The sequence below is a fragment of the Giraffa tippelskirchi genome, chromosome 10 (assembly GCF_054371585.1).
Source record: "Giraffa tippelskirchi isolate mGirTip1 chromosome 10, T2T-mGirTip1v1.2.pri, whole genome shotgun sequence".
Classification (NCBI taxonomy): Eukaryota; Metazoa; Chordata; class Mammalia; order Artiodactyla; family Giraffidae; genus Giraffa; species Giraffa tippelskirchi.
In genome coordinates, this window is record NC_137284.1 from 22,756,950 (window position 1) to 22,901,128 (window position 144,179).

General features: G+C 45.8%; 3 long non-coding RNA genes across 3 annotated transcripts; 2 read left to right on the plus strand and 1 right to left on the minus strand.

Moving 5' to 3' along the window:
• Positions 1 to 15,160: 15,160 nt before the first annotated feature.
• LOC145523431 (uncharacterized) lies at positions 15,161 to 57,677 on the minus strand. The gene is made up of 6 exons (XR_014066549.1): positions 57,565 to 57,677; positions 55,530 to 55,612; positions 18,926 to 19,016; positions 18,237 to 18,386; positions 16,988 to 17,181; positions 15,161 to 16,244 (listed from the first exon to the last, which is right to left on the minus strand). It is a non-coding gene; the product is annotated as an uncharacterized LOC145523431 (long non-coding RNA).
• Positions 57,678 to 57,728: 51 nt separating this feature from the next.
• Positions 57,729 to 64,799, plus strand: LOC145523440 (uncharacterized). Its single transcript, XR_014066560.1, has 4 exons — positions 57,729 to 58,170; positions 61,905 to 62,148; positions 62,404 to 62,494; positions 64,400 to 64,799. It is a non-coding gene; the product is annotated as an uncharacterized LOC145523440 (long non-coding RNA).
• A 59,447-nt stretch (positions 64,800 to 124,246) lies between these two features.
• On the plus strand, positions 124,247 to 128,512 carry LOC145523443 (uncharacterized). Its single transcript, XR_014066563.1, has 2 exons — positions 124,247 to 125,655; positions 127,212 to 128,512. It is a non-coding gene; the product is annotated as an uncharacterized LOC145523443 (long non-coding RNA).
• Positions 128,513 to 144,179: the final 15,667 nt, after the last annotated feature.

Sequence of the window (144,179 nt, forward strand, 5' to 3'; positions counted from 1 at the left end):
GTGAGGTAATTGAAGGATAGGGTGGTTAATAGTAACTTATCTAGTGCTGGATGTGTGTTAGTCACTCAGTCATGTCCGACTCTTTGTGACCCCATGGACTGTATAGTCCGCCAGGCTCCTTTGTCTATGGGATTCTCCAGGCAAGAATACTGGGGTGGTTGCCATTTCCTTCTCCAGGGGATCTTTCTGACCCAGGGATTGAACCCGGGTCTCTTGCATTGCAGGCAGATTCTGTACCATCTGAGCTATAGGGAAGTAGTGATGGGTATCAGGATTTAAATGAAAGTTTTGCAATTTGACTGTCTTAATTCTACTTTGTGAGGACTGATGTCTCAGAATCCTATCCACATGCATTTCTGCATCTCATTTAATCCTCCTATTAATGCTGTAGGCAATACTTGAGAAACCTGAATACAATTCTAACTCCGCTACTAAATACACTATGCATTCTTTGGCCAGTCACTTCTCTGTGTGCCTCAGTTTCCTTATTGGTAGAAGAGGATTGTTGTTGTTCAATCACTAAGTTGTGTCCAACTCTTTACCACCCCATGAACTGTACCATGTCAGGCTTCCCTGTCCTTCACCATCTCCCGGAGTTTGCTCAAACTCATGTCCATTGAATCGGTGATGCATTTCAACCAAAAGAGGGCTGGCAGCCTTGTTTATGCTACAGGGTCTTGTGAGATAGTAAATGTGCATGTTCTTTACTAGTGGAAAAGGGCTGAACAGAGGATTATTCCGGTTCTTTCCATGAAGTCCCTTTATCCATTGAGGTCTGGAAGCTTTCTCTGTTGCTTCATCCCTTCAGATCGTCACTGGAGGGTCCACATTTGTTGTGAGTTAGATGACAGCTGGGTTTGTATTTGATTTGGATGGAGTGTGGCCTGGGTATTAAATGGCTGTCAGCAAGACCTCTCTTCTAGCTGGCTTGGGGAAACAACAGAGCTGAGCTGACAGTGTTTCCTCCAAATGTCTGGGGACGCCTGCAGAAAGGAGCTGTGGGACCTCCAACATGGAGTCCCCACACCATCGTGCTTGAAGCACATAGAAAATATTGGTTCCAAACAGAAGCAGGATGAGCCCTGTTTCAGCATCCAGCCCCACTTGTGTGAGATGGCAGAGGAGATCAGGTGTGAGGGGGTTGGGTAATAAGTGATGCCGAGAAATGGCTGCAGAAACCAGATTTCAGGGCTTTGTGGCCTCATCAGCCATGGATTCTAATCATTTCACAGCATTTGGTCATTTGGGCTGTTGGGGTTTCTAGGAAAAATTCATTTTAACCTTAACCAGTCGTATTGTGTTCTTTTTTTATAGGGATGGGGAATAGTGTTCCTTTTTCCAGTCCAACTGATTTCTTCCTTATTTGAAATCCTGCAGTACTTAATTCTCTTTGAAACCAAGAGGAAGCAAACAACATTTTTGAGAGCCAGCCCTGATGGACTTTATGCTGAGACTTTTATACATATTACCCCGTATCATTCCTACAAAACAGATCCTTCTCTCCTTGCAAGGCTTATGCTCTCTTGTTTTTTCTCCTATATAAATGATTTTGTGTTTTTAATCTGCTGGCTCTTCTTCTGAATGTCAAGTACCTGGGCTCAATCCTTTGTCCTTTTTTCTCTTCTCTAGGCCTTTGCAGGGGGTCTTATCCAGCCTTTTGGTTTACTTTCCATCTCTATGCTGCTAACTCCCACGTTTCTGTCTTTAGGTCCAACTGTGCACCTGCGCTCCAGACTCATGCAGCCTGCTTGGACGTCTCCCAGGAAGGCTGCCTGTCTGCCGGCTCCTTTTATCTCCCCTTTAGCCCCAGTGAGCTTCATGCTGTTCCCTGAACCTGTCAGCGTATTCTCACCTCAGAGTATTTGCACCTACTGCTCCCTCTGCCTGGAAAATGGTTCCCCTGATATTCACTTGGCTGCCTCACTCTTCCTCAGGGCTCTTCCTCTGACCACATCATCTAAACCAGCCCCACCTCCCGCTCTCTCTGCCCTTATCCTGCTGTTTTGGTCATAGCACTTACCCTACCTGAAATGACATCGCAGGCTTAGTTACATTTTTGTTTATTGTTTGTCCCTTCTCCTGAGTTTTAAAATCCACAGTGGCAGATGTGTTTTCATGTTCATTGATGTAGCACCAGCATCAGGGATGTGGCTGCAAGTGGCTGGAGCCCAGTGAATGCTGAATGGAAGAACACTTTTAGTGGTAGGTATTGTTTCTCCTATTTTTTAGGGGAGGAAGTACAGGCTAAAATGCCCCATATCACAGGCCTTTTTTCCCCTCAGAAAAGATGTGATAACTTAACCAAGATCACTTACATGAAAGCAATGCATTCCTTTTGACAGAAATTTATAAAACGTATAACAAGGGTAGAGTTTTCTGAGTTTCTGTCTTAGATAATAAAACTCAGTATGTACATTTCACAGCAATTCCGAACATGTATTATGACCACAATTCACCACATATATGACTGGTCTGCTCCCCTCAACCCCAAACACATGCTTTTCTGACTTCACACCTCACCTTGGTGTCTTGTTATTTATTACGTTGAACAGTAACTTGGCACCATAACTCCCTGTCAGTTCCAGTAGATGACTATGTGAAGATCAAAATATTCAGTGCATCCAAGGAGAATTTTTCTTCAAAGATTAAGATAATTAATTGTCTGTTTTAAAGAACCCCTTACCACCGTCCTCACTAAAGGGCGCTTCATGGTGTCTGGTGCAAGATGATGGGTGAGCCGCCATCTACTGCTGGCCATGGGGCATCACATTGCGTTCTCCAGGGACTCATGGTTGGGAGAGTCTGTCGCTCGTGCTTTACCTGAAGTCAGTTGTTTTGAGCCTTTACATTGCAGTTGCACGGTGGATTTTACATAGCCATTTCTTCATCTGCGAAAGAGGAAGAAACACCAAGAGAATCCAACCAGAAGCTGTTGAGCTAGATCAGCTTGTTACTTTTTGAAAAAAATATTTTCTCTTTTTGATTTTAAGAAGTCTTAACTCTGGAAGTGTTATGAATCCAGCACGGTTCAGAATCTGGACGTTCAGGAGGCATAACCCTCCTCCCACCTTGTTCCCTGACTGTTTGGCCCACCCAGCAGTTTGGTGTCCATCATATCATCCAATTTCCCTGCAAGGCTTTTTCTTCTCTGTGGATCTGATGCCTGTCCCTGTCTCTTGATCAGAACTGTGCCCTGCCCCACCTCCCCTTGATTGGCATTCCTTTAGGCACACAAAGACCGACTTTGATTGTATCTGTCCCTTCTGGTAGGAGGCTGCCTGCCTGGCTTGCTCTGCCTCCAGGTCAGGACCCTGATGTCCTCCTCTCTAGCCACACTGAAATTTCCTCCTGGACAATGCCGGTTTGCTCTACTTCTAGATTCCTTCCAAATCCTAGCCCAATCCTGGTCGCCTGGAGCTACTCCATAGAGACTCGTTTGTCCAACTTCTTGGTTTGTGGCAGCCAGTTGTCCTCTCCATGATCCTCTCAAGGGAGGAGCTATTATTCCATACCTCTGGGTAGACTCTTTCTTCCGTGTGGTTATGGTGGGACACGTCCGCAGGAGCTCTGCTTCCCCAGTGCAGCCACCCAAAATCCAGTGTATCTGACTTCATCCCCTGGGAGGGCTGGGCACAGATCATGCAGTGAGAGACTCTCTTGGAGAAAGCAGGGCAAGGCCTTGGTGCTCCCCTCCCTCCTATTCCAGCAAAATTCTTCCTGGGGTTGTTTGTTTCTTAGTGCTTGAGTTTTAATATCTACCTCTTCCGCATTTCAGTATCTACCTCCTTCTCACCAAGTTCAGCTTTTGCTCTATATCAGTCTGAATTTACTTTTCTCCTAGCCATTCTTTCCTATTAAATTAGATATTAGAACTGTACATCAATTGGTGCTGTTCAGGAGTAGAGCTGGTTGTCTCTGTGTGTGAATGCCGTGACTTGGGTGGGCCTGGATTTTTCTGCAGGATTACAGCCAAGCCTTGTGCTTTCACCTCTGCAGGTGTTCAGGTCCCATTGCTCTACCTCAGGAAACACTAAACTCCCCTGGAGGGTCTCAACAGAAGAACCCCATGTTATTATACCTTGGCATTGCTATAGCTCTTTATGTCTTATCTTCTGGTGGTGACTCTGGGAGTGTGTGTGTTTATGATCATTTTATTAGCCTTTCCTCAAAAGATTCAGTTTTATTAAAAACACAAATATCACTAGAAATATCTTGGTAGGTTGATTGAAGGGGATTTCAGGAAAAACAAGGCAAGAAGATTGAGCATCTATAGTTTTGACCTGTTGCTTAAATGAATGACTATAATATAACTGTGGACTTTTTTCTTACAAGTAGCCTTTATCAATTCTCCTTCAGATAAGATGTGACAGCCAAGAGCTTGCTGGTTTAAAGACATGTCACAGGGAGAAAGGCAAGTTTGTGGAGATTAAGAAAAATCTTGTGTTTAGAAAAATCATGTTCTATACTTCTGTAGTTATTTCCTTCTCAAAAATTTCTTATTTGTGCATTTCTGATGGGTCAATACATTCCCTTGTTGTTTAAGCTAAGTTCAGATGGGTTTTCTTTTACTTGCTGTCCAAGCATCCTAATTGTAAATAGAGGTAGCATGCTCCCAACATTGGGTAGTTCACAGAATACCTTCAGGTTGATGGACATTTAAATCTCCTGACAGCCTTGACCTGGGTACATTTAGATTTCCCCACTACAGAAGATAGAACTGAGGTTCTGTGGAAATGAGAGACTCATCCAAGGTCACATTGCTAATGAGTGGCAGAGCTGGACTCGAACTCAAGTCTTTCTGTTTCTATTTCAAGTTCCTTCAACAATCTCACACTGCCTCTCAAAGAGACAGGTTTGTTCATTCATTCAATTATCTATTTATCCATCTATCCATCCATCCATCTATCCATCCATTCATCCATATCCATATCCACCCATAACTATTCATTCAGAACCTATTATATACCAGATACTGTCTGGAACTCCCAGTTTGGTAGGGAAGACAATAAATGTATAATTACATTGGTGTGACAGTTGCGTGGGCATTAGCACCGAGGCTCTGGAAAAACAAACAAGGAACACCTGGCTTGGGGCAGTGGTCAGGGACAGCTTCCTAGAGGGAGTGATGCTAAAGCTGAATTTTGATATTCATGTGTATTAATAATCACTTGTTTTCCTTAGTGCTACCAGCTTCCACTATGCTGCCCACCACATATATCACTCTTAATTGGGCTCAGTTGTCAGGAAAGCAGTGGGGTGGAGATAGTTCAAGAAGGAAGAGCGTTCCCACTGAAGGGACTTTGAGTGATAAGGAGTCTGGAGAAGGCTGGGAACACATAGGATGGGGAAAGTGCCCCAGAGGAGAACCATAAGATCTGGTATGGAACCTGGGAAAACTCTCTTTTTTCCAGGCCTTGCTTTCTCATCAGTGATACAAAGGGATTGCATCTGAAAAAAGCTTAAAAGTGCTGATTGTATGGCCCTAAGCAAGCACAAGAACAGGGCAAATGAGAATGTTGCAGGGAGCATGGAAGGGCGTATTGCAAGCCTCCTGTAGCCCCAGGCCTTTGTACTAGCTCTGTCTTCTGCCTGAAAAGCTTTTGCCCATATTGTCCATCCATTAACTTCAGCTCCTCTCTTGTCTCTTCTTCCTGTTCCCAGACAGATGTAAGGACCCTTCTTATCAACCACAGAGCCTTGGGCTATAACTGCCCCACTCCTTGTGTTTGGGTGTTTGTATTGGCCATGCATTCCTTGAGGGAGGGACTGTGACCTTGCATCTCTATGTTCCCAGACCATAAGCCCTATGCCTGGCATGACACATATGTCAAAGAATGGTGGAAGACGGTGGACTTGGTTTGATCATAGGTCTTTGAGTTGGCTCATAGGTCTTCCAAAATTGACTTGGGTATTCAGAATAAAGTACTTTCAGGCCCATTCTACAGATAAGATTCTTTAGGCCCTGCGAGGTTAAAAGACTTACTGGCAAGGACAAGCCAGGTCTCCTCTTCCTAGGGTAATGGTTCTGCTGTTTCCCCCAAGACTTCCAGGATTTGAATTTCATTTCAGTTCTTTGGGAAAATGGAAGAGACATTTTCACTGGTGTAAGTTAAAGGAGCCGGGAGTCAGGGTGTAACAGCCTAAGGAGAGGAGTGATATGAAGTGTGTGTAGGTTCATTTGGGTAACAGCGTTTTGAATAGATTAAGATGGTGAGGCTTGGCGGAGGCAGGTGGAGGATCAGAGGAGACAGCATTTGACAAGGCGGAGCTGTCTGGGCCCTGAACAAACAGCTCATCTCTGGGGAGAGAAGAGAAGGGTTTCAGAGAGAGTGTGCATGAGACAAGCTCCATGTGCAGTGAAGTGATGCATGTGGCAAACACACTTCACCCCCTCTGCTGGGGCTCTCACCGCCCCAGCCCTTCTACACATGTCATTTATCTTTCCACTTCCAAGTTGCAGTGGACTCTTCCAGGCCATCTGAAAATAGAGGCTGGGCATTTTGGGGAGGGTCCTGCTTCATTTTCACATCTAACCTTCATCGCTTTGAGATATTGTTTCTGTCTTCTTTGTTTCTCCTCCCAGAGTTTATTCCTTGGCAACACGCCTCTGGCTTGGTGGGGGCCCTGATGCATCCTCCCGTGATGCTGCTTGTCAAAACCCAATGAGAGGCACCTTATCAGTTCCCTGGCAGGCGCAGGGTGGTGGCGCCGTGTGCACGCACTGAATCGCTGATAGACGCCACTCGGAATCAGCATGCACCTTTAATAAAGAGCACCGCCTAGCTATTGGCTATGATAGGGCTGGTTGTAATAAAAGCATCTCTGTCCCATTGGCTTTTGAAATGGCAGATGGAGAGCTAGGTGGGGGTAGGGCAGGGAGTCACTTACCGAGGAGGAGATGGTGTGTTTTATACAATAAGCCAACTTCATCTCCACCAAAGCCTCCAGGATAGGTTTGATGACACCTTCGATTGTGTTTTTCTGCTCTTAAGGAAGAGATGGGTGATCAATACACACCTCCCAGATGCTGCTAAGGAGATTCTGTTTTCTGATCAGCATCCTGACCAGCCTCTGAGCTACTTGGGCCTTTGTTGATCTTCCTGGCACCCCCACCCCAGGATCGGTGTGTTTGTGGAAGCCCCTGGGCCTGAGTTCCAGCATCACCCCTCGTTCGCCATGTGATCTTGGGCAAATTTCTCAGCCTCTGTTCAACTTCTTCCTCAGTGTGATACAGGGGTTGAGGCAGAGATGTTTCCTGGAGATGCTGTTGCTGAGGCTGAGTCTTGAAGGAGGAGGGGGCAAGGCTTCTGGGGGACTCTTGGTGGGCAAGTGAGGTCTGCTTGTAGCTGGTGGTGAGAATGTCTGGGAGCTTGTAGTCTGGTTCAAGGTCAGAAAGGCTAAATGGAGTACGAGTGGGGAGCAGGGACAGTGAAGTCCTAGTGACTGGGTGGAGAAGCCCAGGGGGTCGGAGGGAGACCTGGTCAGAGAGTGAGAGCACCAGGGCCTGCCACCTGAGCGGAAGGACTGGGTAGTTGGGATGGGATGCTGTGAAGCCCTGACAGCGGACGGGAAAACTCCAAGTGAGAGCTGGAAGAAAGTCACACCCATACTTCACACTTGATTCACCAGAAAATGTCTGTCTTCTCTTCATTTCCCTGTTATGTCCTGAATGAGACTCCCAAATGGCTTCTGTAGAGCAAAGGGCAGAGATGGGAGGACACGAGAGGCTGGCAATGGCCTCAGGCTCCCAATACCTGCTGGGCATGGCCGCCTCCACTGCCCTGACTCTGCTCTTTCAGCATCACTTCAATCCTGCCTTGGCTCTGGAGAGCTGACCGGAGCCCCACATAGGCTTCTCCGAGGTTTTTTTTTCTTTTCTCTGTTTTCACTTCAAACTGCCTGCTTTGCCCGCTACTCCTTTGAGACTCCCCCCGCCCCACACCCGCCCCCACACACCTTCCTTCTTACTGCTTCGCTGTCTGTATGCAGAACTCCATCACGGCAGCCCTCTGCTCTCCAGCCCTCCATGTCTTCCCAAGAGGCACCTCCTGCTTCCACCAGCACCAGGAATTGAACCAGCTCCTCCAAGTCACCAACAGACCATTTTGAAAAACAGATTTAGTTAATATTTTGGATAGCTAGGGCGCCCGTAATTATAGACGAATGTAATAAAGTTATATAATTAATATCTTGCTCTCCATACAGTTACAGATGGGATAAGTACTGCCATGGTGGTTTTTACCTTCCAGGCTCTCCTACCAAGCTTCCCATAGGTCTTTTCCTCCTCACCCCCTGTGTGTTGAGTTACTTGCAATTAACCATGTAAATGGAATCTTTTTATGCAAACAAACAAAACTAATAAATAATAGAGGGCATCCTCTCTCTGTTCTGGCAGCAGTCTAGTCGGCCTTAATGAGGTTTGAACACAGTGCAGTGATGTTGATCTCCATCAAGCTTGTTGCCGTGGCAGTTTCCCCATATTGGATTTCCTTAGGCTGCTGCCGCTCCCTTGTGTTAGATATATCATCCCCATGCCTCTGACGGAGAAGGCAATGGCACCCCACTCCAGTCCTCTTGCATGGAAAATCCCATGGATGGAGGAGCCTGGTAGGCTGCAGTCCATGAGGTCGCTAGGAGTCGGACACGACTGAGCGACTTCACTTTCACTTTTCACTTTCATGCCTTGGAGAAGGCAATGGCAACCCACTCCAGTACTCTTGCCTGGAGAATCCCAGGGACGGGGGAGCCTGGTGGGTGGCCGTCTGGGGTCGCACAGAGTTGGACACGACTGAAGCGACTTAGCAGCAGCAGCAGCATGCCTCTGAAAGTCCAGAACACACTAGCCAGAAAATCTACAGTTCTGGGAAAATCCTGGTGTGCTTGAACCGTCTCTGGAATTTCCATGTTCTGTGATTTCACAGGTTGCCCAGGAAGTGGAGTGCCTCTGAGTAGGTAACCATGAAGTGTATGGGGGTGTGGAAGGAAGGAGCTCCCATCTCCAGTGATCTACCGTGACGTCCTCCGTGACAGCAGGCCAGTAGGGAGTGGCAGAGGCTTCAGTGTCACGACAAAGCATGGGTGGTCAGTGCACGCCGAGCAGTATGAATGACTGATGTGCTGTGGAGATGTTCATGGAAAAGTGTGCACTGTTCAGATGGCAGAAATGGTTGGAGTGGGTTTTCTGAATAAATTATAAATACAGATCTGATCATGTCACTTGTACACTTATGATCCTCTGTATACTCCTTGTCACCTTTGCAAAATGTCTAAGCTCCTCAGCCCGCCAAAGAGTTCCTTGACTCGGGAACTGCCTGGCTTGGCCCGGGATTGAGTGGGCTTCCTGGGATGTGGGACTTTCAGTGCTAAAACGGGAAAGTCAGGGCCAACTGGGCTGAGCTGACCACCCTAGAACCATGACGTAGGCCCACTCATTCCTCTGCAGCCCCAGCTCCCACCCCTGTCTTGAGAAATAAGCTCTAGTGGTTCTAAATAAGTTATAATGGTTCCCTGCTGTTTCTTTTTTAAAAAATTGAAGTAAAGTTGATTTACATTATTATATTAGTTTCAGATGTACAACATAGTGATTCAATATTTTTATAGATTATACCCCATTTCCCCTGCTGTTTCTTGCCTCTTTGCCTGGTCCTCTACGGTCTCAGCTGCCTGCTAGGTTGCCCTGGCTCCCCTTTGTTTAACTAGCTCTTCTCACATGTTAAGGCTCTGGAGGCATTGCCTCATGGGGAAGTCTTTGTGACCACCAGATTGGGGGAGCTTCTTTCCCCTGTGCTTAGCAGCTTGTCCCAGTCCTCACTCTGTCCATTCAATATGTTTCCTTGTCTCTCTCTCTCACTGGACTGGGAACTTTTTAAAGACACGAATATGACCTATTAGACTTTATATCCCTAGCACCTAGTACAGTGACCGGACATAGGCATTTGTGAAATATTTTATTTACAGATTTATTTAATGATTTAAATATTTAAGTGACTGAATGAATTAAAGGTGGATGATAAGACATAGCCCTGGTGTTGATGACCTTTCAAAACTTGTGTGCCTGTGTCTTGTTGAAAAACATGTACAGCGGTTCATGAAAGATGGAAGGGGGGGAACACTGACTTTCTGGGGATGAACAAGGGGAGTGTGGTGGTTCAGGGTCACTAAAGTTCCTGCCCAAGGAAAAGGGGACTGCAAATGAGGAGGGGCTGTGGGTGAGGGTGAGGCAGGTGGGGCTCTGAAGAGCAAGTTGGTGTCCTGGGAGGTCGAGGTGGGAGAGGGACAGGACAGCCTGGGCAGAAGTGAACCAAACACAACAGCAGGGCAAATGCAGGCTCACTGGTCAATTGATCATTTGGTTCTTGGGTGCTAAAGAGATATTCTTTTTTTATTTAGTTTTTATGGTGAAGAAGGCTGAGCATTTTCTTTTTCTACCTCCAGTTTTATTGACATATATCTCTGTATAAATTTAAGATGTATAGGTGAATGGTTTGACTTACATACATAGTGAAAGAATGACCACAATATGTTTAGTTAGCATCCATCATCTCATATAGATACAAAAAAGAGAGAGAGCAAAAAAGGGGAAATTTTTTTCTTTCTTACTTTTTCTTATGATGACTCTGTCAACTTTCATATTTACTCTCTAACAACTTTCATAGATACACACAGTGGTGTTGACTTTAGTCATCATTGTACAATACATCCCTAGTACTTATTTATCTTATAACTGGAAGTTGGTACCTTTTAACCACTTTTCTCCAGCCTACTCGCCATCCCCAACTCTTGTAACCATAAATCTGATCTCCAAAGAAATATTCTTGATCAAGATGCCTACCCAGCTGGGGGTGGGCCAAGGAGAGAGAGGTGGGACATTCAGGCAGGTGACCGGGACACAGAGCTTAGGAGGTTTCTTTCAGAGAGGCCCTGCTGGGCTTCTGAGGGCAGAGGGGAGCTGTGAAGGTGGAGGCCAGGCAGGTAGGAGCAGTGTGTTCTAGGCCAGCCTCCTGAGTGGTGACCAGGCTGCTCCGTGGGCCCATCACTACCTGGCCCCCTCGTGGACTTGCTGCCAGCAAGTCCCCTGAGCTTCCAAGGGAGGATGCCTTATGCACTGGAATCTCTGTTGGCAGGATGAATATTTCAGAAAGGCAGCTGGGAAAGGCAGTGCCTTTTTAATCTAAACTGAATAGAGCCCGAGGGGGCCAGGGCACGGCATCCCTGGGAGTGGAATAATGTGCTTGCAACACCGTGTTCCCTGTGTACAATGGGACTGGACGTGAGTGCAGGAGACAGCTCTGGTTATAGAATTCTCTCCCTTTTGGCCCATCCTGAATGAGAGCCTGGGATTGTCGCCAGTGACCTTTGACAGCAACCCCGGGGGCGGCAATTGTGCCGACCTCGATGAATTAGAGCCTGTGGGGGCGACTCGACTCGCAGTGCCTGCCGTCCATGGAGCTGCTCATTCTGGCCAGATGCTCACTGTACTTTCCATAACTAATTTCCCTTCATCGCAGCGACAGCCCTGTGGCAAGTGATTCTCTCTCCACTTTATGGGGGAGGAAACTGTGGCCCAAAGGAGTCCAATAACTTCCGAGCACTTAGGGCAATGTCCATGCACCATCCCGAAAATAAGAGCTAAAATTTCGATCAGGTTTGGTCTGTGCCAGGCATTGTGCTAAGTGCTTTAATAGATACAACACATTCATTCTTTACAACTGTGGAGGATATAGGACACGGATTCCATTATTCGCCTCATTTTACCGATGAGGAACTGGAACATAGTGAGGTTAAGAGCATGTCCAAGGTCACACAGCTAGTAAATGACAGACCCAAAACTTTAAAAAGAAATTTTATTGAAATATAGTTGGTTTACAGTGTCATGGTTGTTTCAAATGTACAGCCTGGTGATTCCGTTAAATATGCACACATATATATTTGTTTTTAGACTCTTTTCCATTATAGATTATTATAAGATAATAAGTAGAGTTCCCTGTGTTATACAGGAGGTCCTTGTTAATTACCTATTTTATATATAGTAGTGTGTATATGCTAATCCCAAACTTCTAATTGACCCCTCCTCCATTTTCCCCTTTGGTAGCCATAAGTTTGTTTTTTATGTCTGTGAATTTATTTCTGTCTTAAAAATTTGTATCATTTTTAAAGATTCTGCATATAAGGGATAGCATAATATTTGTCTCTCTCCACAGAGCCAAAACTTGAACATAGGTAGTCTGATTCCGAAGTTTAAGGACTTAACCATTTACAATACCCCCTCATATAGAGAGAACACTCAAAACTGTTAGCTACTGTTACTCTGAGTCATTACAAAGGAACACAGCTTATGAGGGCCGAACTGGGATCGAACACAGGATATCTATCTCTGAGATACCTGCACGGAACTTGTACCCTAGGCTAAGTGAGGGATTCATGGCTTTTTCTAGTTAGTTGAGGGTTAGTAGGAAAACCTAGTTGCCTTCAACCCAGTAACAGAGGCTGCAGGAGTCCCTGGTACCTATGCTCTCTTCCTCCTGGGCTCACAGCCTCACTACAAGTTCCTGCTTCCTTTGTAGCGAAGTCTGGCCACATCAATGAATTCTAGCCAATGGAATATGAACAGAAGGGATGTATGCCACTTACAAGCTTGTCGTGTCCCCCACCTCCCCCAAAATGACCCTCCCATTCGTGATCCCAGAGGACCTAAAGGAGGGTCACTGAGGGAAGGAGCCTGGGGACCTGAATGACTGCCTGGAGCAAAGCCCACAACCCCTGCTCCCACACTGGACTGTGATGCAAGTAAGAAATCATCTTTCTTGGGTTAAGTCACTTAGATATTGATATTATTATAATTGAAGCTCCCTCTACCCCCCAAAATATAGTGACTTTAAAAAAAAGCCCTTTGAAGTACCTGAGTCCACTTCTCTGTCACGGTAAACAGAGGCCAAGAGAACAGAGTCTGGAAACAGCACGGGCCTTAGGGTCAGACCAGCTCACCACTTGGTAGCCTGGTACCTCAACCTCACGGAGCTGCAGAGGTCTCCTCTGTCCAGTCCAGGCACAGTCTGTGCTGGGTTGTTGCAAGGAGTTGGAGGTGATGCAGCTAAAGCCCCTAGCACAGCACCTGCTTCATACTTGCCTCAATAAACGTTCAAGGCTTTTCCTTTCAGTGAGATGGCCATTGTCTGCTTTGTGTCAAAACCTAAAATGTTTGCATGTCTCTTAACCCAGCAATTCTATTTCCAGCAACTAATTTTAAGAAAATAATCTTGGATGCTCAAAGATGTAGTTATTGAAATGTTTATACTAATAATGCACTTGAGTGAAAAATTGGAAACAAGCTAAATTTTTAACAATTTGTCATTCAATTGCTCAGTGGTGTCTGACTCTTTGCAATCCCATGGACTGCAGCATGCCAGGCCTCTCTGTCCTTCACTATCTCCCGAAGTTTGCTCAAATTCATGTCCATTGTGTCAGTGATGCTATCTAACCATCTCATCTTCTGCCTACCCCTTCTCCTTTTGCCTTCAATCTTTCCCAGCATCAGGGTCTTTTCCAATGAATCACCTCTTTGCATCAGGTGGCCAAAGTATTGGAGCTTCAGCTGCAGCATCAGTCCATTCAACAGTAGGAAACTGGTTAAATAACCCTGGTGCATCTGTTCAACTGAGAACCATCCAACCATTAAACAGATGTAATAGAAGGTCGTGCAAGATAACCAATAAGGACCTACTGTACAGCAAAGGGAACTCTCCTTAATGTTATGTGGCAGCCTGGATGGGAGGGGAGTTGGGGGAGAATGAATACATGGATATGTATGCCTGAGTCACTCTGCTGTGCACCTGAAACCATCACAACATTGTTAATTGGCAATTGGTGGCGGCAGTTTAGTCACTCAGTTGTGTCGTACTCTTTCGACTGCATGGACTGTAGCCCACCAGACTCCTCTGTCCATGGGACTCTCAAGGCAAGAATACTGGAGTGGGTTGCCATTTCCTTCTCCAGTTAGTTGGCAATATTCTGATGTAAAGTTACAAGAAAGAGAAAGCCATGCAATGACATTAAAAAATATTCACAGCAAAAAGGTAGAAACAGCAGATTGTAAAACAGTATATATTCCATGAAACCATTTTAAAAAATAAAAATAAAAGGATATATATACAGAAGAAAAAGAGTAAAAGGATATATCCTGAAATATTAAAATATTTATCCCTGGTAAGTGGGGGTTTGTGAGATTCTTCTCTCCCTTGCTTATCTGCATTTTCTAAATTTTCTATCTTAAATAGGAATTATTTAGTTAACAAGGAAAAAAAAACCAAACTATATAAACTCTTTTGGGGAGCTTTGCCTGCATTAGCTGTGACATTGAACATCTCTCATCATCCTGTGTGGATGTTGACTTGGACAGTGTGAGAGACAAGGACAAATGTGAGTAGACACAGGGTGTCTGTGGGAATATCTTGTATAAAGTTGTGTTGCTGTCGTTCATGGTTTAGGTGGACACTGGTTGTTGGATGTTTATTATTGTGGGTATTATTCATGTGGACACGCGAGTTCACGGGCATCTCCTTTCCTCCCTTCCCTGCAAAAGTGCTGCTGCTGCCGATGAGAATCTTGTCTTTCACAGGACTAGGTGTCCCATGACACTATGCAGGTGCCCAGCGCATAAGATCTCTGAACAGACTGTGGACCACAAGATGAATGCTAACAATTCCCAGCCTTAATGTAACAAGGCATCTGGCACAACAGCCCTTGCTGGAGCAGACTTTTCTGGGCTGGTACGCTCACCACAGGTTTTCTTCTCCCAGAGCCAGGGACCTAATAAATGAGTGAGTTTGCTTCAGGTTTATTAGATAAGCATGCTTTTGCAAGAATAAGTCAGCCACAGACTGGAAGAAAGTATTCACAATGCATATACCTGACAAAGGACTCCCATCCAGAATATATAAAGACTTTTTACGAGTTGACAATTAAAAAGACAGCTCAATAAAAAATGGGCAAAAGATTTGAACAAGAACTTCACAAAAGAAGATCTAGGAATGGCTAATAAGCCCATAAAAAGGAGTTCCACATCATTAGTCATAAGGAACATGCAATTTAAAGCTACAATGAAATACCGTTTCATACCTATTAGAATGGCTAAAATAAAAAAGTCTGATGACTCCCAAAGTTGGTAAGGGTATGGGACAACCGGGTTCTCAGTTTATTGCTAATATGGGGTCAGTTTAAATTCTGTTCAAAATGATTTGAGTTATGTGATTAAATGGTTTCTAGATAAATATATTTCTTCATTCATGCACTAATCCAACCATTAAGTAATTATGTCATGATGGGTAAAACAAATTTCATGCCTTCAAGGGGAAATGTAGACAGTTTTTGAAATGAAGCTTTGTTGAGTCAGTCACCATGTAGCTAGTGTTATTTACCATATCTTCTTGATTCTCAGACACATGTGTTATCTTCAGCCAATTTCAAAGTAAGTGTGAAAACTGAAAACTTGTTTTTGCACCAAAAATAAGAGTCTTGAGGCTCTGCCTTAAACAGGAAAAAGATAATTTTTCTCCTTTTACCTTTTGCCTCTGCATTTTAGTTCTTTGAAAAGAAATGCATCGGAATAGATGGTATTAATAATGATCTTGTTGCATTTGTTGAAACGTATTCCTCTATCTCTTTTTAAATATAGCTACGTTTTGATCTCTCAGTGTAAGAAAATTATCTTAAGTTAATACAGTCTTAAGCCATAAATTGCTGTGGCTTTGTTTACTTGCCCAAAGGCAAAAGTTAAATCAATTCGACAAATATTTAGTTTGTGCCAAGCATTTAACCAGGCACTGTGCAGTAACACAGAAGGAGCAGTTCCAATGTGAGAAACCGATACTCTTTTATAATGAAAAGAGTCCTGGCTTTGAAGTTAGGGCACTGTTTTGGACTATGGCCCCATGATGTCTTATCTATGTCATTTTGGGAAAGTCCTCAGAGTTAAAATTTCTGAACCTCTGTTTTCTCCTGGGTAAAATGGCTATAATCATTCCTATCTCATATTATTGATTTAATGGATCATGTAAAAAAAAAATCTTGGCATGTGATAGATGCTCAGTGAATGCTTGTCAAATCTGGCTCTTAGTGGAGACACAAGACATGTTTGAGGAGGTTCTCAGCATTAACATAAGGCAGTGGGGAGCCTGTATTGTCAAGTTCAAGATCAAGATGGTACAACTCTTAGAATAACTCAGCATTTTCCAGAACCGTTCAGTGTGCTGTAATAGAACATCAGGAAAGTTTGTCTGTAACTTTGAACTCGGTTTGGTAGAGAGAAAATGTGACTTGGCAAACCTGAAGTGCATTAGTTTTATAGTTTGGGGTTAGAGAGCTTCCCAGGTGGTGCTAGTGGTAAAGAACCCACCTGCCATTGAAGGAGATGTGGGTTTGATCCCTGGGTCTGAAAGATCCCCTGGAGGAGGAAGGGCAGTCCACTCCAGTATTCTTGCCTGGAGAATTCCGTGGACAGAGGAGCCTGGTGGGCTACAGTCCATAGGGTCACAAAGAATCAGACACAACTGAAGCACCTTAGCATACATGCATGCATATCATCTCTGTGACTCAAAGGGGCAGCAGGTAGAGAGTAAAAAAAGTGGTAGGCAGGGGCATGGTGTTCAGAAATAATGTCCTGGAAAAGAATCAGATATGAAAAGGACTGGGAGTAAAAGTAGGAAAGAAAGAGAGAGAAGGAAGGCGAATGGAAGCTTCCCACCCTGTGGGAAGAGAGTAGGCCCTTCTTTGGGGTGAAGTGTAGGCAAAGAGGTGTGAGGGGTGATGAGAATGAGTTCCTGAGGCCACACAGGTGGTTACACCTGATTCAGGACCAGAAACTCACGCTTCGTCTTCCAAATATCCTTTTTTGTCCCATTGCACATTTTTCCCAATGATATTACTTTCTCATTCTCTCATTTACTAGGTGAGCACATGCATGCACACACACACAACACACACATACACTCACATTGGCAGGTCCTTTCTGGGGAGCAAAAGACGGATCATCCATTTGTGTTTCTAGTTTAAAATCTTCCTTGTCCCTTTGGATATGCTTTAAGCACTTGAGATCCAGGTCATGCAGATGCCCTGGGATGAGGTGGCTGAAGGAGAAGCAGCTGCCATGGGGAAGGTGCTGGCTCAGTGACCCAGAGCTTTCTGGAGCTGAGATTTGAGAATGAGAAAGAGCTCCTGAGCGCATGAAGAAAGTGAGGTTATCAGGGTGGGGAGTGTTGCGAGGAGAAAGGCCTGGGGACTGAGTAGCATGTAGTGTTTTAGGAACTGCCTGTGGCCAAGGTGAGAGTGTGGACTAGGAGCTGGGATGTGGAGAGAAGCTTCCGAGCCTTACAGAGCTTTCCTTCCAGGGCATGTCATCTTTTTCTTCCCACTTTTGCCAAGCACATGGAACAGAACAGCGTTTTCTTCCCCTCGTGAAGTGACAGGGAGGGGCTGGGTAGTGGGTGGGTGTTGAGTGAGGCTGTGAGGTCGTGGAAAGCAGGGTGCTCCGGCTGTCCAAGGAAGAGGTGGACACTGGGGTCTGGCCCCAGAGAGTCCCGGAGACTGTGAGTAGGAGACAGGAAGCTTTGTAATGCCATGAGATGGATGAAACCGGTTCACAGTAACTGCAGAGAAGTCATTCATTTGCTTTAAATCCTGTTCTTTGCTGTAATTTGATTTAAATAGACTTCTTTAATATTCAAGCCTCATTTAAGAGCTCCATTCTTAGGGGAAAAAAGCTCAGTGGAGAGGAAGAACTTGCTGACATTTGTCTCCGTTTGATGGACCCTGAGCGGGTGTCAGGCACCCACTAGGGTCCTCAAGTGCCTCTCCACGCCAAGTGTGTGATTAGCACCCACAGCCTGGGCTGGGAGCTTGTTAGAAATGGAGAATCCCAGGCCCCTTCCCATACCAACTGAATTGGAATCTGCATTTCCACGAGGTCCTCAGGTGACTTGAATGCACGTGATAGAAATGTAAGAAATAAATGACAGTGATGAAGAACATCACGTGCTTTCTGGGAGGTGAAACATTGAAAACTCCAAGCCAAAATATCTTCCAGTTTTGAAATGGAAGGAAAAGGGGTTAAAGATTTTCAAAATTAATGTGTAAATCTCTGTATGTTTTAGAGTACTTTAGAAAACATTGGGTTAATGGTTGCATGTTGGAGTTTCTCATGCTAATGGGACATGTGTGACTCTCCTCGCAAGCACATCACTTACCTCTGCCAGACTGTGCAAGAGGCCCCCTTTCTTCAGCTGCTCCCCATCCTAGAAAAACCGGCTTTACAGCCCAGGACCTGAGTCTGGCTTCCTTGAGGTCGAGCCTCAGTGGAGACGTTGAAAATTTGCCTGCTGATTTTCTGTCTTGTTCTGAAGATTTAATTGCTAGGTATTAAAAACACCCATGTAATATATATTCCATCTGAGAATCTGTTTTTCTAAACTTCCTGTAATGTCATCTGCATGGAAAGATTGAACTATAGATGGATGGGGGTTTTGCTGCTGGGAGGAGGTTGGGGGAATGGGTGGTGGGGTGGATGTGGGTGGGTTTGACAAACATCTGCTTTCTTGTGACTTATTATGAAATAGATATTAGTAGTGTGGACACACTGGGCAAAATGAAACCTATGAATTCTTATGATTCTGTCATTGCTGTCACATTCATAGTTTACTGAATACTTATTATGTGCTCCAGGCTTTACATCTATTGTGTATATTCCTGTAACAACTCTAGAGGCAGGTGGCACCGTCCCCATTGACAGATGAGGAAGCCATGCTTCAGAAAGGATAAGTACATTATTTAAGAGCACAGCATTGGCTGGGAAACTGGATTTGAACTCAGGTCCTTTTAATACCAGAGCTGTGCTCTTTCTGCTCTGCCCTCAACTTTCCGCTAGAGCCAGACTCACTTTTTTTGCCCTGAGATTCTGGTCTGGTTGCCAAGGAGCCCACCAGCCTGCTTCTTCAGTTGGTGCGAGCAAATCTCATAGACTTGTTCATCTGTGAACAAGAAGAGGGTGAGCAATGACATGGCCTGCTGTTTGGTCACAATCAATCCACCAGCTAGTCAACTCCACCAATGCTGGATCAATGGCTCCTAGGCACAAGGCACGGTTCTAGACTGCAGAGAGATAAAAGGCATGAAGACAGGACCTGTAGTCTAGTGGAACTGGAAAATAAACAAAATCACCACTCATCTGCACATGTTAAGCTGCATACTGGCAACACAATGTGCTTTTACAAAGTGTCTTGCATTTCAGAGGCAGCTGTTACCTGTCAGAAAGGGTATAGAATATGCTCTCAAAGTGCCTGGGTTTGAATCTTGTTCTTCCACCCACAAGATTTGTGCTGCTAAGCTGATCCTTTTTTTTCTCTGAGTCTCAGATTCCTCATCTGGACCATGAAGATCCAGGACAGCCATCTCATAGAGCTGTTGCGGGGTTAAATGCCAGAATGAATGGAAACTGGCCGGTGCCTGGCACACAGGAGTGACTTTAAAGACATTTTTGAAACTCTGAGGCTTCAGTGCTTTACTGTTTTCAAAGCCTGCTCTTTCCAAACATCTCATCTGTGCTTCTGTGGCATACACAGTTTGACCTGAGACACTTGAGCTTCCTTGAGAGCCTCCTGCCAAGCCCACAGGCCTAAGCTCCCAGCAGAGATATTCTCACATCGCCTCTCTACTGCAAGATGGTCAGACCAGACAGACTTGTGGCTTAGGGTCAAAGGTAGAATTCCCGCCCTCTCTTCAACAATCCAGGCTGCTCTGTGACCTTGGCCACATGTGATGTTTTTATCCTTTGGCCAGAGTTTCATAATCTGCACCATTTGTACAAACATTCCAGGAAACAATTGTTTGTACAGGCTTGTAAGTTTGTGAGACAGTTTATATATGGAGCCTCATTAAATGATAACCTCTGACCCTCAGAGCCCATTCTGGAGTCCTGCCTGTGGTTGTCCCTTTCTGTTGAGCTTAGCTATGCAGGTGCTGGTGTGCTGAGGCTGTGATGATCCCGCATTGGCCCTCTTGTCGCTTTCTCCCATCCTCTCTCTGTGGCTTTTCCTGATGGATGGCCCAAGTCCCATAATTTTCTGTCTCTCGAGACTCCCGACACAAGAGCTGATCATCCGCCTGCCCCAGTGTTTGATCCTTGGTGGGTAGCTCTCAGATCTGCCCTGAATGCCTAATCCTGCTTCCTGCCTACAAAGTCATAATCAATATGAATTCCATCCTTCTGCAAACATCTATTGAGTTCCTCTTTTGTGCTGGCAGGGCGAACCAGTTGGTTAAAGCCCTAGTGAGAAGCAATATACAAGTAAAACAAAGAAATAAATCATAAAGTTTCAGTTAGGACAGGAAGGAAGCATCAAAGAAAATGGTCAGGGAGACCGGGCTGATGGATTGTCTCATCAGTGAGAACAAATGAGCAGCAGCTCCTGCTTGCCTGCCGTGAGGAAGGTCAGGTAGGGTGAAGGGTGGGGAGGGAAGTGGTGAGGGAAGGCCTCTCTAGGGTGAAGATCTCCAAGCAGATCCTACAGGCTGAGAAGGAGCTGCAAGATCTGGGGAGAAGGAGGCAAATGTATAAGAGGGCCTGAACGGGCAGTGAGGAGGATGAGTTTTAGGAGTGGTCACTATTTATTGTGTAGTGACTCCATGCCAGGCACCGTCCTTAACACGTCATATCTTAACTGATCCCATGTAGATGCTTCCCATTACTCGAGATGTAGAAGCTACTCCAGTCTCCCTGGAGGATACAGACATTGAGAGGTGGAGAGGCTGAGTAACGTGTCCACGGGCGTTCCAGACCATGTAAGTGGTGGAGCTGGCATCTCACCAGCTTCTCTGTGTCCCTAGGCCTTTGTTCTGTAGGACTCGCTGCACACACTGCCTCCTTTCAGGCCCCCTCACATTCTGATTGAACCCCACGTATTGCCTTCGTTACAGCTCGCTTCCAAGGAGGCACCGCGTCTGTCCCTTATCCTTGAGAATCCCTTCCAAGCTGTCTCTGGCTTGTCTCCCTGTCTTACACTCAGCACCTAGTCAGTGCTTCCTCAGCCTTTTCACGTCTGTCCCTTCCCAGCTGTCATCTCATCCATTCCCAAAGCCCTCAGCCTGGTTTCTGCCTGTTCTGTCCACACACCTTTGGCAGAATTGTCCTCACCCAGCACTTTCTCACTGTTCTCAAGTTAAACCTTCAGTGAATATTGATGCTCTGAATTTCATAGGTGATCAGGTTATCTGAAACCTTATAGTGATTTTAAGAATGACCCCTTGACTTGCCAGCCTCCATAATCTCATGAGCCATCTCTTTAGATTAAACCTCTCTCTAGGAAGATGGGATTAACATATACACATTACTCTACAGAAAACAGGAAACCAACAAGGCCCTACTGTATAGTACAGAGAACTATATTCAATATCTTGTAATAACTTATGTAATGGAAAAGAATCTGAAAAAGAATATATATATATCACCCTGCTATACACTTGAAACTAACACAACTCTGTAAATCAACTATACTTCAATTAAAAAAAGAATGATCCCTTGAATTTGAGGAGGACCTTCTGGTGAAGAAGATAGTCACTGTTACTGTCTGTCCCGAAAAGAGTCCTGTGCGTTTAAGTAGCAGAAACAGTGGGGGAAGATTTTGAATTTAGATGTTGCTAATGGCATCACAGTAAGAAAGTAATAGAGATTTTAACACTTATCAGTGGGTGAGGAGCAAGAACTGGAGAGGAAGAGGGCTTTTATATTGTGTTGTAATAGACACTGGAGTTCAGTCTAACTGCAGCTCTCCTTTTTTGTCTATTCTGTTTTGTTTAGAAAAATAATGAACACAGTGCTGTGCACATAGGTGATGCTAATAAAATGTTGGTTTCCTCCCCATGTCTCTGTCTATATCCCCAAGAAAATAATATTTAAATGAAGCAAAAAAATCGTGATAACAAATCATGGTAAAGGAGGGAACATGTTGAACTCGTGACCAGACTGCTCAGGGAATAGAAAGTCTGGATTCATGTTTTCTGGCAACTGAGGATTAATCTGACTCTGTTTAAGCCTTTGAGTTGATGATGGAGAATCAGGCTGGAAAGGTAGTATGGAATAGTGGTTTTGGCTATAAGCCTTGCCATCTGGGTTCAAGTCCTGACTGCCAATTGCTTGCTGTATGAGGCGTGTGACTTTATCTCTCCAAGTCTCAATTTTTCATCTGTTAAATGGATATAATAAGAATTTGTTCCAGGAATCTATTATTAAATAGCAAATCATCCCAACACAATGGCTTAAAGAAATGTCTACATTTATCTTGCTCACAAATCTATGATTGGGGCAGGTTCAGTGGGGATAGGTTTCTTTGCTCCATTCAGCATCAACTAAGGTGGCTTGAAGCTGGAATCACCTGAAGGTTCACTCACTGTCACTCACATAACGTGGTAGTTGGTGCTGGTAGTCCTCTACGGGCCTAGTTGGGCTACATGCAGCCTCTCATGGGACCTGGGCTTCCTCACCACATGATAGCTGAATGCAAGGGCAAGCATCCTAAGGTAAGGGGATGGGGAGAGAGAGGAGGAGGAGGGGAAAGGAGAGGGAGAGGGAAGGAGAGGACCAGGCATGTATTGCCTTTAAGGATCTAGCCTCAGAATTCACTCTGCATCACTTCTGCTACATTCTGTCCATTAGATATGAGTCTAGACATCTGGCCCATATAAAAGGCAGGGAAATTAGAGTCTACTTTTTGATGGGAGGAGTGGAAAATCATCTGTAGCACTGCTTAAAACCACCACATAGTTCCTACATCAGAGCTGTAGTGAGAATTGAATGTGATCTTGCAGGAAAGCCAGGCACAGTGCCTGGCACAAAGGTATAATGACAACATCCTTGTGAAGCATGTCACATTTCCAGTCTGCAGTGGAAGCAGTGGAGGCTCTGAGAGGTGAAATGACTTGCTCAGATTCCCAGTGACTGCCGCAGCAGGGATTTGAACTGTTCCTGTCAGGATTCTGTGTGGCTCCTCCAGTTCAGTTCAGTTCAGTTCACTCGCTCAGTTGTGTCTGACTCTTTGCAACCTCACGAACCGCAGCACGCCAGGCCCCCCTGTCCGTCACCAACTCCCGGAGTCTACCCAAACCCATGTCCATCGAGTCGGTGATGCCATCCAACCATCTCATCTTCTGTCGTCCCCTTCTCCTCCTGCCCCCAATCCTTCCCAGCATTAGGGTCTTTTCCAATGAGTCAACTCTTTGCATGAGGTGGCCAAAGTATTGGAGTTTCAGCTTCAACATCAGTCCTTCCAATGAACACCCAGGACTGATCTCCTTTAGGATGGACTGGTTGGATCTTCTTTCAGTCCAAGGGACTCTCAAGAGTCTTCTCCAACACCACAGTTCAAAAGCATCAATTCTTCGGCACTGAGCTTTCTTCACCGTCCAACTCTCACATCCATACATGACCACTGGAAAAACCATAGTCTTGACTAGACGGATCTTTGTTGGCAAAGTAATGTCTCTGCTTTTCAATATGCTATCTAGGTTGGTCATAACTTTCCTTCCAAGGAGTAAGCGTCTTTTAATTTCATGGCTGCAATCACCATATGCAGTGATTTTGGAGCCCAAAAAAATAAAGGCTGACACTGTTTCCACTGTTTCCCCATCTATTTCCCATGAAGTGATGGGACCAGATGCCATGATCTTAGTTTTCTGAATGTTGAGCTTTAAGCCAACTTTTTCACTCTCCTCTTTCACTTTCATCAAGAGGCTCTTTAGTTCTTCTTCGCTTTCTGCCATAAGGATGGTGTCATCCGCATATCTGAGGTTATTGATATTTCTCCCAGCAATCTTGATTCCAGCTTGTGTTTTTTCCAGCCCAGCGTTTCTCATGATGTACTCTGCTGCTGCTGCTGCTGCTAAGTTGCTTCAGTCGTGTCCGACTCTGTGTGACCCCATAGACGGCAGCCCACCAGGCTCCACCATCCCTGGGATTCTCCAGGCAAGAACACTGGAGTGGGTTGCCATTTCCTTCTCCAGTGCATGAAAGTGAAAAGTGAAAGTGAAGCCGCTCAGTCGTGTCCGACTCTTAGCGACCCCCTGGACTGCAGCCTACCAGGCTCCTCCATCCATGGAATTTTCCAGGCAAGAGTACTGGAGTGGGCTGCCACTGCATATAAGTTAAATAAGCAGGGTGACAATATACAGCCTTGACGGACTCCTTTTCCTATTTGGAACCAGTCTGTTGTTCCACGTCCAGTTCTAACTGTTGCTTCCTGACCTGCATACAGGTTTCTCAAGAGACAGGTCAGATGGTCTGGTATTCCCATCTCTTCCAGAATTTTCCATAGTTTATTGTGATCCACACAGTCAAAGGCTTTGGCATAGTCAATAAAGCAGAAATAGATGTTTTTCTGGAACTCTCTTGCTTTTTCGATGATCCAGCGGATATTGGCAATTTGATCTCTGGTTCCTCTGCTTTTTCTAAAACCAGCTTGAACATCTGCAAGTTCACGGTTCACGTATTGCTGAAGCCTGGCTTGGAGAATTTTGAGCATTACTTTACTAGCATGTGAGATGAGTGCAATTGTGCGGTAGTTCGAGCATTCTCTGGCATTGCCTTTCTCTGGGATTGGAATGAAAACTGACCTTTGGCTTCTCCAGAGCCTAGCAAATGGCACTGACGTCACTCAGCGTTGTCTACACATGGGGCCAGGTGTTAGCGAGAACAGGTCTGTGAATTGGGTGATCTAACCTCTGCAGCCTGAGCTCATCCTGCCTTCTTTCCCAGATCGTCTATCCCGCTTTCCTTTTGAAAAGGGACTTGGGACTTGATTAGGTGGGCACTGGAATATTTTGCTTTATACCCTGTGCATCCTGCTGTGGGAGTGATGCTGAGACCATCAGTTTCTTCTTGCTTGGGTTGTTGTCCAGAAGGCCGTGGAAAAAGGTGCCAGACAGGCCTTCAGTCATGTTTTCCCACTGTGTCCAGTCCCCTTTGGACCTTGGGAGGGATCTAGCCCTGCTGCTGGCTTGTCCTGGAAGCCTCTGCTCTCCACTTTAGCTGATAACTACTTGGGCTGGTTTGTAGCTTTAAAGCACTTCCATCCCACCCCATTTCTTGTGCTCCATTGACTTAGAGGGGAAGGTGTGGATCCCTTTGTCTGTTTACAGGGATTATAAAATATGAGCTGTATCTGTAGCCTGAAATTATTTGTGTGTCAATAAAATACAGTTAAAGAAAAAACATCTGACAAATGTGTTTTAATTTTGCAATGAAAATCCCATCAGCTGTCAATTTAAAATGTAATCCTTCTCGGAATGAAAAGTATCTTTTGTAGAGAAAAACCTGAGGAAGAAGGGAATGGAATTGGACTGCTACCTCCAGGCTTTTTAATTTGGACTTTTTTCCTTTGTTCTCCCCTATACACTTGGTTATTTTTCTTTCCCAGTAGTAATTTGCTTTTTTAAACTTGAAAGGAACTGCATTGAGAGCCATTTTTGCTCTATTTTATTATTCTGTTTTAAAAAGAATTTATAACCTAAGGTTTTTGAAGTAAGATCTCACCTACGAAAGGGTGAAATTCACGGAGACTGTTGTATCAGGAATTTCTCTTTCCATTTGGACTGTGAATCCTGAGCATTTTTGGAGGCAGTTAAATTGAAGACCTGCTTTACTCAGGGGTGGGTGGTGGGAGGTTGAAGGACATATCCTAGGTCTCTTAGTTACACTCTAAACTATCTAGTACGATCACCCTGCCCTTGGCCGGATCACAGCCAGAAAAGGAGCCGAGTCTCCTAGCATTCTCGGTACTTTGTGCAATGGACCGCATGAAGACTTCAGCTCATTTCCCTCACAGGGAGGTGTGTCTGCCCAGGTCCTGGCTCAGAAAGCACCATTGTTGCAGGAGCAGGAAGCAGCTGATGACTCACTGGGCAAGCGGCTGAGCCCCCAAAGTCTAGCTGCCAGCACTCCCCCGCCCCCTGAGCTCTTGAGCCTGCCACGGGTTTCTGGATGTGGCGTGGAGGCAATCCCAGCACACCGATTGCTCTGGTTTTTATTTCAGCCTCTGTTCTTGATGCTGTCCCTCTTCCTTCCCCTCCCTTTTAGTCCTGTCCTGTTCCTGCCTTTCCTCTGCCCCCACACCCCTGAGCGTTCCTGTAACAGAACCCTCTCATTTCCTACCTGTGCCAGCCCTGACACCCAAATACCAGCTTGGTGAAGTTTTAAGTTGGGAGAGTTTTGTGTTGTGCTCAGGGAGGAATGGAGAGTGTCCTCAGCTGCACAATGGATAAAAGTGCCCCCTCCTGGAGTTCGGTGAGGATTAGTTGAGAAGATGCATGTAAAGTGCCCGGAGCCCTGCCTGGCTTGTCCCTAATACATTCTTAGGAAGTGATACTGGTTATTAAGAATAGCCAGTCTCAGCAGCTTAGAGGGTGTAAGGGAGAGTGAGTGCCTTTTCCTCACGAGTGTTTGCTAAGCACCTGCTATTATGACTAGCTAACATTTGAGTATGTTATGCACGCTAGATGGGCACTGGACGGAACAATCACTGTTATTACCCAAGATCCCACAGCGAGGAAGCATGGAAAGTGAAAGTGAAAGTTGCTCAGTCGTGTCCAACTCTGCAACCCCATGAGCCCATGGCAGCATGGAGGCAGAGATCAAACCAAGCCGTGGCCCCACAGTGGGCACGTTGCCTATGTGAGACCAGGACTCAGCTCCAGTGGCGTGTGTGTTAGGTTGATGTGTAATGTGTTACTGCAACTATGAGGGTGTCTACTTAGTGCATTTTCTGTGAAGAGATACCGTTTATTCCGAATGTGCAATCACTGTTTTTCTGCTCCTGTCCTGGGCTTACTTGCGGCCACATCGTGAGATCCATGAAGTCCTAGGGTCTCCAGAAGGAAGCTGTGTTCCTCTTCCTGGGCCCCTCACCTGGCGGGAGGCGCCACGGTGTGTCACTTCTCAGGCTCCCCTCTATGCCCATGTACCCCTCCTCAGGGGTTCATCAACGAGGAGAGTTTGGCCAACATTAGGTGAAGGGGTGGCCTCGGAGTGGGATCCAGACACTTGTGTGGCAGTGAGTACTGGGTGATGCAACATTTATTACTTAAACTCCAGTGAAGCTTTTCGTGAACGCTGGATCTTCACTTTCCAAAAGAATTCAAATCATCCCAGCAAATCTTCCTTCGTTAATGGTTGGGCTTCTACACTGGGACTCAGGGACACTGGATTCTCTTCAATCCATCAAGGCTCACATCTCCCCTGGAGGCTGCTGCCTCGCTCTGCGGGCAATGGTGATAGGTGAGGGAATGACGAATGTGTGTGTCTTCGTGCAGTCCTCTGTGGCTCCGGGCCTTGGTGAAGCTCCTGAGTGGCAGGTGATCCTGACTGCATCCTTACAGAACCGCCGAACCAGTGACGGTTGGCATGGTGATGAGAAGACTGAGAGCGCTGTGGGCTCTGTTTTTAATTACTTGAAGGCCCCCATAATAGAGGAAGCAGATATGTTTGGGGTTGTCAAAAGGGTTAAACTAGGGTGATGGGTAGACAAGTTTCTGTTCAATTAAAGGAGGAGCTCTCTGACCACCAGAGTTATGGAAAAGTGGACAGGATGGTAATGAACTTTCTTGGTCCTGTAGGTGCACAAGTCAAGGCTTATTGATCACTTGGCAAGGCTGTTGTAGACAAGATTGCATTCTTGAGGGGTTGGTATGTGTGTGTGTCTTTGTGTCGGGGCTCCTGCCCTCCTATGTGCATTCTGAAAGGGGGCTGTTAACTCCTGATCTCTCGCATGTAGAATGGTTACCTCTGATGTGTGTGTTTGTGAATGGGTGAGGGAGGTCATCATTTCTATGTTTTACTATTATTTTTGCATGTATATTTAATGTAAATTTGTTACAACAAGCAAGTATTGATTTTATAATAAAAAATGGATTAAATTGCACCTTGACTCAAAATTAACTCCAGATTATTTGTCACCAAATAAAGGTCAGTGGGCTGCAAGTCAGGAGACATTGGATCTAGTCTTACTTTGGCCGCTCTCTCTCTCTGTATGACCAGGGAAGGTATATCATTTCCTTTCTGGGCCTCAGTTTGCCCATCTGTAAAATGGGAATACTGGACTGAATATGCTAAGCATGGGCCCAAATAGCTCTGATACTCAGGCTGGGCTGCAGTGGGAGCTGGGGGAGGGAGAAAAAGAGAAGGGCAATGTCTGTGCCTCTGTGATGGGGCTGGTGGTGGCAGAGGGATGTGTGTCCCTGGGCCACATCCACTCTGTTAGTCCTGCTGAATTCCTGACTCTCCTTGGCACCCTTGGTCTGGGAGATGTGTCAGAGGTGCTGACTGCATCCCTCGTGTCCCAGAAGCTCTGTGATGCCTAGAGGGCTGGCTCTTGAAGAGGCAAGCCTGGGAGAGAGCACTGCTGGTTTCCCCTTCTGTCGGCCAGTCTCTGTCCCTTTAAACACAGTTGGCTTTCCCACACATCAAGCCTCTGCCGCCACGGTGACCCTGTGATACTAGCCTTGCTTTTGCACTGGCTTGTCCTTCCTCTGAGCCCTCTCTGTGCTCCACTTGCCCCTCTGCTTTCCTATCCCTGAACTTCACACCCCTGCCTCCATTCTTCAACCTCTGGGGGTCCTTCCTTGGCTTACTAAAACCCAGTGTCCCTTTTGACGCTCAGTTCTACCCAGTCCCTTAATTCTGGCCAGATGCACAGTTTGGGGATTAAGAGGCGCCCTACTAGTCTCAGCTGCAGGAAGTCCCTCATCCTATGCAGAAGCCTGCCTCGGGCCCCCTCTGACACCCCCACTCCCACCAGCAAAGGAGGATGTGGACCCCTCCTTCACTCACAAACAATATCACCGTTGGGGTGTGAACAGTGCTTTTGGACACAGCCTCAGGCTCTGGCAAACACTTTTCCTGAACCCCAGGTTATTGTTGCTTAAGTCACAGCTGGAAGCTGGCTTCAGAACACACTGATTTCTCCCCGGACTTCAACAACCCCCAGCTTTAGTTTGCCTGTTGGCTCCTTCATAACGTCTCAGCCTCATAAAATGGTCACTTTCAGTTAAAAGATCTTATTACTACAAAAAGAGATGTTGAATCACACAATGAAGGTCGCTGGTGAAATGTGATCCTTGAGACTCATTGGCCCTGGTCCAGGGCGTGGGGAAGTGGATATTAAGAAGATAAATTAGAAGTCAAAACACAGTTCTGTTTTCCCTTGTGTCTTAGGCTGACTGTCTGTGATGAATTTTGCAAGGAAAAAAAAAATCAGAACTCTCTCCCCGCGCCACCTTCAGAAGTCAGATTCCAACCTAGAGAGACAGTCAGCAGCTCTTTATTTCAGCCCTGACATTACCAGAATGGTAATTTCACTGGGTGGTAACACAGAAGGTTTCTTTTTTCTACAAGTCCCTGAGGTTGGTTTTACCTTGCAGCCCAGATATTTTTTAATTCCGTGCAGTTCAGCAAATCCTTGTTAATGGGCTTGCTCTGGTCCAGCTGAAGTGGATGTGGGCGGGGGACACAGAAGGATGTGATAAGACTCCTGTCCTTGGAGCCTTAGTAGCCTTAGTGTCTGGGAGGTGGGGAGAGTTGTGAGTAGGAGGAATAAACTGATGTGGTTGGTATGCCACTGGGATAAGATGGCAGACCCTTTCTTTCTCTGACCCTAAACTCCAAGTACTATGATCAACTCCATTTATGGTGAGGAAATGGAGGCTTAGAGAGGTTAAAATGTCCAGGGTCAGTGGTGGAGCTGAGCTTGGGACCAGGTCTGACTGACTCCAAAGTCAGCTAGCCCTTTACCCCATATATGGTTCTGCCCTTCCTGGCACCCGTGAGAGCACCAGGTTCAGTGGCCAGAATATAGAGAAGCATCTCTTTCGTTTGTACAACCGACCCCCTTGGAAGCCATTTCCATTTCCCTAGACCATCCCATGAACAGTTCTGAGGAGCAGGTGAATGCTCTCAGATGACAGATTCCTGTGTCCAGATGTGGAAGGTCAGTCTGCATTGCGGCTTCATTCTGCGGTTGGGGCAGGAAGGTGCTGTGCCTTTTAGGAAGGGTGTGATGGAGGAGATCACTGGGGTAAGTCCAGTGACAGCTGTGAATTCAGGTCAAGTCAGCATTCAGGAAGATAGGGAGCTATCCCAAAGATCCACCTTCCCCCACCCCTACCCTAGCCTCATTTCCTTTGTTTTTCTTCCCCTTCATCCCTCTAGTAAACACAGATGCTGGCCACATAGAGCCGGTGTCCTCAAGGCTGACTTGCTCTTTGTTGTGCTGGTGTGGCTAGGCTTTCCCATCGGTGAGATGGCAGAGGAATGGAGAGAAGATGTCATTTCTCCCTCCAGAAGCCATGGACTAAATCTTCAGGCCTCCAGGTCTGTCTTTTATGGGGCACGCATGCCCCAGAGACCCCACCATTGCCGCATTTCACCTCTTTGCAAAGAAAACTCTGGATGAGGGCTCTGTAATAAAACCAGAGATTCCTCAGGGTAAATATCCAACTGTTTAAAGACAACCTCTGGGGAAAGTGCCAGGTCCTTCCCGCTCACTACTGGGAGAAGGCACAGGGTGGATGGGACCATGAGTGTGGTCTGCTGGGTGTTTCTAAAGCTTGTAAGGCTACTTAGGACTGGAAGTATCCTTGGCTAGTTTCCTGGGGCTCTGAGCATCTGCCTCTTTCCCATTTGTTCATTGGGAAATGACCTGTGGCATCTCTCCTTGGCACTGTCCTAGGAGAGTGAGGATACACTGGTGGGCAAATCAGACAAGTCTTGCCCAGCTGGAGCTTACACGCTGGTGAGGAGAGGGAATAATCAAAATAATGAACATCAAATGAGTAAAACATGGAGCCTGTCAGATGGTTATAAGTGTAGTGAACAAAAATGAAGTTGAGTACACGGAATGGAAATACAGCAAAAAGGTGCTGATGGCATGTTGCACAAGCTGGTCTGGGAGGACCTCACCAACACTGTTCACATTTCAGCAGAGTTCTGAGGCTAGGGAGTGAGGCAGGAGGGTATCTGAAGAAGAGAAAATAGCAAATGCAAACACCTTGCAAGGAGAATGTGTCTGGCATTTCTAAGGATGAATGGCAGGGATGTTGCCAAAGAAACTAAGAGTTAGGGGAGAAAAGTGATGCTTGGGCCTCATAGGTGGTCATAAGGACTTTGGTTTTTACATTGTGGGAAGTAAAAACCCAGCAGGAGGTTTTGAGCAAGAGGAAAGACAACATCAGGCTTACAATTTAAAGAAAACACTTGTTTGGGGCTTCTGTGTGGAGGATGGCTGGAAGAGGAGAGAGGACAGGAGGGTAAGAGCAGGTAGAAGGCGATGGCAATAATCCCTATGGGTAATGAGGGCAACTTCAACAGTGGCTATAGTCATGGAGGTGGAGAGAAGTGGATCGATTCTAGATACACTGAATATACAACAATCTTTGCTGATAGATTACTTCTGGGTTATGAGAAGAAAGGAAGAGTTAAGGAAGGCTTAAGTTTTTGGCTTGAGCCAGTGGAAAAATGGAGTTGCTATTTAACGAATCAGAGAAGGCAGTGGAAGAAGCAGGTGAGGGGAGAAGAAAATGTGGAGACTGGGTGTTGGACATGTTAACAGTGAGATGCTTATCAGACCCCCAAGTGGAAGTGTTGAATAGGCGGTTGGACATGAGGCTGAGGTTCACAAGAGAAGTCTAGTTTATGATATATACATTTGGAAATCATCAGAGAATAGATGGTGTTTAAGGTCATGACACTGGGAATAAGTGTGGATGGAAAAGAGACCTGAGGACTCATCTCTAGGGTACTCACTCCAACATTAAGCTGTCAGGAAGATGAAGAGCATTGGTGAAGGAGAAAGAAAGAACAGCTGGTGTGGTAAGAGGAGAAAAAGAGAGGTGTCCCAGTGTGATCGACATTAGAAAAATATGATTCCTTACCAATCTCTAATTCTTCCATCCTTTTCAGGCCTCTTACTTTGAGCTTTGCCTACAGAAGTAGCAGTCCCTTAAGACCATGTCACATCAGACTCAGAAATGCAGAGCCTTGGTTCCATCATATGTTCGAAGTGGGTTTCTAGAAGGATCCATTTGTCTTCAGCCAGGAAGAATTAAGACTACATTTCAGTTGGCAAGCAGCCTTAGACAAGTCCAATAGTTAAGATGGACAGAGGTTTTTTTTTTTTTTTTTTATGAATGGAAGGAGACTGAGATTTTTAAAAATGTTGAATTGCAAAGCAAAAACATCTGGACATCTTTCAGTTTGAAGTCTGTAATAGAGGTCTGATCTTGGCATAAATAGACAAACCTGGTGATATTTCTGGGGAGTAATTATGGAACCATTTCTTTAGCAGCTGTTGGCTATTAGAAACGGAACTGCTGCAGCTTCAAAAGAAAATGTCGGAAGGAAGAGATCATCATTTTGCTTAAGATCAAGATACAGTCTGGTGTCTTAGGAGCAAGAGACCTGAACTTGATTCAATTTCCAGATCTGCCCCTGATTGATTGTCCAACTGTAGGCCAGTTATTGAAGAATTCTGAGTGTCAGTTTTTTCATCTGTAATTTCTTCCTATCTGCAGTGACCTTGTGAGGATTCACTATGTACTTTTTTGTTATAGGCTTTAGTTAGGACTAGTTGGCTTTATTTGCTTTCTTCTAGTGAGGAAGAGGTGGGTCTGCTTAGGGAGGTTAAATAGTATATAACATAGGCATATGCATGTGCCTCCAAGGGACTTCCTTGGTAACTCAGCTGGTAAAGAATCTGCCTGCAATGCAGGAGACCCCGGTTTGATTCCTAGGTCAGGAAGATGCTCTGGAGAAGGGATAGGCTACCCACTCCAGTATTCTTGGGCTTCCCAGGTGGCTCAGATGATAAATAATCCACCTGCAATGAAGGACACTTAGGTTCAATTCCTGGGTTGGGAAGATCTCCTGGAGGAGGGCATGGCAACCCACTTCAGTATTCTTGCCTGGAGAATCCCCATGTACTGAGGAGCCTGGTGGGCTATAGTTCATGGCGTCACAAAGACTCAGACACAAACGAGAGACTAAGCACAGCACAGCACATGTGCCTACAACTCTCCAAGAACAGACCTCTCCCACAGGAAGGCTTTAATCCATTTGAAAACACAAAGCTGCTTCTGTGAGGGCATGTGGTGTGAGACAGTCTGAGGGGAGAGGGAAGCCTTCATGATGATGCTTGATCTGGGCTGAGCCCCAGATGGACAGAGTGTGGATGGGTGACTTGGAGAAGGGGTGGCAGCTCTGAGTTGAGTTCTGACTTGTCCAGAGGTGAGAGAGTTGAATGTAAATCCAGTTAATTTGAACTCATTTAAATCATCAGCGGCTATACTAGAGAAAGTCCAGGAGAAGTTCATGTCTCCCAAGCACTCTCTGGCCTGCAGGATGTTATAGACATTTATGATATGGAGTGGTGGGTTCTCTACAGGAGACCTCTTGTGCAAGAGACAAACTTTAGAAGCAAGGGCTTGATTCAATAAGAGCTTTGGAGAATCTGGTGACTGTGAGTTGTCAGGAATCCCAAGGGAGAGGGAGGTAAGTTGGTTTCATCAAAGGCATGGAGATCTCCTCGTCACTGATCCAGGTGGAGCTTCTGCTGAGGGGCTTTGTTTCCTCCGAAGGTTCTATCTGGGTGACCAGGAAGGAATGCCCTGGCTTTCCCATCTTTTCTAGCTGCTATCTTCCTTCAATCTCTTGGACTCACATTGGTCCCTCTCATCAGCCAGCTTGTATGTTGTGCAGGGTAGTGAAGGATTTGAAGTCAGGTGAGCTGGGTTTGAATCTCAGCATCTACCCTGGCTACCTGTGTGGCTGTAGTAAGTCAGTAACCTGCCTAAGTCCATTTCCCCAAATATAGAATGGGGATATGACCCCTAACTCACAGGTCCCTGGGGGATGAGGCTGTCACTAGCTTATATAATGGATATGTGAGAGTTGGAAGATGGTACCCCTCCCTCCGGGGCTTCCTTGGTGGCTCAGTGGTAAAGAATCCACCTGCAATGAAGGAGATGTGAATTTGATTGTAGGGCCAGGAAGATCCCCTGGAGAAGAAAATGGTAAGCCACTTTAGTATTCTTGCCTGGGAAATCCCATGGACAGAGGAGCCTAATGGGCTGCAGTCCGTGGGGTTGCAAAGAGTTGGATACCACTTAGCGACTAGGCAACAGCAACCCCATCCTCCAGACATTTTACATCCTCTTCCATGGTGTGATTGGTGCCCATAGGGTAGACAGGATATACATCATACACTGTATAAACCATAGCCATTACTATTATAATCATTATTATCACCTTGATGGAAAATAGCTCCAATCTGACCTTTTGATGAGTTATTTGGATTAGCCTGATGCCTGGTTACTCATATTTCATCACGGAAGAGCAGTTCTCCTTTGATGAGCAGATATATAATCTGACAATAGGCAGGGTTGTGCCAAGAGCCATGTGTTCTTACTCGACCTTCTTTAGAACTCAGTGTCACAAGCTGAGGGTCGTCAAAATGTTGGCCATCTCTAAATCACTGTACTGCCCAAATAATTCCTACCACAGAGCAGACTGTCTCCAGCCATCAGAGACCAAAATAGAGCCTAATGGATTTAGGAAGCAATCAATGCTTCTAAATATATTTGTGGGTTGTAGCTCATAAAATATTAATTCTTTCTGTTTGTCTTTAAGAATATATTTTATATGTTAATGCATTATTGAAAGGTGCTTGTAATGTTAAGTGCCTTAAGACTTGGGCATTGAATGGCCAAATTTAATTTTTTTGAAATCTAAATATAAAATAACAAGGCAAAACCAAATCCCACTGACCATGCTGGTAGCCATGAGTTGACAGCCATGGAATCAAACTGTACAAACTTGTACAATGAAGTTGTTTTATTCACATTTTGATGGGCAAATAAATAACTTATGTATGGCATTTCTCACCTAATAAAATGTTTCATTGTCAGATTTACTGGGCACATTTATGAAATCACAGCTCTGCAGCTCAGCTTTATTTGGCCTTAATAACATTAGGTGAGGAGAGTGGTGCCTGGGTCTTCAATGTACAGAAGGATGCAGGTAAAGGAGGAAGGATCAAAAATCAAAGGAAGCAGGGGCAGTTGGGGAAGATACAGGGAAAACTGTTTAAGGTGGACTCAGAATTCATCTTCTGAACAGAAAGTATTGTAGACATTTGGGTTCTTCTGAGAGTGGGCACGTATACACAATACAGAAGTACACAAGTTACGTTTCTCGGTACACTTCATGGAACGCTACCTTCTAGAAGGAATGCTTGAATGCACTTTTTTAGAGGGCCACAGATCACTCTGAAAAGTTAAACCATGGTGGCGCAGTTAAGAAACATGCTCGGGACTTGCCTGGTGATCCAATGGCTAAGACTCCACCCTCCTAATGCAGGGGCCTGAGTTCAGTCCCTGGCTGGGGAACTGGATCCCTCATGCCACAACTGAGACCTGGCATAGCCAAGTAAATACTATAAATAAAAATGAAAGGAAAGAAACATGGTCACATTTACATGTACACAAAATTCTTCACATGATATCTGAGGGTCCTTCACCCCTGACAGAAGAAGACTGTCAGGCTTTGATCTGGTCCAGCAGTCTTGTTTTTTGCTCTGGGACATTGAAACCCAAAGAGGTGGTGGCCCGCCTCGGGTCACACAGCCCCTGATACCTCATCCCAGTACCACCTCTCCAGGTGGTAGGAGGTATGAATGAGGCACAGAGGAGTGCAGACTCTGCAGCAAATGTGCCTTGCTTCATACCCTAGTTTTGTTACTTACTATTGGTTTGACCTTAAGCAAGTTATTTCTCTTTTTGTGCCTCAATTGTCCTCATATTTAAAGTGAAGATAACAGTAGCTCCCACTATACTGACTTGTTATGAATATTAAATAGACTGATCTATTCAGAGCTTGGTGCTTGAAACACAGTAAGCACTTCATAAGTATTTGTTTTCATTGTTGTGTGTCTAGATCAAAGGCCCCTGCATTATGCTCTCATAGCTCTTTGTATGTTTTCTTCTCAGTCTGTTTTTTTTCCTCCTTTGTTGTGCTTATAATGTAATTTATATGACTTTGAAACTATATTGATTCTTCTTGCTTGTTTATCTTTGGTATGTTTGGGTATAAATAGATAATGCTTCATCTTTGGCACCTACAATGGCTCCTGACACATATTAAGCCATCAGTAGTCATTCATTAGGGCTTCCCTTGTGGCTCAGATGGTAAAGAATCTGCCTGCGGTGCAGGAGACCTGGGTTTGATCCCTGGGTTGGGAAGATCCCCTGGAGGAGGGCATGGCAACCCACTCCAGTATTCTTGCCTGGAGAATCCCATTGACAGAGGAGCCTGGTGGGCTACAATCCATGAGGTCACAAAGAGTCAGACACGACTGAGCAGTTAGGTACAGCAGCACAGCTAACCTCTCTGTGCCTCTGTTTACCTGTCTGACATATGGAGTGATGTTAGCTCCTACCAAATAGGGTTGACAAAAAGAAGATGAGTTAATCTAAAGCTTAGACAGTAACAGGCAAAGAGTAAATGCTTAATAGACGTCGACTATAATGATCATTTATTTGCTAGTTTTTCAGCAAACCTTTACAGAGTATTGATTATTTTCCAGGGCCTTGCTGGGTGCTTAAGATATAGTTGGTACTTGAGAAAAAATAATATACCTCTTCCATGAGAAGGGGTGGAATTCAGCATCTCCTAGGGGAGCAAGAGAAACTGGTCCACAGTTCCATGCTGGTGTGCCAGAAAGAGCCGCCGTGGGCCAGAGAGCTCACCAGTTTTGGGCCCAAGGGGCAGGGACAAGGGCCTTCCCAGAGAAGGGGCATTAAAGAAAAGCAGGGGTTAGCATCGCAGTATCAATGGGAAGGGGACTTCACTGGTGGTCTTGTGGTTAAGAATGCGCCTTGCAATGCAGGGAACTTGGGTTCGATCCCTGGTCAGGGAACTAAGATCCCACATGTAGAAGAGCAACTAAGCCCAAGCGCTGCTACTAGAGAATCCATGCTCCAAAACAAGAGATCTGGCATGACATGAAGAAGATCCTGAGAGTGGCAACTGAGACCCAACACAGTCAAATAAATAAATATTTTTTTAAAAAAAGAAATGGGAGGAAGGGCCTTCCATGTGTGAATGGAGCAGCATGTTCCAAGATAGAGAGGTGGAAGCAGCAGCTATGTTTGTGGAATTGCAAACATCAGGATGTGGTTCATCCATTTAACTCATTCTGTCAGTATCCACTGAGTCCCAACAATGTGTGTGCTAGGCACTGTTCTGTGTGCTGAGGATAGTGCCAAGAATAAACTGGACAAAGGCCCTGGTGCCGTGAGGCTTCGATTCTAGCATGAGAAGGCACAGAATGAACAGGTGTGGGTATAACGTTTCTGATGTTTAGAAACACTATGGGAAAAACAAAGTCAAGTCAGGGATATAGGGTGTGTGGTTAGGAGAAGGGGTGTTATTTGAGATGGGATGATCAGGGGAGGCCTCTTTGATAAGTGACATTTGTACAGAACCTGAGGGAAGTGAAAGAGGAAATGTGGGACTCTCTAAGGAGACACCAATTAGTCCAGGTAGAGAAGCAGTCGTGTGCAAAGGCCCTGAGGTAGGAGCAGGCTGTACCTGTTGGAGATACAGTGAAGAGGCCAGTTTGAGGAGGGAACAAGGGCAAAATGGGAGGAGACCAGGCAAAGGGCTGGCCAGATGCCCCCGGGCCTTGTGGAGACAAATGGAGACCTTGAGACCTTGAGCATGGGTAGGAAGGAAGACAGAGAGGTTGAGGGGCCTTACTGCTCGGGACCGTAGCATAAGCTCTGCCAAGTGATTGAGCTTTCTGGTTGAGAGCCTTTCTTGTTGGGGAAGCATGGAAAAGTTTTAAGAGTGATGTGGTCACATTGTATTTGACAATAATAACTCTAGCTTGAGAGTTTAATGGAGTAGAAGGGGGTTAAGTGGGGAGGAGTTCAGGGGGTGACCTGGGGAAAGAGAAAGGAGGCCTGAACTGGGTAAGCTGATTGCACCCATATCTGTCTTCTTTACTGCCTGCAAGTTCCCCTCTTTCCATGGGCCTCGCCAACACCTCACTTGAAATCAGCCTTACCCTCTGAATTGAGCTGTGGGGCAGGAAAGATCAGAATTCAGTTGTCTGAGCCCATGAGGCCAAGAGTGAGAAAGCAACTTTCAGCTTTCTGCGGGTACAGATAAAATTTCTGCAGTTTGAAGCCTAGGTTTAGAACAGTGAGACATTTTTATGTTGTTACACTGCATCGCAAATCAGATTATTTTTTTAAAAATTAATGGCATCTATCACTTAAAAGAATTTTAAACGCATCTTTGTCTCCACTCTTGGAAAACACTAACTCTTAGTTTTTATGCTAAATCGAGTGATCACAACCCAAGAACTCAGCAGTTTTGCACTTTAAACATTTACTCCACAATTTATTTCCTTCCAATGAATTCATGATTAAATTTTAAACCCACACACCTATTCAGCAAGGAATCAGAGAACAGAGGGTAAAACGACTTTACTTTTTTCTTTCTTCTTTTAAGTTTTAATTTGGAAGTGCTCTCTGTTGGGTCTTCAAAACTCATCACTGAGCTTCTGCCTCCCCTTCCCCCCACACCATCCACCTAGAACTTGGGTTCCCCAGGGCGGTGGACAGGAGTGTGGACCAAGGACAGAGGAAATCGGCAGCTGACTTGTCCATCCTAGCTAGTTTGTCCCTTGGCCCCAGAAGGTAGGAATTGGTATCTATTGTCCTAGAAGCCCAGAATCCTGATGTCTCTGAATGTTCATGAATAAGAAGAAAAATACTCACTGACGTGTGTGCTGAAGACTGCTAGTCTGAGACCACCAGGGCCCCCCATATAAACAGGGAAGCAGATGTTTGGGAGGTGCCTTCCAGGATATTGATAGTTTTTCACCCAAATTCTGACATTGAACTGACTCCCTCCCCTTCTTCCTTCCCACCTGGGTCTCCATCTCCCTCTCTGTTAAATGATCCCTTATAGTAGTGGTTGTTTCTATTCTCCTCTCCGCAGAGTTCTTTCTGCAGCCAGCGCTGTGTTTTCCTGCTGTGTGAAGGAATGATGTTTGTGTTGTTTAGTCACTAAGTTGTGTCCAACTGTTGTGACCCATGGACTGTAGCTTGCCAGGCTCCTCTGTCCATGGGATTTTCCAGGCAAGAATACTGAAATGGATTGCCATTTCCTTCTTCAGGGGATCTTCCCGACCCAGGGATTGATCCCATGTCTCCTGCATTTGCAGGTGGATTCTTTATCACTGAGCCACCTGGGAAGCCCTTGAAGAAATGCTAAGACTATTAAAAGTGTTTGTTTGTCCTCCTCTCCCTTTGCACAAACCACTCTGCATCCCCCCGGCTCTTCCCACCCACCCTCCACATACCCACAGGTGCTTGAAAACCCCTTGACACAGTGGGAAAAGCTGTGTATGAGACATAGGCCTGGGCTGGAAGCTTTACTCTGCCACTTCCTACTTGTAACAGTGACTGTATTATTAAATCTTTCCAGGCTTCAGTCTCCTCATCTGTAAAATGGGATCAGCAGTACCTGTTGATTAATATCTGCCCGTGCCCAGCAGAGAGCAGGTGCATCAGGGAACAATGACATTTTCTCTATTGTATTCAGCCTTTGGGTGAAGACGTTGGGTCTCCAAAAAGAACATTTTGAAAATGCAAAAGGGTTATCTCAGAGAGACGCCATAATTACCCAGGTATGGATTGCTCGTTCAGTAAACACGATAGGACCACTGGAATAAAGGAGAAGCGTGGCCTTGGGGAGTGGAGTGGGGTACGCAGTTTGGTGCTGGGTACAAAGGAACAAATCCCAGGAAAGAGCTATGAGGTGCATGGTGGGGTGAGCAGAGGTGGAACACATTTTGCCAACTTCTTGCTGTCAGCCCAAGCTTGCTCGGCCCCTGTGTTCTTGCTTTCTGGCTCAGGGAAGCTGGTCCCCTTGGCAGCCTTCTGGGCTTAGGGGAGGGCACAATTTGGACTCATCCGATTTGAATCTGAGCTAGTCACCCACTAGCTAGGTGAGCTGGGACAGGTGATTCTATTTTTCTGATCCTCAGTTTCCTCATCTGCTAAATGAGGGGCTTATCTAACAGGTGTGGGAAGATCCTGTGGCAAAAATGGTGAAAGCGTTGTTTTCTGCAAGCTGCTGCTGCTAAGTCGCTTCAGTCGTGTCCGACTCTGTGCGACCCCATAGACGGCAGCCCACCAGGCTCCCCCGTCCCTGGGATTTTCCAGGCAAGAACACTGGAGTGGGTTGCCATTTCCTTCTCCAATGCATGAAAGTGAAAAGTGAAAGTGAAGTCGCTCAGTTGTGTCCGACTCTTAGCAACCCCATGGACTGCAGCCTACCAGGCTCCTCCGTCCATGGGATTTTCCAGGCAAGAGTACTGGAGTGGGGTGCCATTGTTTTCGGCAAGAGGAACAGGAAAGACAGAGACAGCAGACCAGTTGCCTTAAGTCACAGAGCAGACAGAACCAGGGCCGCAGGTCTCTCTACTCCAGGCTGGCCTGCTCAGATGCTTCCTGATACCTCTCCAGGTAGCCCCTAGAATTACCCATTCCGTCAGAATGGGCTCATGTCAGTTCAGTTCAGTTCAGTCTCTCAGTCATGTCCAACTCTTTGCGACCCCATGGACTGCAGCACGCCAGGCTTCCCTGTCCATCATCAACACCCGGAGCTTGCTCAAACTCATGTCCATCACATCAGTGATGCCATCCAACCATCTCATTCTCTGTTGTCCCCTTCTCCTTCTGCCTTCAATCTTTCCCAGCATCAGGGTCTTTCCCAATGTGTCAGTTCTTTGCATCAGATGGCCAAAGTATTGGAGCTTCAGCATCAGTCCTTCCAGAGAATATTCAGGACTGATTTCCTTTAGGATGGACTGGTTTGATCTCCTTGCAGTCCAAGGGACTCTCAAGAGTCTTCTCCAACACCACAGTTCAAAAGCATCAATTCATCGGTGCTCAGCTTTCTTCACCGTCCAGCTCTCACATCCATACATGACTACTCGAAAAACCATAGCCTTGACTAGACAGACCTTTGTTGGCAAATTAACGTCTCTGCTTTTAAATATTGCTATCTAGGTTGGTCATAACTTTCCTTCCAAGGAGTAAGAGTCTTTTAATTTCATGGCTGCAGTCACCGTCTGCAGTGATTTTGGAGCCCCCAAAAATAAAGCCTGTCACTGTCTTTATTGTTTCCCCATCTATTGCCATGGAGTAATGGGACCGGATGCCATGATCTTAGTTTTGTCACTTTGAGTCTATTTCTCTTCACCCCATCTTGTTCTTCTCTTTTTTGCAGTTAACCAAGCTTAGTTTTCTCTTGAAATGTCTACTGTCACCACCACTTTGTATAGGATCTGGGCCTCACTAGCCAATCACCCCATAGCCAAAAGAGTGATTTGTTCTTGGTCTGTAAACCATACCCATAAAAGGAGCAGCATGGACTCATGACTATTGGGGGAAATTCATTGAAATCGCCTCTTTCCCAGTATGCTCCTGATTCTCTGCACCCGCTCTCATCTCTCTGGCCCCAAGCTTCTGTTTCACATACCAAATTCCATATCTTCCTCTGCTCCCCTGTTTGGGAGTAACTTCCAAGCTGGGAGTAACTTCCACTGCCTCCTAGGGATTTTGTTTCTGATGTCATAGATGGTTTTCAACTTTGTTAACTCATTTGATCACTGTTTTCCAGTGCCAGGTGGAGGCTTATTTGGATGGGGGCGGTAGAGGAGATGGAGGTCCTGACCTGACCTTGACAGAGCATGTGGCTCACCTAGGATGGCTGCCTTCTGCCAGTGTGTAGGTTTTCTCTGCTAACTTACTCATTCATCTTATAAACAGTTTTGGATATCTACTTTGAGCCACACATGGGGCAGGGGACTGGAAATATTAATACCACGCACAAGACAGACTCTGCCCCCACAAAGCTGATAGAGACAAGTAACAAGGCATCAACAATACCGTTGAACAGGGCTGTGCTGTGAGAGGCTGGGGAGGAGCACTAAATTCCAATTTAATGGTGGTCAAGGAAGACTTCCTGGAGGAAGCCAATCTCATCTGAGATATGAAGGGTGACTAGGAGTTAACCAGTTAAAGGAGTGCAGAAAAGAGTATTGCCAGATAGCAAATGGCGTGTGCAAAGGCCTGCAGGCATCTGAATGAAGGAAGGATGGCAAGAATGTGGAATAGGTGGAGGAGTCAGGGTTAAGGTATGAGCAGAATGTGGAAGGGTTTGCAGGTGTGCTAGGGAGTTTGGGCTTTCTCCTGTGGACAATGGGGAGCCAAGCGATGTTTGTAAACATCAGATCTGCATTCTGGGGAGACTACTGTGCTACTGTGTGGAGGACAGAGCTAGCCACTAAGACTGTGGTGGTGATAGATGACTTTAGCCCTTGGAACTTGTGTTCTTTAAAGAACCCCACCCACCCACAGCTGCCCCTCATGTTCCCCTTCCCAGCTTGCCACTTGAAATCTCCAGCCTCCCTTCCCTTCCATGCTTGGCGTGCAGTATGTCCAGGCTTTGTCCAATCAGCACTGGCTGGCAGAGTGCCTCACTCGTTCCGGCTGGGGCCCGATAATGCGTGTCCTCCTTTGTTTCATTGTGCAAATATGTGTCTGCGATGTGGTTGGGACTGATAAGTAAAGAAAATTGTGTAGCTTAACAGCAGACATTTCATGACCTCAGGAGTCTCCCAAGATGCATGCTCCCAGCAAATTGTCGGCAAGCCCATTTATCACGGCGCTGACCTGGGACTCTGTGTGCATTTCCCTATGAAAATGGCCAGGCGCTGTCAGTTCCCATCTGCCCCAACGCCACCATAATGAAGCGAGCTTTAACTAACCCTGGTACCCACTGAGCGATCCCATCACAAATGGCTTTCGGGATGCAGACACCTGCATGTGGAATGCATCATCCTCCTAATGGTGGATTTGTGTGGAAATCCAATACACCCTTGAAGCTTTATTTATTTTTGGCTTAGGTAATTGGATACCATTAATTATTTATATTTTGTGTTGCAAGCAGGCAGGAAAAGGGCAGAAAAGGGGGAGGTTGGGAGAGGGACAGCCTACCAATTGCAATCCTGGCAAGCAGCTAAAATATTCTGAACCTTGATTACGTATGGGATGATTGTGTGCAGCCACTCCAAATAAATTTTGCTAGAAATATTGTATGTGATTTCCCAGAAACTATTTGGTGACTCCTTCAGGCAAAACTTACATTTTATCAGTGTTTGGGAAGTCCCTTGGTAGTCAGATTCCTGCTACCCCAAACCTCATCACACTACATAGCTGTGACTGTAATGATAAGAGCAAACTGCAAACTTTTACTGGGCGTGTACCACATGCCAGGCACGGTGCTTTCAGCACAAATGTTACAGGCATTTGAAACTCACAACAACCACATGAACTATCCATTTAATCGTTATCTCTGTTTTACATAGGGAACTGAGGTTAAAAAGATGATCTTGCCAAGGTCACAGCTAGTGAATGACAGAGCTAGAATTTGAACCGGGGCCTGGCTGACTTAGACTCCGGAGCCCCTTTTTTCAGAGGATGTGAATACTTTAAACTGAAGACAGGGACCCCCCGCCTGCCAGAGCCTGTGAGTCCCACTGGGGTCTTAAGCTGCCTGGTAGGATCAAGAAGGAGAAGTGGACAGAGCCCCTGCTTTCATGCTTGGCTTTCTTTATGAGTAGTGAAGCTAAAGGTTACTCTGTTAATTAAAAGGGGAGAAAAGGGGGCTGTTGGAGGATCAGTGGCAAAGTGACTCCAATTAAACCTTTAATGAGTATATTAAGCCATGTAAATCACACGCCTTTTTTTTCCCCTTTGGGAACATCAGCTTCCCTTGGCGAGCAAATCATTGGCCTGTCCCATGTTCGCTGGGGTCTCTGGAAGCTAGAGAGATGGTGGGTTTATTCCGCAAGTGCAAAAGCTGAATGATGCTAGAGCATTTAAAAAAGAGAAAGTAAAGAAGGATTCCCTCTTTAATCACTAGTCTTTTACTAAATGTGACTTCCAGAGTTAACAAAGCATGGAGACAAATTTAGGCATTGCTTTTCCTGATCTTTCATTGTGTGTGTGTTAGTTGCTTGGTTGTGTCCAGCTCTTGGCAACCCTATGGACTGTAGCCTGCCAGGCCCCTCTGTCCATGGGATTCTCTAGGCAAGAATACTGGAGTGGGTTGCCATTCCTTTCTCCAGAGAATTTTCCTGACCCAGGGATCGAACCCAGGTCGCCTGCAGCCTGGAGTAGAGAGACCTGCGGCCCTGGTTCTGTCTGCTCTGTGACTTAAGGCAACTGGTCTGCTGTCTCTGTCTTTCCTGTTCCTCTTGCCGAAAACAATGGCACCCCACTCCAGTACTCTTGCCTGGAAAATCCCATGGACGGAGGAGCCTGGTAGGCTGCAGTCCATGGGGTTGCTAAGAGTCGGTCACAACTGAGCGACTTCACTTTCACTTTTCACTTTCATGCATTGGAGAAGGAAATGGCAACCCACTCCAGTGTTCTTGCCTGGAAAATCCCAGGGACGGGGGATTGCAATGCAGGCAGATTCTTACCACCTGAGCTAAATGTGACTTCCAGATTTAACAAAGCATGGAGACTAATTTAGGCATTGCTTTTCCTGATCTTTCATTAACAGATCTTGATTTTCTTTGAAACTTCAAGTCTCTCCCAGTCACCTGCTGAGCTCTCAGCTTCATTCTTGGGTGGTGGGTGGGATCTTGGAACACTCCCCCGTCTTCTCATCACTTAGGTAAATAGCCCTGGACTGCCTAGAGGGACCTTGGCAAGGTTGAAAGTGGAAGTGATCCAGTGCTATGGTCTCCCCTTATCAGTGGAATGGTGGAAGCCATGAGCCATAGGAGTCTAAGACTCAGTTTTGTGTGACCATTCATTCACTCAGCAAATCTTTACAGAGCTTCTGAGCTCATGCTCCAAGATTTACCTTTCTATTTAACTTAGTTTTCTCAAAAACCCTTGGAGATGGGCTTATTATTGCACCCCCATTCTAGAGATAAAGAAACTGAGACTCAGGGTAGTTACTCACTCAAAGTCAAACAGATACTCTTACAGAGCTAGGATTTGAACCCAAGTCTAGTTGACTCCAAAGTTGGGATCCTGTTCAACCCCAGATGGAAGGAAATGACTGAATATTCTGGGCTGAGCTAAGGGCTCAGGATTCAGTGGGAAGGGGTGGGAGCCCAGGGCCAGACTAGAGACTAGGAGCTTCTCTGAGAAGCTGCCTTGAGTTGCTGGGCACAAGAGACTGGACCCCGCAGAGAGAGTCCAGGGTGTCCACAGACCTCTGTGCACCAGCATCCTCTGGGGGGTGTTCCCCCACCTCCCCGACCCAACTCTGGTCCAGGGGGTGCAGACAGAAGGGGGACCTTTCTGACGGCTGGGACCTTCCCAAGAGCCACACAACAGTTGGGGGCAGCCTTGGCTGGATTATAAAGGCGACACATGTTTTGTTTCAGACAACTCCTGCCCCACATCGGGGCCCTTCTCTTCATCCACTCACATGGAACCTCATTCTGACCCTCTGCTGGTTTCCATCTAATCCCTGCCTGATTCATGTTTTCAACACATACTTCAATAATATTAAGTGTGCCAGGCACTACTCTAAGCACTTTATACACAGATTCACTTAATCTCCGTAACAACTCTTCTAAGTAGATCTTATTATCCTATTTTACTAATAAGGACATAGGCAGGGAAAGGTTAAGTAACTTGCCCAAGGCCACACAGAATGTGGCTAAGCTGGGATTTCCTAAGTCAAGAGGGGCTTCCCTCATAGCTCAGTTGGTAAAGAATCCTCCTGCAATGCAGGAGACCCTGGTTCAATTCCTGGGTCAGGAAGATCCCCTGGAGAAGGGATAGGCTAACCACTCTGGTATTTTGGCCTGGAGAATTCCATGGACTAATTCCATGGTCGCAAAGAGTCAGACACGACTGAGTGACTTACACTTTCAAGCTGGGATTTAAACCCAGAGAATTTGGCTCCAGCATCTGTACTCCTGACTACTACCTTGTGCTGATGTTTCTGATAGCTCCCCAAAGGGATATTTTTATTTCAAAGAAAAAAAAACCACTTCCAGACATAAATAATGAAGGTGTGGGCTTCCCCCGTGACTCAGCAGTAAAGAATCTGCCTGAAATGCAAGAGATGCAGGAGATGTAGGTTGGATCCCTGGATCAGGAAGACCCCTGGAGGAGGGCATGGCAACCCACTCTAGTATTCTTGCCTGGAGAATCCCATGGACAGAGGAGTCTGGTGGGCTACGGTCCATGGAGTTGCAAAGAGTTGGACATAATTGAAGCGACTGAGCACGCAGATGGTGAAGGTGTAATGGATGGATCGTCATGCAGTGGCTGATTTGGGGTTGGGGCAGGGCTTCATGTGCCATTCTTCACATCATGCTTCAGATAGGATGAGGAGACCAGACTTCACTTCAGGCCAGAATTCCTTGACATAAGAAGGGCTCCTTCCTTTCATTAATCATTAAACAGATGTTTCCTGATCACCTAGTTTATGCTGGCCACCTAGTATATGCTGTACTTGGGGAGGTAAGAATTTAAATGAAAAAAACCCTTTTCTTAGGAATGTTAGGGTGTACAGGGCACAGAGAAGAGTGTGTGGTGGGGGTTGGGGTGGAGAGTCAGGAGAGCTTCTGGATAAGATAATGGGATTTGGTGCCCTTCTTACCTGGGTTCAAGCTGGCTCCACCACATGCCAGCTGAGCCTCAGTTTCCTTATCTGTAAAGTGGGAATGACATTATATTATTATGTAGCGCTCAGTTCTCTTTTAAACCTGGCCCATCTCTCAGTAAATGAGAGCTGAGATGCTGCTTCTGCTATGCCAAATAGAGACGAACACTGATGGAACATTATGGTTTTCCAAAGACCCTGACAGAGGGAGAAGAAGGCCAGATTTCTAGGTAAGAATTAGTATTCTTAGTAGGCATGGCCAAGGGTGAGCTGAGATGCCTTGGCACCAGCAAACTCCATTTAATAATTGTCCCAGGCAGCCAGAAATGTCCTGTTGGCCGGTCATAAATTCCTCCTACATTGTTGAGGCGACCACCCATCCAAAGAGGACCTGACTGTGTTCCTTGTCATCCAGTTTTCAGAGTGCTAATTGTTTCTGTGAGCTGTTGATCTTTTGCATCAAATTGTTCTTTAGAAATACAGGTCCTCTGTCATTTGACCAGGTGCCCTTTATTACCTAACTGACCTTTATTCATTCCCCCAGACCCAGAGATGATGTCTTCCTGATGGAGGAGCCTTCCCTACCTGACTGGAGTGAGTTGTGCACAGTACACTGTCCCTACATCTCTGTTGTAGTTCTGTAATTGTCAGCATACGCATGTAACCCTAAGAAGACTACAGGAGCACGTGATCCAGCTTGGGAACATTAGTGTATCCAAGGACTAACAATCAAAATGAAGAATTTAAAGTAATTATATTCAAATGAAAAACTAACTAAAGTCCATGTCAGTTCAGTTCAGTTCAGTTCAGTCGCTCAGTCATGTCTGACTCTTTGCGACCCCACGAACTGCAGCACTCCAGGCCTCCCTGTCCATTACCAACTCCCGGAGTCCACCCAAACCCATGTCCATCGAGTCAGTGATGCCATCCAACCATCTCATCCTCTGTCATCCCCTTCTCCTCCTGCCCCCAATCCTTCCCAGCATTAGGGTCTTTTCCAATGAGTCAACTCTTCGCATGAAGTGGCCAAAGTATTGGAGTTTCAGCTTCAACATCAGTCCTTCCAATGAACGCCCAGGGCTGATCTCCTTTAGGATGGATTGATTGGATCTCCTTGCAGTCCAAGGGACTCTCAAGAGTCTTCTCCAACACCACAGTTCAAAAGCATCAATTCTTTGGTGCTCAGCTTTCTTCACCATCCAACTCTCACATCCATACATGACTACTGGAAAAACCATAGCCTTGACTAGATGGACTTTTGTTGGCAAATTAATGTCTCTGCTTTTAAATATGCTATCAAGGTTGGCCATAACCTTCCTTCCAAGGAGTAAGCGTCTTTTAATTTCATGGCTGCAATCACCATCTGCAATGATTTTGGAGCCCAAAAAAATAAAGTCTGACACTGTTTCCACTGTTTCCCCATCTATTTCCCATGAAGTGATGGGACCAGATGCCATGATCTTAGTTTTCTGAATGTTGAGCTTTAAGCCAACTTTGTCACTCTCCTCTTTCACTTTCATCAAGAGGCTCTTTAGTTCTTCTTCACTTTCTGCCATAAGGGTGGTGTCATCTGCATATCTGAGGTTATTGATATTTCTCCCGGCAATCTTGATTCCAGCTTGTGTTTCTAAGTCCTTGTCATGGAGACATTAAAGATGCTCACCCTAACCTTCCACACTCCTTGGCAAAACTCCCTTTTCCCTCTTCTCCAATTTTCTTACACCCTACAGTTCCTCTCAATCTGTCTCTCTCCCCCTAAGCCCAAATCTCACTACACATAACGTGAAAGGGTCTTCTCTTTCTTCCCTCCATATCTTCTCTATTTCTTTCATTTGGCTATAGACTTAGTCCCTCTCCTAACAAGTGTGAAACTTTTCTCCTTAAGAGAGGGAAGTGAAAACCAAAAGGCAATACAGAATTCTCCTTAGCAGGTGGAGGCAAATATAAACCCTCAAACACTTAAAAGTCAACACATTTTTATCCATCACTCACAGTCTTCCCTTCTCTCAATTGTGAGACCCTCTAGATTGAATATGGACTGAGAGATTTATCCCTGTAGCCACTGTTTCCAGAGGTAGTGGAGGAGGAAGAAGGTCAGGCAGGCATAAATATTTGTTTGCTTTTGAGCCTCTGTTCTCAAGGCTCTGCTTAAGTTCCAGGATCCATTTTTTTGGTGGTGAAGGGATGCAAGGATGTGTGCACAGAACAACTTGGCATCAGGTCCTCCTTCGGTCAGTCTGAAATACAGGGAAGGCTGTGTTGGTGGTGCCAGAGGGGACATCTCTGCACCTACCAGTTGCTGTCCTATTTCCATTCTCCATCTTTGTCTGCCCAAGTAGCACAGTAGGGCTCAAACTTGATGTTGGCAGAATCACCTGGAGGGCTTGCTCGGGCCCTTGACAGAACTGATTCATTGAGGCTGAGTGAGCTTTATTCACTACACCAAAGCCTTTGACTGTGTGGATCACAACAAACTGTGGAAAATTCTTAAAGAGATGGGAATACCAGATCACCTGACTTGCCTCCTGAGAAATCTGTATGCAGGTCAAGAAGCAACAGTTAGAGCTGGACATGGAACAACAGATTGGTTCCAAATTGGGAAAGGAGTACGTCAAGGCTGTATCTTGTCACCCTGCTTATTTAGCTTTTGTGCAGAGTACATCACGAGAAATGCTAGACTGGATGAAGCACAAGCTGAAATCAAGATTGCCGGGAGAAATATCAGTAACCTCAGATGTGCAGATGACACCATGATTATGGCAGAAAGAGAAGAACTGAAGAGCCTCTTGATGAAAGTGAAAGAGAAAAGTGAAAAAGTTGGCTTAGAACTCAACATTCAGAAAACTAAGATCATGGCATCTAGTCCCATCACTTCATGGCAAATAGACGGGGAAACAGTGGAAACATTGACAGATTTTTGGGTTCCAAAATCACTGCAGATGGTGACTGCAGCCATGAAATTAAAAGACGCTCGCTTCTTGGAAGAAAGGTTATGACCAACCTAGACAGCATATTAAAAAGCAGAGACATTATTTTGCCAGCAAAGATCTGTCTCATCAAAGCTATGGTTTTTCCAGTAGTCATGTATGGATATGAGAGAGTTGGACTATAAAAAAGCTGAGCACCAAAGAATTGATGCTTTTGAACTGTGGTGTTGGAGAAGACTCTTGAGAGTCTCTTGGACTACAAGGAGATCCAACCAGTCCATTCTAAAGGAAATCAGCCCTGAATATTCATTGGAAGGACTGATGTTGAAGCTGAAACTCCAATCCTTTGGCTACCTGATGTGAAGAACTGACTGATTGGAAAAGACCCTGATGCTGGGAAAGATTGAAGGTGGGAGGAGAAGGGGACAACAGAGGATGAGATGGTTGGATGGCATCACCAACTCAGTGGACATGCTGCTACTGCTACTGCTGCTAAGTCGCTTCAGTCGTGTCCGACTCTGTGCGACCCCATAGAGGGCAGCCCACCAGGCTCCTCTGTCCCTGGGATTCTCCAGGCAAGAACACTGGAGTGTAATTGCCATTTCCTTCTCCAATGCATGAAGGTGAAAAGTGAAAGCAAAGCCGCTCCATCGCGTTTGTCTCGCAGCGACCCCAGGGACTGCAGCCCACCAGGCTCCTCCGTCCATGGGATTCTCCAGGCAAGAGTACTGGAGTGGGTTGCCATTGCCTTCTCCACAATGGACGTGAGACTGAGTAAACTCTGGGAGTTGGTGATAGACAGGGAAGCCTGGTGTGCTGCAGTCCATGGGGTCACAAAGAGTAAGGCATGACTGAGCAATTGAACTGAACTGAGGCCTGAGAACCTGAACTTTAGGAAGTTCCCAGGTGCTGCTGCTGCTGCTGTTGCTCTGGAATCTGTACTTTGAAAACCACTGCATTAGTAGAAAAAGGACTCTGTTCTGGACCAGACTATCATCTAACTTGAACCTGTGAAGGAATTGAAAACCACTGGGTTATGGGACATCTAAAGGACTTTCTGCTACTCAGAATGCATTTTCTACCCACATGCCATCAATACAATTTCCTTCCCTTTCCCATAAGTATTTAGGGTTTTTCTCCTTCATTATAAGACCTCAGAGACATGGAGGACTGGGAGCTGTTTTGTATGTGTGGCTAGGGTGTTTTTCTTCTGTCTCTTATAAATCTCTTTTGGCTTTCCCCCTTCTCATTGTGTCCTATTTATTATTTATTAAGAGGCTCTTAGCTCAATCCCAAGGTGCCCAGAGAATGTACTTAGGGGTAAAGAATGGGGAGAGGGTACGTTTCTTTCTATTTGGATGAGACGACGACCGAAGATGGGAATTCATTTAAAGCATGCATGCTTGCTTAGTCCTCAGTTGTGTCCTGACTCTTTGCGACCCTGTGGACTGAAGCCCACCAGGCTCCTCTGTCCATGGCAAGAATTCTGGATTCTCCAGGCAAGAATACTGGAGTGGGTTGCCATTTCCTTCTCCAGGGGATCCTCCCGACCCAGGCATCGAACCTGGGTCTCTTGCATTGCAGGCAGATTCTTTACCATCTGAGCCACCAGGGAAGCTATAATGAATTCTATGAGGTTGGTATAAAAGCAATTGCAGTTTTGGACTGTGAACTTTAAATCATTATAGCTAGGCTCAAACACATCTTTATTAATCAAAATAGGAGCCATTACAACCAACACATTTTTGACAATGGCATCTAGGTACACTTATTTCATTTTTTGGTTCAACATCTATGAGACAGGATGGACAGGTATTATATCATGAATGTAAAGATGAAGACCCTGAGGCTCGGAGATGTGAAGTCACCTGCCCAAGGACAAACAGACTAGAGTTTGGAAAGAAACCCAGGTGTCCCTTTTAAAACTTTCTTCTGACCTTCTAACAGGAAGTTCAGTGCTTGCAATGAATCAGTCAGTCTCTCTCTCCAACCACCAACGTTTATCAAGAGTCTCCTATATGGGAGGCTGCCTGTTAGGAGCTGAGGTTCCTCAATAGTGAAAGTCTATATATGCCTGCTTTAAGGGAGTCTACAGTCTAGGAGGGAGGCTGGACATGGAGAGGAGAATTATCAATGGGTTGAAAGTGAAAGTCACTCAGTCGTGTCTGACTCTTTGGGACTCCATGGACTATACAGTCCATGAAATTCTCCACACCAGAATACTGGAGTGGATAGCCTTTCCCTTCTCCGGGTGATCTTCCCAATCCAGGGATCAAACCCAGTTCTCCCACGTTCCTGGCAAATTCTTTACCAGCTAAGCCACCAGCGAAGCCCGTTAATGGGTTAAGCATCCCTCCAAAGGAAATGTGCCAGTGCTGGGGCCTTAACAGCAAAGGGGTTTCCCTCACTATGGGCTCAGACAAGTGTTCACTGAAGACTGAAGCTGAAACTCTTATTCTAGGATGAAATGGGGTGACTTAGGAGATAAAGCACAGGGAAAAGGCATATTTCAAGAAGAGATCAGCATGTGTAAAGGTCTGCTTTTAGGGAAGAGTAGGAGCATATTTAGGGAAAGACTTGTGCATTTGGAACAAAATAAGTCCAGAGAAGGAACTGAGATGAGGCTGAAAAGGGAGGTAGCGAGCAGCCAGATCATGGAGGGGCTTACAGGTCAACAGAAGGGCTTGGAACATTTCTCTAAGCACCATTGAAAGCCTTTGGAGGGCGATGTGATCAGGTTTGCATCTGTTATGTGGCTGGAAGGTCTGAGTAGAGGGAGGGAGACCAGTTAGGAGGGCTGATGTGGGAGTCCAGGTAGGGGGCTGACAGTGGGCTGGCCTCAGGTGGTGGCAATAAGGAGTGAGAGCAGTGGATGGATTCCAGAGCTAGAGGGATTAACTTGGTGCTTAATGGTGGTTGGTAGGTAAGGGAGGGGGAGGAGGTAAGGGGAACACCCAGCCACTGAGTGCACATAATAGGAGCTCAGAGAGTATTTATGGACCCGAACATATCTACTGGCAGGCACATGCCTTGAATGCTGGAAACTGAGCCCTGGAGGTTTGGGGGTCAGTATTACTGGGGGTGGGGAGTAGTGGCACTGTGTTGGAGTATGAAGTGTCTTGCACGTCTTTCATGGCTCCTGCCTGCCAGCTGCCCACCTCCTCTGAACTATGTTCTGCTCATCTTTGTTGTTGAAATGCTGACAATTATTTGCTTTTTATAAAACATGTAGGTATCCTGCTATCTTTAGAGAAAAAGCACTGCAGATGAGCCTCATTAAAAATATGCTAGCATTCCATCATTAGCCAATTAGAATACTTGGGAGACAAGTCTGATATGGAAGGATCTCATGAATAAGATTCTCCGGGGAACTTTGGCAGAACTTGTTGCCCAGCTGTTTGCATCCATCAGCATGACTGAGAAAGGAAGCTGGTGCAACAATCACCTGCTTTTTCTCTTTGCACTTTGGTTGGTATGCTGAAGGGAACATGGTAAGTGAAGCTCCAAGACCTGGTCTATTCTTAGTTCAATGAGGAGAAATGAGGAATGATAGAAATAAACACTCCAAATTCTTTTCCAGAATTCTCAGGGGTTAACAGGTTATTTGTCAAATGTGTCTTACCAATACTATGTATTGGGCTTAGCAATAGATGATCTGGGAATGACAGAGTTGAGATAAGGCCTTTGCCTCCTAGTAACTCAGAGTATAGAGAGGTATGTATAGAATAAGACACTTGCCTAGATGGAGAGTTTCTTCAGAGCAGGGATTGTTCCTGATTTGTTTCTGTAACCCCAGAAGCTGGTATGGGGACTGACACAGTAGGTGTTCAATAAATGCTCAGTGAATAAAAGGATGGGAGGATGGTTGAATGAATGGGTAGATAAATGGCTTATTGGTTGGATGCATGAATGAATGGATGGTTGGCTGCTCTTTAGGTGTAGGAAGTCCTGAATAATAAAATATGTCTGTTGAGCACATTTTTGTCATTTCAATGGCCAAGCTGTAACCTCTGTTCGCTTTTAGTCTTGCTGAGTCTCTGTCATCTCCAACAGCTGAGTCTTCACAAAGATTCTGCTTCATTTGGCATTTGAGTCACCAGCGGAGCTTGGCTCAGTTTCCTTTTAAGACTGAGCAAGGCTCTTCCACTTGTTTAAATTCTTAGTGAGTAAACCAGTCATATCAGAAATGAATTTTCTGCCATATTTAAACTGTAAGAAACATCAGAGATCATGCAGTTCAATACCTTCTTCTTAAAAATGGGGAACAAATTATAAGTCAGTATAAATCAGTATAAATGGGGAGTCAGTATAAGTTCAGTGAAAGAATGTTGGACTGGAATTGGAATTTTGTCCCTGGTTCTTGCTTGGCAACTTGTGTAAGCTCTGGAGAATAATTCCTGCCTGCCTGCCTTTATCAGTTCATCCTGAGAGTCAGATGAATGAGTGAGGGCTTTAGGAGGGGCTCGGTAAAGACCACTCGCAATTGTTTCCTAATGGCGTCAAGTTAGTTGCTGGAGAGCTAGCATTAGAGCGAGGTCTTCTGAGTCAGGGTCTAAGCAATGTCTATTATACCACATTGCTTCATTGCTTCTTAGAAACAGCATGCACCTGTGGGCTTGCTGTGCTGTTTGGACAAAACCAAAATATGGTTTTGGTATAAAACCATCAGAATGGCTGAAATTAAAAGGATTTTTAAAAATATCAATGGTTGGCAAGGATGGGGAGCAACTAAAACTCTCACACATTGCTGATGAGAGTAGAAATTGGTGTAACTGCTCTGGAAAACTGTCAGTATCCACTCAACTTGAACATGTACATTTACTATGAACTATTTCCTTCCTAGGTACATACCCAAGAGAAATGAAGAAAAAAGTCTTGTGCTGGAATGTTCATAGCAGTGTTATTCATAACAGCCCCAAACCGAGCCTACCCAAATACCCATTAGGAGTAGATGAATAAATTTTAGTATATTTATACAGCAGACTGTTATATACCAATGAGAGTGAATAAACTGAACCTATATATAATAATATGGATGAATCTTGCACAGATAATGTTGAACCAAAGAAGCCAGACATAAGATGACATAGGTATGTTTTCATTTATATAAAGTTCACAATAGGTAAAACCAACCTCTGTTATTAGGAACTAGGATAGTATCCACCCTTGGGACAAGATACAAACTAGAAGGGAGCATTAGAAGGCTTCTAGGATGACGCTGACATTATATTTATCTGGGTACTAAGTGCATAGGTGTATTCAGTTACTGACAATTTATTGAGCTCTGCATTTGTGATTTGTGTATTTTTCTGTATTATGTTGTGCTTCAGTGAAAAGCTAACAAGCAAAACAAAACAAACTTAAGGGTGAGCTCCACTGTATGTGGCAGGATGCTTGCCCCTCCTCCCCTCACCATGAAGAGACCCCTGAGGATGCCGTTGCCCTAATGGCCAGCTGCTCTCCCTAGCCTCACACCACAGGAAGCAGGGCTTGGGTTTGATGTGTGGCTGCTGGTGGAAGGGTTCACTACCCAGTGGGACTCTGCCCTTTCCTACTCCTCCACCTCTTAGGGCTCACCAGTCTCCTGCCCCAGGCACTCCAGCTGGAAACCACGCTTGGGTTCCCAGAGATCAACTTCCACCTCCTTTGCCTGACTGCTGCGGTCCAGTTTCCCATCACGCAACTGCCTCTTGCTAGTCTGGCATCTGCCATGGAGGACTAGACCACACAGCTGCAAATGACACAGGTCCAGTACACACACACACACAACTCCACGCATGGGGAACGGGGCAAAGACTCACAGAGCGAGAGCTGAATGGCAGCTTGGAAGTCCTTGAGCCCCCAAAGACTCTCCTGCCTCCGATGGGATGTTCCTAGGTGTCATCTAGATGAACAGTTTGTAACTTAATTCTCAATGTATTTTGTTGAGTATTGGGAAATAATATAATCAAAGCATTAGTCTCTTGCTTTCATGGATATTATTGCTTAGAATGATGTTGAGTTAAAAAAAGTCACTGATTTAAAGACAAACATTAAGTATTATTAGCACATGTGATATAAGGATATGGCAAAAATCATAGAAGTGGAAGTTTGGGAAACACTAATCTGGCTCCCTTGGGTCACAGCGGGAGAACTAAGACCTGAGACTGGGGGCGGGGAGGGGAGGAATAACGTAGTGATCTTCACTCCTAATGTTGATACAGCACTTGAGAGCCCATCAGTGCCTTAAGAGACAGGTTTTCTGAAGAGATACATTTGCCCCAGCATGGGAGGTTAAAATAATGACTATCATCGATTACCAAGAGTGAAGGAGCAGGGTCCCTGACAGGGCAATGGTGAGAACATAGGCTTCAAAGTCACATCCTGCCAGGAATCACGTCCCAACTCCCCATTTTTCTTGCTTTGTGACACTGTACCCCGTTGTTTAACCTCTCTGAGATGCAGGTTCCTTAGCTGTAATGAAAAACTTTGTACCTGTATCACAAGGTTGTTACAAGGTTTAAAAGAGATGATCCAGCCCCAAGCTCAAGTTGGTTAGTTGCTGGTCCCTAGAGAGAGGAGAGGACTCACGTAAAGGGGCACACGCAGACCTGGAACCTGGGGCTCTTTGCTCTCGGCCCTGTTCTCTTTCCTCTGAGGAGCCATCCCTCCTCTTTCTGGTTCTGCAGACCCTTGCTCCGGTGGCTCAGGGCCAGCTGGGAGAAGAGCGTGGCATGGTTTCCCCAGATCTCTGCTGGGCTGGCCCTACTTCCCGTGGCCAGAGCACCTGGTTTGAAGGGGACTTTACCAGTGAGCCTGGCGTTCAGTGAGCTGGGTCTGACCAGCTGTATGGAGAGCAACTAGGGGCCTCTGTCTTGGGAAGCAGTACCCCTGGGAGGCCAACCCCAACAGAGGGTGGCCACCCACACAGGACTCTAGGATGTGCCTATGCTGGAGAGCGCCGTTCTGCCTCCAACAGGAAACCATCCATGTGGCCTTCTGGGGTGAAGGGCAAAGCAGAGGCTGGCTCCTTGGTATTTTATGCACTGGCTGTGGGGAACTACAGGTTTGGAGACCTGCCAGGTCCCTACAGCAGGAATTATGAAGAAGATTAAATAGGAAAGATCTGGCCTTGTAGGAATTACCCAGACAGTTATGTTGAGGAACGTCTGCCCTCCTCATTCGTTTCCTCTCTCCCTCTCTTCTTTTTTTTTTTTTTCTAATTTATTAAATTGGAGGATAATTGCTTTACAATGTTGTGTTGGTTTCTGCTGTACAACAATGTGAGTCAGCTCTAAGTCTACATATGTCCCCTCCCTCGTGAGCCTCTCTCCCTCCTCCTGCCTGCTCTTTTCCCCCTTCCCTCTCCCCTCCTGTCAGCCACTGACTCATTTATTCAAGAGCCACAGCAGCACATCAGGGGCTCGGAGGCAGAAAGGTCTGAGTTGGAGCTCTGGCTTTCCCTTTTAAGATCAGGTTGATCCATTTGAAATGGCCATTGCAGTCAGTCTAAAATGGTTCAGAACTGTGGGTAAGATGCTTAACCCTTCTGAACCTCTCTTTCCATATCTGTAGTTTCTCTTATTTCACAGGGTTGTAATGCTGACATTATAATGCATGTAGGGTGTTTAGCTCAGTACCTGACATACAGTAAATACTCATTTGCATTTTTTGAAGATGATTTCATGTGGTTGACCTATTGTTTGTGTAATCTCTGCAAGATTGCCATGCCAGATCTCTTGGAGTGTTTGTATCCTTAACTGTAGAACAGTATCCACCTTCAATGGTTCTTGTATAGATTCAATGAACCAATGTGTGTAAGGGCTTCCTAGGTGGCACTTGTGGTAAAGAACTCACCTGTCAATCAGGAGATTTAAGAGATACAGGTTCCATCCTTGGGTCAGGAAGATCCCCTGGAGACGGGCATGGCAACCCACTCCAGTATTTTTGGCTGGAGAATACCCATGGACAGAGGAGCCTGGTGGGCTACAGTCCACAGGGTCACAAAGGCATGTGTGCTCAGATGTGTCCAACTCTTTGTGACCTCATGGACTATAGCCAGTCAGGCTCCTCTGTCCATGGGGATTCTCCAGGCAAGAATACTGGAGTAGGTTGCCATGCCCTCCTCCAGGGGGTCTTCCTGACCCAGGGATTGAACCCACATCTCTTGCATCTCCTTCATGGGCAGGCAGATTCTTTCTTAGCTGAGCTACCAGAAAAGCCCAAAGAGTCGGACACAACTGAAAGCAACTTAGCACAATGTGTGTGAAGTGCTAGAGGCCAGCACCCAACAACTAGTGATGATTTTCTTCCATTCTTTCAGTCATTTGTTCTACACGCATTTCCAGCCAAGATCCATGTGCCAGGCTCTGTCTGTGAAAGGTGCTGGGAACACAGAGTTGAATGAGGCATATCTCTTTCCTTCAAGAGATAGACTTGTCCAGTAGACTCAACTGGCAAGAGGTTTGTGGATACTTTATGATGCAGGGAAATAAATGGAGCTGGGAGCTGCTGGACTGAAGTTTGGGGTTTTATCTTCAGTGTGGGGAGCGGGGGCAGGGTAGGGGGCGGGTATATTCACTGAGCATCTGCTCTGTACCACGTGCAACATTCACATTATCTCATGTAGCTCTTGACAGAATGCTATAAGGTAGGTATTATGTAGTAATACCTATATGGTAGTGAAGAACTGTGGCTCAGAGGTGGAAGTTGCTTGCTGATGTCTGTCTGACTCCTGTGTTCATTATCTCTCTATTGGGTTTGCCAAAAAAGTTCGTTTGGGTTAAGAAAAGATATTACAGAAAAACCCAAATGAACTTTTTGGCCAACCCAATACTTCAGGTGGCTACCTGCAGGGAGCAGAGTCAGGGGAGAAGAATTAACTGGGACCTGAGAGGTAGGAGTCATCTTGACCTGACCTGCCATGGTTTCCTCCCTTTGAGTTACTCCAGAGTTTGCAGAGAGACTTGGGGTCGAAGAGACTTCTGGTAGGTTTCTCTATGGATAGGCCATTTGTGGTTCTGAAATAACTGAGCATGTCCCTGGGGGCTGAAGCTCAAGCTGAGAATCATAAAATAGCATCACACCCAGGACCTAATTCTCCTCCCCAAAGTCTGCATGTTAATTGTGGACTCAGAAAGCCAGAGAGCCCCCATTTCCTGTGAAAAGGGTGATCTGACATGCAGTTTTATGTTGCAATGTGATAAACTAATGCTCTTAAAATTTTAGCTATTCATTGTCTGAGCTGCTTTGGCAGGGAAATTATACATGCAGAATGTTGAACTCTGGTCTTATTCAATTTTTAATTAATTTTTGTGTAATATTCTGTAAGCACATTAATATCAATGAGATACTTTCTGTACTGTGGCTAATATACAGCTTTAAGGAGCCATGGGTATTGTTTTCCCCTTTATTTGTGTTGAGCAAAGATTACTGGTTCTGTAAGTATTATTTTCTTGTTCTTGGGAGGTGAGGCTGTAAGAGAGAAATTAAATTTTCCCAGCAGGCTTGGGCTGAAATGTTGTCACAGATGTGTGTTTGAGAGCAGTGATGAGAAGAACTCTAAATGTGGTGCTCATTGAACATTTGACTGTCAGAAATGAAAGGTTCTTTAAGAAGTGGTCCATGGTGGGATCGACCCATAACTAAATTAGAATTTGAAATGGGATTATTCCAGTTTTTAAATAAGATCTAAGCAAGAATTTCAAGATAAAAATATTTAAAGTATGTAGGTTAACTAGAGCAATTTTGTTCAGATATTATGGGATTCCATTCATTCACTCCACAGTAATTTGAACACCTATTGTGTAGAAAGTATTCTCCTAGGCATTATCAAGTATACAAATATGTATTCAGCCTATGTCTGGGACACTATGAAAGTGAAAGTGAAGTCACTCAGTTGTGTCTGACTCTTTGCGACCCCATGGACTATAGCCAGTCAGGCTCCTGTGTTCATGGGATTTTTCAGGCAAGGATACTGGAGTGGGTTGCCATTTCCTTCTCCAGGGGATCTTCCCCACCCAGGAATGGAACCTGGGTCTCCTGCACTTCAGGCAGATTCTTTACCATCTGAGCCACCAGGGAAGCTGGTGACACTATGGGTATCAGGGACCAATTGATGGGAAGCAGGGACACTATGGGTATGGGCTATTTTAGTATAAGACAAAGTGATAAGTATAAGACCAAGTGATAAGTGTCATCATAGAGGTGCAAACTAGTGCTGTAATAGTCCAATGAAGAGGTTATTTGTAATAGAAAGAATATGGAGATGACTTTCGAACTGGACCTATAAGGTTGCATAGAATTTAGACACATGCAAAAGAAAGGAAAAGCCATTTTTGGAGAAGGGAACAGCCAACCCATATCCAAGAAGAGCAGGGATAGGGTCCCCAGATCCAAGGGAAAGAACAGCATGCTTTACCAGTGATGTGCCTTTCACCACGCTCTGCCCTTCTTCTAGAGTACATTTTCCTTCTTCCAACTGGGTAGGTTGTCTGTGCCCTGCTGGTCTCTTTTTCCTCCCAGTAAGGTCAGCCTGTGCTAATTCAACTGACTTTTCTTTCAGATAAGGAAGCTCAGAGTCAGACAATTAGAAGGACGAATCCCAGCTGGTTACAGTCTTGGCTTGAACTGGATCTCCTGGGGTTTAGTGTTCTGTGCATTTTATGTAGTTCTGATCCATTATGTCTCAGAATAATGGTCAAGAAACCTACCCCCTGCAATGGGAAGTTACAGGGCCACTTCCATTAAGTGCTAAACTTAGGGACAGGGATGGAGGCTTAGCCAGAAAACCCTTTTGGTTTCAATCCTTGTTAGTTCTGAGTTCTTTTGATACTGTACTAGACAGAGTATAAGGCTCATATCAAATTCTTTTTTTGATGATTGAGGATATTAAAGGACTCCCAAGTCTGTAATTCTGAACATCACTTCTTATGACTATGTATTGTTCAGGTCAAGCCAAGATATCTACTAAACGTTATTGTCCAAAGCCCTGAGGTGAGACTGTTTTCTTATTTTTTGCCTTTTTGTTTTAATGACAGAGGGAAAGAGGGAACTAGACAGCTTTTGTGTTATTGGGGCTCTGATATAAGCAAGTTTGATTAACTGAAGTTGCACTATTTCAGAGAAATGCACAATTTTGACAACTCGAGCTCAGTGATTCTGAATAATGGTGAAAGGAAACACAAGTTTGGGTTTAGAGAGACTCTGAGAATGGTTTGGAAAGGTTCTGGGAATGTGGTTTTTTTGCAAAATTTGACAGCTTCCTGCCCACCCTCTCCCTTTCTTAGTGGTTTTAATCAGTGTTCAGAGCATCCCACAAAATCCATTTGCATCACAGCTCTAGATATATAGAGTTGTGTCTTCCCCAAAGAGGGGCTCCGATGGCTCCCAAGGGAGGTTTCTGGGATGGAGAGGTGCTGCTGGCAGGCTCCAAAGGAACTCAGCTTTCCCAGGCCTTGAATGACTTTCTTCCTCATCACTCTTCTCTGGGAATTTTTGCCATCACAACCTGATACTCCACGAAGGACTCTGTGAAGAAATAAATCAGGGATGCTCCTTGGTTACAGAAAAAATATTGGCCTTTTCACTCTAATCCCTGGTTTCCAAAGATATCCCTTTGCCAAGGATAACAACATCTACCCACAAGTAGTTCCATTAACAGGGAAGGACAGGTCAGCAAGAATCCTAGTGTCTCTCATGGTGAACTTGCCAAGAGAGGCATATGAGTCAGGCTACGGGGAGAGGGAAATCAAGTACTGTAGGCTGTAACCAGTGAGAACTTCTCCACTGTCTTAGGGTGCAGAGTCTTTTTCTTTTTTTTGTTGTTGAGAGTTATGTTTTATTTGGCGGGAAGTTTTAGGACCTCAAGCCCAGGGGCAGCATCTCAAGTAACCCTGAGAGAACTCTGAGGAGGCAAGGGTGGGGCGGCAGATTAGGTGCAAAGGGAAGGAGAGATTTCAGTGAACACAGCACAAAGTCTTGTCATTGTTTTCTAGTGAATTGATTGACTCCTCCCCCAACTGCTCTACTAGCAGGAAATTCCTGTCCCTCTTGAGGTCCTGTCTGACCCCCCACCCCCACCATATTGTCCAGGAACCTGATGATTTATGCAGTACAAAGGTCAGTTGTGCTTTCTTCGCTAATCAGAGGAAGCAATGGCATTTGAGGGGTTCACCACTGCTATTTTCTTTACACAGAGCAGCCTGTAAGACTGGTCTTGGCACCTCTCTCACTGAAGAAGAGGATTAAAGGAAAGCACAAATGAAAGCCCTGGCATGGCCCCCTGCACGGCTCAGCAGCTGACCAGGGCACCCGTAGCTTCTGGGGTTCCTTTCACTCATTCATCCAAAATGACCCATGTCAAACTTAGCTTCTCCTCCACTTGGACCCATGCTGTGGCTCCTTCGTTCGGCCCCGCCCTGCACACATCTGTCAAAGAAGGTCAGGTCCCATGGCTACTGTTTCCTTCTCTACAAAAAGAAGATTGCTATGCTCTTGGGCTTGTTGTGGGGAAGAAATGAGATGATAGGTATGAGGTGCACAGTGAGTGTGTATGAATGCACAGTGAGCTTGCAACGGTGCTAGACTTTCGCCTTCCCTCCTGCTTCTTCTCTCCTTCTTTCTCTCTTGTAATAAAAGAAATAGAAGAGCACATGCAGCTCAGGTTACTGAGGAAACCCTTCTATTTTTCACCAGAACCTTTGCCTAATTATTGAAGAGCAGCATGTTCAAGTTAAACGCTGAATAGTATCCAGACAAAATTCTTGTTTCCGTCTTCAGGATCCAGGTACGAAACTCCCAAGGGCATCTAGTCACTGGGACCCGTGATTAAAAGTCAGATGGTTTCTGGCCTGCAGTGGAAAATAGTTGTTGTTTAATTTCCTGGAAGAGGAGTTGTAATCTTCCACAGCCCTGCCAATGGAGGATATAATTATGGTCTTGGATATTTGCCATACCAGGATGTGAAAAATGGCATCTTGGTATAATTTAGCTTGTTTTTTTAAAAAAAAATATGAGTAGAGTTGAACATCTTTTCTATATTTAGAAATACAAGCCACTTGTATTTCACTGTCTGTGAACTGTCAGTTTATGCCATTTGCTTGTTTCTTATTGGGTTGTTGATCTTTTACTTATTGATTTCTTGAAGTCTCTGTATATCAGAGTGATTATAATACTCATGTAATATGAGTTGCAGTTTCTACCTTCAGTTTGTTTGTCTTTCTGACTTTGTTTTATTGTGTTTTTGATTTTTATATACTCAAATTTATCAATTATTTCCTTTATAAACTTCTGGATTCTGGGTCCAAAGTGGACAAGCGTTCATTATAAAAGAATTCTCCGATGATTTCTTCTTCTGTCTGTTATAATAGTTTCCTTCTTTGTGTTTAAATCTTTCAGATATTCCAAGTTTTAATAAAACCCAGAAGTCAGGGTTTTTTGTTAAGTATTCCAATATTTAATATTGGCAACTAATACAAACAACATGCATGCACATTGTATTGGCCTAACAAAGCACACACATGGGCGAGATTTGATTTGCTGACCCTTGATTTACAATCTCTGGTTTAAGACCTGACCGTCTTCCTGTGTGAAAACATTACATAATTGGGCAGCTAGAGGTCTGTTGTTTCTAGAATACATCTTCATTCTTATAGTGTCATTCCCATCCTTCCCCAGTTTGTCCTGAAGCCTTTGCCCTCTGCCTGCCAGTGCCTGGAAGCAGTTGTCCCCTGGCCAATTCTTCAGTCCTGAGCTTTCAGAGCCCTTGAAGGTTTTACCAGCTGCAGATCTGGGCTGATCTGATTAGCCGTCACTGAGAATTATTTCGTTGACACATTCGAGCCACAATAATGCCTTGGCTGTATTTAATTGGTTTTGTGCCTAAAGACATTAAGTGCTTATCCCCAGTAGTACTTACACAGACTCTGAATTCAGATTTGGATTACTTGATTTTTAAAAAAATGCAGTTCATGTCATTCCTTCTAAGTGCTTTGAGATCACTGGGTGAAGCGTGCTACTTGCATGTGAAGTTTAATACCTTGGTCAGGAACTAAACCTTGAGCTCTATTCACTTTTCTTTCTTCAGGAAGCCCTGTGCCTTACAGTCACCTTTCCTTGTGTTCACTCGGAGTTACCTTCCTGTTGTAAACACCTATAGGCAGAGAATCAGAGTGGGATGAGAAGGGTTGATCGGCCAGAATGTTAAATTATGAAACAAGCAGAGCTGATTGCTGGCAAATGCTTTCTCCAGTGATCCTTTCTTTGTCCATGTCAAAAAATCTCTTGCCTAAGAACCTTGACTCGTGTGCAGTGTAGGAAGGTACTTAGAGGCCAAAGCAAGATCAGAGAGGACTTTCTGCCAGCCTGACGACAGAGCTGGAGAGCTCAAAATTGAACCGTAAAAGACGGGTGGCCTGGGGAGATGGGGACAGGGGAGAATCCTGGGTGGACCTCTATCATTTTCCATCCACTGCACAAGCTCGTGGACCTCTCTGTGCAGTCTTTCCGGAATCTCCAAGGTATATTCACAGTCTTCTGCCTCTCTTGCTAGGTTGGGAGCTCAATGAGTACAGAGATGATGGTTTCCAGATCCATATCGAGCCCACTCACAGTTCTGGGGATAGGGTTGGTGCCTGGGGAAGGTTTGCTGGATGAATGAAACCTTGTACTCACACACCCATTTATCTGGCAGTTCTAGGCACTGCTAAGGACACCAGGTCAATCAACAGACATTTCAATCAACCAATCTGCAGACCTTCACTGAACTATTATGGAAATGCCCAGGGGCATGGTAGAAAGAAGACTGGCTTTGGGGTCAGGAGATTTGGGTCTGGATTTTGACTCTGCTGTGAACCCACTGGGTGACTCCAAGCAGCTTGACTCAAGCTTCTCTGAACCTCAGTTTAGTCATGAGTAACATGGGGATATTAGACCACGGCTTTCCACAGTCTCTCAGCTCTGCTGTTCTAGAAGTCTGCTGGCTCAGAGATTATAGGGAGGGACCCCTGTCAGCGATGGCAGACATTGGCTGGGCACTCCCAAGTGCTAGATGCTTCATACATTGACATAAACGCTTTCATCTCAATCTTCAAGACTTGTCTGGAAGGTGAACCTTGTTATCTCCATGTTACAAATGAGGAATCTAAGGTTTAGGAAGATTAAGTTCTGAGAGTGCCCAACCAGTTTCTCTCTAGTGACCTAGACTCAGTAGGGTCCCTTCACTTCTCTGTCACTTGGTGACGTTCATAGTTTCCACATTTTCAGTCATGAAGAAAGAAGAGGAGGAATGGGTGAAGAGAAAGAAGAAGGAGGAGGGGAGGGGAGGACGGAAGAGGTCTCATCTCATCTTGAGTTATTTGAACATTGCTGCTGCTGCTGCTAAGTCGCTTCAGTCATGTCCGACTCTGTGCGACCCCATAGATGGCAGCCCACCAGGATCCCCAGTCCCTGGGATTCTCCAGGCAAGAACACTGGAGTGGGTTGTCATTTCCTTCTCCATTGCATAAAAGCAAAAAACGAAGGTGAAGTCGCTCAGTCACGTCTGACTCTTAGCAACCCCATGGACTGCAGCCTACCAGGCTCCTCCGTCCATGGGATTTTCCAGGCAAGAGTACTGGAGTGGCCATTGCCTTCTCCGTTTGAACATTGAGTCCAATTTAAACGGAAAACCGTCACCTGCCCTTGAGGGGACAACTTTATCCCTCCCGTCAGCTCCACCTGGTCTGGCCCTCAGGGAGCAACATCGAGACGAGGCCCACCCTCTGCCCTTCCTTCTTCTTGTTCCACATCTCAGCTCAGCTGCCCTCACCCTCCTACCTTTACTTCCCCCATTCTGGCTGCTCAAGGTTGGGCTGGGGAGGAAGGATGGGGCAGGGGCTTTCTTGGGCAGCTGACGCTCTTTGCATTTCTTGCTCAGCGATCCAGTCACCTGAGTCAGAGCAGTTCCTTGAAGTCAGCTCTGCTGCGGAGCCTCTGGTGCGTCCTCTGCACTGCCCCGTCCCCTAGCGTGGACTGTGCCCCTCGGCCCAGCTGGTCTCCTTGGTTCTGCTCCCCTCCTCCCGTCCCCTCTCTCACAGCCTTCTTCAGGCTGTTGAGACAGTCCAAGCTCAGTTCTCCAGGGTTCTCTATCCCATGGGTACAGTGCCTTCTTGCCCAGCAGAAAGGCCAGTGAACAGCTCACTCCACTGCTGACCTCCATCTCCATTGCCCTGCCATCATGGCAGCCCCAGTGCCTGGGCTGCCCTGTTCATCTCACATACACTTCAAACTGCTGGAGGCACGCTGAGTTCCCAAGAACTTTCTCACTTCTGTCTACTCCATGTATACCAGGGAGTTTTTTTTTTTTTTTTTTTTTCCTGCAAGTTTTAGGAACTGAGTACAATTAAGGAGTGAGAAGCCTCCTGAATGGATCCTCAGTCTCTGGACAGTTCTTCTGTCCCTCACTCAGCCAGTGAGGGATGAGGGTGGAAAGCACCAGCTTTCTCTGTTCCCTCTTGTTCCTCCACAGATGTCCTTAGGAGGACCTGCTCCTCAGAGAAGTCCAACCTTCCTCTGACACAACCTGAATGGAGAAGGGGGTCTGAGAACTAGCTTTGCCATCTTCCAAGAAGTGTTGCTGGGATGTGTCAAGCCACCCTCCACAACACGGGCTGTTTGTTACCTGTGGCATGCATGCATGCTAAGTCACTTCAGTCGTGCCTGACTTTTTGTGACCCTATGGACTGCAACCCTCCAGGCTCCTCTGTCCATGGGATTCTCCAGGCAAGAACACTGGAGCAGGTTGCTGTGTCCTCCTCCAGGAGATCTTCCCAACCCAGAGATCAAACCTGAATCTCTTATGTCTCCTGCATTGGCAGGTGGGTTCTTTACCACTAGCGCCACCTGTTGTTACCCATTAACTTTCATTTAAGGCGTCAGCCAAGGTTTGGGTACAATACAAAAAAACCCCTTCCATAGCCTCTTAAGTCTTTACAAGGCACAGATGCCCTATTTTAGTTTTAAAGGTAACTTAGACGTGCCCATGGAGAAGGACATGGCAACCCACTCCAGTGTTCTTGCCTAGGGAATCCCGTGGACAGAGGAGCCTGGTGGGCTGCTGTCCATGGGGTCGCACAGAGTCAGACATGACTGCAGCGACTTAGCATGCATGCATGCATTGGAGAAGGAAATGGCAACCCACTCTAGTATTCTTGCCTGGAGAATCCCAGGGATGGAGGAGCCTGGTGGGCTGCCGTCTGTGGAGTCACACAGAGTCGGACACGACTGAAGCGACTTAGCAGCAGCAGCAGCAGCAGAAGTGCCCGTGGAGGGGCATCTCATCTCCTGCCTAGAAGCTGACAACAGCCAGTTTCACCCGGTGTCCCTCTGCCCATGGTGGACTCATAGTGCCGGGGATAAACAGCTCATCCCTTGCAGCTCTGCTGAGTGAATGCTGTTTAAAGCCTGAAGTGGGAAGCAGTGTAGCAGGCTGCTGCTCCCTGTAGCTGGGAAGTCAGCAGTCATATCCCAGCTCTTTGCCACATTTAATGACTGTGGGACCCGCAGTGGGGAGATGGAGTGTACCCGTCGGCTTCTGCTTGCCCCAGGAGGAGGCCCGGAGGATTGTGCAAGCCCTGCATCTCAACACACTGAACAATGAGACCATCCACTGAGTCTGGGAGCCCGGGAGAGGCCTGGCCTCTGGTTTTCAGATTTTATTTTTGTTTCAGAAAACATTGTTTCAACCAACTCTTACTTGAAATCTTATTGCATTAAAAACAATTTGGCCAAAGCGGGGCTGGGTTTGGGTCCAGAAACAAACCCCAGCATCCGTGGTCAACTCATCTCTGACACAGAAGGGGAGAATATCCAAATGGGAACAAGAAAGCCTCTTCAATAAATGTCCATGGGAAAACCAGACAGCTACATCTGAAGAACACTATTGGTTTTGATCTCAGACCACCTCAATATCGGGGAAAAACCTCACCCTAAAGACTAATGTCATGAGATAGCTAGAAAGAAGCGTAGGTCAAAGGCTCCTTAACATCAGAGTCTCCTTGCCATTTGCTGGGCGGAGGTAGAAATGGGTCTCTTCAAGTAAGGGAAAGAGGGAAACGAAGTACACCAATGGGTTTCCATCCAATGGAACCTCTTCACAACAGAGAAGCTAAGCATTCACAAATGCAAAAGATAGGAAACGGAACATGAGAGACTCCTTGCAAGTGGCGTATCTGAGAAGGGGTTCATATGGAAAGAGACGAAGAATGCACAGCACTCAGATTCCAAGAAACACCACCACCACCCTTGACCCTTCCCCCATGACCAACTCCGACCTAAAGCCTTTCTCTCCCTGTGCTGACTTTAACCCTCTCAATCTGCTGCTTCTCTTTATGGTTCTGAAGAGATTGTAAAGGTTGGTGTCAGAAGAATGCATTTGGATTAAGAGACAACTTGCAGGCTTGGACCTTAAGCAAAATTGACCAAGATGAATGTAAGAGGTGAAGATTTGTGCATACAGTTATTTGGTGGAGAGGAGAGGCTTAGCAGTGGCTAGTGAAAGCTCAACTTTGGGATTTTTCACTAAGCAGGAGGCTTAAGTGTAATGTGACCGTCAAATGTGTTGACAGCCTGGGATTCCCTGGTGGCCCAGTGGTTGGGACTTGGCCTTCCAGTGCAGAGGGTAGGTGTTCGATCCCTAGTTGGGAAGCTAAGATCTCACATGCCTCATGGCCAAAAAACCAAAACGTAAAACAGACACGATATTGTAACAAATTCAATAAAGACTTTAAAAGTGGTTCACATTAAAAAAAAAAAAAAAAAGTATTAACAAGCCTGGAGTCATGCATGTGGCTTAAAATAAGGCAAGCCAGCACAGGCCCATCTTACTAAAGACCCTCACAGAATTCCTTCTATAGAAATTGCCCATCTCATATCCTGTGGGCCACCCCTCTTCTTTTTGTTGATGGATCAGAGGAGAGTCTTTGAACTCATCTGTAGGCTGGCCAGAGGCTGACAGGATGACTTGCTGCTAAAACTTGGCATCATTGGGTGGATGGTGATTAAGTGGAAATATCAAGTTCTCTCCCTGTGGAAGGGTTGAATGTAAGTCACAGAGAATATTTTGGGGAAAGACTACGGACCACACACTCACAGGGGAGGCAGGCAGGAGAAGCCAGAGGCATGATGGACACAAGGAGGTATCAGCCAGGAGTAAGCAGATGCTAGAAAGATGGGAGGAATGGAGGGAGAGGGCCTGGTGGGTGGGATCCGGAGCAGCAGAGATGGAGCCAGGCCCCCTGAGGCGTCCCTGCTGTTAGCACTGATGTGATCCTGAATTACCCTGTGGTGCTAATCCATCCATTTCAGGGTTTCCATGAGACCCAAGTTCTTGCTTCCTTATCCCCATGTTAATCTTACCAGTAAACCTTCCTGGAGCTGAGGAGAGCCTTGCTAGCCTCAGAGGCAATCAAAAGAGTTCAAATCACTGGAAACATTAACGTCCTAAACACTCTGAATGGTAACCCCATCCTTCTCTGTATTTGTTAGACTTGTAACCGGCTCCTGGCACTTGAGTTTTCACAGAACATTGATGACTGGAGTATGTTCTGAGGAAGGGTCCTAGAAATTATGCTATTTGATGAAGAGAGGACTTTGGGACAGAAATAAGAAGATCAATGTTTAGCCTTCAGTTCTGTGTTCAAATGCCTGAAAGGTCCATACGTAGAGATGGGATTGTATTTATGGTGTGTGTGTGGAGGGGGGTGCCTTTAAAGGGCAGATACAGGACAGAGGATGAGATGGTTGGATGGTATCACCAACTCAATGGACGTGAGTTTGAGCAAACTCTGGGAGATGGTGAAGGACAGGGAAATCTGGTGTGCTGCAGTTCATAGGGTCACAAAGAGTTGGATACGACTGAGTAACTGAGTAACCACAACAGCGAGACTAAAGAATGGAATTTTTGTGGAAGCCATTTCAGTTCTCTAATTACAGTGCTCTTCAACACTAGACTGTGCTACTTCATCAAGTGGTGAGCTCCCCATCAAAGAGGGCAAGCAAACACAGGTTGGCTGCTCCATCTGGAATGGCCCAGAAATCACTATGTGCACTTCTAAGAACTGATGCAACTTGTATACCTTGAGAGTTTATTTTGGAAACGTTGACCTAAGTAATTCTGCACTTCTTTTAGTTCTTATTTTATAATTTAAAAATAATTTTCTTATTATCAAATCAATATATACTTCTAGAAAGATTAGAGATTACAAGTAATCCTGAAGATTTCTGCATTGATAGGGCAGCAACAAGGGAATGGCCAAGAGCCCTTGCAAGCCCACCATGCTTGGATCCTTCATTTCTGCCCTTTTCAATAGTAAGCAGAGGTCTGGTCCTGCTGACCCGCCTCAAGGAAGGGATTGGAACTTGCTGAGTGTTTGTTGCTTTTTAAAACTGATTTTGGAAGCAGGCAAAAACAAATCTATTTTCAGAGCAGCAAATGCCAGCACAATTTATGTCAAAACCCCCATCTATCTACTCAACTGAAAGGCGATGGTATGGACCATGCATTTTGTGAGCTGGTAACATACTTGTTTATCGAAGAGTGTTAGCTCCACCAGGGCTGCTCAGTTAGGCCCCTGAATCTAATTGGGACCTTTATATTAGTTCCTTGATGTTGTGACCATCCTTGACAAGTTGCATTTCCCTCTGACTTGAAGGCGAATCATTGCATTTCAAAAAATCTCAGGTCCAATTGAACCATTTAAGCTATCCCATGCACGAATAAAATCTGCATTAGAAGAGTTTTCAGAAATATGTTAATATGATAAAGTAGGTAACGCTAGCTGCTGTAACAAGTAAAGCTTAAAATTTCAAGGGCTTGATACAATCAAGGGATGTTTCTCACTCATGCCATGGTTTCAAATGGATTAGCATGGGACTCTGCTCCACATATGGAGAAGGCGATGGCACCCCACTCCGGTACTCTTGCCTGGAAAATCCCATGGATGGAGGAGCCTGGTAGGCTGCAGTCCATGGGGTCACGAAGAGTCGGACATGACTGAGCGACTTCACTTTCACTTTTCACTTTCATGCATTGGAGAAGGAAATGGCAACCCACTCCAGTGTTTTTGCCTGGAGAATCCCAGGGATGGCGGAGCCTGGTGGGCTGCCATTTATGGGGTCTCACAGAGTCAGATACGACTGAAGCGACTTAGCAGCAGCAGCAGCAGCAGCTGCTGCTCCACATAAACATTCAAGGACCCAGTTTCTTTCATCTTTGGGCTCTCCCATCATACATCACCCAGGGCCTCCATGCTCTGTAACAACTGTTGACATTATGGACCATTCTCCCTATAGCAGTCCAGGAGATCTTTTAGCATCTGGCCAATAGACAAAAGAAGGGAGAGCATGAAGTGTTACACAGGAGGTTTAGATGCCAGGCCTGGAAGTGATCTTGGTCACCTTGCCCACACTCCATTGGGTAAGCTAAACCAATCACATGGCTTCCCTTGGGTGACAGAGAACTAAGAAATATGTCAAAGAAGAGAAGATAACATGGATATTCTTCCAACCAGCCTCTACTATCTCATGAAAAACAGAAGCTATGACTTTCCATGTCTCAAGAGCTGGATACTCCAAGTCTGTCCATGACTTTGGAGCCAGGCATCTGATTTTATGCATAGAAGGTGACCAGTGGCTGTTGGTGATATGGACATTGGAGAGAGTGAGGTGTCTTGGTTCCGGAGAGAGGATGTATGTTGGGGGTCATTTCTGTGCCACTTGGTGGTGGAGAAATGAAACATTTTTCAGAGAAGAATTAGTATGTCAAAATGGCCAATGTTTTATTACTGATAGTTAGAAAAAGAAGGAGTTAAGAAACTTAGAGAGAAACAAGGGAAGTGAGGAGTTTTGCAGCACAGCCTCCGGAAGAAGGAAGCTGAGTTCCATCAGAGGCATGGAATCCAGAACTGACTGAGCCTTCCTGGACTTGACATGAAGTTCCCATGAAGGGATCCACAGTAGCATACCCCCAGGCTTGTAGCATATTTATTCTTTAGCTCCTTTAGAAGCCCAGTACCATTTGAACAGTTCTTGAGGTATTTTCCTACCTTAGATGATCAAACTACTCTAGACTGGGAGGTGGGAGCCAACACTTTGGTTTTGTTATAGATGAGCCATCCAGTTTAAAAACGATGTTCACTGACATGGGTGTATCTGTCACCATTTGAGTTCTACTTTCATAGTCAAAAGAAGCACAGGAAAGAAGCAAAAAGCTGGGGGGGATTTTTGCCAAGGTTCTTCTCAGAAAAGTTGAGAAGGTTCTTCATGTTTCCCAAATCTGTCTTGACTTGTGGTATTGGTCCCCAGCTCTCCTCAATCTTGATGGTACCAATCTGTTGATAGGGTAATTAGGTCGGTGAGAGTATAATAGGGGCAGCAATGGTATTGCAGAGCATGTGATTTGTTACAGAGAAGACAATGAGCACTTATGAGATGAAGCTACTACCATCACCCAACTCTCATTTAACTGGAATGTCTAAGTTTCATAAGTTCTAGTTACTTGAGGCTAACTAAGTAGAAAAATCTTGTTTCCAATCCTTGCAAATTTTTCTCAAAATCCACTTTCTTTTCCAAACATATGTGGTAAATATATTATCTTTGCCTGATGACTGAAGATTTCACAGTATCTTGCATCATCCTTCTAAATATTTACTGTTATCAGGATTGGCCCTGTGTATAAACTGTAAATGATACAATTTTTTGCTTTAACCTCACCCTACACTCTATCTCCTGCCTCTCTTTTCCATCCTTCCCTTCTTTGCCCTTTGCAATCTCATTTTCCAGCAAAATTAACTCTGGGAAATATTGAAGACATAAATATTGGGGACATAAAGGAGAACAGCCCTTTATACTTTAGAGTGAATTCCTTCTTTAGGCAGTTAAAACTCACAAATTGGTCATATACCAAATGTCTATTTGTGAGTTATAGTGTTTCATCAAATCTCAAATGCCATTGGTTATAAAATTCACTGTGATTTTATGTACCACTCAGGAAAAATATGACTGCCAATTAAACTATGACACAATGCAGTCTCATCACTTAGAATTTTTCTACTTATCAGAAGAGTTCTCTTATACTTAATTAGGCATGACTTTCTATCATATCACTTGCACATGCATAAAAAAGACTCAAGCAAAATAAATCGAGTAAGGTATTGCTAAAATGTCTCTAATTAGCGCTTGAGATTTCTGAATCACTTTTTGAGTCATTGATATGGATGTTTTCCCACATAGTATCATTTTCTGTCAGTGCCAATGTAAGCATTGGTGATTTAGTGATTCTGAAATGATTTTTTTAGAAGAATAAGAAGTTATTGGTGTTGGGCCCCTAGAAGCCTTGCATTTATATGAAGTGAGCCTACATGTCCTCCTGCTTTACTTGGCTTCTGGTTCATCACTGACTCCTCCCTTGTCTTATAACTATTTGATCCTCAGGGCTAAAAGAATCCTTCTCTGTAGTATTATTGTACCTTAGTGCACCTTGTCCCCCACCCAGCATGGATTATCTCATTGATCCTTACAGAAGCCCTATGAGGTAGGTACTATTTATCACCCCAGTTTACCAATGAAGAAGCTGAGATTTCAAAAGGCTCAGTAACATGTCTGAGATACAGTATGTGGTAAGTAAGAGTTTGAATCTCCTTTGTCTGTTTGCTTGTACCCTCCATGCTGTGTTAGTATTGTTGATATTATTTTTACCAGTCTCCCCATGTCATCTCAGTCATGAGATGTAGAAATCAGGAAGCTAGAGGAAGCACAGGTCTACATTCAAGCAGACCTAAACTCAAACCCCGTCTCTAGCCCTTATCAACTATGTGCTCCTAGGAAAATTACACAATTTCTCCAAGTCTGTTTTCCCAGCTATAAAAGAGACAGTGATAATATTGACCTCACAGAGAGGTTGTGAGGTCTAAGTGGGTAATCAATGTAACATGCCCAACATGGCACCATGTTTGCTTTCTGCCCCCTACACGTGCTCATTCACGTCTCTGGCCCTTAATCATTCACGCACTACATAATCAAGAAATGTATTTTTGTGAATGAATTCTGTGATGGGTGTAATTTCCTAGGTAACTGAGGGTTAATTAGAAATTCTCTTTTATTCCAACCCTTGTTAAAAATCCTTAGACAATGTCAGAATCTATTTTTCTTACATGTGGTGAACATGATTTAATCTTTGATTCATTCTGAACATCATTCCTCGTTACCCCGGCCTGCAGGTGTAGTCAAGAATGATGTAGAATATTGAGAATAACATGCAAATTGGTTTAAAAATTAATTCCAAATGTGAACTTAAAAAAAGTAATTTACCTTTTTGCTCAGAGCTTCAGTAAAATGCCCATATATTTGCAGTTACATAATTGAAGGCAAGAAATTAGAAGCATTCTGCCTTCATATGCAATTTCTACTCAAGTATTTTTATAATCACTTGCTTGAAAAAATTCATTCAGAGTCTACTATGTGCCAGGAAAGGGGCTTGTATACAAGATAGATGAAGCTACTGTCTAGGAGGGAACAGAGATAATTAACTGGGGGAGTCCAGGGAGCTACGAGAAGCCATGGCAGGAATCCCTACCAAGTCTGGGTTTAGCACCTGGTGAGGATGAAGGTTAGGGTTAGGTCGTCAAAGCTATGGTTTTTCCAGTGGTCATGTATGGATGTGAGAGTTGGACTATAAAGAAAGCTGAGTGCCAAAGAATTGATGCTTTTGAACTGTGGTGTTGGAGAAGATTCTTGAGAGTCCCTTGGACAGCAAGGAGATCAAACCAGTCAATCCTAAAGGAAATCAGCCCTGAATATTCATTGGAAGGATTGATGCTGAAGCTGAAACTCCAATACTTTGGTCACCTGATGCAAAGAACTGACTCATTTGAAAAGATCCTGATACTGGGAAAGATTGAAGGCAGGAGCAGAAGGGGATGACAGAGAATAAGATGGTTGGATGACATCACCAACTCCATGGACATGAGTTTGAGTAAGCTCCAGGTGTTGGTGATGGACAGGGAAGCCTGGCGTGCTGCAGTTCATGGGGTCACAAAGAGTTGGACACGACTGAGCGACTGAACTGAACTCAGGGTGAAGGTGGTGGTGGTCAGGACAGGGAAGGCATTCTGGGGGAAGTGGTGCTTACACTAAGAACTGCAAGATGAGCTTGAGTCAGACAAAGGGAAATGTTTCTATATAAGAGATGCAGCCTGTGCAAGAGCACACTTGGTGTTGTCCAAAGTTCTGGGGTCAGTGCAGCTGGAACAGAGAGTGGGGATCCCAGGGGGACTGGAGAGTGGGGAGGGAAAGGGGTCAGCTCATGGTCTTGATTGATTATGTGGCTCCACTATTCATTCTTGCATTCTTTCGTTGTCCATGTATTAGGCACCAGGAGGGTGTGAGGCACTGTCTTTGGCACTGGGTAGGCACAGTCAGCCCTCCAGGTGCGGTGCAGTGGGTACAATCAGTGGAGAAGACATTCGGGGCAGTCAAGCATGGGAGAGGCTGAGAGATGGGTACCAATCAGAAAGAAAGGAGCAGTACATCACTTGGAAGGTGGAAGGCTCAAGAATGACTCCATAGAGGACAGGTCACATGAACTGTGCCTTGTGTATGGTCCACACCTATCTTGTTAACTACCAGACACTGTTTGCTCAGCCAAGACATATCCTGGCATCAAGTAGGCATCCAGTGAGGACTTGGTGATTGACTGAGTGAATGAATGAAGAAATGGTTTAACCCTCCCTACTCAATAGCTTTCAGCATATTTTCTTTCGTCTGTGCTGCATACATGTCTGGAATACCTCTGTTCTATTGCAGTGCAGGCCAGCCCTCCTACATAGTGCTCTTGAAATCAGAAAAAAATGCAACTTGACCTTGCTGTCATGGAGCTTGCAGTAGAATGAGGAAGACAGGCATTAAATAACTAACCACACAAATAATTATGTAATTAAAATGGTGACACACAATACAAAGAAGATATACAGGGGGATGTAAGAGTACATAAAGGGGCCAAGGAAAGCTTTCTTAGAAATGGCTGCGTTTTTTCAGTTTTAATGATGCTTAAAATGAAACAAAGGCGTCTGCTTATCCTAAACTCTGTAGTGTCTTATGTTTTTTTGTTTTGTTTTTGTAGAGAACTCTCTCTTTAATAGAAAATACTTTGGAATCTGTGTTCTGATGTAATCTAGAATTAATTAATTTAAGAAAAGCATATAAGCACATTTGAGACATGTAAAGAAGGGGCAACAGGAATAAAAGATGGTTACTCTAAAGGAGAAGGTGAACTGGTCGTCCAATGGAGAGAAAACCTGAAGTGGAAAAGAATAAAGATTGCAGTGATTCAAAAGAACACACTGGATATGGAGGATAGAAAACAGAGCTCAGCTCAGAGCTACAGGTATTTTCAGAGAAGAAACTGAAGCAACTTGAGGGAAGTCATAGTCAAAACTCTCACAACAGAGAAACTGCTTATATTGAAAAGGAAAAGAAAAAAATTTTCATCTCTAGGTCAAAATATATTGCTTTGGGAAAAAACACTAGGTTTCTTTTATCGAAATATAGTTGACTTACAATGTTGTGTTAATTTCTGCTATACAGCAAAGTGATTGTTTTATCAATACATACATATACATATATATATTCTTTTTTGTATTCTTTTCCATTATGGTTTATCATGGGATATCGAATACAGTTCCCTATGCTCTACAGTAGGACATGGTTGTTTATCCATTCTATACATAGTAGTTTGCATCTGCTAATCCCTCATCCTTCCCTCCTGACAACCACAAGTCTGTTCTCTGTGTCCTTGAGTCTGTTTCCATTTCGTAGATAGGTTCACTTGTGTCCTATTTTAGATTCCTCACATAAGTGATATTATATGGTATTTGTCTTTTTCTTTCTGACTTAACTTCATATGATAATCTCATGATGCTGAAAATGGTATTATTTCATTTTTTATGGCTGCATAGTATTCCATTGTATATATGTACCACATCTTCTTTATCCATTCATCTGCCAATGGACGTTTAGGTTGTTCCCATGTCTTGGCTATTGTGAATAGTGCTTCTGCAAACATAGGAGTGCATATATCCTTTTACAAATAATTTTTATCTTGTCTTTAAAAATATTTATTTATTTTTTGCTGTGGCAGGTCTTGGATCTTGCAGCATACAGGGTGTTTTCATTACAACACAGGGGCTTCTCTCTAGTTGTGATGTGCAGGCTTAGTGATCCCATGGCCTGTGGGATCTTTGTTCTCTGACCGGGGATTGAACCCACTTCCCCTGCACTGCAAGGTGGATTCTTACCCCTGAGACACCAGGGAAGTCCCTACATGTGTCTTTTTGAATTGGAGTTTTGTCCAGATATATGCCCAGGAGTGGGATTGCTGTATCATATGGCAACTCTATTTTCATTTTATAAAGGAAACTCCATACTGTTGTCTGTGGTGGCTGTGAAGTTTCTCAGTCGTGTCTGACTCTTTGCGACCCCATGGACTGTAGCCTACCAGGCTCCTCTGTCCATGGGATTTTCCAGGCAAGGGTACTGGAGTGGGTTGCCATTTCCTTCTCCGGGGGATCTTCCCAACCCAGGGATTGAACCCGGGTCTCCCACACTGCAGGCAGATGCTTTACCATCTGAGCCACCAGGGAAGCCCACTGTATCAGGTTACATTCCCACCAACAGTGCAGGAGGGTTCCCTTTTCTCCACACCTTCTTCAGCGTTTCAATCCTTATAACGATCGCCATTCTGACTGGGTGTGAGATAGTACCTCACTGTAGTTTTGATTTGCATTCTTCTAAGAATTAGTGATGTTGAGCATCTTTTCATGTGCCTGTCTGTGCATATGGGAAAATACTAGTTTTAATGACGGTTAGGTACAAAATCATGATCTTTTTATATTTTAATATGGGTAAGCCAGTGAACTGATAGCAAATATTCCATTAAACCAGTTGAGGCAGAATTATTAAAGCACTTGAGCAATCAGTCTTTACAAAAAGAAGGAGTCATGGCAAATGTCAAATAAAGAGAAAAAATAGTTTAGAAAAAAAAAGTGAAATGACTGCTTGTACTAGGTATTGAAGGGGCAAAAGGAGGTGGGAAGAATGGCTCAGGCAGAGGGAATAGCAGGTGCAAAGGCCCCAAGGCAGGGAGGAGCAGAGGGTGCTCAAGGACATGATGAAAGACCAGTGTGGCTGGACCCTGGCAATTCACTGGGATTGTGGTTGACGGTGGGGCTGGGACACAAGCAGGGGCTTCTCACGTGAAGTCTCACAGTCACTTGAAAGATTTTGGTCTTTGGTGTAAGAGTACACCATTGTACTCTTTTTTTTTTTTTTTTAGCCATTGAAAGGTTTTTAAACTAGAGGGAGACATGATCAATTACATGGGCTGCTAAGACAAGAATGGATTGGAAGGGAGCCAGAAGAGACACTGGGAGATACACACTCACGTGCTCACACACACAACACACACAGCCTCCAAACAGCTGGCAACACCCTGTGTACAGAAAGCCACAGGAACATGAAACTCCTTGTTTCATCTCCACAGTATTTCTTGCTTGTTTTTCTGATACAACCCACCCCTTTATCCTGCATTACAGCTGACATTACTCGTTATTTATTTTTTAAGCAATTTTGTGAAACAACAGACACGACACTTCCCATACTGTCCTTCTCAGGGAAAGGATGTGGGTCACAGCAGATAATGTGCTTTTATCAGAGTCCATTTTCTTCCTTGGTTTCATGGGGGATGGCCAGGGGCTGGGAGGTGCTGAAGTTGGGCAGGAGTGGAATTCACCCTTCTGTCGGGGTTGGCCTGAAAGTGAGCATTAGCACGTGTATTCAATTTGGTCTAGAATCTCCCCTTGGACACAGAACCTGGTCTTTATCTCATTTCTCCCATTAATAATGAGCTGTTAAATCACATTGCTCATGCCATTTGTGGAGATAGCGATGTGCCGGTCTAATTGTAGCCACCCTGATGCCCCATCATTTTCTTAATCCTCCTTCTCATGGCTTGACAGGGGGAGTGGGGCAGCTCGGAAATACTGGTTTGGGCTTGGCTCTGCTCCTTGCAAGGAATCTTCAGTTTCAGAAACGGGGACCATCTTGGATGGAACTGAGGGAACTCCAGGGGGGTGTGCCTTGGGGAGGGGACTGCACACGTTCCCATCTGTGTGCTCCCTCCTCCCCATCTCCCCAGAGACCCTCTCCGGAATGCTAATGGGTTGAGGAAAGGCGGCTGGTGTGGGCGGCAGGCCCTCCATTCAGAGCCTTCAAGCAGAGCCCCTGGCTCCTATCTAGTTTTTGTGGGCAGTGTGGGCAAGCTGCTGACTTCTTGCGATCAGGCCAGGTGATAAACAAGGATAATGATGTCTGTGGGTTTGGAATCCCTCACAACCAAAGGTGAAATGATTCATCCTACAGGAGAGCTTTCCCTGTAGAAATGACCCTGTACCTGTGGTAGGCATAGCTAGAAAAGAAGTGCATTTCTCAACACGGGGAGAGTTTTTCTCCTCTTGTTGGGGGAGTCCAGGCATTGGAGAGCTGGCCAGAATTAGGGTTAAGGGTAGTCTACACTTGATCTTAGCCAAAAGGCCGAGAAGCAATAAGCATGGTCTACAAAATCCTGCAGAGATGTTGGGAGAGGGTGACATCATTAAAAAGGCTCAGAACTCTGGTCCCACCCAGTCGCCCACTGGCTGTGTGAACTTAGAGGCCACTCCCTTCCAGTGCTGTGAAATTTCAAAAATGGGCCTCAGTTTCTAAAATGGATGTAACAGTGAGCTCAAAGGTATCACCCTCACCCTCTCAGCGACCATCATCAGGTGTGTGGCCCCTTTTCTTGCCCAAAGGAGCTGCTACATGGATCAACTGTCCTGGGTTCCTACCTAGTGTTTTGATTTCAGCTGCTCCTTTCAGTGTGGGGAGAAAGGTGGTCCCTTACGGGGTGAGATCTGAGATGCACTCCTGCTCGAAGAGGTCTCCCTTTCTCCCCCCATCGAAGGGCCTGAAACTCCCACAATTTGCATCTGCTTTGAGAGGGAGCTGGGTAAGATGGTGGAAAGAGCGTGGGCTTTGGTGCTGAGACAGAAGCCTCAGGCATTTCTCAGGTTACTCGGAGCACCTCCTTCTTGCTGAAGGCACTCCTGCCTCCTCGTCTTGCTGCCACCCACAGTTGGACACTCCAAGCTGAAGTGCTGGGCTTGTCTGGCCTCCATGCCCTCTGCGCTGGCCCTGGCCCTTGCTGCACTGTCCCTCACTGTGAGAGGCAGCATGTTGTCTCTGGCCTCCCCATGGCCCACCAGGGGCCAAATGATACCACCTACAAGTATAGGGAGCCAACTTTCTGTAGACTTGGACCAACAGGAAGGAAGAAACCTGGGGGAAATCAGCCAATTCCCCTCTTCTTCCTCCCTGCCAGGGACCACTCTGAGGCCTTGTCCTTACAGACTTTTTGGAGAAAGCTCCACATGCTAAGCAAACACACCTGCTGATCACCTGCTGTGTTATAGCAGCTTGTGGTGAAGCAGTGGCCCCCCCTGGCCTGCCCAATGAAGCATCGCTTCGCATCCCTTTTCCCCTTTCATGGCCTCATTTCCCTCTTTTTGTCCCTCCCACTGACATATGCACCAGGCTCTGTGCTAAGTAGTTGCACAAGCACTTGCTAAGTACTTGGGCTTCTCTAAGAGTGTCTGCACTTGTATTCCCGCTGAAGCTCTGCTGTCTAGGGGACCCAGACTGAGACATCTGGTTTGTCGTTTGATCGACCGCTCACCAGTCATGTGAGTCTTGAAACCCTTCCTCTCCTAAAATGCCAATTTTCTTCTCTGTAAAATGGAGATAATAATATTCATCTTTCAGAATGTGAGAAGTACGTATGATATATATCAAGTACTTAGCACAGAGCCTGGTGCATATGCACAGCAAGTGCTCAATTAAGGGTAACTCTTTTATTATTATCTTTCTTATTATTGCCGCTATTATTATTTATGACAGGAATGGCTGGCTGTCACCAAAGATGACTGCACCCCTTCCACAATAAAGAGTTAGGGCTTAGAAACCCTGCCCAGCCATGGGCTTCCCTCCTCAGCCTAACTGGTAACTAGGGAAAGTCATGTGACTGAGTTCCGGCCAGTGGAATGTGGGTAGAAATGATTTGAAGCTTCATCTCAGTCTGGCTTATAAAATGTTCTCACTGCGATGTAACCGTGTGTGCCGAAGACAGCAGAGTGTCCATCAGCCCAGAGCCCTGCCTGGCTGCAGGGCAAAGGTCCCCTGTTTGCCAGTTCATCCCTTCACCCCACCACTGAATGTTATACAAATATGAGATCAATTCTTTTCGTGTTGATCCACCAAACTTTTGGATTCAAACTGTTATTGCAGCTGGTATTACCTTAATTGTCACATCGTTGCTGCTCTTGCGGCTATAACTTATTCAGAGTAAGACCTTTTTTAAGTTAAAGCTTTTCAAAGGGTTCAGCATGTGGACTCTGGAATTAGAAGGATGTGAATTCCAGCGCCATCACCTTACTAGCTTGTGACTTCTGTTGCCAGATTACTTAACTATAAAATGGGTCATATGGGAATTATGAGAATGGGATCAAGAAACCTATGTAAAGAGAAGGGCAGTGTCTGGTACAGAATGAGCTCAAGAAAAGTTAACTACCACCGCCCGCATCATCGTCATCATCATCAGCTCATCATTATATCAGTGAAGAAATGGGCACAGGCTGAATAGGAGGTGAAACTGTGGTGTAGCTCCAGGGTTGAAGCAGGCATGGAAGATCCTCAGAATATGGTATGCAGATTTGAGAAAGGCAGCCGAGCCGTGGGACGATGAGGTGATGCAGTGCTGAAGATAGACTTGGCCCATCTCACAATCAATGTAGCAGGGCAGGCTATATTTCTCTGGAAGTTGGCTTCAGTCCTACTGGCCAACAAGCAGCTTCAGAGAACATCCTGTGGACAGGGCACTGCCCTGGCACTGTGGGAAATGCAGTAAGAAGGGGAAGAGGATGGGGAAGGATGCTGAGCACCTGGGACGCACCAGGCATGAGGCTGGACCCTGGATGCCTGCAAACTTGTTGAAACTTCACCACAAACCTGTGAAGTTGCTACAACTTCATTTTATAGATGAGGAAGCTGATACACGGGACTCAGGGAACTTGTCCATAATCACATAGTCAATTGTAGAATGGGGGCCTGAACCGTCATGGGGTGCCGACCCTGTTGTCTCTGGATCCGTGTTTATTCATCAAGGCTAGTTCAGCAGAATTTCAGGATGTAACTGGGAAAAGGCAAGGAGTGTCAGTAGACAGGTACTTGCCCTGCCTTTACCATTAGCTGACTGTGTATGTTTTGGCAGGTCACTTTATTGTCTCTGATGCTTTTGTTAAGAAAAAACAAACAAGAGGGAAAGGGAGATGGAAGGAAACCACATGTGCTAGGTGCCAAACCAGAGTCTTTCAATAGAACAACCAACTCATGTACTCTTTCTGGTAGTATACAAGGTAGGTGATGTTACAGAAAACTGAGGCCCAGAGATTCAGTCGCTTGTCCCAAATCTCTGTGGCATATCCCATCTCTTGGGTATGTGTGTCAACAATGTTTTGTGGCATCAAGTCCCAGGTCCCTGTGCCTTAGCACAGTAGGTGCCTTCAAGACTTCTTCTAGCTCTTAATTTACTCATTTCTGTAAAATTTCTTCAGGAAGCAACTCAAGGAAAATGGCACCTTGAATATCTTGCTCTATGATCATCTGCTCTCTTCCCAGCCTAACTTAATGGAGATGGAGCCAAGTAAAGGTGCATTGTGAGCACAGGATCTTGGTCCTCCTGATTTCGAACTCCTTTCTTCCTCCTCTTCCCCTCCCCGCTCTCCGCCATCAAAGCTGTGAGCCCCTAGATTCTTCCATTTTTTCCAAAGATGGAGGGGAGCAATATAAATGCTATTTTTGCATCCTTTCTTTCTTTCCTCTCACTTTTTCTACTGTGTTCTGTGTTGCTAACCAAGGCCCAACCAGCACAGAGAGCACCCAGGGGTTGTTTGGGTTTAAACGAAAGTTGACACAACTTAGGGTTTATCGGCTTCACCGGGCAGCTCTCCAGGGAATGGAGTTTTGGGACCATGTGGAGGGAGTTTTCTCCCTTTTAATGAGCTGCTCGCAGCCTGCCAGGTGATAGCAGGGGGTTAGCAATCGCTTTAGGGGATTTGATAACAAGAGTGAGGACTGCCATCTCAGACAGAGTGCCGCCTGCCTGCCTGCTGGAGTCATCATTAATGCGAATCGCTGAACTGGCGAATGAACAGCTCAGGGCTCTTCTGGGTGGGAGCCAGAGAGAAAATCGGGCCATCACAAGGGCCATGCCCTTTGGACTCGGTCCATCCACAGCTACTCACCGAAGGGCCAGAGACTCCCAGGCCTGTGTCTGTGTGGACAGCTGTGTGGAACAGATGTTGATATATCCTGGGTGCAATGGAGAGTCAGTGTCAGCCCAGGCTCTCAAGTGCTGGAAGAGTCCTTCAGACGCGTATGAGTCAAGTTCTCTCCAAGGAGAGGGAATCAATAGATAACCTGGCATGAGCCAGTGAGGTCATGGAACCTGAACTGGACCTGAAGGGGGTCCCGTGTGTTTTCCTCCCCAGAACCTAGAAGGTTTTGTACCCACTCATTATGTCATCTGGGATACTGATACCCACTGTTCCCCAGCAGGCCTGTGACAAAGAGGGTCATCTCCCTTCTACCCCTAACCTGAAGCTTTTTCCAAATTCGGTGGGAATAAAGCACTGGCTGTCTCTTTCTGGCTTACTCGTGGCTTTCCTGAAATTGAGCAGGATGGTTCTCTGCAAGATTTAACTCATAGATTCTCCATCAGACTGTCATGTAGATGCAAATAACCATGGACATCTGTACCTTGCTTTTCAAAGCACTTCCACTCAAATTTGAGCAGATTGTGTGGGGTGGGGTGTGCAGAGTCTGGGCTGAGGAGTTTGATAGAGTAGGTTCAAAGCCCAGCTCTCTCACCTCCCAGGTAAGATAACCAGGACAAAAGTGCTTCACCTCTGCTTCCTGACCAATTAAGAGGAGACAGTCATTCCTACCTCACAGAAATTTGTGGGAAATGAGGCAAGAAGATGTATTTGCAGCACTATGTCAGGTCTAGCATTTAGTTAGCTGTTATTATTATTATTAAAAAATTCTTCTGGCACTATGAGCTATGAAGTCATAATCTATGAATTATTAGATGACATATGAAGCATCTCCGACTTAGAATATAAGCTTCCCTCCTGGTCAAAGGGACCACACTTGCTTTCACTTATTAGACTAAGTCACAGAAGGTTAATTTCTGGAATCAACTAGGAACTTGATTTGTAACAACATCCCAGGAAGGGTGATTCCTTATTCTTGAGGTTCCATGAACTAATCCTTCTGCTGGATTCTTGAAGAGAGACTGAAGCACCATCAGAACGTGTGAATCTGGATGGTCCTAACTTCTTTCTCTCTTTTGTGACCAAACACCCTGGCACCCTGAGCTGTTGCCAGTCAGTTCAGTTCAGTCGCTCAGTCATGTCTGACTCTTAGTGACCCCATGGACTGCAGCACGCCAGGCTTCCCTGTCCATCACCAATTCCCAGAGCTTGCTCAAACTCATGTCCGTTGAGTCGGTGATGCCATCCAACCATCTCATCCTCTGTCGTCCCCTTCTCCTCTTGCCCTCAATCTTTCCCAGCATCAGGGTCTTTTCCAATCAGTTAGTTCTTCACATCAGGTGGCCAAAGTATTGGAGTTTCAGCTTCAGCATCAATCCTTCCAATGAATATTCAGGACTGATTTCCTTTAGGATTGACTGGTTTGATCTCCTTGCAGTCCAAGGGTCTCTCAAGAGTCTTCTCCAACACCACAGTTCAAAAGCATCAATTCTTCCGCGCTCACCTTTGTTTATAGTCCAACTCTAACATCCGTTGCCAATCACAAGGGGTTTAAAAAAAAAAAAAAAAGGCTGTCAGTATGACCTGGGTGCTACTTCAGCGCCCCCAGCAGGCCTGACTGTCTTATTGCATGGATTAGAATATAAAGCAATATCCTCAGAAGTGGCAGCTGTCTCCCTCCTCCCCAGTGAAGTTGATGGCAAGGGCACCATCAACCTCCAGGCCAGAACACCCTGGGAGCTCTGGATCCCTCCCCAGTCCCAAATCCATTTTATACTGGGATTGGGTACACGGTTCTCCTTGGGGAGGCCATACATTATTTATTTGGATATTTAGTTTTGTGGGACATTTAGGCACTTTGTTCTGTACGAAGCTGGAATCAAGAGTGCTGGGAGAAATATCAATAACCTCAGAATGCAGATGACACCACCCTTATGGCAGAAAGTGAAGAAAAACTAAAGAGCTTCTTGATGAAAGTGAAAGAGGAGAGTGAAAAAGTTGGCTTAAAACTCAACATTCAGAAAACTAAGATCATGGCATCCAGTCCCATCACTTCATGGCAAATAGATGGGGAAACAATTGGAATAGTGAGAGACTTTCATTTCTTGGGCTCTAAAATCACTGCAGATGGTGAGTGCAGCCATGAAATTAAAAGATGCTTGCTCCTTGGAAGAAAAGCTATGACCAACCTAGAGAGCATATTAAAAAACAGAGACATTACTTTGACAACAAAGATCTGTCTAGTCCAAGCTATGGTTTTTCCAGTAGTCATGCATGGATGTAAGAGTTGTACTATAAAGAAAGCTGAGCGCGGAAGAATTGATGCTTTTGAACTGTGGTGTTGGAGAAGACTCTTGAGAGACCCTTGGACTGCAAGGAGATCCAACCAGTCAATCCTAAAGGATATCAGTCCTGAATATTCATTGAAAGGGCTGATGCTGAAGCTGAAACTCCAATACTTTGGCCACCTGATGTGAAGAACTGACTCACTGGAAAAGACCCTGATGCTGGGAAAGATTGAAGGTGAGAGGAAAAGGGGATGACAGGGGATGAGATGGTTGGATGGCATCACCAACTCGATGGACATGAGTTTGAATAAGCTCTGAGAGTTGGTAATGTACAGGGAAGCCTGGCACACTGTATGTCCAAAGAGTTGGACGTGACCAGGCTACTAAACTGACTGACTGACTTGTTCTGTATGCTGAGCTATGACTATTAGTTATGTGAACTCGAATATGTTACCTAACGTCTCTGATCCTCTTTCCTCATCTACTGAATGAAACAACAATCCTAACTTCATACTATAAGCGTTAAATGCAATCATGTATGTTATTATTTAATAATGTTGTTAATATTATCATTTGCATGCTGCCTATTACCTAGCACAGAGTAAGCCCTCAATAGATACCATCTGTTTTCTGTTTTGTTCACATAGCGATTAGCTGTATAAATAAAGCCTCTTTGGCAATGAAATTAAGATCTGTGAAGGAGGGAGCGAGGGGAATCAGAGAGTCAATCTGCTCTCTGCAAGTGATGGCTAAGGAAATAGAGCTGTTTAGAGCACAGTTACTTATTTGTAAAATAAACCACCCAGGCTTGTACACAGTGTGGGATTATTTTTTTTCAAACTGTGAAATGCAATTTGTATAACATGATCTATGGATTATTAAATTCACTTAGCCTCAAGCAAGCCTGAAATTGAGCGATTATTTTTACTTCTCCCCACCCCCTTCTTCTCAGCCCCAGCTCCTGGATCTGCTGAGCCATCCAGACTTTGCCTTCAGTTTGGGGAGCTTGCCCAGCCAGGTGGGCTCTCTGCTGAGGAGAGATACACACATACACACACACACAGCTTTGTCCACAATGGTGTAAGTAGAGGAGGAGGCTCTTGAAACACTTCCCAGAAGAGGTTCTGAGGAATGTGGAGGCCTGGTTTGAAGTACAGGATTGGAGAAGTAACAGTCTTAGGCAGAATATGTTGTCACCAGACCCTTAGGCAGGGCTGGGAGCTCCTGAAAGCTCCCCTGATGACTCTGCCTCTACCTCTCCAGGCAGGGACCGCCACCTCCCAAGGCTGGCTTGCCCTTGACTGAAAGCAAAGGCAGAAGTGAGGCAGACCCTGGAGGGGTGAGGAGTGGTCGGGACTAAGGGCACGGAGCGGGTGCTTTTGTAGATCCCTTATTATTACAGTCTGTTTTCCCTTCTGCCCCCCCCCCCCCCCCCCCGCCAGCCTGTGTGACCCTGGAGGGCAGGGCTGGGTCATGGCAGTGCTTTCTATGTCCCCGGGGCCTGGCCCAAGGTCTGGCCCAGAACAAGTTTGTGGTTGTGCTAAGAAAGCAGCCGTGGGCTCCAGTGAGCCCTCTTCCTTTTGGAATTTTCTCTCACAATCTGCCTTCAAGATTTGTGGCTTCATCCTGTCGTGATGAGAACTAAGCAGATATCCAGAGCAGAGGGCAGTGCTTATTTGCTTTTCCAGGGGAAGGCATGACAGGAGAGATGCTGACCTGCAAATTCTATCATCTTCAATTCATCAGTGGACTCTCCATAAAAGAAAAAGTAACTGCCTGAGTGTTTGGAAAGGGGGAGAAGACCTTCTGGGACAATAGTGAGGTCTGGCTGGGGAATTTAGAAGTCCATTTACTACAATGGAGCTGCAGGGGTGAGTGGTAGTGTGGTATATATGGATCTTTAAAGATCCCCTTCTGAGGCACGTTGAGCTAATTTCCCTGCACAGCCTAGGATGATTCGACTCCTTGATGGCAGAGGGTCGCTTGTAATCAGCAGCATTCAGAGCTGCGCTATCACCTAATTTCCTTCCCTTTCATTCTTTCATTTCCCCCTTTTATCAGTGTCTAAAGACCAGTTTCTCTGAGTCATGGAGCACTGGAGGAAAACCATTTGGTGGCAAGAAAATGATTTGGTCCATCATTCTCAAGGCCGAGATAGCCTGGGCAAATCACTGGTTCTAAGCCCTGAGGTCATTTGTTAGGTCCTGTAGCATAAATGGCAAAAAGAAAAAAAAACGAAACCCAAAAAACCTTTCTTAATCCATTAATGGTTTAGTCAAAGTAGCACGTGATTCAGAACCTTTGCTAGTTCCCAGCTGACAAAAAAAAAAAATGCCCTGTTAATAAAAATATCAGAAACTGGCACATTTGGGTAGTCTCGTTTTGACTTTTGAATGAATGTCTGGTTTCCTGAGGTTAAAATTAATGTGGTACCCCTGTCTAACCTATAACTTTGTCATTCACAACAAACTGTGTGTCTGGACTGGCTGAATCGCTTTGGTGTGAGGCAGGGACATGGTTCTGTACAGTTTCCAGCAAGTGGCATCGATTCTTCTCCAGGGTCAGGTGTGTGATAGGCCTGAGCTTAGTGTGTCTGATGCTTCCCAGGCTAGGACATGGGAGCCCCTGGGTGCCAGCTGATGGGTGATGGTTTGGGCCTGCTGGGTGAGCAGAGGTCTGTGGCAATTTCTGAATAAGGTATGGACTGACGGCCTGAGAGGGCTTCCCCGGTGGCTCAGAGGTAAAGAATCCACCTGCCAGTGCAGGAGACGTAGGTTCGATCCCTGGGTCAGGAAGATCCCCTGGAGAAGGGCATGGCAACCAACTCCAGTATTCATGCCTGAAAGATCCCACGGACAGAGGAACCTGGCAGGCTACAGTCCATGGGGTTGCAGAGTTGGACACGATTTAACCGACTAAACAGTGGTCTGAGAGGATAGGAAAACTTGGAGGCTTCTGATAAGGAGTAGCCAGTTAGTAAATAACCAAGCAGTAGGGACTTCTCCAGCTGCCCTCCTAGAATATATAGGGATAGAGCACCAGGCTCCCCGAAATGAACTCTACCCTGGAACATGGAAGAAGCTGCTTGGACAAAGATTCTGTCTGCCCCTTAATCACATCTGCAGCCCTCTCTTCCTCTTGTTCTGGGTCTGAGTCCCCAGGCTGCCACCCTGTATCATTTCTGCCTTCCCTCATTTTCCTCCCCCTCCCCTAGTCTCTTCATCTATGACTCAGATATTCCTAGAGATCCAGTCTTCTCTCCCAAGCAGCATCCATGCTGACCCCATCACCCCACAGAAGAGGAAGCGTATCCCCTTCTGATGGACTCAGTGTCCATCTTCACCTCTCCCCAAATGATACATGTTCTCTCCTTTCCCCTCCCTGTCTCTTCTTCCCTTCCTTCCTTCCAAAAGGTATTTTTTGAGGACCTGCTATTAGTCAGCTCTGGGCTGTGCTTTGAGCATACAACAGTGGAGCTCCCAGTCTAGAGGGAGAGAGAGAAAACAGCCCCTTGTGCAAATACTGAACTACTCGCAGGTGACCTTAGGGCTGCAAAGGCAATTGCAGGATGCTAGGAGAGCAGGGCGCGGCGAGGCTGCACTGAGTTCCCTGCTATGAGGATGTTTCAACCGAGACTGAAGGATAAGCTGGAGTTTCCTAGAAGGAAGGAAGGGAGTGGGAGAGAGTCCTGTAGGAGGGAACACCTCCCAGCTGTTCAATGTCCCTGAGGCAGGAAGGAATGGAGTAGAGTCAGGGACTTGGAGGTGGAAGAGGCTGGCTGGAGCCTGCAGGTGGAGAGGGGCAGGCACGCACCAGAGCAGCAGGACCTTGCAGGCCAGGCGGAGGGCGAGGCCTGGATCCAATTGAGACAGGCTGGTGAGGAGGGCTGAGCAAGGAAGTGTCTTCTATACAGTGTACCCGTCACTGCGGTGTCTGCTGTCCCATCCTCACTGCTCAGTGCATATCACCCTGGGATGTGGTCAGTCTATTAGATTAAAAATTGAAGTGTAAGTGTGTGTGTGAGCAAGTGAGAGAGAGAAAGAACAGTAATTCCGTTATCTTCGTTTCCCATCTATTATTTTCATTTAAGTAGGTAACCCTTAAAAAAATCAGTCTTACGTTGCAGGCTGAGGGCTGAAGAATTGATGCTTTTGAACTGTGGTGTTGGAGAAGACTCTTGAGAGTCCCTTGCACAGCAAGGAGATCCAACCAGTCCATCCTAAAGGAAATCAACCCTGAATATTCACTGGAAGGACTGATGCTGAAGCTGAAGGTCCAATACTTTGGCCATCTGATGTGAAGAACTGACTGATTGGAAAAGACCCTGATGCTGGGAAAGATTGAAGGCGGGAGGAGAAGGGGACGACAGAGGATGAGATGATTGGATGGCATCACCGACTCAATGGAGATGAATTTGAGTAAGCTCTGGAAGTTGGTGATGGACAGGAAAGCCTGGCGTGCTGCAGTCCATGGGGTCGCAAAGAGTCAGACACGACTGAGAGACTGAACTGAACTGAGCGTTGCAGGCAAATTTAGGGAAATCCTTTTTGAAAACTCACAAATATCCTCTAAATAGTCACTGAGCGAAAACTCACAAATATCCTCTAAATAGTCACTGAGCATCTCCGGTGCTCCAGATGCCGGCTGAACACTGAGATATGGAAAAAAGAGCAGTCTGGGAGAATGACCATCGTGAAACACCCATGCCTTCCCTATCATCCCCAAATGTCACCTCTTCTCCCTCCGGCAGGTTCCTTTCTTGGTCCTAGACTCCCACCCACCCCACCCCACACCCTCCCCACCCCACACCCTCTTTCTTTCTTTCAAAGTCCTGTATTTCCACTTTCACCATGACAATAGGATAGCCAACAATGAGAATGTGATAAGATAAATAGTGGCTGATATATGTAAAATCTTTTTACATGTGTTAATCCTCAAAACTACTCTATGGTAAAGGCCTTTATTGTCTCCATTGTATAGATGTTGAAACCAAGGCACAGAGAAGTTAAGTCATTTGATCAATATCACATACATTCAAAGTCACATGGCTGATAAGTGCCAGAGCTGGGATTTGACTCCAGGTAGGCAGTCCGACTCTAGAGACTGGGGTCCTAACTGTGACAGTTTATTGCCCACGTTTAACTGTTCACCCCTGTGAATTCTCTAGATTTTAATAGCCGACAGTATGTCTGTTTTGTTCCCTCTGGGTCCCCAGTGCTTAGCTCCGTTCTTGACACTTCACAGGGTTCAAAATAAACACGCGGAGGCTGGTTGATTGCAGATAAAGGCAAAGGAAAATTTGGGACAACAGCTGTGAGGTCTGATGATGGAGTAAGCCTCTTGAATTGAAAGACACTGAGAAGGAACACAGGTCCTTCAGGAGGGCTACGATCCAGAGCCTAACAAACTTGGGTGAGATTTAGATCATTAGAGGAAACTGATCTCTATTCTTAAACCAGGTATTAGAAATGTGTATGGAAGGGCCCTGACCACGCTAACACTTTTTGGTAGGTGGGTCTCTCCCCCAGGCAGGCATCCTCTGGAGACTCCCGTGGGCGGCCTGGGGTAGCCTATAGTGTCTGTCTTCTCTGAGGAAGCCTGTGTCCCGTCTGAGTGGTCTAGGAGCTCTGTCACACTGATTCCACCAGCCAGGCTCATCCACGTGTCTGCTGACCACCGGGGCTCAGTTCAGAAGGCACCTCGCTCTTCAATCTGATCCCAGGCATCTGCCCTCCCCACCTCCCCCAGAGCATCACAGTGGAGGGCGGTGCATGGCAGGGGGGGCGTGGCTCCAGCTTCCTGTGGGACTGGCCAAGCTCTATCTCCTCTAAAGAACCAAAAGGGGTTCCCCATCCCCCCTGCACCATCAGCCATGCTGACTTGCTCTGAAGACACCTGGCAGTCATTCAAAAGCTGTCTTGACTCTCCTCAGATTGCCTGGAGGGGCTCCCAGAGTGACTGTCTTGTCTTTGCCTGGGACCCCACGGGGCCATCAGCCCGTCCTAGTTCTGCTTCTCTGGTACCGCCAGGGCAGAGGGAGCATCTGACCTGTCCTGGGGGCAGCGGACCCAACCGCAAGACCCCAGCGTCTCTCCTCCTGAAATCCTTCCAGCCTTGAATCTAAACCCTTCACGGATAAACCTTTATCCTTTCAAATGACTCCTTTAAGGTTTGGTCTCCTGCTCAAGGCCAGAGTCAGCCCTTTAGAAAAGGGAGGAGAGGGCCCTTCCAGAGCCATCCATCTGCTTCACTGTCACTATTGTGCCTTAAGTGAACCCCTTTATGCGGGGAGAGGCCATTATGATCATTTTTGGTTATTAATTGCCTGTCCGTTTGTGCCTCTGAATAGCCTTCACGGGGGGTTTTGGACTCCATTCTCTGCTGCAGCCTTGGACACAGAATGCTTTTCACAGAGAGATGCTGGCTCCAGTGCAACAACGAGGCTTAAAGTCAGCACTCCTTGCCTTGGAGGTGGTGCCACTTCAGAGCACGGAAGGGGCTGAGGGCTAGGGTCAGACTGCAGAACCAAGGAGGTAGCGGGGCTGGAGAAGCTGGACGCAGGCTACTTCTCCACAAGATGAAGCATGAACTCTGGGGGGGGGGGTCGACTCAAAGACACTGGAGAGGGCAGGCGTCTGCAGAGGTAATGCAGTCCACCTGGTTTCCTAGGGTGGGAGCCAACACCAGCTGCAAACAGCTGCCTCAGTACAGGCCAAGAATGTCAGTCTCAGGGAACTTTAAGGACACGGCCTCTCTCTGGCTCCTGTTTAAGGCCAATGGACGTCTCCTTCAGGCGCATTACCCTGAGGGTGGGAGGTTGTCAGTGATAATTGTCATTTATTGTGTGCTAAGCCTTGTGCTTAGAACTTTGCAAGAACTATCCTGGGCTGGACATCCCTGAGGCAGGGAGCCTGTCCTTTATTCAGCACAAATGTGCTTACTGACAGCTCATCCTTGGCCAGCACTGCTGAGCTGGTAGGCTAAACGGCCAGCCTTTCACTCCTGCAGCTTACAGGAGAAAGGGTGGGGATAGTGATAGGAACAGACTGGGGCTGCTATCATGAATTAAAACAGCAAAGGAGGCAGATATACGAGAGTAACATTTCTGAGGAAGTGGTTATTAATATGGGAAGGAGCTGTCGACTTAAAAATCAGTAACAGCATAAAAGTTGAGTGTTATATTTTATTTGGTGCGAATTTTTAGGACTTCAAGCCTGGAAGACACCATCTCAAGTAAGAGAGAACTGCTTTGAGGGGGTGGGTGTGGGGTGTGGGGGTGGCAAGGGTAGGAGCATGGGAGGGTAGGTTGGGGTGAAGGAGTCAGGTTAGGTAGAAGTCTGCCACAAAGCGCAGGTAGTCTGAACAACAAAAGATTATTGTTAATTAAGGAAAACCAGGTATCTCAAATTAAGGAACTTAGCTTGCTATTCCATATATGGAAAGATGCAAGAGCCTGTGCTTACTGAAATCATTCCTTTCATATGCATCTCAGCTATCTGGGGCCAGTATCCACCGTTTTTCACATCCCCCTTTCCCCAGCTCCTCAGTGCTCAAGGATGGCTGCCCAATTGCAGCTGTTGCTTTTCCTGGGCACCCTCCAGGCTCAGAAATTCACATTTGGAGGGCCGTAATCACTGATGGCTGTGACATCCTTGTTTGCGGATATGGCAGGAAATACTCCCATTTCTCAGCATCAACCAGAAGAGTTGGGGTGTTCTTGACAGAGGGATAGGCGTGTGCAAAGGTCTTGAGGTGGGACAAACCTTAGCATCTTCAGGGAACAACATTAAGGCTAAGTGGCTGGAGCAGTTCTCGGAGTGGATATCTAGTGGATCCCAGCATCACCTGAGAACAACTTAGCAATGCACATTCTCAGGCCCACCCCAGATCTATGGAGTCACAGACCTTGGAGTGAGGGGCCCAGCAAGGTTTCCAGATGTTTCTGATGCATATTAGAATCAGAGAACCACTGGACTTGAGCACAGTGTGCAGGGGGCTGGGGTTGTCTGAGATGAGCTGTGGAGCTCGGTAGGGCCAGGGAAGGTGCAATAGCCAGCTTAGATTTTAAGTGCAATTGAAATCACTAAAGGATTTTTATCAGGCTTCCCACGTAGCTCAGCTGGAAAAGAATCCACCTGCAATGCAGGAGACCCCGGTTTGATTCCTGGGTTGGGAAGTTCCCCTAGAGAAGGGATTGGCTACCCACTCCAGTATTCTTCGGCTTCCCTTGTGGCTTAGGTGGTAAAGAATCTGCCTGCAATGTGGGAGACCTGGGTTCGATCCCTGGGTTGGGAAGATCCCCTGGAGAAGGGAAAGGCTACCCACTCCAGTATTCTTGCCTGGAGAATCCCCATGGACAGAGGAACCTGGCCAGCTACAGTCCATGGGGTCACAAAGAGTCGGACACGACTGAGCAACTAAGCAACACACAAAGGATTTTCAGCACTTGGATGGGATGATTGATTTTTCATTTTGAAATATTCCTGGCTGCTCTGTGGAGAAGTAATGGATGGGGAGGGGGTCAATAATGGAAGATGGAAGCCCAGTTGGGAAGCTGTTTACCATATCCTTAGCACCTAGAACTACAAGAGGTGATAGTAGATGTTCAGTAAATATTTATTGAAAGAATGATCACATTTCAGACTGTTATCTGTTCTCAAAGTACCCTGTAGACTCCATCCACAACATTTGCCACATGTGAAATTCAGTGAATCGTGCATAATCGTTGGTATGTCTCTTCCACTCTGCTGTGATTTCTAAAGGCAGGAACTAGTGCCAGGCACGATGCCTGTCATGTGGGGCTTCAAGGATTATTTGTTGAATGAATAATTGAATGTAATCATAGCATCTCTATGAATGGGAACTGTTATTATTCCCACTGTATGGCAGATGAAACATTATAAGAGGTAAGTAAGTTGTCTTTCTAGGAATCATTGGGGTTGGAATCAGAACTCAAGCTCTCTGGGACAATGCTCACCCCCCCCACCCCTTGCCGTTTTACCTTTGTGCTATTTAAGAAAAATCACCAGTAGGATTCCAGAGTCTTGTCTGTGCCTGTGAAACAGTCTCCCGAGAATGGTTGCCAGCCGTGAGCAATGCATGAGAACCCAAGGCATCAAAAGGCTTGATATTTTGGGGCCTGCCGGGTTGCCATGGTGTCTGACCTAAAGAAGGCAGAGACGTCCTCCTCTGCCAGGCTGAGGCCTGAGTATGCATATTCATGGCAGGGCCAGCCCTACCGAGGGGGAGGGGAGGAGGCCAAGTAGGCAGCACAGGCTGCTCCTGCTGTTCAGGGTCTGGGCACCTTGGAGGTGCGGTGGTATCCAAGCCACCCGGATTGCTCCCATCAGTTCCTCCCAACCAGGTGAGGACCCAGCTCCGAGAAGCATAATCAGAAGGCTTTGCTTTTCAGGTAGAAAAAGGAAAGTACAGAAACGTACTTAAAGGATACCCATGATATCCCAGGTTCTCCTAATATGACCTGCAAGTCGTCAGTTACAAGTGCCTGTGATGTGCCAGGTGCCATGGTAGATTGACAGGCACTATTTCATTGAATCCTCAAACACCTCTCTGAGATACAAATAATGATTATTAATAAGTATTAGTAACATCTAGTGTGTGGAATGGGCTTCCCAGGTGGCCCAGTGGTAAAGAATCCTCCTGTCAATGCAGGAGACACAGGAGATGCAAGTTCGGGAGATCCTGGATTGGGAAGCTCCCCTGGAGTAGGAAATGGCAACCAGCTCCGGTATTCTTGCCTGGAAAATTCCATACACAGAGGAGCCTGGCAGGCTACAGTCCATGGGGTCTCAAAGAGTCAGACAGGACTGAACAATTGAGCACGCATGCACAGCACAGTGCGTGTAATAACCCTACAAGGTAACTGTTATGCAGGTGAGATCACTGAGGTTTGGAGAGAAAAGAAACAGCTTGCACAATCTCTCAAGCAGATGTGTCAGAGATGTGACTTGAACCAAGGTCTGTCTGACTTCAGAGCTCACTCCCTGCCCCATCCCAGGCTTTACCCTTGGAGCAGTCTTCTGAGGATGACTTAAATGTCCCTTCCCAGGACTCGACTGTTTACAGGTGACCTCTTCCATTGTGCAGGGTGATGGGCGAAGTGAGGTGAATCAGAGACAAACTCAAAGCCCTTCAGATGAAAAGTCCCCACAGGCCCACCCTCTGATGTGACCTTTCCCTTATCACCTCCCTAGGACTCAGCTCTTCTGTAAGATGCGGTCTAGGTAGGAGAGGGATCAAGTGACTCACTGGGTCAAGAGTTTATTCAAACTTGGTTATTAAGCTTCTACTATTTACCAGACTCTGTTCAAGGCTCTGGGGACAGAGGGGGACATGGATCAGACAGCATCTCCATGGTCATGGCGTTTCTATTCTAATAGGGGAGGAAAAGTACAAGCAATATTTAAATCAGATGGGGGAGAAGGAAAACAGTGCCGTCACTAATGCCTTTTAGGGAGCACTGGTAAATGCTATGGAGAAACAGAAATAAAATGATGCAGTAGAAAAGGGAAGGTGGGGTGAGGAGGCTAATTCAGACTGGGTGGTCCAGAAACGCGGCTCTAGGAAATTGACTTGGAGGCAAGACGAAACCAGTTGTGTGAAGATGAACGGACCAGGGAGCCAGGTTGAGGGAAGAGGCTCCGGCTGAAGAAAACGATGGTCTGATGGCAGGCATCACTGGGAGGAGGGAGGGAGGACACTGGGAGGAGGGAGGGAGGAGGTGGACAGAGCCAGTGCATGGAGAGCCTTGTTGGCCGTGGTAAGGAGTTTAGGTTTCCTTTTAATTAGGATGGGAGGCTGTTTGCAAGATTTAAGCAGGAAGTGACACCCTCTGATTTGCATTTCTAAAAGGTCACTTGGGCTGCCACAGGAAGGAGGAATGGCAGGGGGCTGGAGAGAAGGGGAGCAAGAGGGCTGGTCCTGTCTGCAGGAGCTGCTGGCCTGGGGTGTAACAGGCAAAGCAGGGAAAAGCAGGCAGATTTTATAACAAGTTGGGGGGGGGCAGGTCTGCACCGGGCAGAGGGGAGAACCAGGGTGTGTGGGACAAGCCCCTGCCCTGCAGGATCTAACAGCCAGTTGCAAACTTGACCCCCACGAAGTAATGATAGAGCATTGCAGAGAACAAAGCACCTGAGCGGGCTGTGGGGGCACAGAATGGTCCCCAGGAGCACAAGCCGGGAGTCGGAGATGGAAGGAGGAGGGGGGCCTCCCCTCCAGGCCTGCTTGCCTATGCGCTGCCTCTTCTCTGGTCCCACTGCCTCCGTCTGGTCCCTTGTCTCACGGGTGGCTTGGGGACAGGCTTGGCTCCCGTGTGCCAGGCATCCTGCTCTCACCCAGTCTGCCAACCCAGCCAGCTGAGAGCATCTGGGAGGCGGCAGCTTCATGGGTGAAAGAGGCCCCACGGTGGGCGTTGGGCCTGGTGCCCATAGCTGCCATTCAGTTAGTGGCTCACGCTTTGTTCTGGTAGCATGTAGACCAGAGGTCAGCCCAGTGACAGCCACGTTCAGCTGGGAGCAGGCGGGGCCTGTGCTGGGCGGTAAGGGGGATGGAGGCCAAGGTGACCAGCCAGCTGTGGCTGCCCCCAGGGCCCCTTCCCACAGGTGTCTGGTATGAATGGAGACGAAGCGTTTGCTGAGGGGACCCTCCAAGAGTGCACAGGATTCACCGAGGCCTTCCTGTGGCTAAGGCACACATTTGTGTGAAATACGATAAAGGCCCCACTCATGTCCCTGAAACCTGCCCAGGAACGTTCCAGGGCTCCTTGTCTCCTGCAGATTAACAGTGATAGTAGCTAGCTAAGCCTTCCATTGACCTACCATGGGTCAAGCACTATTCTAAGTGCTGTATCTTTGTTAACTTTTAAAATCCTTTGTTAGCTTGTTTGATCCTTCAAGGTAGGATCTGTTATCACCACCATGGTATATAGATCAGGAAGTCAAAATATAGAGGGGTCCAAGTGCTGCAGCTAGTGAGAGGTGGAGTCAAGATTTGAAGCCAAGAAGTCTGGTTCCTAGGCCCTGTGTTTAAACAGTTTTCTATTCACAGTAAATAAAGAATAGAGTCCAGAGCCCTCTCCTGGCACGTGGTTCTCCTTGCTCCATCATTCCACCTTCCAGACATGCCTCCCACCTCCAAGAGGCCATTTTCCATGGTGGTTGTGCATTTAAACCCTGAGAAGGGTGAGTTCAGTTCAGTTCAGTTGCTCAGTCATGTTCAATTCTTTGTAACCCCATGGACTGCAGCACATCAGGCTTCCCTGTCCATCACCAACTCCCTGAGATTGCTCAGACTCATGTCCATCGAGTTGGAGATACCATCCATCCAACCATCTTATCCTCTGTTGTCCCCTTCTCCTCCTGCCTTCAGTCTTTCCCAGCATCAGGGTCTTTTCCAATGAGTCAGTTCTTTGCATCAGGTGACCAAAGTATCAGAGCTTCAGCTTCAGCATCAGTCCTTCCAATGAATATTTAGGACTGATTTCCTTTAGAATTGACTGGTTTGATTTCCTTTAGGATTGACTGGTTTGATCTCCTTGCAGTCCAAAGGACTCTAAAGAGTCTTCTCCAACACCACAGTTCAAAAGCATCAATTCTTTGGCGCTCAGCTTTCTTTATGGTCCATCTCTCACATTCATACATGACTGCTGGAAAAACCATAGCTTTGACTATACAGACCTTTGTCGGCAAAGTAATGTCTCTGCTTTTTTAATATGCTGTCTAGGTTGGTCATAGCTTCTCTTCCAAGGAGCAAGCATCTTTTAATTTCATGGCTTCACTCACCCTCTGCAGTGATTTTGGAGCCCAAGAGAATAAAGTCTGTCACTGTTTCCATTGTTTCCCCATCTATTTGCCATGAAGTGATGGGACCAGATGCCATGATCTTAGTTTTTGGAATTTTGAGTTTTAAGCCAACTTTTTCACTCTCCTCTTTCACTTTCATCAAGAGGCTCCTTAGTTCTTCTTCACTTTCTGCCATGAGGGTGGTGTCATCTTCATATCTGAGGTTATTGATATTTCTCCCGGCAATCTTGATTCCAGCTTGTACTTCATCCAGCCCGGCATTTTGCATGATGTACTCTGCATATAAGTTAAATAAGCAGGGTGACAATATACAGCCTTGATGTACTCCTTTCCCAATTTGGAACCAGTCTGTTGTTCCATATCTGGTTCTAACTGTTGCTTCTTGACCTGCAGACAGATTTGCATACAAATCTTCTTGACCTGCATATGTGCGATGGGTGAGTGGGGGTTCAAATCCGATCTAGCATCAACTAGATTTGTGACTGGGGCCGAGTAACTTAGGCAGAGAGCAGCATGGACAATGGCAGGGAGGCTTGAGTGTGTGAAGATAGGTGATGATGGAGGTGGGCAGAGGGTAGGGGAAGTGGTAGGAGATGAGCTTGGAAATGGAGGCTGGGGTCCTGACTGCTCAGGGCTTCAAGGTCCCTTTGGAGACTGAATCTCATGCCGAAGACAGGAAAGTGCTCCATCAGTTAAAGCTTCCAATCATAAACAGACTGCCGGATTCAAGTGGTAAGAAAGCCCAACCCAAACTCGCTTAGGCATTAGAAGAAATGTATTAGCTTATGTCACAGAATCGTCTGCAGATGAAGAAGTTTCAGGCCAGACTTGATCCAGGGGTGATACATCATGTCATTAAGAGTTTTTTGCCTCTCTCCTCTCTCCGCTGCATTCTCAGATGCAATCTCCCCTCTGGTGGCTCGGTGATTACCAATGTCCTTGCAGTTAAGTTCCCCCAAACTGTGAACGCTTTTGCCTGAGCCAAGATCCTGAGATTAGCTCGGAGTAGATTGACTGTCCTGGCCCAGGTTACTTGCCCACACCTGAAGTAATCTTGGTAGTCTGAGGGGTGTGGTGCTCTGATTGTCCAGGCGTGGTCACAGGCTCACCGCAAGGAGGACAATCATGTCTGTTACCAGAAGAAAGGCAAGTGATGGCAATGATGTAACAGATGTCTCCTTAGAGCTGTGCTCAAGCAAAGGGGTGGTGCAATCAAGCAATAGTTTAGGAAGAATGTGTTGGTGCTGATATGGAGGATAGACTGGGCCAGGGAGATGTGGGAGGTCTCTTTGTGTTTGAAAAGCAGTATTGCAAATAGACACTGGACAGACTACTTGGATCTGGACCGAGGAGATCCTGAAGTCAGGCTGAGGCTTTATTCTTTAGGTACTTGGGAGCCATAGAATGTTTTAGAGCAAGAGAGGGCTCTAGCCTGTTTCATAATGACTAATGCTGCAGTAACTTAAAGGTGGTCTGAAGTGGAGAGAAGCCCTTCCAAGATTCTAGTCAGCATGCAGTAGTGAAGAAACAAGAGGTCTAGACTTGGAGAGAAAAAGTCTGGCTCTTCCATTTTCAATGGTGTGACCCTGGGCAAGATACTTAACCTTTCTTCTGTTTTCTCACCTGGAAAAGGGGATAATAATCTTGATGTGAAAAATCGTGACTTAGAAAATTTCTGTAACACACCAAGCACACAATGGTGCACTTCACACCATTAGTACACAACAAATCCTCGTTTCTTTTCTTCTTCCTTCCTCTTCACCCTCTCTCTGGGGACCCAATTCAGCTGAATTTGAAGAAGTAGGCTCCGACTGATAAAGAATGTTGGCTTGGAAGCCAGAAAGTGAACAGTGAAAGAGTAAGTTGCTTAGTCGTAAACGTCTCTTTGCAACCCCATGGACTGTAGCCTGCCTGGCTCCTCTGTCCATGGGATTCTCCAGGCAAGAATACTAGAGTGGGCAGTCATTTCCTTCTCCAGGGGATCTTCCTGACCCAGGGATCGAACCCAGGTCTCCTGCATTGCAGGCAGATTACTGTCTGAGCCACCAGGGAAGGCCTAGAAGGCAGAGATCTGGATCAAATCTAACTTCCCTGTTTAACAGCTCTATGACCTTGGACAGTCTCTCTGAGCTTCTGTCCTCATCTGAAAATTTTCATATACAATCCTACTTGACCCAACAGATGAAGTTCAGCATGTCACCTGCTAGCACACACTGAATAACCTCCAAAGAGTAGGTATTAGAAATCATAACTAAAAAGTCCTGGTTGTGGGGGTTGGGAATCAAAGATGAACTTTCTAGATAGGTGAATCTCACCAAGCAATCCTGGGAGAGAGGTTCCCTCTCGCTTGGTGGGTGGGGTTTTATACTCCTCATTTCCTTCAGCATGCAGTAAAGGGAGTTGAGACTTATAGCATACTTCTGATGGGATTCATCGTTTCGGGTTCTTAGCATTAAATGCAAGTCTGATTTTCCAGGAGGGGGCGATTAGCACTGCAGTAGCTTCCGTCTGCAGGGTTCAGGTGCTTTGGTTGTAATTTGTAACCAGCACCTTCCCATTTGGCTCCTTTGCGGCCATCTGGTCCCCTTAGCGGAGATCTGTTTTGTTGGCAACAACAGTGTTGAGTAAATGCCACGGGAAAGTTGAAATTTACCCATCAGAGCTCAGTGCACCATAGAGACTCCCTTCTCAGCCCCCACAGAATGATCATCTCTGACCCCGCCTCCCCTCTCACTCGTCCGTTGCCAGCACACCTCCATGGGGATTTTCAAGCACTATGATTATTTTATTGCCAAGAATCAGAGTAATTATAACTTTCCCAGGGATTTCCTAGGAAAAGATGAACTTGGATTTATGCATAAGCACATTCAAAAAAAGAGGTTTGGGACTTGTGCTTTTCATGTGGTTTGAGACATTAACATGAGTTTCATTTCACTAAAATACTTAATAAGTTTCTGCCTGCTGCTTAGTTTGTTGATGATGATGATGAAAGCTACCGTTAATTTGAGAACCCAGTATGCCTTAGGCAGTGTGATAGGTATTTTATAAACTTGTCTTCTGATCAGTCCAATCTGGAAGGGGCTGCTTAGGTCACTGTTTCTTTCAAAACCATAGCTTGTGATACATTACTGGGTCATGAAATCAATTTGATGAGTTGAAAACAGCATTTAAAAAAGGGAATGGTAGAGACTGGAATGAGATGGAATGGAATAGAACGGGATAAAATGAAGTGGGATGGAATGGAGTGGAATGGAATGGTTTGAAGTAGATTGATGCAGGGTAGAATGATGTGAACTGGAGTGGAATGGAATGGCATGGCATATTAAATATCAGAGACCATTGCAAGAAGCCAGAGGAAGAATGTTTCGTGAAACTGTGCCTCAGTTATGAACATAATGTGTGTGAGTACTAGGTTGTAATGAAAAGTAAATTTCGTACGATGGGTGGTGGAGAAAAAAGCTGGAAATTCACTGGCCTAACTCTGTGGTTCTCAAGTTTTACTGCATCAGAGTCTCCTGGAAGATGTGTTAAAGCACAGCGTGCCAGCCCCTGTCCCCAGAGTTTCTGGTTCAGTAGGTCTGAGTCGGGCCTGAAACTTTGCTCACAAGCTCCCAGGTGCACTGATGCTGCTGTTTCAAACCACGTTTGAAAACCACTGACCAAATGACCCCATCTCATTGGTGAAGAGACTGAGATTCAGAGAGAAAATAATACACCTATGATCCACAACTGGTATGACTAAGAGCTAGGATACAGACTCAATCTGTCTGACCCTGAAACTGTAAACCATGTTATGCTCAGTTTAGTTTTGGAAATAATCCTTCTTTAACAAGTGACTCTGGCATCTCTCTGTATATTTTGTGTTTGTTTCTATATTTTTTCCTCCGAGGCCTATATAAATTGCCTGAGATAGAAGAGACATTGACACTGGCAAGCCCAACCCCCTTATTACTTAGATGGGTACTTAGTCCCCGGAAGGAAAGAGAAACACAGGCTTGGTAAGAAGTTGGACAGCATCTTTAGCCTTCATCAGTCTTTAAAGCCTACCTCACCTCCTTCTCTCAACAACTCTATACCTGGGTCTTAATTGGAGTCTTGACATGTGCATGGCTTGGTCTCATGAAGGACCCATGCTGAGGAAAAGCCTCTTTGCCCAGGAATGTTCTCTGTATCAACTCTGATTCCCAAAGAACCCTAATAGTGGCTCACATATGGCACTTCCTAGCCTGAGACATTGCGTATAGTATTCAGAGGATGCTTTTTATTTCTTCTACATGTAGTTAAATGGAAAGAGCAATAGCTATGGAATTAGGCAGAGTTGGGTCAAATCCTGGGTCCATTACTGTGTGATCCTGAGCCATCTACCTGCTTAATTCATGTCTTGATTTGACATCTTTTGTGAAAGTGATAGTTGCTTAGTCGTGTCTGACTCTTTTGCAACCTCAAGGACTGTAGGCTGCCAGGCTCCTCTGGCAAGATTACAGGAGTGGGTTGCCAATCCCTTCTCTAGGAGGTCTTCCCAACCCAGGGATTGAACTCAGGTCTCCTGCGTTGCAGGCAGATTCTTTACTGTCTGAGCCATTTCTTGATTTGGCATCTTTTGTGCAAGACTAGAAATACCTGTAACCTCATCCATGGGATTTCCCTGGCAAGAATACTGGAATGAGTTGCTAATCACTTCTCCAGGGGATCTTCCAACCCAGGAATCAAACCCAGGCCTTCCGCATTGCAGGCAGATTCTTTACCATCTAAGCCATGTCTTGATTTGACATCTATTGTACCGGACTAGAAATACCTATAACCTCATAGACACTTTCTGAATATTAAATAACATATCCAAAGCACTTAGCATGACACTTGGTACTGAAGGGACCCTCAGTAAGTAAGTAGCAGATAGTATACTCCTTGTTCATTCACACACAAATATTAATTGAGTACCTACTTCGTTTCAGGCACTGTGCTATGTATACCAAAGCTACAAAGACAGTAAAGAATCCACCCGCAATGCAGGAGGCCCAGGCTCAAGCTGGGTGGGGAAGATCCCCTGGAGAAGAGAATGGCTACCCACTCCAGTATTCTTGCCTGGAGAATCCCATGGTGGTGTTGCCAAGACTTGGACACAACTGAACGACTAAGCACACACACACTGGCCCTGCCTTTAGGCAGCTCACACTCTATTGTTCAACTGATCTACCTGTCTCCACTCTCTAATCCTTTGCCCTTGGCAGACATGGCTACTTGACCATTTTGTATCATTTCATATTGAGCTCAATATGCACTTTAACTTGCTTCTCCACATGGCAATTCAGGCAGTGTTGCCCAGCAGATGGAGTGACTGTAAACCACTGACTTCTCTGCTTTCCTTAGTTTAGTGGCTGAGACTTAGAAATGGACAATTACAGTGGTGTGTGGTAAATGGCATGATAGGGGGAAATAGAGATCCTCAGATTCTATGTGAGGGTTGCTTCATTCCCTGGGAGAGTATGTTGTATAAGGCTTCCAGAAGGAGCTGAGTCTGGAAGGACAGATACGGAGTTATTTAGATGTAAAGGAGAGTTGGTGATCAGGGAGATGGGGGAATAGCATGTATACATGCAGACATACAAGACAGATAGACGAGCAAACAGGCAGGTCTCTCTTCCTCTCTCTCTGTCTTCATCTCCATCTCCATCTTTACCTCTCTCTCCATCTCTCTCTCCACCTCCATCCCTACCCCCAGGCACATCTCCATCTTTCTCTCCATCTTCTCCTGTGTGTTCTGGAGGCAAGAGGGAGCAATGGGGGCATTTGGGGACTGTAAGGAGGACCGGGTGTAGGCAAAGGCTGTATTGAGACTGCAACAGTAAGGAGAGGCCTTTCTGGCCGTGCTGAAGTCAGGGGACCATCACTGTGCCCCTGGGGGCAGACAGGCGGCACTGCCTGAGTGGAGAGAAAGCTGAACTGATGCAGATTAACCTGGAGAAAAGAAGCCAACAGGCAAGCAATGTCTCTCCTCGGTATGAAAACCCCTGAATTCAGTGGAAAGATTTAAGGGCTAATGGAAGCGTTTCTCTGTTTCATACGGTAGTAATCCAGGTCCCTCAGGATCCAGCACAGAACCTGATTAGTGCTGGGCCAAAACCGCCCAGAGCGCCCATTTCCATCACGAGCTGACTGCAGGCTACACTCTAATGGGATTGTTTGTTTGAAAAAAAATGCCATCCTTGCTTTAAAAGTATGTCCTTCTCACTGAACCCAAGCTCTGTTGCTATTGTGAGGGGATTGGGGGCCCAGCAAAAATATTTAAGGTCCTGCTCTTGAGGGTGATTGGCTTTGAATTTTGGCTGTGGAACTTTCAGCGTTAGAGTTGAGGAAGTAGAAAGGAAGTGAAAGTGGATCTAGGGAACTGGCCTGCTGGTTGAATGGTGCAGAGGCGGCACACCTCTAAGAGAGGGTCTGGCATTCAGACTCTGCTGATGCCTGGGTGACCTTGAGTAAGACCCTTCCCCTTTCCGGGCCTCAGTTTTCTCACTTGCAGAATGGAGAAGTTGGAGTTGTACTATCTAAATGTCCTTCCATCTATAATATTTCTTGTTTAGACAGCAATCACTTGGGAGATTTGATTTGTAAGTAGTTTGATCAGCAAATTGCCAGACTCTGTCTGTTCTCATCCATCAGAGGGATATACACTGCTAACGTGCTTTATCCAAATTTGCTGCTGTGATCAGAAGCAAGCTATTTGGTGTAAAAACGTTAGGCATTGTTGGCAGATCCCTGCAGCATGTGCTGTGTCCCTACAGTTGGCTTTTAAGTTTCTTGTGTCAAACTCCAAATATGTGTTCCAGGGAATATTTAATTTGGGGATAACTTTCTCAGCCAACCCACAAAAACCCTGTTTGGCCCTTAATGAAACTAAAGTAATTTTGGTTTTATGGGACTAGGCTGATAATAGTACTATTTTTAAAGAGTATCCTGGAGTTGGGCTCATTCATGAGCTAGCCTGGAACAGTAGCGCTGTGATGGGGCTTCCATGGAACAGTCCTATTGCTTTAGTTTGAAATAAGTGTTGATTTTGACAGGTTAACTTGGAATAAAACTATTTAACTTGGAATGAAACTTGGTGAGCCTGGGAAACTATCTGTAGAACAGCATTGTCCAGTTGTCTGAGAGTAAGAGGATGCTGAGGATATGCATCTTCTCCTGCAATTGCATCAGCCATGTGTGGGAAGGTGTGCGCCTGGTTGTCCAAGAAAAAAGGGAGCCCCCTGCTGGAGGGAGGACTGCCCTGCTGTGGTAGCCACAAGTAAGTCAGTGTTTCTATTTCAAGGTTAGTCTGTATTTACAGGTAGAGTAGAATCAAAAGTTTTCTTTTTTTTTTTTTTTAATAAAGGTGTTTCCTCTGGTATTAAATGATCATTATTTCTCCAGAAGATTTTAATTATTTTAATTGCTGTTAAATAAATCAAATTTAATTGACTAGCTCCCCAAAAAAGCCTCTAAAATTTCAGATTCATGATGAAAGATTAAGAATGAAACTCTGGGCTTTTTGTGTGTTGGAAGGTTGTAGAAAGGGGAACTGGAAAGAAGGTCCTCCATTTAGGGCTTTTGTGAAAGTTTACAGCTGAACCCTAAGAATGGAAGATGATATAACATTAATCACAGTCATTTGAGGATTCACTATAGTTTACACTTTATGTCTCACTTGATCCTCAAACATATCGTAGACATTTTACAGTTGGGGAAATTGAGGTTCAGCTCATTAGTAGGGGAGCTGCAGTTAGAACCCAGGTACCCAAATTCCTTTAGTTTTTCTAATATCTTAGGATTAGAAATGGTCTTTTCCCAAGGGGTGAACCCCAAAGATAATCAGTAGAGAGGAAATTAAACAGTTAAAGTTCTGATGGTAAAGCACCAACTGGTCCCAATAATATATGATGCTTTCTGGGGAGACACAAGGGTCTAGAAATACACATAAATGTGAGCTTCATTAAAATGCAGTTTACGAGAGAGAGTTCAGTTAGCTGAATTTCTTGTTTCCATGAGAGAGTGATGATGATAGTAATTTGGTGCTGTGTGTGTTTGGTATTTCATTTAAATTTTTATAGCACCATGCCAGATGGGAAGACAGACAGCATTTGTAAAAGCCTTGTGGCTGCGCTGGGTGATGGGCCAAAGTAACAGGTCAGACTTACCATTTTGTCTGTATCGGTGGGATTTCTCCTCCTGTGACTTCACTGTGGAAAATCCATTTGCCCCTGCCCACAGCTCCTTGTTTCTTCCACCAAATGTCCCTTTTGGGCCTGTCCCTGAGATGTGACTGGCGGCGACATCCTTGGCAAGAGGGATCATTTCCAGTTCGGGGGTGAATGGGCTTGCCTGCCATCCCTCCTCGCTCTTATGTCTGAAGGTCTGGGAACAAGGTAAGAGGTGTGCAGGTGCTGGAGCCAGCTGCTGCTCAGAGCAGATGAGCGTTTCTTGGAACTAGTCCCAGACGATGAATTGCTTTTGTGGTACAGAGAGATGCACCGGAAAATTGTCCATTCACCATGCCCACTCTTTGACTCTTGAATGCACTGACGCTTGCTTGTTCTCAGCTCCACGTGGCTCAGGAGTGAGCTGCACAGAAGGCTCTGAATGAGCCATGGGTGGAGCCCAGTAGAGGCTGTCGGTTAGGCAGGGAGGGGAAAGGGAGATGTTGAGGACACTTAACTGGGCAGAGATGGCCTCTACCCCTGCTTCCTTATAAAACTCTTACCAGTAATCACTGTAGGGAACTTGGAAGATACAAAGTTACAAGGAAAAATCAATTATTTCTAGACTTGTTACTGAGAAGAAAAGCATATTTTAGATATATCTCCTGTAAATTTGACAATGTCTCTCTCTCTTCCTATCCCCCATGATCCATACCACCCCCCTCCCTCCCTTCCCTCCCTCTTTCTTCCCTTCCTCTCTCCCCTTCCCTCCCCTCATCTCCTCTCCTTCCTTCTCTCCCTCTCTTTCTTCCCTTCTATCTGCATCTAAATTGGGATCATGTTGTATGTATAGTTTTGTGACTTGATTTTTAAATTGTATTCACATGCTCCCATGATAAGATATCCTTTTCAGATTAACACTTTTAATAGCTCAGGGATAATTTTTGTAGAAGAACCATAACTTACCTAACCAATAAGGCATAACACTCTGTAAATATACCATATCTAACCCATTATCTATCGTTGGACATTTAGGCTGTTTTCAGTTTTATTCAAAATAATATATACTATTTTAATAAGCATCTTTGAACATAAATCTTACTTGGAATTTCTGATCAGAAATGGATCTCTGATCCATCTCTAGAAGTGGGTAAAAACTATGAACTTAAACAAAACAAAAAAAACTACTTGTGATACTCATGGCGACTTGCTTTCCAGGAATTTTTGTACCAATTTACATTTCCTTTGGTGGTCAAAGAGCTTGTTCCCTTACACCCTGGATGGACAGATTTTCCTTGAGAAACAACATAAAACTGACAGTAAGTTAAAAGGAGAGGCCTGACATCCAATGTTGTCCCCCAAAAATCAGGAAATCTCTTTCTTCTCATGTGAATCTGTGGATTCTCAGAACTGCTGGTGAATCAGAATGAGTTCTTGTTGCTGAAATCAATGTCCTGTCCCTGGGATGGGCTGTCTGAAAGTGGATGGTAAATTTGTGGTAAATCTCAAAAACTAGAAGCTATTATTATGGCGATGTTTCTAGGTCCTTTCTGCTGTTATTTCATCCTGAGGTAGCTGCTTGTACACTATTTTTTGGAAGAGGAAATTGAAGTGCCAAGAGGTTATATGAAATACAGATGACATAACTGTTGAGTGCAGAGATTTTGAAAATGAAGATCTGATGTTTGAGTTCCTGCATGCTGTGTCTGGGACCTTGAACTTGTATAATAGGGACAACCCAACTTAACTCATGGGACTGTCATACGAGTTCTCATAAGGATTAAATGAGGGAATTTCATGCAATGCTCCTGGCATTGTACCTGGTGGATGGAAAGTACTCAAAAACTTGTAGGCATTTGGCCCAAGTGGCAGAGTTGGAAGCAAACCCCAGACAATGTGACACCCAAATACCCACCCTTTCCAGGGAACCCACTGCCCCCCCCCAAAGATTGATGGCTGCTCCCCTGGCTCCACTTCTGGCCCCAAGAATGCCCGTGAATCAAGAATAAGCTGAGGCAGGCCACCAGGGTGAGGCAGAAGTGGTGGGAAGGCCGTCTCTTTAGACTATGACCTTTGGCCTTTGCCATCAGTTCTGTGGGATGGGGCAGAGGATAGCAAGGGCCTTAAAAGATTGGCCTCTGGTGACCAGAGGATCATATATTCTCTGCCAGACTGAGCAGAAAAGACCTACCTTTCATGGAGCCTGGCTCTGCCAACCCTGCAGTTAAGCCATCTGGTCCACCAGAGCCATAGCCCCACATAGTCTGTGGTGTTAGTTACTGGGTTCCTCATCTCTAGCACTCCACCACGGCCTCTAGCCTCACCTCAACAGGTGCACTCTCACCTGTTTGCAGGATCCTGGCAGGGTTTTCCTTAGCAAATCTGGCAGGAGTTGGAAAGAGCAAGGTCGGAAAGGAAGAGAAACCATTGAAATCCAAAAGTTACATTCTTGATCTGGCTTCATTTGTTTCTGGCTGTACCTATTTCTACCTATATTTCTACCTATAGTTTCTACCTATTTCTGTATTTTCTTTCTGCACTTCTTTCAGTTTTTTTTTTCCTTGTTGTATTAAAATTTTCCAGCCAGGCAACTGGCCAGCTGTACTAAAGCCCCAAGAGAGGCTCTCCATTTGATTCTCTGTCTTCTTAAAAGGAGGCAAGAATGCAAAATAAGGCTACCCCTGTGTCACCTCTGCCTCTTTATTAACACCACGAGAGGAGGGTTGCCGGTCCTGGAGATCACTGGCAGTGAACTTGCCCTTGGCTAGCGAGTCAACCCAGACCTTGCCAGGCAGCCCTTACACTGACTCGCGGGAGTTTGTTTCTGCAAAGACTCTCTGTCTCCCTGGGGCGGAGGGAGGTTGGAAAACCCTGAAGAACTAGTGAATCAGTGCTGGCTGAGCCACAGGACTTCGGGGAGCTGTTGACTACCTTGAGAACTCACTAAAGGTGTCGGGAGTGTTCCCTAGACAGCCTCTAGGAGAATCAGAATGACTCAAGTGACATTTGTGTACCATAAGCTCCCTGGAACCCTATAACCCAGATGAGGGTTCTGGTAGGGGGCAGGTGGTACACCAAAAAGTACTGGTTGAAGAGGGCTTAGTCAAGGGACTATTTATAAGTGCATGGGCAGGGTTAAGGGAACTGATAGGAAAAGCAGGAGCTGTGCCAAGCCCCATGCTTGAGGGCTGAGGGGAGAAAGCTGTAGCCTTGGACAAGGGGCTCCCCGACAGCAGCCTTGGCCTCAAGGTGAAGAATGAGACAGTTTGGCAGGGAGGGAGCTGGGGAATTATCCCCTCCCCCAACCCCCTTTTCTCCTTTATCCCTTCTCTCGTCAGGCAGGGCCTCTTGCTGGCCTGGAGGGCAAGGGAATCTGCAGAGTCAGCCTCTGAGCCAGAGTGGGGCAGAGAAGTGTGGAGAATGGTGGGGCTAAAGGAGAAAAATCAGACCCCTCCAAATTCTCTCATTTTAATGAAGGACATTTGCATTTGCATTGAAGTTTGCCTTCTGTGTCTCTCCCCCACCTCCCTTTTCTGGTAACTTTCCCAGCACCTTTGGCTACATCCTCATTTATCAGCACCATTCTGAACACAGCACACAGAGATCTAGGGCTCCATGTAAACCGCTCACATTAAGAAGTCAGTTGCTTTCCTGGTGCAAATTACTCAATCCTTCCAAGTCTCCATTTGCTCATCTGTGAATTGGATATAATATACCCACCACAGCAGGTGGGTGAGTGAGAAAAATGATTATAATGCCCTGAACCAGGGCACAGCGTCGGTGCCCAGCTAGTCACAGTAGCAACAAGAAGCAAGAGCAACAACTGTTTCTTGACCGCTTACTCTGTGCCTGATGTGTGTTATGCCCTTTAGGACTGTCTGTGGATTTAGTTCTCCCCGGTAGATGAGACATGCTGCCCATCATGGTTTTATCAATGCAAGACCCGAGGGGTAGAGAAATTAAGCAATTGTCTGTAGTCACACCGAGAGCCAATGATGGAGCGGACCCAGGAGTCATCTTAACCATGACCCTCTACTACTTCTCAGTGGTGATTACCTCACCATCACCCTCTTCATTTGGTATTCACTTTTGATTTCCAACTAGTCGAGAGTAAACATGAAGAGGGTATTGCTTAGCCCAATCAGTCTGGTAGAATTCAACCCTCTGTGGTGCTTGACTGTGGCTGCCTAGCCACCCACTTGGCTTCCAGAGCCCCTAGAGCCTTCCATGCCACTGCTAGCTTCACTCGGTTCCTCTTCCCACAGATGCTGCCCTCAGATCCCCTGCCCTGCTGGGGCCTTCACCACAGCTAGAGCCACCAGCTTCTCGAGAACCACAGATCTGTTGAAATAAAAAAAAACAAACAGAGGCTCAGGGTGAGAAATACCTTGCTTTTAAACTTAGTGATGAATTTCTGCTCATTTCTTCCATCTTGGTTCTGCTCCGAGCATTGCTGCTCTCGTCTGTGTGTTATTGGTCAAATATCATGTCATCTCTGGGTCCCAATTTGCCCATCTGTAAAATGGGGAGATTAGACTATGTTCTCCATAATCCCTTTGAACTCCATTATTCTATAGCAAGCTGAGTGTGTCAGGACAAATACAGGGAAGTGAACCCAGAGGACATGTGGAGAAGCACATGGATTCCAAAACAAGGCTATTCATCCAAATCCCAGCTCCAGCTTTTACTTGCTGTGTGACTTTGCCCAATTATTTAACCACTCTGTGTCTTAGTTTCCTCATCTATAAATTGGGGATAATTAGAAGATTTACCCTACGGAGTTGTCCTGAGAATTCAGTAGTGGAGTTTTGCAAAATGCTGAGAACAATGTCTCAATGTAGATATGACATGGAAATGAGAGTTATTAATATTATTAGTAGTATGCTAATACTTGGTGGCTCAGTGGTAAAGAATCTGCCTATAATACAGGAGCTGCAGGAGACTCTGGCTGCATCCCTGGATCAGGAAGATCCCTTGGAGAAGGGAATGGCAACCCACACCAGTATTCTTGCCTAGAGAATCCCATGGACAGAGGAGCCTGGAGAGCTTCAGTTCATGGGGTCACAGATAGTTGGATATGACTGAAGCAGCTTAGCACGCACGTAGTAATGCTATTATTATTGAATCCTGGTGCCACTAAGGGCTAGTCTGAAGCCTCACTCTGTCAGCCCAAGCAATTGTGTTCATCAGTTTGGGTCCCAATTTCCTTATCAGTAGCTAGACTAAGGTCTTGCAGGTTGTCGGGAAGATCAAATTGGGTGATGTTTGTAAGCGCCTGGCTCATCCTAGGCCCTCAGGAAGTGTTACTGCCTTCCTCCCTGGAGCTGTTTCTCCACGGCTCTCGTCTCCTGGTTGATTCAGGCAGTGCTGTAAATAAACTCAGTGGTGCCTGCTGAGAAGATGATACTCTGCCCGAAGTTTTGATAATAAAACCATCATTTACTCAGCAACGGCAGCCAAGCCTGATGCTGCCTTCCCTCCTATGTGGGGTCCCCCAGCAGCTCAGCTGTGTGACCCACAGAAGCACCGTGATTAACTGGAGGCTCTTCCAGCTCTGGGTGAAAAGCCCGCTCTGCGCCACAGGCCAACAGGTTTTCCAGATGAGAAGACAGAGGACCCATAGGAATCTTCCCGGGGCTCCCAAGAAAGCAGCCAAGCTGGGATTGGAGCCAAGGTTTCTGAGTTTAGCGTTCTGGCTTAGACTGATACAGCTTCGTTGGTCCTGATTTACCCAGTTGTTTTTTGAGGTGCAAGCCAGCTGAAGCCAGGAGCTGGAGCTAATATGGCTTGAATTCATGCATGCTCAGTCACTTCAGTCATATCTGACTCTTTGTGACCCTATGGACTCCAGCCTGCCAGGCTTCTCTGTCCATGGGATTCTCCAAACAAGAATACTAAAGTGGGTTGCCATGCCCTCCTGCAAAGGATCTTCCTGATCCAGGGATTGAATCCTCAACTCCTGCATCTCCTGCATTGCAGATGGATTCTTTACTGCTGAGCCACCAGGGAAGCCCAGTATGACTTGATGAGGGGATCTATTTGGGTCTGTTTCCTGCCAAGTTAGGCTTTCTTTGTTCCATGCATCTGACAGAATCCTTACCCATTGCTAGAACCCTTACAAATAGGTCAGAAATGGGCCTGGTTAGATGGCTCAGTACAGAGTCATTTCCATGAAATGAAATGCTCATACTCTGAGGTAGGGTTGTAAATTGGCACAGATGTGGGCAAGGAGGAAGAGGCCTGGTAGCACCCTGGCCACTAAATTTATTTGAAAATGTATGCCCGATCATGTGGTACACTAGTCAGTATATTTGTTCAGCTGTTTTTCAGAGAAACTTCAAATACAATTGATCGAAGTCCCACTGAAGTTAATTATTCTATCCTGCAGGAGTCTGAGATGATCCCTCTATGGCTGAACCTACAAATTACTCATGTTAGTGGCTGGTCCCATTGGTCAGAAGGTTATCACGTGCATTTAGCTGGGGGGGAGACTGGGAGATGGAGTCCCTCTTCTGGAAGTGGGTGCAGTGGATACCCTACAGGGCTGACATCCCATCCCTGGCTCTGGGAATATCCGTGACTGAGAGCACACCGTTGTGGCTCTCTCTGGCCACTGCTCAGAGCCACAGGGAACCATCTTGCCCAGGATCACACCCCCTTCTAGAAGGAGGCCATTTTTGCCAGTACCTGGCTTATGCAGGCAGAAAAATTTCTGGCCCCCTTGCCTCAATTTGGGACAGCTCTGAAGGGGCATTCCAGCTCCAGAGGTCCTCTAGGGGCCCACTGGGGCCTGGTTGGAAAAACATTGCAGGCCCAGCGTGCCTTCCTCACTTGCTTGTAGGTGGCCCTCCTGAGATCTCTCCCCAGTAAACCTCTGCACACTCTATGCCAGAGACGGGTTCAGGGAACCTAAACTGAGAAATCTGGGTTCTCTATCACAGAAGAAGTGAGAGGATATCGGGAACAAACAGTCCATGTCGCCTACTTCAATCCCATTTTTCACATCGGCTCTAAAAAGATACTCACAGTTGTGCCCCAGGAAGTAGGCTCAGGCTGCTCTGGTTCTGCAGAGTGTGAGAGTGCAAATACTGAACAGCTTAGTGAACCGTGGTATGGCCGAACCATGGAGCATGGTAAGAAGACTGTGAAAGTTCTAGATTGGCTGTATTCCATATTCTCCAAGAGCTTATTGACTGCGAAAAGAAACTTGTTGAAAGATGTAGACAATATGATTACCATTTTATTAAAAAGGGCAAGTACTACAAACATGCATAGCCATTAAAATAGTATGTAAGTGTTCGGAAAAATAGCAGAAGGTTGACGTGGAAGCTGCTCACAGGGGCTACCTTTGGGTGAGGGGATGAGAGACTTGGGATGTGGGTGTCGGGAGGGGGTGAGGACTGGAGCAGAATGATCTGAGGAGCTTGACGCCTTACCTGTAACATTTTGTAAAAAGAATATATTGGAATACGTTCATGGATGATTTGTTCTGTTAGAAATGTACATTAAAAAAGAAAAATGAAAATCTATTTTCAGTCATGGGAATCAAAATCAAAGTCATCTTCTGAGGCCAGATGAAAAAAAGTCAACTTTGCTTTCCAGAGAGAATCCTTTGTTTTTCCTTTCAAGAGACTTTGAGCCCTTGGGCAGTTCACTCTCTCTCTGTAAGCCTCGGTTTCCCCATCTGTGATGTGTCAGTCACAGATCCCATCCCGTCTGTTGCAAGGTTGAACTGAGGGACAGCTTACGAAGCGGTTAGCCCCATGCTGGGCACACTGTGAAGAAGGTGGTGGGTGGACTTCAGGGAAGGCCACCCCCCCGCTTCTAGAGAAGACAGCCTGGCAGCCTAGATGGGGCTCAAGCTGGTCCAGTGAACAACTGGCCCAACCTGACTGGCCAGCAGCCAGCACTTCCAATCACCTTCAGGTGAGCCTGGGTCAAGCCCTTGGGAGGGGGAGAGTTCCATTCCCTGGTCGCAGCCCACAGCTGTGACGGCCAAGACAGGCTGTTCCAGAACTTTCCAGGTGTTCTGAGGCCGTCTCTGTTTCTGGGAGATGAGCAGCCGTGTGTGTAGCTGCCGAGGATGTTTTGTATTATGTCAAAGCGTTTGGGTGGTTTTTCTGTCCTCTTCTTTCTCAGGATGAAGAGGACAAAGCCTCCCTTTCAGGGCAGCCCCGGCAGACCAGAAAGGCTTTGAGATCATGAGATGCAAATCCCGGCCGCTTTTGAACCACATTGGAAGGCGGAGCTGCTGAATTAAATTAACATGGCCCATAAATACAGAGGTTAAAAAATGGGAAACCAAGTGTTCAGAGGCTTTTGTCCAAAGGAAAAATAATCACAGGACAATGGTCTATTTTGTTTGGATTACAGGCTGGTCTGATATCTAGCCCAAACCTGGCAATATTTATGTTGAAAACTGCTGTTTGCAGAGCACTGTTGTCCTAATTCATCTCTGCGGGGAGTCCCTCAGAGCACAGCAAACTGGGCAAGGGAAACCTCTGCCTCCTGCTGACCCACCTGGTACTGCCCTTGACTGCCGGACAGCGCTAGTGTTTGGCTGTCTGAGGAGAGAAGCAGATGTGGATGATGGAGAAGGGTCTAGCGCACACACAGACCAGGCACCTGTTGACAAAATTCAGCCTGCAAAAATATATTTTTAGAAATATTTAAATCCATCCTGCTTCTCTTTAGAAGTCAAAAGAGCTGATACCATTTGACCTGTACATTCATAGAAATCACAGGGGCCGAGGAGTGGCTGTCCCTGTAGTCAGAGCACTCTGTTAGCCCCAGTCCACACTGCTCCCTTTCACTCCCCAACCCTGAGACTGAATGTCAGTTGCCATTAAGAGTATATCTGTTACTGTTTAGTTGCAAGTCATGTCTGAACCTCTTGCGACTCCATGGACTGCAGCCTGCCAGGCTCCTCTGTGCATGGGATTTCCTAGGCAAGAATACTGGAGTGGGTTGCCATTCCCTTCTCCAGGGGATCTTCCCAACCCAGGGATCGAACCTGGGTCTCCTGCATTGCAGGCAGATGGTTTTACTGTCTGAGATATAATTTTGATGGAGTCAAATGAAAGTGAAAGTCTCTTAGTCCTATCTGACTCTTTATGACCCCATGGGCTAGTTCTGCAGGCCAGAATACTCGAGTGGGTAGCTTTTTCTCTTCTCCAGTGGATCTTTCCAACTCAGGAATTGAACCAGGGTCTCTTGCATTGCAGGCAGATTCTTTACCAACTGAGCTATCAGGGAAGCCCTACCTCTTGTGCCATTGTTTATTTAATAGGCAAAACAATTGCCCAAACTCATGACATATTAAAATATAAGAAGAGGTGAGCTAAATCATCTAGAGACTTTTTTGTTTGTTTCCTTAGAGCTGGGCTGCTTTTCTCCTATGGGTATTTTTGTTTCCAATCACTGGGCTATTGCTGAAACTTCTAGGCCTAGATATTGGCTTTGGTGCTTGACCAACTAATCCTAGGCAGCCATCCCGTCTGTCCCCCACTTTTGCCCCCAGTGTCCTTCTATGTGAAAAGAAAGGACGTTATCTCTCCAACTGTGTTTCGGATGACATTAGCTCTGCAGGACATGAATAGGGTTCACTGGAAGGCACTGTTGGACACAATCAAGTCGACCCCCATATGCAGGCCTTTCCAGGGCCCTTGATGAACTGACGTGCATCTGCTTCTCAAATGAATTTACCAGGGAAGTGATTTTCATTCAGCATCTTGGGGCACTGGTGTTGCCTGGCTTGGATTTGGGGAAGTAAAGTATGACACCCAGGTTCCCAGCCAGGAGGAAGGCTCAGTGCTGGAGTGTAGCCCACCCCATCCTCACCCTGTCAGGGCATCCTGCCCAGTATCAGCAGGCCCAATTGTGGACCTTTCTTCTGTCTTCGCTCCAGTTTGCCCCTCCTCTCCAAGCATAGGGCATCAAGGGAGGTTTGAAGTTGAGGAATGATCACTCCCTGCCCCCCATCATATCATGTTCCCTAGGAGTCCTTTGCCCCCAAACTGGGTCACAGGAAGATAAGTCTAGCCAGTCTTGGGTCAGGCAAAATGATCTTTTGGGATAAGAATATGAAAACACTTGACAGGGTGAACCAGCCATTCAGCCCTCCATCGGTGTTGGCAGAGGAACACTGATGAGGACCTTGCTCAGAAAAGATTGCTAAACCCCGTAAGACCTGTCATGTTTATGGCCCTTTTATGTCAGACTGCTGTTCTCTGTCTCCTGCAATGTTTGCTGCTTGCATTACACCAAAAACTCCTAGAGGGCAGGGAGCTGCATTGATTTATTTGCATTATTTATTATATCGTATGCATTCAAACGGTTAATCAAGAAGGATTTATGGAGTGGGGTTGCTGCCCCCTGAGATGTTGGTTCCTCCCTTAGAGTCATAAATAATCCAATGCCCACCGTGTGGCAGAGTGGAAACTCCATAGTTGGATGGAACTGGGACTGAATGGTCTGGGTGGTCTTGGTTACATCACTTCTCTCTGAGGCTCGGTTTTTTTCATCTTAAACTGGGGACTGTATGAGGAAACTCACAGCCTTCATGAGGATTCCCAGCAGAGCCTGGCACAGAGCAGGCTGCAGGAAATTACTGTTATTATGATGCTGGAAGGTTTACAGGGCTTCTTTTTTAATTCATCATCTCATTTCATTCCCATGGCCTCTCTCTGAGTTAGATAAGGCCAGGGTCAAGACCAACTACATTTTACAAATGTGGAAACAGAAGCTCAGAGAGGTGGAGGGCCTTGCCTGAAGTTTCTCAGCCAGGAGGAGGGAAGCCAGGATTTAAAGTTTGAGCCTTGGATTCTACATTCTGGGTGGCCTCCAGCATAGCCCTGATTCCCCTGTGACGGCACTCTGCCAGATGCAAACACCATCCAGTACAAAGGCTATTGCATAGCTATCATGACAAATGCAGCATTTATTGCTCCAAGTAACAACTTTTCCTGGAAAGATGTTCTAAAGCCTTCAAAGAGCCTTTGGGAGGATAATAAGGGCTGTCTATTAAAAAGAGTTTTATCAGGTAGAAAATGGTCAGGGTCAATTAGAGAAAGTGTGGGTGTCAGGGGAGAGAGGCAGGGTGCAGTGCAAGAGTTCCCCCTGAGGCGTGAGGGAGGAGGGTTCACAGAGGGACAGCAGCAGAGAAGGACAGAGGAAGCCACAAAGCTCCGCGTCAGCAAAGAAAGGGAAGTCTGCGTCACTGGATGTGATTGGACAGGCAGGTCCGGAGCCAGAGGCCTGCAGGATTCATTGATGGAGGGCTTCTGGTGTGAGAAGGTGGGAAAAGAAGAGTAGGGTGTCCAAGAGGCAACGTCAGAACAGCCAGCTTGGCATTCACTGACGGGGAACACAACGAGGGCCTAACAGACCAAAGTGGAAGAAAAAGGAGGGGGAGTAGTTGTTGTTGTTCAGTTGCTAAGTCTTGTCTGACTCTGCAACCCCACGGACTGTAGTACGCCAGGCTTCCCTGTCCTCCACTATCTCCCAGAGGTTGCTCAAACTCATGTCTGTTGAGTCAGCACTGCTATCCAACCATCTCATTCTCTATTGCTCCCTTCTTCTCCCGTCCTTCCATCTTTCTCAGCATCAAGGTCTTTTCCAGTGAGTTGGCTGTTTGCATCAGATGGCCAAAGTATTGGAGTTTCAGCTTCAGCATCAGTCCTTCCAATGAATATTCAGGGTTGACTTCCTTTAGGATTGACTGGTCTGATCTCCTTGCTGTTCAAGGGACTCTCAAGAGTCTTCTCCAGCACCACAATTTGAAAGCATCAATTCTTCGGCGCTCAGCCTTCTTTATGGTCCAACTCTCATATCCATACATGACTGCTGGAGAAACCATGGCTTTGACTGTATGGACCTTTGTCAGCAAGGTGATGTCTCTGCTTTTTAATGTGCGTATAGGTTTGTTAATTTATCAAATGTTTCAGTTGATCAGTCAGTGATAATATATTGAGGACCTACCATGTGCCAGGGTTAGTACTTGCTTCTGCAAGTATAAACATAGTACAAGAAGAAGACAGGACTCAACCAAAGCCTGGACCAAACAAGGAAAAAACCAAGGTCTTACCTGCTGCCCTAGCCTGTATGCTGTGCACGCACACACATGCTCACTCATACATGCACACACATATGCAAACATGCACACACGTGGCTCTGATGCCCATCTCCTGTTCCTCCTGGTTACCATTACCCCTAGCAGGCATCTCTCCTCCTCTGTCCCAAGGCAAGGCCCCTTTGCTTGTCAGCTCAAAAATTCTGATACACATGCAATGTCTACTTTATAAACAAGGCATCCCCCATAATGAGATCATTAAAAATGAGGCTTTGCCAGACATCCAAGGAACTGTTTTTTGTTACATTTAGATGGGCACACACTTTCAGCATAGCTCCTGGCTCCCCAAGGTCTCCCGTGATGTTGGCCATCTGGACAGGGCCTATGGAGGTGGGGTGGCCGCTCTCATCAGGTTGCCTGAGCCAGCTGCGTGGGGCTGAGTCTGGAGGGTGGCTGTGAGTTGAGCTGCAGTTCATTTGGTGGCCTGGTCACTGTGTCGGGTATAATTAACTGAGTGAGCTGAAAGGAAGCTAAAGAAGCTTCTCTGACAGAGAGGTCAGGGAGGATGAACTCTGATGGGAAATTAATGATGAGAGTCGAGAAACTCCACGAGAGGGCTTTGCCACCACGGCTCTGGTGACACACTGGTAGCTGGTCTCCCCACTCCTTACCTAAGAGAAAGCAGGCACCCAAGGGGCTTTTCAGAGACTATTTCTTCGGGGTGTTTCAAAGAACACTCCACTGCTTAATAATAATAATAATAATAATACTTATCCTCAACAACATGGTTATTGAGCATTATGTGACAGTTGCTGTGGCAAGTGCTTTATGTATATTCTTACAGTAAATTGTCATGTCACCCCACCCATCCACCCATCCATCTATGTGCCAGGAGATGTAACAGAGCTCATTTACCCAATGATTCAAAATTACTGCCCAACTGAACGAACTGGGATTTAGAACTAACCTCCTACCTGTTTCGCTTTTTGACCTGTTAGTAAGTTTTGCATAGAAAAGAAGGTTGGGGGCTGCAGTAGTTCACGGTCTAGGGCAAAGATTGACCCACTATGGCTCACAGCTATGTTTTTAAATGAAGTTTTATGGGAGTACACCTTTTTGTTTACCTTTTGTCTAGGGCTGGTCTCACTCGACAGTTATAGAGTTGAGTGGTTGTATTAATAACTGTATGGTCTGCCAAACCTAAAATATTTACTGTCTGACCCTCTACAGAAAAAGTTTGCCAACCCTGATCTAAGAAAACCCAGGGTTAAACAAAATTCAACAGGGGTTTCTTTACTGTACAACTCTTTAGAGCCTTCACTTCACTAATGTGCATTGTGAAGGTCCCAGAGAAGGATCTGGTCTGTGGGACAGCCTCACATATTTGGTTAAAAGACCCCCTTTCATGAGGTATCCTTCAGTGAGCTTTGGGGAGCACTGCAGGAGTCTGATGCCTCTCATTTGGCCAAGGAGAAGATGGGCTCAGAGAGGGAAGAGTGACTTGCTGCTGGCCATGCAGTTTGCATAGGGCTCAGCCGGCACTTCCCAAGGCCATGCTATACTGTCTGCTCTTTGCCAGCCTCAGCGAGAGTAATTGGTGCTATTCCCGGAGCTCCTTCTCCGAAGGGATCGTCTGTGGCAATGGCCAGAGCCGCCCTTTCTTCATTCACTTGCCCATTCACGATGGTGTTCTACAACCCCGTCTTTATGGGGCCTGTTTGTTCAAGTCCAAGAAGAGAGGGGAAAAATCATCATACTAATAATGAATGTCAGTTTTAATCAGCTTCATCTGACGTTATGAGAATTGAATTTCTACCTTTCACCGCATACATTAAATATGGGACTTTATCTCCTCATGCAGAATTGATTTGCCATAATTCTCTCCTTTGGTCCTTGTCATGTAAATCGTGGTATTTCTCCCCCATTGACTGCCTGATGCATAATCTGCAGAAGCAGATTAGAGGTGAGGATCCAGCCTCCCTGAGCAGCTGCCGCTAGGAGCTTTGTCTATCTGTCTTTTCCTACTCATACTTTCCTTCTCTGGACTCTCTCTTTGGAGCTGCTCACTGGCCCATCGTGCCCTCTGCAGATGGAGCCTGGACAAGAGGGAGAGCAGATGATAGTCTGGGGGGCTGAGCAGTCACCCTTTAGAGGAAGTCTGGAGGCCTTTGTGTGGGAATCTCCGGCTCCTGCAGTGTGGGCCAGTGACTGCGGGATAGTTGATAGGGTTGGCTCTTAGAGCCACTTGCAATTTTTGGTCCACTACTGAATCAGAGCACCAGTATCCCCAAGAGTGCCATACCCTTAAGTACTCCCCAAGGGGCCCCCAGAGAATCTCCAGCTTTGGCATCTGTGCTGGATGGATAAGGACAAAGGTAGCCTCTGGTTGGTACAAGAACCAGGAGCCAGATAAGGGTCTAGCCTCGTGGCTGGGCCTATGAACTGTGGCTTGAAGACTAGTCCCAGGGCTCTGTGGGAGGGAACAAGGTTTAGGAAGAGCTGTCTCTGACACATAGGCTGTGTCATTCAGTGAGACCCCAACTGGAGACATCTATATCCATGCTCTGTAAAGCTCTTAAGCCTCACTTTTGTCTTGTAACTATGTCCCGATACCTATCTGAGCAATGTTTAAGAGATGGGGTTCTGGAGGCAGAAAGACTTGCGATCAAATCCTGGCTCTTTCACTTACTAATTATGTGATCTTGGACAGATGACCCCTTGAAATTTCTGCTTTACTCATCTGTAAAATTGGGACAGTAGTAATAGCCATGCCTGTGAGATTGTTTGGAAGATTGAAATAATCCCTATGAAGTATTTAGTGCAAGCTCAGCTCTTAATGGTAAATGTGTAGTAAATGGTCAATACCTCAAGGCTACTCTTCTGACTGTTAAACTTCCATTCTACAATGGAATGGTGTCTTGAGACACGCCTTTTGGTAGAGTGTATTGACATAGTAGGTAGACCAATGTGCTTTAAAAGGCCATTGAATATCTACAGTGTGTCTCAGGAATGGCCCACAAAGGTGGGGAAGGGCAAGAAGGGATCTGTCCATTACTACTTACTTTTAATAGTAAATGATCAGTAACAGCTGGTTTCCATAATATCACTCACAGCATTAACTGTCAAAGACAGCATCTAGGCAAATAAACAGGAGGTCTGGCTCAGGTGAGAAATTCTTAATGCTTTTCATAAGGAAAAATGAAAAGGAAATTGCAAATTACATTTGCCAACATTTGATGGATCATGGAGAAAGCAAGGGAATTCCAGAAAAACTTCTGCTTTATTGACTATGCTAAAGCCTTTGACTGTGTGGATAACAACAAAGTGGAAAATTCTTTAAGAGATGGGAGTACTGGACTACCTTATAACTGTCTCCTGAGAAACCTGTATGCACGTCAAGAAGCAACAGTTAGAATGGGACATGACATAAAACAATGGGCTGGTTTAAAATTGGGAAAGGAGTACAACAAAGCTGTATATTGTTACCCTGCTTATTTAATTTATATGCAGAGTACATCATGTGAAATGCCAGACTGGATAACTCACAAGCTGGAATCAAGATTGCTCGGAGAAATAACAGCCTCAGATATGCAGATGATACTGCTCTAATGGCAGAAAGTGAAGAGGAACTGAAGAGCCTCTTGATGAGGGTGAAAGAGGGGAGTCTAAAAGCTGGCTTAAAACTCAACATTGAAAAAAATAAGATCATGGCATCCCCATCACTTCATGGCAAATAGAAGGGGGAAAGGTAGAAACAATGACAGACTTTATTTTCTTGGGCTCCAAAATCACTGTGAATGGCGACTGCAGCCAAGAAATTAAAAGATGCTTGCTTCTTGGAAAAAAGGCTATGACAAACCTAAAAGCAGAGACATCACTTTGCTGACAAAGGTCCAGATAGTCAAAGCCATGGTTTTTCTAGTAGTTATGTACGGATATGAGAGCTGGACCATAAAGAAGGCAGAGGGCCAAAGACTTGATGCTTTTGAATTGTGGTGTTGGAGAAGACTCTTGAGAGTCCCTTGGACAGCAAGATCAAACTAGTCAATCCTAAAGGAAATCAACCCTCAATATTTTTTTGAAAGGACTGATGATGAAGCTGAAACTCCAGTACTTTAGCCACCTTATGGGAGAAACTTACTGTTTGGAAAAGACTCTGATGCTGGGAAAGATTGAGGGCAGGAGGAGAAGGGGCGACTGAGGATGAGATGGTTGGATGGCAACATTGACTCAACGGACATGAGTTTGAGCAAACGCCAGGAGATAGTGGACAGAAGAGCCTGGCGTGGTACAGTCCATGGGGTGGCAAAAAGTTGAACACAACTTAGCAACTGAACAACAGCAAAAAATTTTAAATGTATTATCCACTTATTGAGAAAGCGCTATGTGCAAGCACTATGCCCAGAACTTTATGTTTACTGTAATCTAATTACATTTCACGGCAACCCCAAAAAGTGGTGCCATTTTTATTCCCATTTTACAGATGGTAAAACTAAAGGGCACCTATGTAGTCACTGGAAAGAGGAAGACCTCAGCTCCAGAATCCACACCAAGATGAACTTCCCTTGGACCCCAGGGTAATTATCAAATGAAAAGAGGGCAGTTTTCCTTGAGTGAGGACTCGGCCCAATCGATGCTTGAGGATAAGTGTAAACTGACTGTCAATGGAGGTGGCCTGTTGACGCTGATGACTGGGGATGGTCAGGTCAGCTCAGTGGAGTTGGCGGGAACCTCTCTGACTGCTCGGTACTGTCTTCCCCAGCAGTTTTTGCAAGTCAAAGCAGTTGGCATGGGCCCAGTGAGGTCCTGAAACACTAAGAAGTCAGCCTGAGCTGGCCGAGTGGGCAGTGATGTGGAGGAGGATCCATGTCAGGACCACCTTAGCAATTCTCAGCACAGCTTAATGCTGCTTATCCCAGGGGTAAACGAGGTGCTCTTCAAGGCACGTGGAATAACCTTAAACCTCACCTTGAGTGCTGTTCCGCTGGGGAGTTAGAGACTCTGCAGTCACATATACATGTATACCTGTGTGTGGTCAGGGGAGCTTTTTTGGGAAGGGCTGGGGCTGGCACAGCAGCTAATGCCCTCCACCCCATGCCTCTTGTCCCTGTGTGCCATTGTCCAGCCCCATGCTCCTGTGCTCTCACAAATGCCAGCTTTCACTTATGGAGCCTGGCTTCCTAGGTGCCAGGCATTGTGCAAGCCCTCTAGCCTGCCCTGTGCTCTAATCAGACCCTACAATCCCTTGTTGCAGGTAAGTCAGGGGCACTGTGAGCCTACTTGGTTTTCAGGAGGAAAGAAGGAAGGACAGAGAGGCAAAGTAATTTGCCCAGGAAGTGGCAGAGTCAGAATTCAAACTATAGTCTCTTGATTCTAAAGCCCAAATGTTTAACTCAGAAGGGCTCATCCTCAGGGTCCTGCCCACCCTGGGGTGTCACAGACCGTGGTGAGATGGGCTTCAAGCGCCATGTTGCTAAATAAGGTATTACATCTTCTGTCTGTTGAGTCTGGCAATGCAGGTTTCTCTTTTCTCTGTGCCCTTGGATTTGTGACTGTTCTCACACACACGCGCGTGTGCATACACACACATACACACACACACACTCACACACACACACACACACAGAATGAATATGCTAATTAAAGTCTGACTCTCTTTGCACTGTGCTGCCTCTTGCTTTGGGAGGTTGGAGGTGCTTCGGGGTTGGTCACCTTTGCAACATCCTCAGATACTGATTCAACCACTTCTCATACACCCCTGATGACAGGGAGGTTGCTGCTAGTTCCATTATTGCAAAACCCTGGCTGTTAGCAAGCATCTCTTTCTCAGGAACCATAACAGTCTCCAGGTAAATCCTGCCCCAGAAGAGCAGCTCAGCTAACTCTGTGGGGTGTTTTTGTCTAGAAAAAGGGACTCTAGCTGTTGATCCTGAGAGGCCTTTGTCTGGACCCTGAGGTCTGTAATCCTAGACTCTGGGCCGTGATTGTTCCCTGTTCCCAGGGCTGGACCTTCCTAGGGAAGGTCCGGTTTTCTTTCTTTCCCAGAGGGAGATGGCTCTAGGCTTTGTGCACTCTGACCCGCACCCTTCTGTTATCAGCCTGCCAACCCTTGAGCGGCCAGCCATCCAGCCCACAGCTTCTTCAGCCCCACCAGTGCTGGCTGCTAGAGTCAGGCAAGAAGAGGGCTGATGGATGGGCCAGCAGATGCAACTCCCAGTGTTGAGTCTCTGGCAGCTGGCATGGGACTTTCATCTGCCTGCCCTCACCCCTGGCCCAGCAGGCACTCATCCAGACAGAGCTAGGGAGGACTTCCATATAAGGTGATGGAACAGCTTTATCCCCAAGGCCAGGAGAAATCACAGTTTCTGGAGATGTCTTCAGTCCTTCCTGTTCACTGGAGGCTCAGGCTGCAGACTCTATTGCACCTTGGTCCTGCCCTGAAACTTACCACAAGTACCTCCCTTGGACCTGCCCTCTGGAAATCAACAAGGCGTGGAAATCAACAAGGTGCAAAGGACAAAGCACAGGCCTGGGAGTCTGGAGTCACCAGCTCCTCAGCAGGCTAAAACTTGCTGTGTGACCTTAGGCAAGTCACTTGCCCGGCTTAAGTGCTGATCTTCCCACCCACAAATGGCGTGTATGGATTTCTGGAAGGTCTTGAGGCCAGATGATATTATCCAAGGCTCTTCCTATCTGTGACTTTTCATCCCAGAATCCTATAACTTGAGATTTCCTCTGGGTTTCAAGTCCAAGTGGGAGGTGATAGAGCGGAGAAGAGGAAGGGAAGGGTCACTTACTTCTTCCATCTTTACCCTCCCTTCCTACCTGGGACCAGACTACCAGGAAGTTCCCAGCATACAGGGCTTGATTTGGGAGACATTGAAAGGCCCACCTACCCCAAAACATCCTCTCTGCCTCTGTTAATTCAACAATTGCAGTCACTCCTTGGGGGACACATGGTCTCCAGAAGTCATCTGTGAATATTTAAATATGGCACCTGGGAATCAAGTTGAATACATTCATTCGTATCCTTTAACTTGCATTAGATTCCATACAGCCCATGGAATTCTCTAGGCCAGAATACTGGAGTGGGTAGCCGTTCCCCTCTCCAGGGGATCTTCCCAGCCCACGGATCAGACCCAGGTCTCCTGCATTGCAGGCGGACTCTTTACCCACTGAGCCACCAGGAAAGCCCACAAAGTGACAAAGTGACCAAAACCTACTGTAAATAGTGATGCTGTCACCAAGCTTAATAGACCAGTAACATGTCCATACATTTGAGGATTCATCATCCCTTTCATGGATTTAATCTGTAGGTGTTAACCAGGCAGGGAATGGCTGTGCATAGAATGTATTCTCCTTGAGAATAACTCAGGCAGGCCATTTTGGATCTTGCTGATGTACAGGTGGTGAAGGAAGATTAGGGTAGGGCGAGGATGCTGGAGTCAGATGGCCTTGGGTTCACATCCCAGGCCTATCCCTTCCCAGCTGTGCGCCTTCAGTGCTTTTTTTCATAAGACCAGTTTCTGAGTCTCTGAACTGGTGACTGGGGGGTCATAACACCCCACAGTGTGGATATAAGAATTAAATTAGACAGTGAACAGAGCATACTGTGCTTAGCACCTAGTTAGTTCTCAATAGTGGCACCTAAAAATAACTCTAATAAACAGACATTTATATTGTAACATTACTGACATGTACCAAGCTGCCATTTATTGAGTGTGTCTATGTGCAAGGGAGGGGCTTCCCCTGTGTCTCAGTGGTAAAGAAGCTGCCTGCCAATGCAGGAGACGTGGGTTCGATCCCTGGGTCAGGAAGATCCACTGGAGGAAGAAATGGCAACCCACTCCAATATTCTTGCCTGGGAAATTCCATGGACAGAGGAGCCTGGCGGGCTGCAGTCATGAGGTTGCAAAAGAGTTGGACACAACTTAGCGACTGAGCAACAACAAATGTGCAAGACATGGGGCCAAATACGTGGTGCAGTGTTTCAGATGCCAACCAATAGAACTTCCAGTCTGCAGGGTGTCTCTGCCTGTCCTCATGTCTTTGAAGAAAAGCAGACAGTTTTCTCCACTGGGATACTTTGAGTCACTTGGACAGGCCAGTCTATCAGAGGACAGTGGGGTGTCTGCTCTCAGGAGTCTGTTGCGTAGTCAGTACTGTCCCAGACACAGCATCTCTATTGTTCTCCAGGGGTCTGCTTCTCCCTGGACAAGGCAGGCAGTGTCCAGGAGGCTCTCTCCCTCCCTCAGGAGAGGTGGTGAGACTGTCTCAGCCAAGGGAGGGTCGCTGGGACTGTGAAGGCCCAAGGCCCTCATCCCTTTCCCAGAGACCACACCTTCACTGAAGCCCCACATGCACCTCAACTCTGGACTCCACAGTGGTGTCTTAAGCCCCTACAGAGTTGGGGGGAGGAGGGGGAAGGAAGGGGGTTCTATAGTCTGACATTGCGGTACCTTTTTCTCTCTGCTCTCACTTCTAACACTATGCTTCCTTGAGGAAAGGGGCATTCTGCATTATCACAGGGAAAAGACAGAGATTTTGGTTTCAGACAGAAAGTGAAAGTCGCTCAGTCGTGTCCGACTCTTTGCGACCCCATGGGCTATACAGTCCATGGACTTCTCCAGGCCAGAATACTGGAGTGGGTAGCCTCTCCCGTCTCCAGGGGATCTTCTTGACCCAGGGATCGAACCCAGGTCTCCTGCATTGCGGGCAGGAGCTGAGCTACCAGGGAAGCCCAAGAATACTGGAGTGGGTAGCCTATCCCTTTTCCAGCAGATCTTCCTGACCCAGGAATTGAACCTGGGTCTCCTGCATTGCAGGCAGATTCTTTACCAACTGAGCTATGAGGGAAGCTGTTTCAGATAGAGTAGTGCTTAATTCTAGCTTCACTATTCACAGCTGATGTGAACAACTTGTATCACTTAGCTACATTCAGTTCTTCATCAGTGAAATGGAGGTCACAGTTCCTTCCTTGCAGGAGGTCATCTTGTGAGGCAAAGCAGAGGCCTGGATGTCAGATGTCAGAATGAAATGCACAGAGTAGGTACTCGGTATGTAAGAGAGAATCATCTGGGCTTGGTTTTCAGCTCTCTCCTGTGAGATCAGAGAGGACATATGAGCACTAGCTTGCAGTGTTGGGGCATACTGTGTACCAGATAAATGCTAACTATCGTGATTATAATGTTTTTATGGAGATAGCTTTTCCTTGCCCAAATTATACCGGACCTTCAGGCCCAACGCTTTCCTACTACCTAGATGTACAGGGGGACAGGAACATACTTTTTTTTTTTCTTCCATTGTCACAAAACTCCAATATTAAGCTAGGTGCATATGGATGCTGCTAAACACTATACTTCCCAGCTTCCCTTGTAGCTAAATGTGGATATTTTACTAAGTTTACTAAGTTGCCTGTCATCAGACAAAGAGAGGAGCCACATCCTTCTTTGTTAGTTACTTCCTCTATCTGGCTGCATGGAATTTTGATATGATGGTTGTAGCTCTCACAGCCATCATGGACTATGAAAATAAAAGTCATACCCCAGGGAAGGAAGAGGATAAACTGAAAGGAGTCTGATCGCCTCACATGTCTGCATATAAGGTCCATCTGTGGGACTCCCCTAGCAGTCCAGTCGTTAAGACTCCATGCTTCCAATGCAGGGGACTCGGGTTCCATCCTTGAGTTGGAGCTAAGAACCCATATGCCACCTGACATGGCTAAAAGATAAATTATAAAGGTCTTTCTATAAGAATAAAACTCTGTTTAGGCTAGAGATTAGATGTAACATGGTTACATGCTAGAACAGTGGTTAAGAGTTCAGGATGTAGAGTCTGGAGTTAGAGAGACTGGATTTAAGCCTCGCCTCGGCCCCTTACCGACCCTGGAACTGGAACCACTTTTCCTTTATCCCTCTGAACTGTAGTTTCATCATCTATAAAAGTAGGCTGCTAATAATAGCACAGGTCTAAAAAAGAAGAAAAAAATAAAAGAAGAAAATAGTGCACAGGTCTGTGATGTTGTCATCAGGATAGAATAAAACAAGGTATGTAAAGCCCTTAGCACAGTGCCCAGCTCTGGGTAATCCCTGGGTGACATCTAACAACACTCCTCTTCTCCTCCCCCACCTCCTCTCCCTTCTGAGTTTCCTCTCCCCATTTCCCCTCTCCTCCAATGGGACACTGTCCTGGAATGAAAAGCATCTGTGCCATCATCACTAGTACTGTCATGACAGAGATAATCAAAAGATATTTCCATGGAAATTAGAAAGCCCATGGCACACGTATTTGTACAGTGTGGTTCTGTGTGTGTGTGTGTATCTGTAGAGAAGTCAGGAGGAAAACGCATTGGCAGTGCTTCTCTCTAAGATGTGGGTTTTAGTGATTTTATTTTCTTCTTTTAAGCCTCTCTGTAATGTCTACATGAATGCAATGGACATGAAATAGTGTCCTAATTTAGAATTAGACATGACTTGCCATTTACCTATTAGAAGAAAGCTAGGTTTGTCTGAATGATCCCAAGTCTTGCAGGGGCTGGCTCTATAGGGAGCTGTGAACAGGAATCCCCCAGCTGGCTGACTCAGCCCTCTCTGGCAAGATGGAGCCTTCAGGGTGGGGCAGGTGGCAGGAGAGGTTGAAGTGACAAGTCTCCTTTTAAATCTGTCTGAGAGAATGGCTATATTCACCACCATTCTTCCTGAACATTCCCTTCCAGCATCTTCTCTGACCAGAGTAAAGGTCCTGGGATTGAAAAAATGCCAGCCAGAGAGTAGAATTCAATTCTCTGTCCTCTGAAGGGAGAGAAATTATTTTGCCTCAGAAAAATAAAAAGAAAAGAAGAAAGCAGAAAAGAAAGCAAAACATCAGCCCAAAGCTGCATATGCTTAGTTAATGTGCTGTGTATTTCACAAATCCTCTTTGCAAGAGATTGGTTTATCTCTCCTCTGGCAGGGCCCGCAGCTGTGGTGCAGGCAGAAGCTGGCCTGGCCCCTGCAGACCAGGCCTGAGCTCCGCAGAGCGGTGGCCTTGGGGACACGGGCCCCTGACAGATGAGCAGCTGGCCCAGGGGCTGTGGTGTGGAAGCCCTGGCTTTGACTCTTCTGGAGAAGGGGCCGTCCTCCTTGGAAGAGCAGACAAGGCAGGTGGGAGAGGTGGGATGAGGGTTGCAGAGGAGCCCAGTCACGTTACTGTGGGCAGGAGCAGCCCCGGGGCTTCCTGTTACTAATAGTTACTCATTTCGTTGTCCTGGGACTCAGATCAGGGTTCTCTTGGGTTCTTGGTTCATAGATGACAACAGTTTGGCCCATAGGTTCTTTTTATCTGGCTGATCCATGCGGCTTGCAGAATCTTAGTTCCTCGACCAGGGATTGAACTGGGCCATGGCAGTGAAAACCTTGAGTCAGTCCTAACCACTGGACAGTCAGGGAATACCCGAGGCCCGTAGATTCTTATTCTTCCTAGGCCCCAAACTTTTCTTCTTTGAGCCACCATTTACTAGTGCTTCCTACACACTTAATAAATGCACAACTCATTGCTAAGCGATGTCAATATGTCATTTAATCCTCAAACCTCTCTGTAAAGTTGTCCCCATTTTACAGACGATGAGAGTAAGGCTCAGAGAGTTATTGCCACACAGATCATTAGTTGCTGAGCAAGGGCTTGAACCTGGATGTGTCTGGTTGTAAAGCTTGTGCTCCAAATTTCTCGACTCACATCATACATCAGATTCACCTGTGGAACTTAATCACACAAGTACCAGGACCCCACCCCAAGATTCCTGAATCCCTGCAAGATTCTTTGCAGGTAATTCTGATGTATACCACCTTATTGAAAACCACTGGATACTGCAGAATCCTGAGCGCTTGCCCAGCACGACTTGCCCACTCCATCCTGTAGAAGCAGGGTTGCCAGGCAGAGCATGAGAGCGCATACGGCTGTGTCTTTGGAGGATGAGTTCAGCTGGTCTTTGGGTCTCCACTACACTCTTTCCAGCCCTCCTCTCCCTACTCCTGGTGAGCCTCCTGCAGACCCCAGCTGACCTCTGGGCTTTAATGATGTTGGGGCTCCTGACCAAGACTACCGTACCCATTCCTCCCTCTGCCCCTGCTGGACTTCATCTCTGTCCCTCAGTGGAGAGTCTCGGGAACAGATAAGGGACCACCTGACAGGCAGGCCTGCTAGGGCCTGTCTCCAGGGGACTGGGGGGTAACTCTGTGGCTGGACAGTTGGGAGGGGTCAGCCCCTCAGGTCACAGCGTGAACTCAACTGTCAGATCAGCCTGTGACAGTTAAGTGCCCTTGGGAAAACTGTTTCCTATGCATTTGTTCTTTCCTTATCTCACTTTGGCTGTTTCTTTCATTCAATGGAGCACCAGGCTCTTGGTTAGAGCAACCAGAAGTGAGGCAGGGTCCAGATGCACAGGCTCGAATGGGAATGACAGGCTTTCAACAGACCACCACAGGATGCTGTGTTTCCAGCTGTGACAGGTGAAGGCAAACCAGCTGTGAGAGCCTAGAAGGGATCACAGTTAAGACTGGGAAAAGGAAAACTGCCTGGAGAAGCTGACGCTGACTGGTAACATACAGCCTGTGAAATATACTGAGTTAAAATTTCTAGACTGCAGAACATATAGGAGCACTTGAACATGGAAAAGCTCTCATTTATTCATTCAGCAAACACCCACTGAGGGGCGAGTTGTGTTCTAGGAACTGTTCTAGGTACTGTATCTATGTTCTCATAAAACCTAAATGCATGGATGGGAGGGAAGACAATAAACAACCATATATAGGTATTTAGTTGTTGTTGTTCAGTTACTAAGTTGTGTCCAGCTCTTCTGAGATTCCATGGGCTATAGCCTGCCAGACTCTTCTGTTCATGGGATTTCCCAGGCAAGAATACTGGAGTGGGTTGCCATTTCCTTCTCCAGGGGATCAGGAGATCAAACCTACGCCTCCTACATTGGCAGGCAGATTCCTTACCACTGAGCCACCAGGGTGTGTATGTGTGGGTGTGATGCGATAAGACTTATAGAGAAAGAAAATTAACCTGGGAAGGAGGATGACAGTGCTGGAGTCGGGGGGAGTGGCAGATGTTGCTACCAGGGCTTCTCTGATTAAGTGATATTTCAGCATAGGTAAGGGAGGGCCACTGAGGGCAGGAGAGAGGACAGAGGACACAGAATGGAGGATGCAGCTATGTTGTTGGATTTAGAGATCACATTGTCCCAAACTGGTCATCTAACACACTGAATACAGCTGAGACCCCAAAAGAAAAGGTTTTTAAGAATAGAAAGTCTGAAGAAAAGGAAGTTGTACACAAACTAGGGCTATAGAGAGCCTGGGAGCTATGGAATTAGGTGAGAATCAGAGTCATAGTGTGATTGTTATTTTCCAAATAGACTACTGAGACACATTCTCAGGATTTTTCTGATTTTAAAAAAAAGTACCTTCAAAGGGTTAAAAAAAAGTTCATGTTTAGATACGTAATTTGTTTTCTCTTGTGTAATAAACTACCCCCAAACTTAGTGGATTAAAACAATAAACATTTATCATCTCAGAGTTGCTAGGAGTCAGGCATCTGGAAGCAGCTTGGCTGGGTGGTTATGGCTCCGGGTCTCTCAGGAGATTATGGTGCAGATGTCAGGCAGGACTGTGTTCATCTGCAGGCTCCAAGGGGGCTGGAGGATCCCCTTCTAAGACATCCACTCAGATGCCTGACAAGTTAGTGCTCATGGTGGGAGGGGCTTCAGTTTCTCATTGGGTGTGCCTCTCCAAAGGGCAGATTGAGTATCCTTACAACATGGCAGATACTTCCTCTAAAACAAGTAACTCAAGGAAGAGCAAGGCAGAAGCCCCAGTGTGTTTTGTTGTCTAACCTCGGAAGCCACACATCATTAGGTCTGCAGCATCCAATCTGCCACATAGGTCAGTCTGGTACAGGGTAGGAGAGGGCTTTGCAAGTGCACGGGTACAAGGGAAGGATTGCCCGGGCTATCTTCAGTTCAGTTCAGTTCAGCCGCTCAGTCATGTCCGACTCTTTGCCACCCCATGGACTGCAGCACGCCAGGCCTCCCTGTCCATCACCAACTCCCGGAGTTTACTCAAACTCATGTCCATTGAGTCGGTGATCCCATCCAACCATCTCATCCTCTGTTGTTCCCTTCTCCTCCCACCTTCAATCTTTCCCAGCATCAGGGTCTTTTCCAATGAGTCAGTTCTTCACATCAGGTGGCCAAAGTACTGGACTTTAGGCTTCAGCAAGAGTCCTTCCAATGAATATTCAGGACTGATTTCCTTTAGGATGGAATGGTTGGATCTCCTTGCAGTCCAAGGGACTATCAAGAATCTTCTCCAACACCACAGTTCAAAAGCACCAATTCTTTGGTGCTCAGGTTTCTCTATAGTCCAACTCTCACATCGATACATGATTACTGGGAAAACCATAGCTTTGACTAGATGGACCTTTGTTGGCAAAGTAATGTCTCTGCTTTTTAATATGCTATCTAGGTTGGTCATAACTTTTCTTCCAAGGAGCAAGCATCTGTTAATTTCATGGATGCAATCACCATCTGCAGTGATTTGGAGCCCAAAAAGATAAAGTCTATCACTGTTTCCATTGTTTCCCCATCTATTTGCCATGAAGTGATGGAACCAGATGCCACGATCTTAGTTTTTTGAATGTTGAGTTTTAAGCCAACTTTTTCACTTTCCTCTTTCACTTTCATCAAGAGGTTCTTTAGTTCTTCTTTGCTTTCTGCCATAAAGGTAGGTTTTATCTGCATATCTGAGGTTATTGATATTTCTCCCAGCAACCTTAATTCCAGCTTGTGCTTCCTCCAGCCCAGCATTTCTTATGATGTACTCTGCATATAAGTTAAATAAGCAGGGTGACAGTATACAGCCCTGACGTACTCCATTCCCTATTTGGAACCAGTCTGTTGTTCCATGTCCAGTTCTAACTGTTGCTTCCTGATCTGCATACACATTTCTCAAGAGGAAGGTCGGGTGGTCTGGTATTCCCATCTCTTGAAGAATTTTCCAGTTTGTTGTGATCCACACAGTCAAAGGCTTTGGCATAGTCAATAAAGCAGAAATAGATGTTTTTCTGGAACTCTCTTGCTTTTTCAATGATTCAGCGGACGTTGGCAATTTGACCTCTGGTTCCTCTGCCTTTTCTAAAACCAGCTTCAACATCTGGAATTTCATGGTTCACATACTGGTGAAGCCTGGCTTGGAGAATTTTGAGCATTACTTTGCTAGTGTGTGAGGTGAGTGCAATAGTGTGGTAGTTTGAACATTCTTTGACATAGCCTTTCTTTGGGATTGGAATGAAAGCTGACCTTTTCTAGTCCTGTGGCCACTGGTGAGTTTTCCAAATTTGCTGGCATACTGAGTGTAGCACTTTCATAGCATCATCTTTTAGGATTTGAAATAGCTCAACTGGAATTCCATCACCTCCACTAGCTTTGTTCATAGTGATGCTTTCTAAGGCCCACTGGACTTCACATTCCAGGATGTCTGGCTCTAGGTGAGTGACCACATCATCGTGATTATCTGGGTCATGAAGATCTTTTTTGTACAGTTCTTCTGTGTATTCCTGCCACCTCTTCTTAATATCTTCTGCTTCTATTAGGTCCATACCATTTCTGTCCTTTATCGAGCCCATCTTCATGAAATATTCCCTTGGTATCTCTAATTTTCCTGAAGAGGTCTCTAGTCTTTCCCATTCTGTTGTTTTCCTCTATTTCTTTGCACTGATCACTGAGGAAGGCATTCTTTCGCTCCTTGCTATTCTTTGGAACTCTGCATTCAAATGGGAATATCTTTCCTTTTCTCCTTTGCTTTTCGCTTCTCTTCTTTCCCCAGCTATTTGTAAGGCCTCCTCAGACAGCCATTTTGCTTTTTTGCATTTCTTTTCCATGCGGATGGTCTTAATCCCTGTCTCCTGTACAATGTCACGAACCTCTGTCCATAGTTCATCAGGCACTCTGTCTATCAAATCTAGTCACTTAAATCTATTTGTCACTTCCACTGTATAATCATAAGGGATTTGATTTAGATCATACCTGAATGGTCTAGTAGTTTTCCCTACTTTCTTCAATTTAAGTCTGAATTTGGCAACAGGGAGTTCATGATCTGAGCCACAGTCCGCTCCCGGTCTTGTTTTTGCTGACTGTATAAATATTCTCCATCTTTGGCTGCAAAGAATATAATCAGTCTGATTTCAATGTTGACCATCTGGTAATGTCCATGTGTAGAGTCTTCTCTTGTGTTGTTGGAAGAGGGTGTTTGCCATGACCAGTGCTTTCTCTTGGCAAAACTCTGTTAGCCTTTGCTCTGCTTCATTCTGTACTCCAAGGCCAAATTTGCCTGTTACTCCAGGGGTTTCCTGACTTCCTACTTTTGCATTCCAGTCCCCTATAATGAAAAGGGCATCTTTTTTGGGTTTTAGTTCTAAAAGGTCTTGTAGGTCTTCATAGAACCATTCAACTTCAGCTTCTTCAGCATTACTGATTGGGGCATAGACTTGGATTACCGTGATATTGAATTGTGTGCCTTGGAAATGAACAGAGATCATTCTGTCATTTTTGAGATTGCACCCAGGTACTTCATTTCGGACTCTTTTGTTGCCCATGATGTCTACTCCATTTCTTCTAAGGGATTCCTGCACACAGTAGTAGATATAATGGTCATCTGAGTTATATTCACCCATTCCAGTCCATCTTAGTTCGCTGATTCCTAGAATGTCGACGTTCACTCCTGCCATCTCCTGTTTGACCACTTCCAATTTGCCTTGATTCATGGACCTAACATTCCAGATTCCTATGCAATATTGCTCTTTACAACATCGGACCTTGCTTCTATCACCAGTCATGTCCACAGCTGGGTATTGTTTTTGCTTTGGCTCCATCCCATCATTCTTTCCGGAGTTATTTCTCCACTGATCTCCAGTAGCATATTGGGCACCTACTGACCTGGGAGGTTCATCTTTCAGTGTCCTATCTTTTTGCCTTTTCATACTGTTCATGGGGTTCTCAAGGCAAGAATACTGAAGTGGTTTGCCATGCCCTTCTCCAGTGGACCACATTCTGTCAGACCTCTCCACCATGACCCATCCGTCTTGGGTGGCCCCACACAGCATAGCTTAGTTTCACTGAGTTAGACAAGGCTGTGGTCTGTGTTATCAGATTGGCTAGTTTTCTGTGATTATAGTTTCAGTGTGTCTGCCCTCTAATGCCCTCTTGCAACACCTACCATCTTACTTGGGTTTTTCTTACCTTGGACGTGGGGTATTTCTTCACGGCTGCTCCAGCAAAGTGCAGCCGTTGCTCCTTACCTTGGACAAGGTGTATCTACTCACGACGGCCCCTTCTGACCTTGAACATGGAGTAGCTCCTCTCGGCCCTCCTGTGTCCGCGCAGCCGCCACTTCTTGGGCATGGGGTAGCTCCTCTCAGCTGCCGCCCCCCACCTCGGCCATGGGGTAGCTCCTCTCGGCCGTGGGCCGTGCTTCTGCGCAGTCCGTCGCAGCTGCCGTGCTTCTGCGTGGTCCCGTCACAGCCACCGCGCTTCTGCGCAGTCCGTCATGCTGCACTCAATATGCCAGCAAATTTGGAAAACTCTGCAGTGGCCACAGGACTGGAAAAGGTCAGTTTTCATTCCAATCACAAAGAAAGGCAATGCCAAAGAATGCTCGAACTACCACACAATTGCACTCATCTCACATGCTAGTAAAATAATGCTCAAAATTCTCCAAGCCAGGCTTCAGCAATACGTGAACCGTGAACTTCCAGATGTTCAAGCTGGTTTTAGAAAAGGCAGAGGAACCAGAGATCAAATTGCGAACGTCTGCTGGATCATCAAAAAAGCAAGAGAGTTCCAGGAAAACATCTATTTCTGCCTTATTGACTATGCCAAAGCCTTTGACTGTGTGGATCACAATAAACTATGGAAAATTCTGAAAGAGATGGGAATACCAGACCATCTGACCTGTCTCTTGAGAAACCCGTATGCAGGTCAGGAAGCAACAGTTAGAACTGGACATGGAACAACAGACTGGTTCCAAAAAGAAAAGGAGTACATCAAGGCTGTATATTGTCACCCTACTTATTTAACTTATATGCAGAATACATCATGAGAAACGCTGGGCTGGATGAAGCACAAGCTGGAATCAAGATTGCCAGGAGAAATATCAATAACCTCAGATATGCAGATGACATGACCTTATGGCAGAAAACGAAGAAGAACTAAAGAGCCTCTTGATGAAAGTGAAAGAGGAGAGTGACAAAGTTGGCTTAAAGCCCAACATTCAGAAAACTTAAGACCATGGCATCTGGTCCCATCACTTCATGGGAAATAGATGGGGAAACAGTGGAAACAATGTCAGACTTTATTTTTTGGGCTCTAAAACCACTGCAGACGGTGACTGCAGCCATGAAATTAAAAGACGCTTACTCCTTGGAAGAAAGCTTATGACCAACCTAGATAGCATATTGAAAACCAGAGACATTACTTTGCCAACAAAGGTCTGTCTAGTGAAGGCTATGGTTTTTCCACTAGTCATGTATGGATGTGAGAGTTGGACGGTGAAGAAAGCTGAGCGCCGAAGAATTGATGCTTTTGAACTGTGGTGTTGGAGAAGCCTCTTGAGAGTTCCTTGGACTGCAAGGAGATCCAGCCAGTCCATCCTAAAGGAGATCAGTCCTGGGTGTTCATTGGAAGGACTGATATTGAAGATGAAACTCCAATACTTGGGCCACCTCATGTGAAGGGTTGACTCATTGGAAAAGACCCTAATGTTGGGAAGGATTGGGGACAGGAGGAGAAGGGGACGACAGAGGATGAGATGGCTGCATGGCGTCACTGACTCAATGGGCATGGGTTTGGGTAGACTCCGGGAGTTGGTGATGGACAGGGAGGCCTGGCGTGCTGTGATTCATGGGCTCGCAAAGAGTTGGACACAACTGGGTGACTGAACTGAACTGAACTTGTGTTAAATGTTCCCTTGGTATCTAATTTTCTTGAAGAGATCGCTAGTCTTTCCCATTCTTTTGTTTTCCTTTATTTCTTTGCATTGATCACTGAGGAAGGCTGTCTTATCTCTCCTTGCAATGGGTATATCTTTCCTTTTCTCCTTTGCCTTTCACTTCTCTTCTTTTCACAGCTATTTGTAAGGCCTCCTCAGACAACCATTTTGCCTCTTTGCCTTTCTTTTTCTTGGGGAGGTCTTGTTCCCTGTCTCCTGTACAGTGTCACGAACCTCCCTCCATAGTTCTTCAGGCACTCTGACTATCAGATCTAATCCTTTGAATCTATTTCTCACTTCCACTGTATAATTGTAAGAGATTTGATTTAGGTTGTATCTGAATGGTCTAGTGATTTTCCCTACTTTCTTCAACTTAAGTCTGAATTTGGCAATAAGGAGCTCATGATCTGAGCCACAGTCTGCTCCCGGTCTTGTTTTTGCTGACTGTATAGAGCTTCTCCATCTTTGGCTACAAAGAATATAATCAATCTGATTTCAGTGTCGACCATCTGGTGATGTCTATGTGTAGAGTCGTCTCTTGTGTCTCAGGCCATCTTGGAGACAGGCTACCATAATAGGCCACTAATGAAAATCTGTTTTTAATCCTGTTATCTTAAAATGTAAATTATGGGAGTAGGTCTAGTGAGGTCTTTACAACCTCCAGACATTCTTTTGATTCAGTATAATAACTAATTAGAGAGTACATAATTCCATTGCTAACACTAGCAAGGGGGTACTCTTCCTGTCCCCTTCTGATGCCTATGTCAGAAGCTTTCTCTATCCCCGTTATACTTTAATAAAACTTTATTATACACACACACAAAAAAATGACATGAAATTAGCATTATTTCAGAAAATTTGTGATGTGATCACTTTAAAAAAAACAGTCTGCTGAACTGTTTTTAAGATCAGGTCATCTCCTCAAAGGAGGGGGTCCCAGGCTTTGCATTCATTCCAGACCTGGGGTTAATTAACTCAGAATTTCACTGGCTGTGCTTTGACACATTACTTAATCTTCCTGTGCCTCTGATTCCTCACTGCAACATGGAGAGTAATAACAGCCACCTTCCTGGGTGCTCTTAGGGGTAAAGCTGAACAGCATCCACCCCAACTGGTACCCACTCCGAAGTGTAGCAGTGAAGGTGTTGAATCCTGGTTTTACCAGGTGTTGGCTTCTTGAGTTTGAACAAGTTTCTTCACCTTTCTGTGCCTCTCTGCTTCTGTAAAGTGGCAATAATAATAGTCTCTGCCTTGTAGGATGGTGATGACGATTGAATGAATGAATTTTTATAAAGTGCTTAGCACTGCGTCTGGCATATCCTAAGTGCTACGTAGGTATTTGCGAAATAAAACCTAGTAGACGTATATAGTAGATGTTTAATAATGGAGAGTTGTTTACACTCTGTCCAGGCTTGCGCCCCATGACAAAGATTGAAGGTATCAGAACATACTGGAAAAAATAGCCTTTAAAATGTGGGAGTCTTCCTGGATGGTCTGTTTGGTATTCCTTGGCCTTTCACAGCCTCAGATTCACCCAGGTTCCCTTCCTAATTTTAAATTTTGTCCTTCCTTTTCCATGGTTATATGAGTAGCTGCAGCTCCTGGCCCCAAGTCCCTGAGGCCCTGAATGTTTATGTCATTCATCATTGGGTGGGAACGAGTGAATTTTGCTAACCAAAAGGTTAGCCTGCCACCTGAACTTGTGCCCTGAAAACCACAGAGAGAAAATGCAATTCCCTTTCAGAATGTCTCCGTTAGCCCAGCTCTTGCTCCCAAACATCAACTGGCAAAAAGGCCTCCACAAGGCCCTTTCTGCTCAAGCACCATGCTGAGTTGGAGGTTGCCGGATTTGGAGCAGCAAGCAACAAAAAGGATCTTAGAGCAGCTGATTCTGGGAACTGTCACTAATATCCACGACTGGCTTATTCTGAGCCAGATCCTGTCAGAGAGCTCATTTAGTGCTCATGGTCATCCTGAAGTCATTTTGTCATTACCTTAATTTTACAGATAAGGAATTGAAGGTACCAAGAAGTTAACTAACTTGCCCAAGAACATGTGCTTGGGGAGTTATGGAGCCAGGATTCAAACACGGGCAGCCTGGCTCCAGAGCCCAGCCCCCAGCTCTGTATATGCCACCCTGGTAACTTCAGTGTCTCCGCTGTCCCCATTCCCCATGTGGCCCCTCTAGAGATGAGGACAACAGATCTTAGTAGCTCCTCAGTTCTTTTTTACACACAACCTGCTGATGGCTGTGGTCATATCACATGTTTCTCCCTGCCTCAGATTCCTCAGCTATTAAACCAAGTCCCTGAAAGTTCTCCCAACTCCTGGTGGGGAGGCCACAGGTTTTAGGAAGTAGGCAGATTCAGATGGAACCCAGTCATCTTTAGCCAGTTCCCTTACATAACCTCTCTGAGCTTCAGCAACCCTTTCTACAAACGGCATGATTAAAGCAACTCCAGAGAGGTATAATTAGAAGAAGTGAGAAAAGGGAAAAGGAGGTGCATAAATTAGGAATTTGGGATTACATATACACACTTTGTTGTTGTTTAGTCACAAAGTCATGTCTGATTCTTTGCGACGCTATGGACTGTAGCCCGCCAGGTTTCTCTGTCCGTGGGATTTCCCAGGCAAGAATACTGGAGTAAGTTGCCATTCCCTTCTCCAGGGGGGTTTTCCTAACCCAGTGATCAAACCTGTGTCTCCTGCATTAGCAGGAGGATTCTTTATCACTGAGCCACCTGGGAAGCCCCATATACACACTACTTTATGTAAAACAGATAAACAATAAGGACCTACTGTATATCACAGGAACTATATTTAATATTTTGTATTGCCTATAAGGGAAAAGGATATGAAAAAGAATGTATATATACACATATAGGTATATCAGTTCAGTTCAGTCACTCAGTCGTGTCCGACTCTTTGCGACCCCATGAATCGCAGCATGCCAGGCCTCCCTATCCATCACCAATTCCCGGAATTCACCCAAACCCATGTCCATCAAGTTGGTGATGCCATCCAACCATCTCATCCTCTGTCGTCCCCTTCTTCTCCTGCCCCCAATCCTTCCCAGCATTAGGGTCTTTTCCAGTGAGTCAACCCTTTGCATGAGGTGGTCACAGTATTGGAGTTTCATCTTCAATATCAGTCCTTCCAATGAACACCCAGGACTGATCTTCTTTAGGATGGACTGGTTGGATCTTCTTGCAGTCCAAGGGACTCTAAAGAGTCTTCTCCAACACCACAGTTCAAAAGCATCAATTCTTCGGCGCTCAGCTTTCTTCACCGTCCAACTCTCACATCCATACATGACCACTGGAAAAAACCATAGCCTTGACTAGATAGACCTTTGTTGGCAAAGTAATGTCTCTGCTTTTAAATATGCTGTCTAGGTTGGTCATAACCTTCCTTCCAAGGAGTAAGCGTCTTTTAATTTCATGGCTGCAGTCACCATCTGTAGTGGTTTTGGAGCCCAAAAAAATAAAGTCTGACATTGTTTCTACTGTTTCCCCATCTATTTGCCATGAAGTGATGGGACCAGATGCTATGGTCTTAGTTTTCTGAATGTTGGGCTTTAAGCCAACTTTGTCACTCTCCTCTTTCACTTTCATCAAGAGGCTCTTTAGTTCTTCGTTTTCTGCCATAAGGATGGTGTGTCATCTGCATATCTTAGGTTATTGATATTTCTCCTGGCAGTCTTGATTCCAGCTTGTGTTTCTTCCAGCCCAGCGTTTCTCATGATGTACTCTGCATATAAGTTAAATAAGTAGGGTGACAATATACAGCCTTGACGTACTCCTTTTCCTATTTGGAACCAATCTGTTGTTCCATGTCCAGTTCTAACTGTTGCTTCTTGACCTGCATACAGGTTTCTCAAGAGACAGGTCAGATAGTCTGATATTCCCATCTCTTTCAGAATTTTCCATAATTTATTGTGATCCACACAGTCAAAGGCTTTGGCATAGTCAATAAAGCAGAAATAGATGTTTTTCTGGAACTCTCTTGCTTTTTCGATGATCCAGCGGATGTTGGCAATTTGATCTCTGGTTCCTCTGCCTTTTCTAAAACCAGCTTGAACATCTGGAATTTCATGGTTTACGTATTGCTGAAGCCTGTCTTGGAGAATTTTGAGCATTACTTCACTAGCGTGTGAGATGAATGCAACTGTGCAGTAGTTTGAGCATTCTTTGGCATTGCCTTTCTTTGGGATTGGAATGAAAACTGACCTTTTCCAGTCTTGTGGCCACTGCTGAGTTTTCCAAATTTGCTGGCATATCGAGTGCAGCACTTTCACAGCATCACCTTTGAGGATTTGAAGTTGCTCAACTGGAATTCCATCACCTCCACTAGCTTTGTTCGTAGTGATGCTTTCTAAGGCCCACTTGACTTCACATTCCAGGATGTCTGGCTCTAGGTGAGTGATCACACCATCGTGATTATCTGGGTCATGAAGATCTTTTTTGTACAGTTCTTCTGTGTATTCCTGCCACCTCTTCTTAATATCTTCTGCTTCTGTTAGGTCCATACCATTTCTGTCCTTTATCGAGTCTATCTTTGCATGAAAATTTCCCTTGGTATCTCTAATTTTCTTGAAGAGATCTCTAGTCTTTCCCATTCTGTTGTTTTCCTCTATTTCTTTGCATTGATCGCTGAGGAAGGCTTTCTTATCTCTCTTTGCTATTCTTTGGAACTCTGCATTCAGATGGGAATATCTTTCCTTTTCTCCTTTGCTTTTTGCTTCTCTTCTTTTCCCAGCTATTTGTAAGGCCTCCTCAGACAGCCATTTTGCTTTTTTGCATTTCTTTTCCATGGGGATGGTCTTGATCCCTGTCTCCTGTACAATGTCACAAACCTCTGTCCATAGTTCATCAGGCACTCTATCAGATCTAGTCACTTAAATCTATTTGTCACTTCCACTGTATAATCATAAGGGATTTGATTTAGGTCATACCTGAGTGGTCTAGTGGTTTTCCCTACTTTCTTCAATTTAAGTATGAATTTGGCAGTAGGAGTTCATGATCTGAGCCATAGTCTGCTCCCAGTCTTGTTTTTGCTGACTCTATAGAGCTTCTCCATCTTTGGCTGCAAAGAATATAATCAATCTGATTTCGGTGTTGACCATCTGGTGATATCCATGTGTAGAGTCTTCTCTGGTGTTGTTGGAAGAGGGTGTTTGCTCTGACCAGTGCATTCTCTTGGCAAAACTCTGTTAGCCTTTGCCCTGCTTCATTCTGTACTCCAAGGCCAAACTTGCCTGTTAACTCCAGATGTTTCCTAACTTCCTACTTTTGCATTCCAGTCCCCTATAATGAAAAGAACATCTTTTTTGGGTGTTAGTTCTAAAAGTTCTTGTAGGTCTTCATAGAACTGTTCAAGTTCAGCTTCTTCAGCATTACTGGTCGGGGCATAGACTTGGATTACTGTGATATCGAATGGTTTGCCTTGGAAACGAACAGAGATCATTCTGTCATTTTTGAGATTGCATCCGAGTACTGCATTTCGGACTCTTTTGTTGACCCTGATGGCTACTCCATTTCTTCTAGGGATTCCTGCACACAGTAGCAGATATAATGGTCATCTGAGTTAAATTCACCCATTCCAGTCCATCTTAGTTCGCTGATTCCTAGAATCTCGATGTTCATTCCTGCCATCTCCTGTTTGACCACTTCCAATTTGCCTTGATTCATGGACCTAACATTCCAGGTTCCTATGCAATATTGTTCTTTACAGCATCGGACTTTGCTTCTATCACCAATCACATCCACAGCTGGCTATTGTTTTTGGCGCTTCTGCCATATATATATATATGTATACCTAAATCACTCTGCTGTATACCTAAAACTAACATAACATTGTAAATCAGCTACAGTTCAGTAATAAAAAATTTTAATTATAATTCTAAAAAAAGGCACGTTAAATCCAGATTCATTGTTTTAAAAAAAGAAATAAGAAAATATATGTATCATGTTGACATATAGGAAGTACTCAATAAATGTTTTCTCCCTGTTCCTACCCACTTCTATAAATAGTGTGAAACTTTAATCAAGAAAATCTCAAATCCATTTATTTGTTCCACAGACATTTACTCTTTCCTGTTCATCTTCATTTTATCCCGTTACATTCATTCATGCATCCTTCTGCCTGTCCATTCATCCTTCTGTCCATCTGTTCACTCATCCACACATTCATTCACCCAAATACTGATTGAGCTACTGCTGTCTGCCATGTTCTGAAGATGGAAAGCTAGGGTCCTTGCTCTCAAGTAGCTCATAATCCAGGTTCAGCAAAGGCTGTGGAGTGTCACGTTGCATTCAGATGTACAAAGCTTTGCTCATCCGGATTTAATACAGTAGGTTGACAGCTCTGTCATTAAAGAAGCTTTTCCCTAAGGTTTTTCTTGACTTAGTAGCAAGGTACTATGATTAAACCATTAGTTTAACCTCTCATCATGTTCGAATCTGTTTTGTTGAAATAAATCCATAGTTAACATCTGTCTATAGTCCATCCGTTTTATGTGAGCCATACAGCCCAACCAACCTGCTCAGACCACCTCTGGGTTGTTATATTTCTCAGAGGGCAGAGCCAGCCCCTAGGCAGACAAAGCTGCACTTACTACCTGGGTAGGGTGATTTCTCCAGGACT